The sequence below is a fragment of the Puma concolor genome, chromosome E1 (genome assembly GCF_028749965.1).
Source record: "Puma concolor isolate L17-30 chromosome E1, mPumCon1.1.hap2, whole genome shotgun sequence".
NCBI lineage: Eukaryota > Metazoa > Chordata > Mammalia > Carnivora > Felidae > Puma > Puma concolor.
In genome coordinates this window covers 37630945-37750114 of record NC_141680.1, presented here as the reverse complement: position 1 = coordinate 37750114, position 119170 = coordinate 37630945, and the positions used below count along the sequence as shown (strand labels likewise).

Genomic DNA, 119170 nt, shown 5'->3' with positions numbered 1-119170 from the left:
CGGGTGACCTGGGGCAAATCCAAGCGAGACCGCAGGACAAGAGAAATGACGGAGGAAATGCGATTTGGACACACAGATACTCAAATTTCAGAGGCCCTCCACTAATTTATGGGGCTGACTGGTAGAAAAATCTAACTCCAATCCTACCGCCATAGTTGTAGGTTATTCTTCGCCATTTTCCTGTTTTGAAACAAGCAAAATACAAAGCGTCTCCGTGTCATAGCAGAAAGTGCCCCAAACCGCCCATTTGATATGCACACTCGCCCTCCTTCTCAGTGACAGATGTTGCTTGTAAGTGACCCATGGCCTGAGGACTCCCTCTTTCTGTGCCCTCCTCCTCCTCAACCCAGGGATGCCTGCCATGTCCTTTCTGCGTCCTCAGAATCCCTCAGGGCTCCCCACAAGCAGGCCCATGGCCATAGCCACCGTATTTTCCAGATCAGGATGGACAGATCAGTGCAGGAAGCCTGAAGTTACACACAGAGGGCGAAGGGACAGAGCCTGAAGACGGGGTTTCCTGGGACAATCAAGGGCACAAAGTAGCAAGTCTTTCTCCAAGAGACCCACTCATCCCAGGGGACAGAGGAATTGTTTATTTACTTACTCATGTATTCTTTCAACAAATTTTTCACGAACCAGGACTGGCCTTGGTTCTGGAGGAACAATATAAGCAAGACAGAGTTCCTGCCCTGGGAGTGCTTACAGTCTGCCAGGGAGACAGACAAGGTACATCAGCAGGAGCCTAGTGATTCTGGTGAACATGGGAGGGACATCCAACCCAGTTCAAGGGGGAGGACCAGAGGCGTGTATATGTGTGGTGATGTCAGGGGAAGATTCCATGAGAAGTGCTTTCTAAGCCAAGACCTGCAGGATGCATAGGAGTTGGATAAAGAGGAAAACTTTATTTATTTTTTTTTTAAATTTTTTTTTCAACGTTTATTTATTTTTTGGGACAGAGAGAGACAGAGCATGAATGGGGGAGGGGCAGAGAGAGAGGGAGACACAGAATCGGAAACAGGCTCCAGGCTCTGAGCCATCAGCCCAGAGCCTGACGCGGGGCTCGAACTCATGGACCGCGAGATCGTGACCTGGCTGAAGTCGGACGCTTAACCGACTGCGCCACCCAGGCGCCCCGATAAAGAGGAAAACTTTAAAGAGGGAGAGCTCGTTCAAAGGTCCTGAGGTCCGAGAGGTGGTAGAAAGGGCAGAAGACGGAGGGTCTTGTGAGCTTCTTCCCTAAGGGCCATGGGGAACCGCTGCAGGTTTGGAGCGAGGGGCTGACACAATCACATCTGTGTTTTAGAAAGATCACTTGTGTTGCTGTTACTGGCTGCCCCTCCTTCTTTTCATGGCCCTGTGGCTGAGCAGGGCGGCCTCTGGGGAGACCACAGCCCAGGCCAGCCCAGTTCTCAGAGTGTCGGGAGGATGATGGCAGGCTCTTCTCTTTCCTGTCCACCCTACCCCGCCTCGGCCGACTTCAGGGTCAGGTTCTGAGATCTGCTATATTGGGCTCCCGTGGGTGAGGCTTCCATCCCGCCTCTGGCCACATCAGGCCAGCTTCCCCCAGGATTGAGGGGTTATTTGTATCTTCAGGGTGGCAGGGCCTCCTCCCCAGAGGCAAGGAACCCAAGATAACAGGGCAGCCTGGGAGCTGTTTATGAAAAGGCAGCGTCGTAGGGGGTGGGCAGGGCCCGCGGGCACAGTGACTGCTGCCATAGATATAGCAATTGGGGCGGGGAAGGCCGTCTAAATTACAGCTCCCAGAATAGAGGGGCCCAGAGGGAGTGGTGGGGCATCCTCCCAAGGGAGCTGGCGTCCTGCCAGCCATGTCCAGGCTCCGGGCCCTGCCGCAGGCAGAGGTGGGGTGGCCACGGGCCCGGTGGCCGCGAGGTGGAGCCAGGCGGAGGCGCGGAGGCTCCTGGGGGTTGGGAGAGAACCAGCCTGGGGTGACCTTCTGGAATAGTGAGGGTGGTGAGGGGAGGGGGGAGGCGGGGAGGCGCCCGCTTGCCTGCCCCTGGAAGAGACTCACCGTCACATCCCTCCGTGGATATTTCACCCAAGTGTGAGATACGGCGAAATTAACAAGAATGGCGGGCATCCTCATAGCCGCTATGGGCCAGGAACCGCTCTAAGCAATAATGTGCGTCCATTCCCCCTCCCGGCTCCCTGTGACGTAGGTATCATTGGCCCCATTTTATAGATGAGGACACTGAGGCCCACTGAGGCCCAGTATGTGCCAAGTGGAGCTAGGGAGTGAAAAACTAAGGTGTGTGAGCCCAGGTTTGTCTGACTTCAAAGACCAGGCTTCTGAGCCAGGGAATCTGTTCGAAACCTTCGCCTCCCGGAGTCGGTTTTCTCACCTATGACGTGCGTCACGGCCTCTTGCTCTGGATCAGCCTCCCAGAGCGGTAGGGATCACATGGGGACAGTGTGGTGCGCTGGGAAGAGCTTCAAGGCGGGAGGCTTGGCCGGACTCTGTGCCATGCCCACTGTAGGCCTCTGTTTCCTCCTTTATAAAATGGGGATCATCATAGGTAACCCACAGGGTCTTCTGAGACTCTAATGGGAATATATATGTATGAAAGTACTCGTATCTTTGAAGGCAGATTGTAAATTAGAAAGTGCCACATTTCAGGGGCGCCTGGGTGGCTCGGTCGGTTGAGCGTCCGACTTCGGCTCAGGTCACGATCTCGCGGTCCCTGGGTTCGAGCCCCGCGTCGGGCTCTGTGCTGACAGCTCGGAGCCTGGAGCCTGCTTTGGATTCTGTCTCTCCCTCTTTCTCTGCCCCTCCCCTGCTCGTGCTCTGTCTCTCTCAGTCTCTCCAAAAATAAATAAATGTTAAAAAAATTTTTTTTAATTAAAAAAATAAAATAAAATGAGGAAGCATCCCTTTTTTTTTATTTTATTTAAAAAAATTTTTTTTTAATGGTTATTTATTTTTGAGACAGGGAGAGACAGAGCATGAACGGGGGAGGGTCAGAGAGAGAGGGAGACACAGAATCTGAAACAGGCTCCAGGCTCTGAGCTGTCAGCACAGAGCCCGACGCGGGGCTCGAACTCACGGACCGCGAGATCGTGACCTGAGCCGAAGTCGGACGCTCAACCGACTGAGCCACCCAGGCGCCCCGAGGAAGCATCCCTTTGATCATACTTGGTAGATATTCAGTTTTCCTGTAAGTTAAAGCAAAACACATCTACATTTTTTTTTTTTTTTTTTTTTTGGTGAGGATTTGCTGCCTTGAAACTGTATTTCTTCAACTGCTGTACCTAAGGTGCTGATTTTCAGCTGAAACTGAGGACCACCCCCCGCCCCATCCCCAAGTCCCCAACACCAGCTGTTTCCTGGGCTGGGGGGGGTGGGGTCTTGGTACAGAGACATAGGTTTGGACAGGATGACTCTTGTGCCGCTGGCTCTCTGAGCCTCCTGCCTTCCTAGGTATGTTACTTAATGTTGTTCAAGATCCTTTGGCCCGCCCGGGGGGGGGGGGGGGGAAGTGCTGCAATGAACCTCAGAGACCGGAACTTGCTGACTCATCAGGGGAGCCAAGGGCAGGTTAAGGGCATTGAGTCCCGGGAAAGGAGGCGACACCCGTCAGGCAGCCTCACCATCACTCCCCTCCTGCCTGACTGCCTCCTCTCTCTCTCTCTCTCTCTCTCTCTCTCTCTCTCTCTGTGTCTGGGGTGACCAGGCAGCGTGCAGGGAGCAGGGAACCACGCCTTGCACTCGCTCATCCCCAGCCTTTCCAGGGCCGGTCTTTCCCTCCCCCCCAGGGAGCCTCACCGTCCACGTGAGTAGCTGGTTCAACGTGGCACCTGTACCTCCTGGTGGGATGCGTGATCGAGCTGGTTACCACTGCTCACGACACGGTGAAATCCCACCGGGATGTAGCTGCCTCCCGCCGCCGTCCGCGAAACCCAAGCTCTTGGCCAACAGGAGCACCCGCTCTATCCTAGGGAGGATTCTCTGGAGATTCACTAAGACAGACCGTTCATGCACTCATTCATTCAACGTTTGCTTGCTGCTTACCTACTGCGTATCTGGGACTGTTGCAGCTCACATCTGATGGGAGAGGCAGCCAACAAGTAAACATATTGAGTGCCAGATGATGGTAGGTGTTAAGGGTACTGAGCGGGAGGGAGGGGTGATACTTAATCAAGGGCAGTTGGAAGCCTTACTGATGAGGTGTGGGGCCCAGTGAGGGATTCAGCTGTGCGGATATCTGGAGAAGAGCCTTCCAGTAGCGGGAAGCCAGTGTGGGCTTGGAGGTGAGTGAGGCAGGTGAAGGGATGGAGGTAGGTGTTCCCTAGGGAGAAGGTATTCTCCCTCTGGGGAGGGAGGGGGTGGTCTCTAGGTTTGAAGGAGGGACGTTTAGTGCTGTAAAGATTTTCCTAAACTCTAACTCAAGCCCCTCAAGCCAGTGGGTTTAATGAAGCTGGGTTAGGCATTCGGGGCCTGATTTGCTGCTCCTAAGACTCTGACCTCATGTTGAATCTCCAGGGAGCGTGGCCGCGCCTCCTTGGAAGGCAGTGCCTCCTGAATTCCTTCCCTGATCCGCTCTTCCTTCTGTCTCTCCATCCCCGCCCTGTCCCGCTCCCTGGCATCCAAGGATGACCTACCTGCCTGCCCACCTGCCTTGACCCCTCACCCAGCACACGCCTGCCTTATGTCCTTATCGCTTCTTCTGTGTCTCTTCTCTCCCGCCCACGGGTGGGCGGGACTAGTGTTAAACTGCTTGGAGCTTCTTGTGCCGGGCACCTCAGAGGTCTCCATAAATACGCTCGAACTGATCAGGACGCGGATGTTCAAAGGGGACACAAGGGCTCCAAGCAGACTTCTGTGCACAGCAGGCTTCCCATGGACTTGAGGGATGGGGGGGGGGGGTGCGGCGTGGCTGGAGTTTACCAAGCACTGGGGGTATCCGGGGCCCCCATGGGAGAGTTGAGCTGGAACGCCTTCTCCCACCTTGAACTTGACCATCGGGATGCTAAATTCCTGTCGCCACTAGGATGTCCCCCCCACCGCCCCCCGAAGATGAGTTGAGACTGTGGTCTTTCAACCCCTGGGTTCCAAGGAGGCAGCCACTGGGGCTGCCAAAAGGCGGGGGGGGGGGGGTTCAGTAAATTCCCTCTGCCCCCCCCCCCATGCTGCAGGAGGGGAGGGGCTTTGCTTTTATTTATTTTACACGTATGTTTCCAGGGATGGTTTCGTTTCAAAAGGGGATTTCCTTCTAAGGACACACATACAGACACGCCGTCTTGAGAACATCAATGGAGCGGAAAGTGATAGAAACCCTGGGTCTAGATCCGGCGTTATTGGAGCGGGTCTGGCCTCAGCCTCCTCGTCTAGAAACAGGAGGAACATATGGAACGATCTCTCCAACCACAGGACGGTAGCCGTCACAGTCCTCAGAGCAGTTATTTTCTGACTTTAATGTTTGGACCTGGGGAGCAGACCCTCTGGCGATTGTGACGCAGGTCGTCCGTCCACCACGTCTTGACAGACACGACTTTCTGGAAAATTCCTAAGAGAGGATGACTTCTGGAAGGACATGTAAGAAGCTAGTAAGGGCGGTTACCTCCTGGGAGGAGAGCTGGGAGGCCTGAAGGCAGGGGAGGCACGGAGACTTACCCACCACTGTATTCTCGGCTGTACCTTGTGAATTTCGTAGCGCACGCGTAGGTAGCTGAACCGCATACCCGCATAAATAAACGTCGGTTTATTTGAAAAAGACATTGTAAACGTTTAAAGCACCGCTCAAGCACGAGGTAAAAAAAAAAGCAACACGCCAAATAGAACCCTTGCCTTGTTCCCACCGCGGACTGAAGGTGAACCGCAGGGAAAGCCAGCAGACTTGTTCCCGAGGCCTTTGGGGTGACAGAGCGACCCAGAGACCTTGAGAGAAGGGGGACGGGGGGAGTCACCCAGCCAAGCTCTCCCTCGGGTGTGGCGCCCGAAGTGAGCGAGGCATGGCAAGCCCTGAGCTGTGCGTGTTTCCCTTGAGGGAGCTGCTAATGATGGCAGGGGTGTTGAAACAACAGAACAGGGGCGCTTGGGTGGCTCAGCCAGCCGACGTGACTGCCTCTTGATTTCGGCTCAGGTCACGATCTCACGGTTGTGAGATCGAGCCCCGCGTGGGGCTCAGTGCTGGGCCTAGAGCCTGCTTGGGACTCTCTCCCTCTCTCTCTCTCTCAAAATAAATGCACTTGAAACACACACACACCAAAATAAACCCAGTACACCCGGCGGGGAGGCGGTGCTCGTGCCGCACGGCTGTCTGCTTTATAAAAACTGCCTTGAGGTGTCGTGCGAACCGGTGGCCTGGGCTGTTCTCTAGCTTCACTGTCAATTCCTCCAAGGCAAAGACCGTGTCTCGTTCATCCTGTGCGTCCTGGGCCCGCGCCCGGATGCACGTGGCTGAGAAAGCTCCCCGTTGCCCCACACCGGGAAATCAGGGGCACCATTGCTGCCACAGGACCTGCCACCCGGCAGCTGACAGCTTAACAGCCTCTTCTGTTCCAGCTGGGTTTCCCAGAATCCTGTAGGGCAGGCGTTACTATTATCTCCATCCAAAAAAAAAGAGGAAACGGTCTTGTGCCCACCCTCTTGTGTTTTGCGGCGCGTTCTGGGCTGAGTCCCTTCACTCCTTTGGTTTGGTCATCTGTAAAAACGGGAGCCACGGTTTCTGACTTATCCGCGGGCCCGGGAACACCTCAGGATGCAGGGGCTCCAAGAGGCGATGTGGCCCAAAGCAGTAAGCGAGGGGAAAAGATCGAATTCACACCGGCTTCTGCCCCATCAGCCTCGGGAGGTGGCCGCGTCTGCTCCTTGTCCCACGAGGGGATGCGGAGATCCCTCGGAAGGGCAGTTAAGCACAGCTATTTTCTCTCGTTGCTTTGCTCATCGTCAGGCATTTGTCAGGAGACAGGGACAGGCAAAGGCAGACCTTTATACTTATTCAATCGCCTTTGCGGAACACCCTCACCTGCACAGGCTCTGGGAAGGCAACTGTAATTAAGATACAGAGAAAAGGAAGGAAGGTTCATTCCTCACGGCGGGCTGGTGCCTGCAGCGAAAGTATCCAAGTATCCTGGAATATGAGGGCTGGAAGGCTTCTTAGGGGGTAACATAGCCTCTCTTATACAGATGGGAAAACTGAGGCCCAAAATGGGGTAGGGGCTTGCCCGAGTTCCACAGGTTGGAACACTCGAGCGGTCTTTAATCGGATTTATGAATGAGAAGGTAGGAGAGTTGGTTCTCAGCCTCCACTCCTGATGGACTGAAGCTGGTAAGAGGTGGAGCCTGGAAGACAGACAGGAGGGGGAGGGTGGTGTCATCGACAAAAGGAAGGCGGGGAGCCCAACACAGGATGGGAGCCCTCAGTCTTCCCTCCCTCTGGGCTTGGAAATCCTTGCTGATGGCCAGTTCCTTACCAGAGGTCGCAGACAGAGAAAGAGGGAGATTTCTGAGCCCAGGGCATCACCCCGGGGGGGAGGGGGGAAACGGCAGTGAGGGATGGGAGTTCTCTTGTTTCTGTTACTTGTATCTCGAGATGTGCCTTTGGCCGAGTCGCTTCTCCCCTCAGTTTTGCCATCCGTAAAATGGGGTCACCGTCCCTGCCCCACAGCCTGCGGGGCCAGGATGCCCTAAGGGGATCAAAAGAGGGGAGCACGGAGGCAATGCTGTGCGCCTGGCTGCTGGCAATCAGATTCCTCCCCGCTCCCCCCCGGACCTGCCCCAAAGAGGCGTCTGGAAGTTGCACAGAGCCAGCCAGTCTGGGCGTGAGACAATCAGCAGCCCCGACGCCGCCGCCGCCGACACAGAACGGCTACTGAGAGGGCGGCAGGGGGCGGTGACGCGGCCCAGACGCGCGAAGTGGAGACGGCCGCGAGTCACCGCGCCCTCTCCCCGCGGTCTACACCCGCGGACGCCCCTCCTCCCGGGGCTCCGCATGCACGCGACCCGCCGCCGCATCGGCCCAGGCGCCGGGCGTACCACACCCCCCCCCCCCCCCCCCCCCCCCCCGCTTCCTATTTGTGGCCGGGAGCGCGGAGCGTGTCACGTCCAGGAAGGACGGACGAGCCGGGCCGCGGCGGGGACCCGGCGTCCGGCGGGCAGGGGCCCCCGCCCAGCCCCGGGCACGCCTCTGCGGGCGCCACGTCCCCGGCGCGGGTGCGGTCCCAGGGCTGACAGGGGAGCAGGGGTGGGGGGAGAGGAGCCCAGCGCCCGCAGCGGCCCCGCCCCGCGAGAGGGGGCGCCTCCCGGAGCCTCCTTTACAGCCCCCGCCGCTTGGTCAACGGAGAGCTGGCAACTCGGGCGCCCGAAAGCAAAGCCAACGGGGAAGAAGGGGGCGCCAACCGCCTGAGCTGGGTCCCCTCCTCCGCTCCTGCACTCGGTTCCGCTGCCCCTGCCCCTGATCTAGGACCAGAGCCAGCCCTAGAGCTATAGGATGACATCCTATGGCAGAGGAAGGTGGGGACAGAGCCTACGGGTCAACCCTGTGGTTTGACGGATGCGAAAACCCAGGCCCAGAGTGGGGCCCCCTCCCGACATGTTCAAGGCCCCCCACTGTAAGTCAGCGCCTAGCCCACGTTTTTGTTGCCCAGCCCAGGGCCCTTTCTCCCACACCCCGTACCCTACTTCAAATGAAATCAAATCCACCCTTGGGCTAAGGACAGCCAGACTTTTTGCCAAAGTGTGGTTTGGCTAAATTAGTCAAATGCCAGGAAAACAGAATGGAAGGTTTCTAATAAAATCTGTCTCCACTGGCCGGGCAGGAGTGTTATAAGGGCTCACCCTCTGGTTCCACAAATCACCTGCACAACCTTGTTTGACATTTGCAGCCTGGCAGCAACAGGAACACCGCACCCCCTCCTTTCTTGCGCCCCCCCCCCCGCCCCCGCCCCCGTCACACACACACAATGGCATTTTCTTCTCCGGTACCTGGAAGGGGCAGAAATGCGCAGTGACCTGGTTTGCCCGGTGTTGCCCGTGTTTTTTTTTTTTTCTCTACCTTTAAAAACTGGCCAGGGCTGGGAAAGTGGGGATAGGAAATGGATTCGAATCTCCTACTATCTTATACCTCAGCTTAGGGCTCTTGCATTCTACCCACGGCGAGTCTCAAACTGCGTCCCATGATTATATTTAGACCTCCCTTCTTTCCCCGTCTTCATAGAGGGCTAATTTAGCTATTGTCCAAGCACAGCAAGAAGGCACAGTTTCAAACCACACCAAGGATGACCCTCTACTTAAAAGGCCCACATCAAAACTAGCGCCTCCCAGATCCCCGCCCTGCCCCCTGACAGTGCAGTGAGGAAATGGACAGCTGCCCGTGGCGTAAGTTGCAAGCCTTAGCTTGTCAAGACTTCCTTGGTCAACCCCGATCAAGGGTCAACCCCACAGGGGGAACTGCGAACGCTCAAAATCTAGATCACCCTCGGGGCGCCTGAGTGGCTCATTTGGTTAAGTGTCCGAGTTCGGCTCAGGTCATGATCTCGCGGTTGGTGAGTTCGAGCCCCGCGTCGGGCTCTGGGCTGACCGCTTGGAGCCTGGAGCCTGCTTCGGATTCTGTGTCTCCCTCTCTCTGCCCCTCCGCTGCTTGCACTCTGTCTCTCGCGTTGTCTCAAAAATAAATAAACATTAAAAAAAAAAAAAAGCAAGATCACCCTCAACGTGCATGTGGTCGAGGAAATCACTCGACCCTTCTAAGACGTTCTTTGCCTTCATCCCCACGGTCTTGGAGAACCACTCCGTCTTCTCACCTGTTAGAGAAATGCCATCTCGTCTCACAGTGTGATGACTGACCTCAAAAATGCTTTCAGGTGACCGATCCATACTCACGGCAGGAAGGGAGGCGCGTCTGAACCCCCAAATCCTTGTCATACCTGTGTGTATGATGTATAAATCTAGTTCTGCGTCCCAGAGACCGGCTTGAGGGTTTACGAATCCTGGGTCTCTCACCTAGTGCCTCTCAGCCATTAGGGCCCAGTCTTGGGAGTAAGACTGTGGTCGTCGCAGACTCTTAAATGGGGAAGCCACCTTCAGGATCCCATCCTTCTCATCCTGAAGCAATTTCGTCGTAATTACTTTGCATATCGAATACCTGCCATGGGTTACAGCTAGCGAGTGTTCTCTTCACCCAGCCTTGCAGTCGGACTAGGAGACAAACAGGTCAGACGCTAATTATAAATAATGTGAGAAGCGTGACAGTCGTGGGCAGAGCGTAGGAGGGACGAGCTTGGGGAAGACCCCCATAGCAGAGGGGGTGATACTTAAGCTGGTTTTTTTTATTTTTTTATTTTTTTTTCAACGTTTTTTATTTATTTTTGGGACAGAGAGAGACAGAGCATGAACGGGGGGAGGGGCAGAGAGAGAGGGAGACACAGAATCGGAAACAGGCTCCAGGCTCCGAGCCGTCAGCCCAGAGCCTGACGCGGGGCTCGAACTCACGGACCGCGAGATCGTGACCTGGCCGAAGTCGGACGCTTAACTGACTGCGCCACCCAGGCGCCCCTTGAGCTGGGTTTTGAAGGATGAATGGTTGGCCCAGACAGGTGGGTTGGGATGGAGGCTGAGTTAGGAAAGGCAGTTTCCATTTCTTTCTCCCCTCGTAGGCACCGGAAGTATAGCCTGGAGAACCTGAGCATTGGGGTCTTGATTATCTGTGTGTGGCTTCTCCACTGGTGGAGAAATTGGTGCCCAGACTCCCCGGTCCCTGCCATGCGGCATGGGGTGCTCAGAGGAGGCAAATGCCTTAATACAAGGCAACTTGCTGTGTTAAACATGCAACTGAGGAATAACTATCCAACAAAAATGAGGTTGGCACTTACTGCTTTTTTGGGGTCCGTCTGTATATTGCTTCCCTTCCTTTAAAATATGCAGAAATTCGGATTTTTGTATTATTTTTAAAGACTGGAATAAGAGACATACTACTATGCAAACAAAGGGACGAGAAAGGGGTGCCAGACGGAGGTCCTGGGACTGACTTCCTGAGGGAAGGAGCCGCAGCGAGGCCGTGACCTTGGGATTCGCCAGAGTGGGTTCTCCCAGGTCCGTGGGGGTTTCAGATTCTCCATCCACGGTCTCCTGAGCCCCAGTCCCCAGCTCCCTCCCTGACCTGTCCCTAGGGTCTAAAATCCTGGATCAGAAAGAGGTGGAAAAACCCAAATCCTTTGAAAAGGGTCCTGTTCTTTCATTCAAGACAGTGGGTGTGAGTCCCGATAGAGCCAACCCAAACATGTCACATCATCCCCAAATACATAATGGCGTTCATTCTCCTTGTGGTAGGGATCTGGGCAGCAAGATGGGGCTCCCCACGGCGAGGGAGGTATATAAAGGAGTCTTAATTTGTAACTAGCTAATGTTTGACGTTCTAATTTTGTAGCTTTCCAGGCTTAGCATTATTTTGTGGTCTAAGATTGTCTGGGATATTATTTGCTAACCCAAGCCACCATCATTCACCTCAGCTGGCCTACATGCCTGTTCTTTATAAAAGTTCTGCTGCCCCGGGGCCTGCCCCGGGCGGGCATCTTCCCCGATGAGTTCACTGGACTTTCATCCACCACCGCGCTGGCCTCCAGCAACGCATACCCTCTCACCCGGGGCCCGGCGGGTGACCAAGCACAAACCCAGCCGTGAAATCAGCGCACCGGTCAAAGCCGCTCAGTGCCTTCCTAAACTGATTTTCACAAAGCCACAACCGGAGAGCAAGAAAAGTGATTTCCACATGCTGAATACCCACTGTTTCCATTTCTCGGTTCAATATTCCTGACCCCGGGGACTCTGACTGGTCAGTCTATCACTCCTCTGCTTCTGACCCCCTTGGTGTGGTCACTTTACACACGAGGGGCTGCTGGGGACTGTTCTCCTGCAGTCATCCCGTGGGGACCCCTGACCCCCTCCACCCCCAGCGTCAACACCTGCCCGCTTCCCCAGGGGCTGGGGGAACTGCCCAGCAAAAGTCTTCTTTGGCTTGACCTGTGCCCACCCACTCAGGCCGGCCACACTCCGTGGTTACCATTCCTGTTATCCACTGACGACGCTACAAAATGTGACTTTACCCTTATTTGTGGTGATTAACCCTGAGCATCAGCACAGAATGCTAGGCTGCGGAGTTGTGGCCCTGAATAGTTTCCTTCTTGCCTGGTCTCAGCTGCGACGTCAAGTTCATGTTAACGGACGGCACACAACAGGTGCTTGGGACAGGTTAGCTGTGCTCTTAAGTTGGGTTCCCGGGAAACTGGTGATTTGGGACGAGGCTTACTGCCCACTCCATGACTCCTTTTTATTTGTTTTTCGTTTTTCTTTTTTTTTGGTTTGTTTTTTAAATAAACCCTCAGGGAGTGGGGCGCCTGGGCGGCTCAGTCGGTTAAGCCTCCGACTCGATTTCAGCTGAGGTCATGATCTCACGGTTTGCGAGTTCGAGCCCCACATCAGCTTCTGCGCTGACGGCCCGGAACCTGCTTGGGATTCTGTCTCCCTCTCTCTCTGTCCCTCCCCTGTTTGCTCTCTCTCGGTCTCAAAAATTAAGTAAAAATAAGACTTAAAAAAAAAAAAACCCTCAGAGAGTGATGTTGGCACAGGCCCTGTATCATTCAGGGCTCTACCAGAGAAACTCACCAGGAGGAGAAACTCTATCTGTATCTTTCCCTCTGTATCTATCTGAGTCATCGATCTATCTGGGGATTTATTGCAACACACTGGCTTGCACCGCCATAGGGGCTAGCCAGACAAATCCAAAATCCATCAGGCAGGCCCTCAGGCTGACACTCTAAGGCAGGAGCGAATGCTACAGTCCATGGCAAAATTTCTTCTTCTGCAGGGAAACCTCAGTGTTGATCTGCAGGCCTTTCAACTGATTCGACGGGGCCCACCAAATTAACCAGGATAATCTCCTTTAGTGAAAGTTAACTGTAGATGCTAAATAACACCACAGCGACACCTAGATTAGCATGTGGCCGAACAAGGGTGCTATAGCCTAGCTGAGCTGGCACACAGGAGTAACCATCACAGACTCCGTGGCAGGAAAGGCAAACCCAAACTCGGAATATGTGTTGATTCCAGTCAGGATGAATTGTTGCTTCGTCCAGAGTGGAAGGGATCCAATCTAATCACCTTGATCTTTTTGAGGTGGTGCCGTATTAGGGGCATGGCACCGGTCTCTTACTGGCAGACTGGTTTGTAGCCGCTAGATGAGTCTTTGTGAGTGGAGGCTCGTGCTATTTGACCCAGTTAATAGCTTTCGTGAGTTACTACCATGGGTCTCCACTTGCGCATCCATTGAGCGAGCACTGGGCTGACCAATGGCAGAGGCTGGTTAATGTCAAGCAGCCCCATTATTCAGTCTACATCGTTGCCTAAGGGCATCTTCCATGGCAGATGCCCCCTGGGGGGCATTAATGTGTAATTCATCTCACATCTTATGCCCATTCCCACAGGCCCGTCCCCGTCCCCGTGTCTCTTCACCATGCCTCCTTGTCCCTGACCTTCCAAACTTTATTTCTCAACCCCCTGGCCAACCAGTCAAGCCATTCGCTGCTGTCCATGTCTCTGGTATATTCTTACCTTGGGCCACTTTTCTTTCCACACGTAGCGAATGTCCAGGGACACTGCCAGAGCTCTGCCCACCGGGGGTTTCCCTCACGGCTGTTTTTTGGGACCCCCCCCCCCCCCCGCCCAGAGTAGGACTGTAGTGCAGCCCAAGTCTGTTCCCAGCTGGCATCCAGCAAGACGATCCATTTGCGAACCAAGATCTGCGTTTTTCCCCTCTGCCTTCAGATGATCGTAAAGGACCCTCCACCAGCGCCCCCCACCCCTGCTCCCTTGGGGCCACCATACACGCAAGCCAGAGGAGAGGCACCAGGGTAAGAGTGGTGGACCGCACGGGGAGGGGGCCAGGCCACGAGTTTGGACAACTTCCTCATATGTCTTACTTGTGCCCCCTTGCTTTTGCTCAAGTGCACTCCTGGGTGTATTCTTTGCATCTCAGAGTGCTGCTTAGGCCCACGGGACATGACACACGGAGCTCACGAGGGAAAATTCTGGCTGCGTGAATCTTGATGGCCATGGTCAGGTGTTCTGTGCCTACCAGGATCCAGCATTCCAGATGCTGTTTCGCAAGTGGTTTATGATGATCTTACACAGATAGCATGGGCCACGGTCTGCATCATTCTCCTGATGCGGCCTGCCATGACCTCCACACGGTTTCTTCATCGAAACTGCTAATGTCATCGTTGTCTGGCCCTTACCTGCCCGGGATCATGGGACCTCTACGCGTTTCACGGTGGGTCGTGGCAGGTGCTTGAACCTTCTCAACAGTTATTTCCACCCCCTCTTGAGTACATGTGTCTCAGCAAAGCCTCCAAATACTTGCCACTTGTCGCCCACGCCGTCTGACGAACAGGATGTCACCATTGTCGTGGAGCACGGTGATACTCTTCAGGATGTCACAAAGGTCCCTTTGGAGGGTGGGGTGGGGAGGCGACACAGGAGGAGGGTGGGGGGAATTAGAGCACGACGTATATACTTGTACCCATCTAAACGGGTGTGGATTTTTCTTGATTCGCCTGGCAGGAAGGGAAAAGGAAGCATTCGCCAGATTGGTGGCCGTGTCATTCAGTGTTCGCCCAAATGCCACAGCTGCATGGCACTTTCAGTGGACCTACGACTTACTGAGTTTATAGTGGTCCAGTCGGGTCTCCGAGGCTCTGTCTGGTTTTCGCAGGGGCCAGACTGGGGAATTTAACGAGGCTGTGATGGAGATCACCGCTCCTGGCATGTTGTGCTAATCAATCACCTCCACAGCTCTGCCATCCCACCCCCCACCCCCCACTTCCGGCCCCAAATCTGACGCGGCCACTCATTATGATAATTGAACTCACTTGCTGCTGATGTTTGCTACCATCTGGCCTCTATTATGCAAGGATCCCGTCATCCCCATCGCTGTTCGGGAGTCGCCTCCAACCCCATGGGACCCCACATCCCTCGATCCAAGCCCCATCACCCCGTCCCGGCTCCTATCAGTACATGTTGGCCGGGTCTATGCAACTTCAGGATACAGAGCCCACACCAGGCGGGGTCCAATCAGGAGACAGAAGCCACACAGTGATTTGAACAGGGCACGTTTAATACGCAAATAAGGACGTATGACAGGTAACTGGAGTAACGAAGCGTTGGCCGGTAAAACACAACGAGAACTCGGAGGTGTATGGGACTAGCAGATGTAAGGACCAGCCGCTACCCCTAATGCCGAGACAGGGCCCTCAAGAGGCTTCCCTGCGGCGGGAACCTAGATCTCATTAAGAGGACGCAGTCATGGCTCATCGGATGGCAGGAAAGTCGTTGGGCTGGGCAACGGGTCTCACTGGAAATTTGTCCGGCAGAACTCGCCAAAATCTGCCCTCTCGGGTGCCTGGGAAATCTGTGCATGAGGAGATATGTCACAGGAGGTGGTCCACTCTAAAAGTGCCTCGGGGGGGAGTGCTGGGGAAGGCTGCTGGCCTCCGGGGGCTGCTGACGGCAGGGTCCTAGGACCAGACAATGGACCAGCTGCCCACGCCCCAGAAGCCAGAGCTGGAGAAGCTGCAGGAACCTGCCAGAAGTTCCACCGTAGAACTGGGAAGGAGAACCCCTCTTCCCCTGCAAAGTTTCTCCACGGCCCTCTAGTGACAAAGCTTGACCTTGCGCCAACTGGCAAAGGTGAGCTGTGTGTAAAGGGTTCGGATCCATTTTTACAGAGCGGGGAACGAACTGCAGATTTGGAGCTAAGAGGTCACAAGGTGACAACGGGCATCGTCCTTTTCTTCCGTTAGCAAGGCCGGCACTTCCCTAGCTAGGCTGTGACCGGCCTGGTGACCAGGAGAAGGGGTGGGGTAGACCCAGAGAGGGGTGAGGCAGAGGCCTCCGTATCTTCTTTAAGCAAGAGGGGAGCACTGGCCTCTTACTGGGAAGCAGGGGCACTTCTGCAGTCCCAGAGGGTTAAAGGGGATCTGGAACTTATAGGACCCCGATGTCTCCATTACAAACCTCAGGGGTCCCACCCCTTCCCAACCAGGCCCCTGATGATGGTCTCAGTGGAGAAGAATTCAACTTTATCTGGAGCCCTTTTCTTAAAGTTTACTTATTATTTATTTTAAGACAGGCGGGGAGGAGCAGAGAGAGAGAGAGAGAGAAAGAGACAGAATCCCAAGCTGTCAGCTCAGAGCCCACCGCGGGGCTCGAACTCACAAACTGTGCGATCGTGGCCCGAGCCAAAGTCTGACCCCACTGACACTTTGATCTCGGTTTAGTAGCCGAGATGGTACATTTTTACCGTATAAGCCATCCAGTTTGCAACACTTTGTGATGGAAACCCTAGCCCGCTGGTACAACCCTTGATCTCCTGTGACTCTGGATCTTTCTCAAGTCTCAGCAAAAACACTGCAGAGACATATACCGAACTTTTTTCTGCCCTGCCTCCAGTGCCAATCGTGTGTCCCTCACTTCCTTCCGAGTCCTGACCAGCAGTGTCTTCAAGTCCAGGCTTCAGGGTGCAGCCCAGGAAACATCGTGAGGGACCGGTGGTAGCTATACTCGAGAGACCTACCCTTTGACTCTGGTACCCCGATCTTGAAACCATCCCCTATAAAAGCACAAATGAGGAACAGATATTTATTGCGGCACTGTTTTATTTTATTTTTTGTTGTTTGTTTCGAGAGAGACAGAGAGAGGGCGAGCAGGGGAGGGGTAGAGAGAGGGAGAATCCCAATCAGGCTCCACACTGTCAGTGCAGGGCCTGACATGGGGCTTGAACTCACGAACTCATGAGACCGTGACCTGAGATCACGAGATCATGAGGTCATGACCCATGAAATCAAGAGTCAGATGCTTAACCGACTGAGCCACCCAGGTGCCCCGGGTCGGATCTTTAACATACCTCTGAACCAACCAGTCCCTGGATGTGGGCTGCGCTTGGGGAAGGGGAGGACGAATGACTTTTGGGGAGGTGGCTCTCTTTAGTTGAGAACAGTTCCTGGGGAGACCTTCAGATGAGAACTGTTGGCACAAACACTCTCGAGCCTCAACCCTGAAAGGGGGGAGCATCTGGGTGGCAGACCACAGCACCCACTTCAGTTCTTGTCTTCTGTATCTCCTCATAGCTAATATGTGTGCTTTGTATTATCTATTGCTGCATAATAAACAACTCCCAAACTTCGTAACGTAAAGCAGCAATTTGTCAGCCCATAGTCTCTGTGGGTCACGAAACTGAGCTCGGCTTAGATGAGCATCTCTGGCTCAGGGGCTGTCATGAGGTCATCAGGCTGCTGGCTTGGGCTACGGTCACCTGGAGATTGCCGTGGCTGGCGAGCCCACTTCCAAGCTCACTCTTGTGGCTGTTGGCAGGCCCCAGAAGACCACTTCCAAGTTCACTCACATGGTTGCTAGTAAGCTTCCCGTTCCTGGCCACGTCCTCCATAGGCTGCCTGTGTTTTCACGACGTAGCAGCTGGTGGTTGGAGAGAGGCCACACCCAGTCTTTTTGTAACTAATCTTGGAAGTGACCTCATATCCCTGTGCTCATCTTCTACTCTGTAGAAGTAAGTCACCAAATCCAGCCCAACCAAAGGGGAGAGGACTACACTGGGCGTGAATACCTGGAGGTGGGGGGTCACTGGGGCCACCTGGGAGCTGCCTGTCCCAAACGCCACCTGCCAAACACTGAGCTGAGCCTTCTATCTGCACCGCTTTATTGAATCTCACCATCACCTTAAGGGAGATGTTACGAATGTCCTCATTCGCAGACGTGGAACCGGGCTCAGAGTGGTTAAATAACTTGCTCACGGCCACACGGATCACTGCGTGGGCGAGAAAAGATTGAGCCCAGGGTCTCCCATGAACAAGCCTGTGTGGCCCTTTTACTACAAGGTCTCCCTCAGTAACATCTCCAGAAGGATCCAAGTTGTTGCAGGGACCGAGGCTGAGATGTACCGGTCAGGGCTCTAAAGCCGAGCGTTCCCTCACTCGGGGAGTTCAGGAATGAGGCTGGGAACACAGACCAGCAGCAGGCCAGAAGACCGGCCGGAGGGGAATTCTGAAATGTCGGTGAAATCAGTTGTGGACATGAGGAAACCCTCCTTCCTTCCCGGTTCGTAGCTGCTAAGTATGGACTGGAAATAGAGACAGCAGGAATCGAAAAACAAATGAGCTAAAACCATTATTCAGCCATGGCCAAAAAAGGTTAAGCTTCTTGCATAAGGGACTAGGCAAAGCAACAAGCTCTTAGTAACTGCTTGACCTAAATCTGAGGGCTGTTCCAGGTTATCGACTGCTCTGTAACCAACCACCCCAAATCTTAGTGGCTGATTGTAACAGTAATTCACTTCTAGCGATGCTTTGGGTTGGCTGGGCAGTTACCCCGCTCCTAAGCGTGCATTTCACTTTCACTAGAAGGGCAGCTGAGTTGAAGGGTCTGCCATGTCCCCGCCCGTGGGTCTGGAGCCTTGGCAGGGCGGGCTGGGACCTCTGTCTCCACACAGCCACCACTGGGTGGTACAACCCAAGCTTCCTCATGGGGGTGGTCGGGTTCCAAGAAAATAAAGGCAGACGCCGCAAGACTTCTTGAAGCATAGGCTCCGGGACTCGCACACCTTTTTTGCCATTCTACTGGTCCAAGCAGTGACAAGCCCAGACTGGAGAGTGGTGGGAATGGCCACGCCACTTACTGGGAGCTTACTGGGAGGAAGGTCGGGGGACGCACGGGCGTGAGACGCATCCGGGGTCGTTATTATTCACAGCGACTCCCTCTTGAAAGGAAGTTTATGTTTAAATTGCGGGGAGGTACAGTTGACCCTCGAACGTGGGTCTGAACTGCGGGTGTCCACTCATAATGTGGGTGTTTTTGAAACAGCACAGGACTGTCCATGTATTTTCCTCTTCCTTATGATTTTCCTAATGAATTTCTTCCTCTAGCTTACTTCATTGTAAGAATACAGTAAAAAATACACGGAACATACAAAATGTGTTAATCGGCTGTTTCTGTTATTGGTAAGGCTTCCAGTAAAACACAAGGCTGTTAGTAGTTAAGTTTGGGGGGAGTCCAGAGTTACACCTGGATTTTCGACTGCGCAGGGGGGTCAGCACCCATAAACCCCATGTTGTTTGAGGGTCATCTGTAGTTCTAGTTGCCCTGGTCCTCACAGTGGGTTACAGGCCCCATGAGAAAGGACCGCAATGTGCCTGTGATGTGAACTATCTCCCGCAGGGCACTGGAACGAATAATCCGTGTAGGGAGCATCAGAGTTGGGACCTAGTCAGAAATAGAAACACGTTCGACTTAAAATGCTGGAACTTTCAGCTACCACAACCTGATTCTACGTGAAAGTGAATTCAGGCTGTAGTTGGAATAAAAGAATATACATATATGCTGCTTTAGAACAAGATTCTTCGGACTACAGGTAGGACTTAGTCATGGGTCTTAAAATTAATTAAGCTGTTTATGACTAGCATTTAAAAAATAGAAAACATCAAAGTACAGCACATACAAAGATATTTTTCTTGAATTTTTAATTTCCTTCTGTTGGATTAGCTAGGTAATGAGAATGTACATTTTTTATTAAGGGTCCCAAAGGGTGAAAGCTGCTGAGTTAGTATATATTGAGGCAGGGGAGTATCTACTCTATATCCATGAAAAAAATGTGTGTTAACCTCAGTCTCTCGTCAGAGTTACACGCTAGAAAGCAAGTATGGTAATTCTATGATTTGGACAGTTTTGTTCCATTCTGAGAGGTATTAAATAGAGGGGACTTGAACAAGGAGATTTAAAAAAAAATTTTTTTTTTTTTAGTCTTATTTTTGAGAGAGAGAGAGCGCGCATGAGCAGGGGAAGAGCAGAGAGAGAGGGAGACACAGAATCCGAAGCAGGCTCCAGCCTCCGAGCTGTCAGCACAGAGCCCGACGCGGGGCTTGAACTCACGAACTGTGAGATCATGACCTGAGCTGAAGTCGGACGCTTAACCGACTGAGCCACCCAGGCGCCCCAGAACAAGGGGATTTCTTTTCTACCTCCTTAACTCCCTCGCTGCAGTCCTTGAAAGGAACCAAACCGGGTGGACCCTGAGCTGGAAAGGAATGTGACAGAAAACAGGTGATCTTCCAGCTGACAGTGGAAAACAGTTCTGAGGACCAGCCTCACCCAGCATCTCACCGCCTGACATGGTCTTCGATAATTACTGGTCTCTTGAATGTCCTCCACTTGGACAGGGTCCACGAGAGCAGGGACCCTGTCCTGCTCACTGCTTGAATTCCCAGTGGCTAGATTAGTGCCCAGCACAGACTAGGCACTCAATAAACATCTGTGGAATAAACAAATGGGTGAATGAATGAATGAATGAATGGGAGGGGCCTGAAGAGGGCCCTCATCCCGAGCGCCAGATTTTAAATCCTTGCTTTTCCCTGAAGGTACTTACTTCGTAAGCTGTTTCCATCCGGCCTTGGTTTTCCCCAGACTGGTTCAGATCTTGGCCACGATTCTTTCCTCAAATATTGTGTTCGAGGATATGATCAGATTATTGTTCAGCTGGACAGAGTAAGTGTTACTGAAACCGATCAGCAAGGAGTCGGGGCGGTGGGGGAGGGGCTGGCAGATGAGGATGAGAATGAATCACTTTAACTCTGGCCATGGGCCTTGAAAACGCATCATCCCTCAAACGGGGGCGGGGGGGGGGGTTGTAGAGTTTGTGAGCTGGGCGGGACTGACCACTGATGACAGCAGGTCAGGGCTGTTCATTTCACAGAAAAAAAAAAAAAAAAAAAGAATTCACTGGACAAGGAGACCTCAGGATGTTGTTGACTGAGGAGGAGGAAGAAATGAAAGGCACACAACGGATGTGGCTACTTTTTTTTTTTTTTTTTTTTTACTTTGAACATTAGCATTAAGTTTGTTACCGTACACATCCAAAGGCCCAGCATGTCGGAAATATCATGAAGTGGCACACCTTATACCAGAGTCTCGCAAAGAATAAAATAGACAATGCTACATCGAGTGGTTAAAAATACACACACAAAAAGTAGTTTTAACAGTCTATAAATTTTTTATACTTAAAATCATGATTGAGTGGAAATTAAAAAGTGCATTTCAATTGCTAAAAAAATAATATTGGTAGAGTTCACACAAGGCGGGGGGTGGGGGGTGGGGGGTGGGAAATCAGTACATTGAGGGACGTGACAGGATGCCGGAAAGGAGACGACTCAGGGAAGCTGGGCTAGCTTGGAGGTTCAGGGGGGAGTTGGGCTCCGCCTCGTTGCAGCACCCCGGGGCCAAGAGCCCTCCTCTCTGCAGGCTCTTTCCCATCTGAAGGGATCCTGTCCCACCGACCTGTCACCACCCCGACTCAAAGACTTCTCTAAACTTCTTTGCAGCAAGAGAGGTACCTGCCCTACGTGAGTCCCAACTTGACCTTCAATTGCGTCTTCGAAGAGGTAGGAGAGGGCCACTGCCCCCTTCTGAACTTGACACAAGTACCCCAGCCGCGTGGCCTTGAGCCTCGGGAGCTGGCGGGCGGAACAGGGACCAAGCAGCTTCTGTTTTGTCAAACTCCTTTGGACAAATGTTCAACATTCAACTTTGTAAACCTAATGCTAAACAACTCCTGGCAAGCAAATTGGATTTTCTTTTAAGAAATGAGGAAAAGTGCAAGTGATTTCAGTACTGGCGGGGCGGGGCGGGGCGGGGCGGGGGGAGGGCAACAAAAATAAAACCCAACAAGTTACTTCTGGCCACCTGTTAACCTAAACCAATCAATCACAGCTCGTTTCGCTTTTTGTCAAGTGTAGGAGTGGGTCAGCCTGGGCCGGGGTTCGGGGCAGGAGCCAGGCAGAGATCTGGTCAGAAGGGAAGGCAAGGCGGCTCTAGGCGCAGGCGCCCCCAGCTCTACGGGGTAAACAGTGCCGTGCGGGGCTTTGCCCTGGGCTGTCACTGACCGGCCCACGGTGGGGCAGATGCCACCATGAGTACGAAACTCCTGGTCAGAGAGCGGAAGGGGGTCAGCAGCCCTAGGACAAGTCACTGACAGAGGGAACACGGACTGAATCCTAACCTGGAGAGGGACCTCCCAGGGGTCAGGATGCAGGGTCCAAGGCCGAGGACTTGCTCGCTGGTGTAACAGACATCCACTGGAGCCCAGCAGAGAAGCATTTCCTCGTTCGTACTCCAGAGTCTCCCCCCTACCCCCACCCCGCTGCTCTTGTGCCTCTCAGAGATGTGATCGCCCTGTGCTGGTGGTGGCATTTGTAAGGAAGAAGTAAGGAGGGCTGTCTTCCTGCTCTGCACAACCGGGCCCCCATGGGATGGTCCTAGCTTTCAATCTCCGGGCACCATTGTTTGAAGCGGCTAATTAAGCTGCCTGACCCCACTCTTCAATCTTTGTTTGCATCCTGAAGGCTGAGTAACTACTGGACTTTGTAATAAGGGAAAATGTCTTAAAAACAAAGATCTATAAATAAGCACCGAGCCAAGAGAGGACAGTCTGCAAGAGACTTAAAAGCACGCGCTTTCTTCCGAAGGTGGAGAATAAAGATGCCAAAGTACTTTGTTGCTCCCTTGTGGACAGAGCCGGTACTGCTCATGGGGTAGAATCACACAGCCCTTGCCGAGACATGAATACAATGCATATTTGAACTTATGGAAGATTGAGAAGAATCCGTCGGATTTTCAGAGGCTGCAGATCTATCCTTTGGGATACAACATTAGAAGGAAACACCAAAATTATGCTACACAGTCTCTTTCTTTCCCACTTTTGGAAAGACCTAGTGAGTTGGCTAACCAAGGACAGAAAGGCTATTTCTAAGACTGTTAAGAGATTCTGAAAGGATCAGCTATTTCCCACCGACTTTCAAATGCAATTACACACAGCCTCGAGTCCTACGCAGGCTGTGATGTGACGTCTCTGTCTCTGCCCTTCTGAGCACACGGTCCCTTTTCACCTGGAAAAGACAGGCAGGGAGGAAGCTGCGTTCGTTCAGTGGAGCTGGATATTCAGAAACCACCTGATTCTTTGGCACATCCCCGTCAGAGAGAGGCTCCCTGGCTGGTCAAAACCAGCAAATGCAAGTACTCCATTTCCTTCCGACGTACCCCAGGGTGCTTTCAAGTAACTTGTAACATCCCTGATCTCACCAGAGAAGCTCAAATAGCGTGAAAGGAACCTGCGACCAGAAGGTGGAGGGGACGCTTCTCAGGGACAAGGGCCCTTCGATAACTCGCGCCAAACGTCTCCTATCACCGAAGACATGACCGAGCCGGCGGTCCATCTCAGGGATGTGGCTGCTCCGCGTGGGAGCCCGCCGTGGCTCTCCCCAACCTGTGGTATGTGTGGCCTGTGACTCCCAAGGGAAGCCACGCATGTCGAAGTGGTTACTTTAGGGAGCCAGTTACAATACAAGAGGCCAACTTCTAGGTCAATCGTGGGGACCATCGAGGAAAACGTTAAGCGAAAAGCCCTTGAAACGAGAAAACTCTTGATACTTAATTCCATATAAATCTACTTTTTGCATTCTGTGAGCTGGCCTGCCAATTCCAAACAGCCTGGGAGGCCTTCAGAGGTCTTGAATTTCTTCATTTTCGAACGTAACCAATTCTCACAAGTTTGCACTGTCTCACCAACGACATACGGTCGCCAGACAAAAAAGGGTGAGTTTATTAACAGCTGCCTTCACAGACTCCCACTTTGTGTGGCTCTTAGTCTTGAAAACCTGAGTTATTAGTATGATCAGCTTTAGGGAAAGGGACATGGCAATTTAGGTCAGAAAGGAAAAATTTTGACTAAGACCAAAATACTCCACTTAGCAGATTTCATTCCCTTACAAAAAGAGAAAAGAAAACGCAACCGAGTTTTCCTCGTCGTAAAGAGTTCTATTTGTTTTCGGTGTGGGAGGAGAACCGAACAGGGAGCAAGAGACCCGCACAACACCGCGCACGTCAGCTTTGACCGGGAAAGATCGGCCCGTTGTTAACAATGGTTTCGCGATAAGGTGCTCGGATCACACGGGGAACGTACTGCAACCCCCTTTTTATTCCATCCTTCATATGTTATGCATCAGTCATACTTTAAGAGTTAATTAGATGAGAGCCAGTGGAAAAGAAAGGAACTGGACGTTTCTGAGGGACAGGCGGATGAGATAGGCATCAATGAAGGGCTGCTGATAAACCCAGAGAGCAAGTTTGAAGTAATTTGACTACACTAAAATGATGGGTACGATCTTCCGGAATGTTCCTGGAAGAGAGAGAGGGCAACGCAGGAGCAGGACGCAGCAACAGCAGCACTCGGGGTCCCTTAAGCAGAAAGGGGGGGGGGGAGGGTGCCGTTTGGCAAGACCATGATGAGAAGGAGCTGTTCAAAAGAGGTGCTCGGTGACCTTTACTTCTAAAGGAACATCTAGTTTCCGGTGAGAGGAAAAGCGAATGAGGGGTAAGGGTAAAATCTTCCATCATTAGAGATGTTAATGCGTCAAGACGTAAGACAGAAGCGAAAGCGTGAAGTGGGATCTAAAAGCGACCTAGGGAAACAGAACAGGGAGAGGTTCAAAGTTCACATCCAAGGTTTCAGCTAGTTTGCAGGGCCAAACCAACTAGGGCAAGGGTGGCTTCCAACACTCAGCAGAAGGAGATATTCAGAGGTAGGATTCAGACCAGAAGAATGTTCCAGGATGCTGGCTTTTTTGAAGGCACTCGGGAACGGAGTGAGAGAGCGTGAAGAAGCTTCAGAGAGACAATGGGGGATTCGGGAGAGGTGTCCATTCACGGATCTGTCACAAGGAAATAAAAACCACCGCAGGAACACTGTGACAATACACATTCCATCGAGTGACCCACAGAATAACAAGGTAGTAGAGATCCACTTTGTTAAGTAGTTTCTTACAACAAGATAGCTTCTACACAGGGAGTCAGAGAGAGAAGTCTGTTTTCTGGAGCTGCCTCTCGGCCGAACAGTTTTGACCGAGATCAAGAATTCGGTAAGTGGTACGCGATCTGGTTCTTTAAACGAATTTCCTGAAGCTAAGGCTTCAAAGCTGGGACGACCGAGGAGTTTGCTTTTCCTTTGCAACTTGCAAAACCGATCCTCTAGGACAAAAAGGTCCGGTCACAAAGTCTATAAAAAGTCGGGAGAGTATAAAAGTTATGAAAGGGGACATACTGATGGCAACTTTTATGGCTTCCATAGAAAGTGGAGAGAGGATCTCTGGTTTGCTTTATCGAGGTAGCGTCCAGGGCTGGAAGGCCATCATCATTTAGTACAAATGCTACAGATGACCGAAGCAGGGTGGTAATGTTCCTATTGCATAAGAATGCCACTAACTCCAGTGGCTAATGACCTTTCATTCCTGAAAAAAATGATCTTTTGGGGGGAATTTCCTATCCGGACTTAGGCAACGGACAATTAAAACCCGGTATTTACTTGTTCAATCGTATAGTCTGAGGAATTCCAAGCGAGCTGGGTTTTGTCGTGGTAGAACAGCTGATACACTTCTTAAATGGAACGTATCCCCTTTTCCACTAAGTACTTCCCACAGTCTAGAACAGCATGGAAATGTGCATCGTGTGGATGGGCGATATAGTACGAGTTGTCTCTTCTAGGCAGTAGCTCACACAGAAGTTTCTCTAACTTTTTATCCTTTTTTTTTTTTTTTTTTTTGGGTACAATAAAATCCGACCCACCATTCTGCTTCATTGACTGAAATCCGCAAGGTAGGGTAAATTAATATCATCGGCAACAGATTTTTATTTCTGCTCAATCTTCTCAAAATTTCAAACTTCCAGGGAGATAAAAAATTAAACGACACGCACATACCCACGTGACAAACGTAAGGACTGAAAAAAATTTCGAGAAGTAGAAAATTCGAAGTTGACAAGCATCTCTTTAGCGTGTTTCGCCTGCGGTCAGTACACTAGGGGCAGTCGAGATACAGGGAGCATTCTGGCCACAACGAAAAGGTGCTTCCAGCAAATGTAGTTTTTTTTATTTTTATTAAAAAAAAATCTTTTTTTAATGTTTACTTATTTCTGAGACAGAGAGAGACAGAGCATGAGTAGGGAAGGGGCAGAGAGAGAGGGAGACACAGAATCGGAAGCAGGCTCCATCCAGGCTCCGAGCCGTCGGCACAGAGCCCGATGCAAGGCTCGAACCCACAAACCGTGAGATCGTGACCTGAGCCGAAGTCGGTCACTCAACCGACTGAGCCACCCAGGCGCCCCTCAGCAAATGTAGTTTTTAAATTTTTTTTTTCAACATTTTTTATTTATTTTTGGGACAGAGAGAGACAGAGCATGAACGGGGGAGGGGCAGAGAGAGAGGGAGACACAGAATCGGAAACAGGCTCCAGGCTCTGAGCCGTCAGCCCAGAGCCTGATGCGGGGCTCGAACTCACGGATCACGAGATCGTGACCTGGCTGAAGTCGGACGCTTAACCGACTGCGCCACCCAGGCGCCCCGCAAACGTAATTTTTAAAAAGACAACCATGGTAATGCCATCCTCCGTCATTAATTTAGAACAATGAATGTAAGTGATAGACCTTGAAAAGACACGTGGCTGATTTGCGAAGATTTCTTTGAACCACGGTAACGTCTTAGGTGGAGACTCCCTGCTCGCTACAAATAAGAATCAGATCACAAACAGATGTGGAAATGAAGCCACGTGCCTTTAAACTGCTCCCCTTGTTTTCTTCACTCAAATTAAAACGTCTAACTCAGTCTGAGTCTCCCTGACTCCATTTGAGAAAGCAGCAAGCAGCCTTTCATTAAGGCTAAGGAAGAGTTTATATCTGAATGATAAATCTATGAGATAAGGGGGGGGGGGAGGCAATGTCAACTCAAGAAAGTCCTTGGGAAGTTTCCTCAAGTAAGCCTTAACCCTACCAAAGAAAGAAACAAGCCTTTGAAGACAGTGAAATTAAGTAATGGGAAACAGCCTCAATTGGGTATCGCTAGGACGCTGAAAGGTGGCCTTTGTTGTCTTAGCAGACGAAGGACAGATGAGGGCTAAGGACTCAAACTCCTCCGTGGTTCTTTTCTTCGTAAACAGATAGCAAACGGGCATGAAGTTCTGAAGAAGTCACGGGGTGCTGTACTGTAGGCTGGAGGGAACACACAGGATGCAACTTTTACCTTAGTGAAGGACCCCAATCAAATTTCCAACCCTGAGTTGGAGTCTGAAGCATGTTAAACCTGACGCACATATATGTTTAAGGCTTAATCCTGCAGTTCTCATATTCAGAAGCATTAACGTCGTGAATATTATTTAATGCATCTCATTGTTTATGTGTAATATGACACTGATAAGGAATCGTTACGTGCTGAGCAGTTTTCCTGAAGACTACAAACCCCGAGTCAAGGAAGGTATACCCATCTAGGGGGAAAAACAATTAGAAGTTTCCAGATTGTTCCACAGTACATTTCACTATGAACGGTGTCGTGTGACAATGCTGATTCAAAAGACAAAACAAAAACAAATCCTTTTTTGCTTCTGTTAAGGGTGGTGGTGATTATTTGCTTCATACTGGTTTTCCTATGTAAGTAGGTATTTTCTTATGGCTATATTCACTTGAATGAAAAATCAAATATGACGACCTGAATTTTCCAGTGTATCATTATAGTACACTTCATAAAATGGTTGATTTAATGGTCTCAAGTCTAGAATTCACAATTGCTACCGAATACCATAAATTTGTTTAGAATAAAATAAGGTACCAGAACCAATTAAGCTGCGATTTACATCTTTTAAAAAACCATCTTAATATCATAGGCTTGGCCATTAAATAACGGTATGTCTACATAAAGGTGTAGATCCATCCAGAAACTTGTCACGGGAGGTAAAGGAGACTGTGGAGTAAGGGGACGCATCCACGAAAGAAATGACAATCACAAACAAGAAATTAATTTTCCTTATTGGTCTGGGTACCTGGGTGTCCGAAAAATGCACGCAAATATTTAAAATAACATTCTTTAGAAATTACATCCAAAAACAGGAAGAAAAGTAGGTCTTGAGATACTTTTCTGCCCCGTTCCAAAATCTTCCTGTGCTCATTACAGAAGGCAAAAGGCAATAATCAGAAGGAAAAAAATGAGGAAACTTTAAACCAAAAAGCTAACAGAGAATGTGATATTTTAAAAAGAGGGACTTGACCTCCATCAAGAGTTCCAAATTTTCCTACCACAGAGCTAATCAGCCAGAAAAGTGCTTGAAGTATATCTGCACATTTAATATTAAAAGTTAAAAAATAAATAAAAGCCAGGGTTCTTATTTAGGCAATGATCTAAGAGCCCGAGGCAGTGTGGGGGGTGGGGGAGGAACTGAAGAAATGTCAAGATTAAAAAATAGAGGGAGAGAGAGAAAGAAAGCGGACCCAGCTTTGGAACTCAGTTCTCTGAGACATATATATATATATATATATAAAAGTTTTAGCTGTACAGAGTCTGGAGAAATTTGATCAGTTAAGTATGAGCAGTATGTTAGCCCTTCTATTCAGACTTTCCTATATAAGCTCCTGAATGATCGTGCTCTTTCGAAACTTCCCAAACTTGAAAAAGTAACCCATCTAAAAGGTGGTGAGAGATGTTCCCCTCACCACCTGGGAACACCGCTGTCTGTCGCATAATTATCTGCAGAGAACAGGGCAACAAAACATAGGCAGTTTTCTTTCCCTCGCTACCATTTAAACTGTGTTAGAACAGCTCAAAGTTGTGGCTGGATCCATAGCTGAACAGACATTTTAAAAACTCATAGTCAAATCTGTCCTCACCCAAACTCCTCAGCTACTGTCAGCAACATCATTCATGCTTGTGATTTTAGTGTACTATTTCGTATTTTCCTAACAATTCTAGAAAAATACAGCAGCCTCGAAACGAGCAGTGTCTCGTGAGACTTCCATTTGGTTGTGCCATCGGCTGGACACAAACAAGCCCTGGGGAAAGTGAGACGCAGACGTGAGGGAGAATGATTCTCCATCACTTCCTCCTCCTGATGGTGAACAGCTTGACTCCGATTTTTCGAACGTGCAAGCGTGAGGGGACGTCCCTGGAAAGGGTCCAGCTCCCTGCAAATCACCCCACTTAGCGCAGTGACCAAATGAAATCATCCCGCTTCACGCGGTAACCAAACGAAACGAAACACGGAGGACAGGAGCGTGTCAACGAGCCCGACAGACGGATACTTGAGTGTGAAGCAGAGATTTAAAAACTGCCAAGGACTTACGCCAAGTTCTGAAAGCAAGACCTCATTCTGCAGTGACCTGGTGTCTGGAGACCCTCCCAGATGCATCTAGTCTCTGAAGCACCTTTGAGTTGTACGGATGTAAGAATAACTTTGAACTATAGAAGTTATATGCGTCTTTAAGAATCACATTTTGATGATTATAAAAATTTTTTTTCTATTTTACAACATAGGCCCAGCTACACTGAAAAAATTACACCGCTTATTGAAATACATTTCATTTTAGAAACAGACTACTAAAGAAGTCTATACAAAAACTCTAAAATAATTTCTGTAGTAAAATAAAGAGTGCGTTAGGAGAGCTACACAAAGAAGAAAATTTCTGTCTTTCTCTATAATGCTTGATATACTGTGAAACACGGCCGGCTCGATTCGGAGGCCAGCGCCAAAAGCTGAAAAGAATTGGTTACGATACACAGTGATACAATTAATGCTCTGGATTAATCTCACAGCCTTCCCGATTAGTACAAAGGAAGCCGGGCCTGTCCCCTCTTTGAGGAGAAGCCCGGGATAGAAAAGCAAGCATACCTCATCAGCTGATATGAAATTATAAAATTCCACAAGTCTGAGTATTCGAAATTTATAAAAGTCCACCAGAAAATGCAAGCGAATTGGGCTTTAGTTCGGTGGTTCCCCTGGTTTAGATGACAGTTCCCTCCGGGAGCGCAAGGCGGTCTTCTCGTTCATTCCCTTGGATGTGTCGATTCCCCAAGACAATGACACAGCTCTTGGTGGAGGCTGAGGAGAGTCTGGCAGCTACAGAAATGCCCACCAGCTCCCTTTCTGCAAACTCACACACGGGCACACAGCTCTTGGAGAACACACTTAAGGAGATGGATGTTAGTGATGCTGTGCTGAACTGTTCTTTTCTGCCAGGTGCCGCAGAAAGTTGTCCTCACCCTGGCCTCGGTGATTTAAAGGCTCGCTCTTAAAGAGAGCTGGGGGTGGCGGGAGGTGCGGGACCGGAGGGATAGGAAGGTGGTGCGGGTGGTGAGGGTGTGGGTGGATGTGGAGGTGTGAGAAGGGGTGCGGGATGGGCCGCGGGGGGAGAGTGCTCGCGGGGCTCATACTGATCGGGGGCGTGGGCGTTGTGGGTGTGTTCGCCACGCAAGGAACTGGGGTGGCCGGGGAGGTCGTGAGTGGGATCTGGACAGCAGGCGGCACGTTCACGGGGCTGGTCACCCGAAAGCACTTCTCCTTGTGGGCCTTAAGCATGTTGGAGAAGCGAAACCGCTGGCCACACACATCACACGGATAGGGCTTCTCGCCTGTGTGCGTTCTGCGGTGCCTCTTCATGTTGGGGCGGCTGGTGAAGCTTTTGCCACAGATTTCACAGATAAAGGGTTTCTCTCCTGAGATGAACACAGACACAAGAAAACGATTAACATACTAGGCGGCAATTACGTGCTCACGCTAGCCCTCGCACTCAACGAGGAGATCACCACCACGTCGCTCCCGTACGGCATGTTATTATAGCCTAAGAGGCGTTAAGAGAGTCTCCCCAAGTTGGGGCTTCACAAGTAAGAGCGGATAGGAGGAAAACTTACATGCAACCTACCATCTGGGCTTGGTTAAAAAAACAAAAACAACAACAAACACCCCCCCCCGCCCCAAAATCTACGGTAGTGATCCTTCACATCCGACGCGAAGAACCGTTTAAATCGTTTTCCTGTGCTCAAAGCAGCTAAGGCCGCGGACGCGTCTCTGCCTCTTACATTTAGGCAAGTTAATCTGTTAGCAATTTCTGAATTCCAACCAGAAGAAAGGCTGCTGAAAACATCCTGGGGAGCGCGCGTAAGTCGCTTCGTGTCTACTCGCGCGGGATCCTTAGCATGTGGCTTACTTTTTGGTATGGGACTTGGAAAATACTGCGTGGCTCGCCCCACCCCGGGGAACCCCCGCTGCCGTGGCTCCCGGGGGAGAGCTCCTGGCATTTTTGCAGACAACTTCTTCATCATGTGGGACCGCCTGGCCCATCCGAAGAGCCCACGGCGTTCCCGGTGCCAGCCCACTAAATGCTCCCAAGAGATTCTATGAAAACTGTCCCTACATCATTTCCAAATGTCCATGCGTGTGTGTGTGTGGGTGTGTGGGGGTGCTGAGCGGGGGTCCTGGCCCTGGATGAGAAGCATAGGGCCGATGAGTCAAAGAGGAAACAAAATTGGGGCACCTGGGTGGCTCAGTCGGTTGAGCGTCCGACTTCAGCTCGGGTCATGATCTCACAGTCCATGGGTTCGAGCCCCGCGTCGGGCTCTGTGCTGACAGCTCAGAGCGTGGAGCCTGCTTCGGATTCTGTGACTCCTTCGCTCTCTGCCCCTCCACCTCTCACACTCTGTCTCTCTCTCAAAAATAATAAACATTTTTAAAAAAGGAAACAAAATGCCCCGTCAAGGCACTTAGGGGAGAAATAAGGGCTTGATTTTTAGGGTTCCTAACTTCCTCTGGATGACGACACAGTTCCATGCTGCCAGCCTACCCTTCCACCCAAGCCATAGGGGGAGACAGAACAGTTTTTGAACGCGTACATCCATTAATCACTTCATGCGGACGCCATGCTGAGTACCTGTGTACGTGCCCTTCAGTGGACATATGCTTGTATTTATTAATTCCTTCACCAATTCTCAGAGTACAGAGCTTGTGCCTTTACTGTAACTCCTGCTACAAGAGTCTGTTCTCAGCTCAGGTCGGCTCCCTTTCGTTTCCAACAGCGTCCTCGCCCTACTCAGCATAAACAATAGCTGTGCTGTACGGCCCCTTCCTGTGTGCCTGATACCGTTCCCATCGCTTCACGTCTGTGAACTTTGGTGATCCTCCCAGGGACAGACCTGGGTAGGAGGCAGCTATGTTATCATCCCTGTTTCACTGATAAGGAAATTAAGAAAGCTGCCCAGGGTTCTACAGCTGGAGGAGAGCCAGGATTTAAAACCCTGCAGTCTGGTTCCAGAGTGTGCTTTCGACACATAAAACACAGCCCTTCATATGGCGGAGCTTTGTGCATCCCTGCACACACGGAGGAATGTTATTTTCCTACTATTCTCCGCGTTGGGACCCCTCTGTACACAAGGAGGGAACACCTCTGTACCCGTATCGGAGTCCTTATTTCTTTTTTTTAAAAAAGTGGTTTTTTTTTTTAATGTTTATTTATTTTTGAGAGAGACAGAGCATGAGCGGGGTTGGGGCAGAGAGAGAGGGAGACACAGAACTCGAAGCAGGCTCCAGGCTCCGAGCTGTCAGCACAGAGCCCGACGCGGGGCTTGAACTCACCACCTGTGAGATCACGACCTGAGCCGAAGTCGGACACTCAACCGAATGAGCCACCCAGGCGCCCCTGTAGTCCTTATTTCTTATCTTTGCCTTTGAAAACTGACATCTCCCATTACCCTCCTTCTGTGAAAGCCAGAATTCTCCTTGCTTCCTCAAGAGACCGGGCTGTGCAGTCAGGAGGGATCAGTTTTGTCTATAATCACCAGTATTAGTTTCTGACATCATATTCCTCTTATCTTTCAGCTTTTCATTATTCAATTGCTGCCACTGCTAGGCTCTTCTCTGTGATCCACATTCAACTTTCTGGGTAAGTTCTGAGCCCAACTTGTTTTCTTTCATTTTAACCCATTTCCTCCAACTACCTTAAAAACTTCAAATTCTCTGTTAAATGGGGTTCATTAAATCAATATGGCGCACCCATCTGAATGGACAGCACCGTTAACAAATACTATAAAACTGTAGAATTCAAATTCCTAACGTCAGAATCCATACTCTATTAAGTAAAACAATCAACTTAAATGCAAATGCACACACGGTATTACCCTCTTTTGGTGAAAAACATCTGTAGAAAAAATATGGAAAGAACCACAACAAATGTCAGTGATTACCCGGAGGCGATGGGCTGATGAGTGATGTTTTGTTTTTTATGCTTATGTGTACATTCTGTTTCTCTTAAATAAACACCACTTACTTCCATCATATAATGTTTTAAAAGCACACCTGTTTGATAACCTTTCAACTCCCCTGGGCCCCTCCCTCCTGGACTCTCCAGAACTAGTCCTCGCTCCCAAAAGCCGGTTGGAAACAAAGCCAAAGGACTTACTCTTTGAATTATTAGTCTACTCTGAGCAAACGCTGTCCACCTGACTCACGGACCACATATTAGGCACACTAGACCCTGCGCCACAAACAGCATATCCTCACTGTAAGCTTACTTTCTGTTGTGTGCTTCATTCCGGATCGAATCCTGGACCTCTCTAGCCATCTCTCATGTGTAGTCCTCTAGGCTACAATGATTTGCCATAGAAAGGGCCCACAACTCTTAGGACCCGCCTCCCACAAATGCATGGGATCACATTTCAATGGGTCCTTTTCATTGCTTAGTAATGTTCTATTCATTTCTTGAAGTCCTACCACATTTTCCACATTTGTGGTTCCAGACATGAGTCTACAATCCCACTTGCCTCTAACTCTCATTACTCATCTGGCCCCAACTGACTGTGCTAACGAGTGATGGGAAGGTCTCCTGAAGACCTCGGGGTAAGATGAAAATGAGGCTGAAATAAGGGAGAATCAAAATGTACTATGTGCACGCGGCCACCTGCACAACGTCCCACTTTGCAGAAGAGCTGGTAGATGGGTGACCGGAAGACACGCTAAAGTGAACTCCATCACGGCAACCAGAAAGGTATCTCAACACAAATACGTCTAGAGAGAAGGCCTATTACATAGAAAGCTAAGCCGACTAGAGGAAGCAGTGTTGTAATGGGTGTGAAGGAAGAGCGTTAGAAATGAAGGCAGAGAATCTACATGGAAGATAGGAAAGAACAAGAATTGGGCTGGCTAGCGGGTTGCCTTTTGCACTGTTCAAAGGGATAAGCGATCTTGGTTTCCAGTCTGCTTAGTATGAATACCCTTGAGCAGCAGCAGAAACCCGCAGATCGATGTGTGTGGCCTAAAATCTCTCTCTTCAGCTTTAAACCCATTTTTTTTACAGACTGCCTACTGGGTATTTCCACTTGCATGTCCCACGGAGGTCTCACAACTAACAGGTGCAAGGGGTGCCTAGGTGGCTCAGTCGGTTAAGCGTCTGACTTCAGCTCAGGTCATAATCTCACGACTCGTGGGTTCGAGCCCCATGTTGGGCTCTGTGCTGCCAGCTCAGAGCCTGGAGCCTGCTTCAAGTTCTATTTCTCCCTCTGTTCCTCCCTCGCTCATGCGCTCTGTCTCTCTCAAAAATAAAGGCTAAAAAAAACAACAACAACAAAAAAAAACAACCTAACAAGTGCAAAATTAAATTCATTATCTTGCCTAGCAAACGTGCCCCTCCATCCACTGTTCTCTATCTTGACAAATGGCATTCAAGACCCAAACCTGGGACCACCCCTTGATTCTTCCCTCGCACACCACCTTTATCCAATCAGTCACCAAGTTCACCTCCCTGGTGCATCACTTTCATTTCACCCACTGCCATTACCACAGTCCATATCCTCACCCTCATTCCCCTAGATTAACTGCAATAGCCACCTGACTGGTTTCGCCATCTCTTTTCTCGCTCCCCGCCCTCCAGCCCAATCTCCACAGGCGGCCAGAGAGAACTTTCAAGAGCTGTGTCACAATCTGCTCAAAGCCATGCAAGAACTTCCCGCTGTCGTTAGAATAAAGTCCAAAAGTTTTTACACGTCTTACGGGTGTGTGTTTGTGTGTGTGGTGTGTGTGTGTGTGTGTGAGTGAGACCTGGCACCTGCTCTCCAGTAACACGTCTCATCACACCCCACACCAGGCCGTGCGTGTCCCCCAAACTCTAGCCAACCTCATTTAGTTCCGCTTACTTGCTGTGCTCTCATCAGCGAACCAGTGTGGTGCCTCGTGTGTCTGCCCCCTAGACTCACTGCAAGCCCTGTGAACCCAGGGATGTTTCAGTCCTGTTCACTACAGGAGCCCAATTTGGTAGGTTCTTCTTCTTTTTTTTTTTTTTTTTAATTTTTATTTCTTTCTTTTTAAGTAGGCTTCATGCCCAGCACAGAGCCCAACGTGGGGCTTGAACTCAGGACCTTGAGATCAAGACCTGAGCTGAGATCAAGAGCTGGATACTTAACTGAGTGAGCCACCCATGTGCCCCCCACAATTCGGTTGGTTCTTTTTTTTTAATTTTTTTGTACATTTATTTATTTTTGAGAGGCAGAGCACAAGTGAGGTAGGGGCAGAGAGAGAATGAGACACAGAATCCGAAGCAGACTCCAGGCTTCCGAGCTGTCAGCACAGAGCCCGACGTGGGGCTCGAACTCACAGACCGTGAGATCATGACCTGAGCTGAAGTCGGATGCTTAACCGACTGACCCTCCAGGTGCCCCTGGTTGGTTCTTGACTGATGTTTATAAACAACTATGTGTTACTTTAAGACATTAAGACATGCGTGCCCTGGCATGTCAGCATCTCAGAAACGGACACACACCTGACAATCAACGGTGTGGCATTTTTACTTGGCAACATTTTCTTAGCAGTGTGCAAATGAAGTCTGTCTTACGAGGGATGGCTGCAATCAGGTTCAATGACATATGGTACTCACTATTAAGATCTTTCAATTACCTTCCTCTCCTGTAATTCCCCATCCCTACCAATCTTCTGATAATTTAGCTTCCGATATAGATTTTTATTTAGGCAAAGAACATGACGACCAAAGAAATAAGAGCTCCGAGCCACCTGCCGCTCAGCCTTTTCACTGTGAATTAATAAACCAGCGGTTTTGCTTATAGATCATTAACACTATTTAGCACCTATCAGTTCCTCTGATCCTGGTCTGCTGGAGTACACGGGCACATTCTGGAAGCTGAGAACCAGACTCTGGGATGGTGCTGTCTGCCCTCATGAGGCCCTGCACCGCCCCCCCCCCCCCCATTTTATCACTTGCTACGTTAAATTATATCAGAACTGTTAAATATGTGGCTCTGGAGTCAGACTGCCTTGGACAAGTTATGTGATCTCCGAGCCTCAGTTTCCTCATCTGAAAACTGAAGGTAACAATAGTAGGTTACTGAGATAAGTTGGAAATAGAAGGAAAGAGCTTAGAACAGTTTCCAGCACGTAGCAGATGCTCCACGCGTTTTAGTGGCGCATTAGGACTGTTATTATTATTATTATTATTATTATTATTATTATTATTATTATTATATTGTTATTACGACTATTACTACTACACCACAATCATCATCACTGTCCCTGGACTGGAAGCTCCTTGAGGGCACAAACCGGGTCTCAACTCATCCCTGTGTCACCAGGCACTTAGTGCTGTGCCTGGTACGAGGAGAATCAGCAATTATTCCATGTTGAACTCACCCCATGTCCACACCACCCTAGGAAACCCTGCCTGAGGGCTGGCCAGCTTCCCTAGATAAGATCCGCCTCAAGTCTCTTTAACTGTAAAGAAACAGCCCAAGCAATGTCCGTTCCTGCAATGGCCTTAATCCCCAATAAAACACACTCTAAATGTGGTTTTGCCCAGCCTTAAAAGAGCTATCCCTTTTCTTCTTGAGTGCTAACTCTTCTCCTTGTATTTTCCAGGTACTCCTGTCATCCTTACTTAATACCAAGGAAGCAGAGACCCACTGAGGTTGCATAATTCATGGAAGGCCCCACGGGAGTGAATGGCACAGCCAGGTTTGTCCCACCCCACCAACCAGCTACCCTCCCAGCTCGGGTATCACGAACAACATTAAAAGGCAGATGACAAACCAGGGAAGAGTATTTTAATATTAGTGTTAAACGAGGTCCAGTATATGTAAATATATATAAAGAACTATTATAAACAATTAAAAAAAAAAGGCAAGCTCTGCAATGGAAAGGTGAATACAGAAGAGGCACAAGCAATTCAGGAAAGAAAATAAACTGATTCTCAACAAGTGCATGAAAAAATGTCCACTCTTACCTAGCAATTAATTACACGCAAATTATTACAATAAGAAACCATTTTCCACCTATCAAATCAGTGATGATTTTATTTAGCGTTGGAAAGCGTTGGGGAAATGGGTGTTTTCAGGCGCAGCCAGTGAGAGTGTATGTGGATGGCTATTTTCCAACACATACCACATCTTAAGACCGTGCACGTCTCTTTGCCCAGATAATCCCATTTCCGGGAATTTACCCTAAGTGACTAGTCATGGATGTGTTAACCACAAAGTTGTTTATCACCGTATTATTTAGAAGAGTAGAAAAGTTGGAAACAGAAATCATCTAAATGTCCAATAGGGAACTGGCTAAAAAAAAAAGAAAACAACATCTTTTACTTTATGGGACTATTGTTAAAAGTTATATTTATTGTAGGAGGTAACGTATGTAAAGCACTTTAGACAGTGCCTGACATATATGTGCATAGCAAATGACGGCTATTATTACAGCAAATTTACCAGCAAGAATATTATACAACCATTAAAACGATATGACTGGTAATGACATAACACAGTAAAAAGGCAAAGTAGGTTACAATAAAGACCCAACTTTTGTTTTATGACTATACACACGAACACATAAATACTTATGCGCAGGATCTATCTATACGTGTGTTAAGAAAGTAAAGAATTTTTAAAAAATTTTTTTTTAATGTTTATTTATTTTTGAGACAGAGAGAGGCAGAGCATGAACAGGGGAGGGTCAGAGAGAGGGAGACACAGAATCCGAAACAGGCTCCAGGCTCTGACGCGGGGCTCGAACTCACGGACCGCGAGATCATGACCTGAGCTGAAGTCGGCCGCTTGACCGACTGAGCCACCCAGGCGCCCCAAGAATTTTTTTAAATGCATGCCAAAATGTTAACAGTCATGGTCTTTCAGTGATGATCATTTTTGTTTTGTTTTCAACTTTCACATTTTCTAATACACTTTAAGAAGTATGTACTACTCTTTTAATGAGAGGGATAAAAATTTAAGTGAATTTAGGTGGCTTCTTTTTTTTTAGAAGAAACAGGAAATGTTGAACTTGCCTATTTGGTCAAAGAACATTCAACATAAAATTTTATTCAACAAATAAGTTAATCACAAAATACACACTCTGTTTCGTGTTGTGGACATTTAAGGGCCTGGAGGAGGAAAGATGGAGGGGAAGGAAGAAAGAGGAAGAACCGCAGAAGGAGGAGCGAGTCCGGAACCGGGACAGAGGGGCCCAGAAGACACGCAGAGAAGAGCAGGGGCGCGAGGCAGAGGGCACTGGTGGCTCCAGGTTCCTTCCAATCGTGGGACATTTATGGGGCCCCCGCTATGTCCCAGGCATCGTGTGTGAATGTGACACAGCTTCTGCCTTCCCAAGAGCTTATTTTCCACGTAGTTCCACAGTTTCCTGCTTTCCAACAAAAAACTGAATCCTAAAAGTGACTCGGTTACAACCAGGAGCCTATCTGAGAGCCACCAAATTAGAAGAGGAGAATTTGTTAACTACTCTGATATATCCTGCCACCCATTCGCTTGGGCTTCAAAGTTACTCTTTGGGGTGTAACTTATTTAATGAAAATCCTCTCGTGACTCTTCATCTAGACTAATCCTTAAAATCGCAGGGTGCACCGCTCTGAATGGGAAAGAAGCCAGGCAGGCGTTCTTCTCCGGACTTTGACAGAAAAATGCGCACTGCAGTGATCCGGCCAGGACAGTTTCCTCACCACTGGCCGAGCCAAACGAGCAGGGCGCTAAGCAAGTTAATCCTGTGGTTCTTTCTAGCTCTGTCACTTTGTACTAACAGAACGGAGAAACCTGTGACTAGATTCTATGTAGAAACCCGGAAAGTGGTTCACACTGTTCGATCGGTGCAAAGACTGCTAACCCCAGAATACCCAGTCAAGGCTGAGATACACTGATGCCGTGCGTCCCTGCGGGCTGGGTGATCAAGTGCTTATAAGATTCACATCCGTGCTAGGAAGCATACACCCCTAGAAACACGGAATGGTTAAAGTAAGACTTAATCTCATTTGACGGGAGAGGTTCCTGAAAAGCGGTCAGTTTCGGGAAATCCAATCCAATCAGACTTTAAGCGAGCTGAGAGAGTATTCGATCTAAATCAGTCGGCGGCCTTCGCTTTTTAAGGGTCCGGAACCCTTTCCTTAAAAAAGCACAAACGCACGTACACAAAATAAGTGGCGTACAATTTCAGGAATCCTGTGCCCTAAGCGTCCGATGTCTCGGAGGGACCCGCGGGTAAAAGGCACTGGCAGACACTCCCTTTTTAAACGAACGGAGTTAAGGAGAGCCCGGTCTCCCAGGAGGACACGTCTGTGTTTCCACGTGCCGGGCTTATCTCAAGGAGGATCTGCACTCGGAACGCGAATGTGTGCTCTCGGGTTTTACGTGCACAGACGCCCAGGTGGTGACCAACCGGCCCCCGGGAACTCTTACCAGTGTGTGTTTTCATGTGCTCGTCAAAGTACTGCTTCATGTTGAAGTCCTTGCCGCACCACTGGCACATGAACTGCTTGTGCCCGATGTGGATGCTCATGTGCGAGCGCAGCTGGTACTTGTACTGGAACCTCTCGTCACAGTTCTGCAGCGGACACGGGGAGACGCGTGAGAGCCGCGCTCGCTGGCCTCGCTGGGGCCCAGCCCACGAGGTCGCTGAGGCTCCCTCTGCGGCGCTGCTATATGTCTGCAGCTCGGTTATTAGCAAGAGGGAGGGCTTCTGCAGAATGATCCCCGAAGCACACCCGACTTGTCGGGATGACTGAGGAAAGAGAAACAACTCGCTCTGTGTCAGTCCCGGGGCTGCCCTAGTCTGGGAGAGCTACCGGGGTGTTAGAAGCGGCACCTGGCGCCCGCGGCCCCCGCTCCCCTCCCTCACCCGCCCCCCCCCCCCCCCCCGCCCCAGGGCCGGGGGCCCAGCACAGCCCTTACCTCGCATCTGAAGGGCTTCTCTCCAGAATGCTGCAAGGAGTGCACCTTGAGGGACATGCTGCGTTTGAACGACTTTCCACAGGTTTCGCATGTAAACGGCATGTCTTTCGTGTGTGCTGGAACACAGAAGGCGCCGGACTCACGACGGGCCCGCCAAGCCGCTCAAAGTGGCCCAGACCCCGCTCCTACTGCGAGGTAATCGTGCCATCTTAACCTTCCACGCTTTAATTAGTGAGGCCTTCGCAGCAACGTTCTCAAGAGAGGAAGAGGCCACGACGTTGGAAAGAAGCCCGGGTGCGGAAGGCTACCTACCCCGCGCACGCTGCGCCGCGGCGGCTCAGGGGGGACACGGCGCGTTTAGTTTCAGCGAGTCAGAACCGATTACGATTACGGCAAGGCCGTTCCTCAGATCCTGCCCAATCCGACGCCTCAAACACACCAAAGAACGAGGGAAAATGACGGGGGTGGCGAGAAAAGCAGCAGGAAGAACTTACCAACCATGTGTTTCCGCACATGAGCCATGGTGTAGAATTTCTTCTCGCAAATTTCACAGGAAAACTTCTTTTCTGCATACCCATGGACGATCTTGATGTGTTCATGAAGGGACCAGAGTTTCTTGAAGGACTTGTTACAGGAAACACACTGAGCAGGACAAATAGAAATAATCTTTATTTACGGGGGCCTGCAGAAAGCCATAGCTGCCTACCGGCCCGCCAAACGGCCGTGCCTTAGACTCGGGGCACAGGGCCCGAGTCCAAACCGAAGCCAGTCCTCCGAGGAGTCCAGATGCCAACACCAACCTCTGTATGTTCTATTCTCCAAGACGCATCTTTTAGACACACGTCGGGAGTACAAAAACAATGGCAAAAGGGAAGACGGAAAGAAATGGGAAGTTCCACCCATACAGAAGACTCGACTGCTTTTAGCAAATTAGTACAGTACCAGCGAGAAGAACCAAGTTTTTAAAAATAAATGAATTACGAAGAGCATCTGTCTCCTACACGTAAGTCAGCATGCAGGTAACAGGTGCTTCCCAGAGATTACAAACTAATTTTAAAGCAGCACAGATAAAAGCAAGATAAAACACACATTAAAGGTTATAGATCTGTGGAAGCGTAACAATGTTTCTGTACCTTAAAGAATGCATTTGGAGCCTCCATTCACACAATTTATTGAGATTTTATTGTATCTTCCCATTATCTCATTTACTCTACTAAACATTTCCCTCTGGCAGAATTTTCTGTAACTCCTAAACCTCCTTCCCCCTTAGGGCCAGCTCCAGATCTCTCGTACACGCATCTATAGGAAACACACGCGCCAACAGTGCTCAGTTCCTCGTATTACGAATCATGGATAGTCTAGAATATCAGGCATAAAGCGTATCAAAATAAAATATTTCTGGTTAAAGCAAAACAATCCTAGAATGTTCTAGGTAACCACCAGACTCTGGGATATTTAAGGGAACAAGTAGTTATTCACTGTAAATAAAGATCTTGAGCATCACGATCACTTCGGGAAACAAGAACTCGGAGTGTAAAAAATAAGCCTGTGCTTGGACCTGCTTGAGAAAAGGGCAGAACCCCCCCCACTCCCCAAAGCCATTATGCAGGGCAAGGTTTCGATTTTTACTTCTTCCTGGGTCGCCAGGATTATTAGGATCTACACATATGGACGAAGCAGTGTCCTTCAGGAATGTGAATAGCACTCTCCTGGCGGATTCCAGAAAACCTGAACACAAGTTTAAATGCCTTATGGTCAGCAACAGCGAGGAAAGTCACAGAAGGAGGATGTACTAAATGCTTTCTTTCTGTAACTTCGTAGAGAAAATTTGAGTAGCAACAAAAAAACCACAACTGCATAAACATCAAGATACACCTTTCAGCAAGGGTCATCACAGAGCCGAAGTCCGACCCCTAGGGTGCAGCATCGCGTCGCGCTCCCTTTGGTCTGAACCAGTTGACAACCGAGCAAGGGCAACGGCAAGGCAACGGTAGCTACGGGAGGGCAGGGGCGCCACCACTCAGCCTTCTTTCATTACCAAGCGTAAGCGCCAAACAGGTGACGTCACAGCCGACGAATCAAAAGCAGTGAATTTCTAGCAAATGTAACTTATATTTTAAAAAACCTGTTTAGAGTAAAGCAATGATCTCAATTGTTGATCAAAAGCAAGTGGGAAAGTGAAGACGAAGCAGGGCTCCAGATCAAGCACGCTCCAAGAAACAAACCCAAACAGAACAATTTCACTTTTCAAAAGAAGTTTAGCTTGAATGCAGCACAGCACTTGTATTTTACATATCTTGCGGAGACGTTAACAGACTTACCTTTTATGAATATTCATCAATATGCATTCACGTGTACAAACCAATACGGCTCAACATAATATAATTAGCATACCTCTTAACCTGTCACAATACCGTCCTTTCAGGACACCAGCCTGGTTTGAATACCACACTCTGTTACCTTAATGATACCGTACGGGAGCATTATGTAACCCTACCGCCAGGCGGGCAACACTTTCAACCAGCTCAGCCTCTGTTTAAAGTTTGCATATTCCCATGGGCTCAGCCTCTTGATAAATTTAATGTTGTCATCTCTCCACTGGTAAAAGCAAACTCACTCCTGGAGATCTTCCATTTTCACCGGTCTGAGTCATTACGGTTTTTGTCCCCATCAGCTGCACTAGAATCTGGCATCCTTTCAAACCCAGAAGGGGACCTCTCTCTATTCCTGACCTTGACTCAGTGTCTCCCACCTTGACAGAGAAGATGCCAGAACGAATGACACATTACGTATGTCTTACGACAGCGAATCTCAGTGCCAAGTTGGTGTTGACTCTACCTCCTGGGCAATCACCTACAACAGATCCCCCTTCCACGTACCTGGCTTCCCACTAGTCCAGCGTCAGTTAAATGCAATGCTTTTGAAAGAAAATGTTAAGCCTGGGTTTTGAAAAGACCAAAGCAGGAAGGAGTTTTTAAAAAGAGAAATCGGTGACAACTGTCCCTTCAGCCTCTACTGTATTTATTCTCTTGGGCAGATACCAGGTGAGTCTGAACAGCCAGGTTGTATCCTGAAAGGTTTGCCCTCTCGGTGATGAAACCTACCTGAATATTTTTTTCACAGTCTGTTTGCTGGTGAAGGGACAGCTCACTTTCCAGGACAAACTTCTTGCCACACTTATCACAGATCTGCATGCGCCTATGAGTAACGTTCATGTGCTTCTCCAGGTACCAGCGAGTATTAAACACCCTGGGGCACTTCTCACAGGTCAGAGTCTCTTTCTCCTCGCACTTAGCTTTCTGGACTGGGGCTCTGGGCTCCTTCGCGGCCCGCTTCTTCCGCTTAGGTGGCTCTACACTCTTCCTACGCCCTCTGGTAGTCCTGGGAGTCGGGGAAGCGGTGGCTGCGGCCACGGAGCCGGCCCTCCTGGTTCTCCTTTGTGTGACGCTGGCCTTCTCCACCGTCTTCTCCTTCTTCTTCTGCCTTCCGTTCTCTCCGTAATCATTGCTGTCATCGGTGGCCTCCTCCTCGCTCTCTTCCTCTTCCTCCTCACTGCTTGTCTTCAGAACAGGAGTCTCTTTGGACTGAGAAGAGACACCCTTTTCCCCTTTAGACACATTTAATGTTTGATTATTAAGGTTTACCTCCACTATGATCTGCTCCCTTTTGTAAGAGACTTCCTCCTCCTCCTCCTCGTCTGTGTCATCAGAATTCTCCCGGTCTTCTTTAACAGCATGCACGTCAGACACTGCCCTTGTCTCCCTGAAATACGGCTGTTCCTCTGTTTCGTGGAGATGTGGTTTGCTCATCTTGGTGTCCACTAACACAGAATAAGGACTTCCTGTTTCCCTTTTGTACACTTTGGTGGACAGGTCAAGTTCTTGGTTGGCACCGTGATAAAAGGTAGATGGCGCTTGACCACGACGGCTCTCTTCTTGTGCCATTCCTGCTACACGCGCAGCACAGTTTTCAGCCAGCTCCTGACCAGAACTGGCTGTGTGGCTCATGGGTACGTGGCCCGATTTATTACGCAGTTCAGACTAGAGAGAGAGAGCTCTCAAACAGGGTAACTGTTAAGCCTCCAATAATTTTCCATCCACAAAGAACCACTCAAATGGAAAAAGGGTATTCCCGGGACCTGTGTGCAATTCTTCCAGTGTTGCAGCACCAAAGCAGAAGTCGAAAGGTTTGGTATTATGGCAAGAGCAGAGCACTAGGGATTTTTCTTCTGCAGACAGCTGCAAGTGACTTGGCGCATCTTATCTACAAAGAAAAGCAAAGAGGAAAAAAGGTCAGATACCACTATTTCCTTCTTACAGCATGAGCTTACATCACACCACAAACACAGCTGAAAAGGATTAGACTCTTTATATATACAATTCTTTACCCTGCTTAAGTGGTTCCGCGTGGGCCATTATTTTACTGGGCTACTGGTTTACTAAATCCGACATGTACTTTGTCAGAGTGTAAAGTCCACGACAGCGGGAGGCATCATCTGTCCGGTACACGGAGATATTTTTAGAGCTTCGCACAGGGCCAGGCGCTTAGTAGGTGTTGGGTATACGCTGGACGACGAACTGGGTGTCTACGCTTGCATGGCGTTCATTATGCTAGGTGCTACGGCACATAACGGTACGGCAGAATATACGGTCTCTGTCCACAGGGCGTTTAGTCTTGGTATATAATACGTGTCATACGCGAAACACACAAGAGCTTTATGCCGGCTGGCTTTCTTTACAACCTCGGTCACCACCATCCACCACGGCGAGGGCTCAAAGAACAAAGCTGGCAGTGAGCTAGGAGGATAGAACAGCTAAGTGACATAACTCCAGAAGAGACAGAAAATGTCCTCGGCCTTCAATACGGTATAATCTAGGCACAGACATTACTGGATTCAGGTTTGCTGGAGCAATTTCCAAGTTGCTACGTATTTTTAAGTCTCCTCTAGGTGAACGGACTAGATGCGCTCAAGAGCTGGGTAATTTTTCATGTGTCAGTTGCATGGAGGTCTAAATTCTAAGAAACAGTAACCATCAGGTTGATATGGTTCCAAGAAAAATAAAACCGTCCATTAAAAAAAAAAAAAAATGAGAAGGGCACATAATTTGCTTTGTGACATACCTCACATTGCTGGTTAGTCAACCACCTAATCTCTGAATCATGAATATTACTGCAAACACATACCCCGTCCAGTCGACACAAGGAAGGAAACTAGCCTTTGCTGAACGCCTCCTCTGTGCGCCGGCAGGTAAAGGTGCTTGTTATTATTTCTATTTGAAAGCCACCACAAGACTTTGGGGCTGGTTTTGAAACTCGTTTTTAATTTATAGATACATATTTTTAAATCAAATCACTAAAAAAGGAAAAGCACGCACAGCTGCCCCAGTCAAATACACGGCAAGGTTTATAATGGAAAGAGCAGCCCTCTGCCTACTCTGTCCTATCTGAAACCCATCCCCCACAGACGAAACCATTCAACTACTTTATTAGCCCCTCCCCCCAGGATGTGCTTCCGTATTTGTAAATATGACTGGATTTCTATTTCTTGATTTTTTTCAGTTTGAGACATTACTATTTGTCTCTCACTATAGTTTTCTTACCTTATTGCTCCCAACCTTCCCTCCATCTTCCCAATAATAGTTGGATCACAGCTTTTTGTTAAATCAGTATTTGTTCTTACGTTATTACGACTATAATATGTGGCTCATAACTACTACTGTCATTCCTCTGTGACTATCTTCTGTCTTCTTTGACCTTATGGATGTATTCTTTTAAAAAAAAGTGATTTTACTTTCATTTCAGTGGAATTTCAGAAACGCCTGGCGATAAACACCACTATGTTTTACTTGACATCTGAACAGATATATTTGTACGTTTTTATAGTTATAAATGAGGAAGTTATGCCTGTGAGAGGCTAAGTAATCTGAGATCACATACCCATTACATTCGAGAAGCAGTGTTTGACCCAGGCCTGCCTGACCCCACGGCTCATGGACAAATGACGCTCCAAAATAATTTCAACTCAGTTGTCCCTATAAACCGCGTACCTTTTGCGCATTTCAAAATTTCATACCTCATAAGGTAAGCAGGAAGATCCCAGTAGCTTTTAATTCTACTTAGCTTTATTTTGCATGTGCCAAAACTTCTGACCCAGGGAAATAATGTAACCTACTACAAATCACGTTAAACTTACTCACGCTAATTATCTCAAATTTAGCAAGGGAGGAGAGACAGTAAAAGTCAGTTAACCAGCAAACGCTAAGAATTAAACAAAAACCGGGAAGACAAAGAACAGTAATTGCGGGGAAATCCTCTGCGGTCATCGTTAAGGTGTTCTTCGCAAAGACCTGTGGGTCCTCAACCTTGGAGGCGTGTGGCAGGACCACGTGTTCTAACCCCACCCCTCCCCTGTCGGTGGGTGCGGTACCGTGACTACTTCCGGACCGCACATCGTGAGCACAGGTGAGCACATCGTGAGGACAGGGCATTTTCTGACCAATGAGACATCCTCCCCGCCCCCCCACACACACCCCTTTTCTCTCTGCCTCAGGGACCACCAACCTTCAAGATGACAACTGCCATCACTGGTATCAACCTGAGACCCCGAGTGACTAGAATGATCTACAGGATAGGCGTGGCGCAGGGGATTTTACTTTTATTTTTTATTTGATTTTACTCAGGGTGGGTTTTTAAGACCTCTGAGATCTTGTGTTGTTTAGTACTATTGCACGCATCATCTGGCCTGGCCTAGCTGGTACTGCCTCATCCACAAAAACGAACACATAGCGCAAAGGCTTAGGAGCGGGTGAAAGGGGGCAAGGGAGATTATGGGAGGCGACAAGGACAGCAACTCTTATTATGCAGTGGTGAAATTACTGGTGAGGCTTATCACCTATTTGTCTCCGAAGAGAAAGCACTCACCGCTCCAGCAGGAGAATGGGACTGTCCAGAGAGAGTGCTGCTTACTATCGGCTGTCCGTGACAAATCATGACATGAAAAGGACGAACGCAGAAAAGCATTGATCGGTTTGCAGTCAGGATTAAAGGAGTCCAGAAAGTCAGCGGTTTGTAGGTTAGAAGAAGCAGATGCTTAATAAAAACAGGGAAAGTCTTCGAGCTACAGACGCTGATTAGAATTCAGTCCTGAGGCGGGATCAAGAACTACTTACTGATAAAACCTCCCACTGGATTAAGGCGGGGCCCAGCAAAAAAAAAAAAAAAAAAAAAAGAGAGAGACTAATGAGGAAAGCAGTCTCTTAGCGTATGTAGCTACAAAGCCTAGTTCTCTAATGCGAATCAGTTGAAATGCTATTAGTAAATGGGGGAAATGATGTCAGTGTAACACCCAAGTTCTTCTGTTGGTTTCTATGAGATGTTCCCCTGCGAGTTCATGTTTCAAGTGATCATGAGAAAGCTTTCTCACAATTAAAGAGAGAGCCTTAGCAACCTACAAAGACCTTAAGAAAAAAGCTGAGCATCCGACTTCCGTGCCTTCCTTGAATGCTAGGAGCGGCTGGTTCAGCTGCTTCATGAACCACCACACTTTCCACTTTATGTCTCGTCAAGTTGAGGCATGTGTTCCCCTCCCGGGTTACAAAATTGTTTTGGATCGCCAAAGCCTACCCCATCTCATACATCAAAATTTTAATTGTAATGAAACTGGTCTCTACCGTAAGCGAATGTCTTCAAGACCCCAGTCTCCAGGGAAGAAACCACTACCCAGGGGATTAAGTCTTGTAGAGGTTCGACTGACTGATGCTGGGTGCACATGCCTATGGCGATTTAGTATATTTACATTTGGAACATATCATTTAATATATTTATTATAATACATTTATTTTAATTATTGTTTTTATTGGTACACCGCTTACAGTGTTTCACAGATTTTGAGTGGTCTGCCCTGAACTGATTTTTCCCATAAGCCTCATTCATTTTAATGTATGATTCTGCAAAACCCAGGAAGACATATATGGCATTATAGCAGAAATACCTATACTCAAAATTAAGTCCAGGAAGAAGTATGGGACCAATAAGACAGAGCTCTGTAGCAAATTTAAGTAGGATTAGAAAAGAACTGTGGATGTGGCTAAGGCCCACAGGGATGACTGTAAATAAACTTTTTTAAAAAAACCAATTAAGTTTTTAAGAGTTATATGGCCAAAAGAACCTCCAGACTGGATTAAAAGAGACCATGACTGTTCAAGACTTAAAATGCTCCTCTGGGTCCTCAAGCGTCTATGGGAGGAGGCAGGCCAAGAAAGCTGATCATTCCCCTAAGGGGGCATCTTCTTCATGAGTCCATTCTACATACAATTAAGAAGATTACAGGAAAAGAAGGGGCACCTGGGTGGCCCAGTCGATTAAGCATCCGACTTCAGCTCAGGTCATGATCTCAGGTTTGTGGGTTCGAGCCCTGCGTCAGGCTCTGTGCTAACAGCTCACAGCCTGGAGCCAGCTTTGGATTCTGTGTCTCCTTCTCCCTCTCTCTCAAAGATAAACAAAATGTAAAAAAATAAAAATTAACAATTAAAAAAAAAAAAAAAAGAGGATGAAGCGAGGGAGCAAGGAGAAAACAGACCTTCGAGTTACTCCTAAGGAGCCAATCAGAGTCTATTCAAGAACATTCTCCCATCCTGAGGAGGCCCTCTCAATGACTGCTCCGAGATTTTAGAATTTGCTACAGTGCACTGACTGCTACAGTTCTATTCTTGCCCCCTTTCAAATGGGAGCCCAGTAGATAGTCATGGCTGCACTCTGTATGTCGGGGCAGTGACCATCTGTCAGTTTCTTTCACACAAGTCTCTAGATCAAGAAAGGCAACATCTAGATCCAATGTAGAGACTACTGTGCGTCATCTCCTCACAAAGAGACCACCAATCGTCATACCCTTGAGTCACTCTGAGGTCCTGGACTTGAAGCTTGATGCCCTTGATGAGGCGGCCAAAGGCAAGCTCAGGACAAAGCACAAGCTAACACCCTGCAGCCCTCCCTCCCCAAGTGCTCCCCCCCCCTTCTCCCCATGGGATACGTGTGACATTCCTCAGGCACTCCTGGCTGCCCGGGAACAAAGGAAAGGGAAAAACAAATGGTTAACTGATAGAGATCACAGTCATGCAGGACATGAGTCTCCATCAGTTTACAAATGTCTCAGCAAATTACAAGAAAAAGGCAATCTTATCAATAGCCTAGCCTCCAGAAACACACAGGCTCAATTTCCTGGAGCCCTAAAGTGTGGCACTCCCCTCCACAGTGATGCGGGGCACAACGGCAAGAAGAAAATGTAGATAAAATTAAAATTCTTTACAACCTGCAGCCCACTGACAAATACTTGAGGCAAATACAGAGAATAACAGTCCTCTAGGAACCCCCTACCGTCTTAATGTTAGTGCTTTGCTGGAGGGAAAAAGAACTTTAGCTCAACAATAGCAAGGCCTCCAGTATCTTATGAGTCCTCTTTGGCCAATAAAAGTCCTTTTGGAAATGTCCATTCTTCCTTAGCCACCCACCCCCCAACTCCGTAGTATATAATCCACTCCTCACAACCCAGTGCAGCTCTTTCTGCCCGCGGGTCCTCTCCCCGCACTTTAACAAGTCAATCACCTTTTTTGCACCAAGAATTCTTTCTTGGCCATTGGCCCCGGACCTCCCCCCCACCACTTCAAAACCGCATCACCATGACTGGCTAGACCTTGGGGTTCCCTACCTTGCAGAGGAAGTGAGTGTATTTTGCCAATGAGAGAGACCAGACAGTATCTGACGAGCAAAAGCATGGTGCTGTTTATGAAGTATTTTCAGCTGGCTCCCTGGCAGGGCTGAATTCCTGCCCCTACCATAGCCATGCGGGGACTACCTGACTAGTTGTGGGCATCGTGTGAAATAAGACCTGTGCATCACTTCTGAGCTACTGTAGTTCACTGCCAAGAAGAGGCCCTCCAGACCGCTTTTCCCTCTCAGGCATGGTGACCAGATGGTTGCGCCATCAATCTGCATCCCTGAGTGATGTGAGCGGAGCTTCCCTGCTCATTTACCATGGCCACGCAGCGAGAGCGAAGTCCTTCACTGATTTCAGCCAAGGGTGGGCAGTGATCTGTTATGGCAGCATAACCTAGCTAATGTAGTTCTTTATATGTACGCTTATACATATTACACGGATCAGCTATCTCGGTCCTCAGCTAGACAGCACAGACAGTAGAATTACTAAGTGAAAAGTTAAATCCGAAAGACAAAGGGCTTAATACACAGGGGAAGTCTTTACTTAGTAGGTTAGAAAATGAGACTATTCTTTCTTTAAAAAAAAAAATTGGAGTTAGAGCGCTTTATTCTATTTTAAATGACACACGCATAAACGCCTTCCCACACGAACCTGAGAGGGGCATCTCACCACTATTACAACCAGGGACACTCACAGAAACATCAACAAACCACACGGTCGCAACGGAAGATGCAGTCTAACTGTTCGCTTTGAAACACACACGGGCTCTCTGCCCGCATTTTACTTGCTTCATTTGATTTTGGCACCTTTACCCTTCACTCAATTTTGGTAATAATCTTCCTTTATTCTCTTTCCAGAAGACTTAAACTATCTCCCGAGAGCACAACTGAGTAACCTTTGCAAGACTGAAAGCACACGAGGGAAACGGAACATTCCATGTTTCGTTATCCAACTCCTACTGTGTATCCTCAGTTCTAACTTACTTATTACAAATCATCTTAGCTTCATTTTTTAGAAGGGTCTCGAGGTGAATACACGGAGCTCTGAGAACCTGAAAGCAGACAGAAACAGCAACGAAGAAGTAACTCTCACTGATACTTAAAGCCGTTTAAATTCATCTCTCTTTGGTGTTACAACAACACAAGTTCTTAGACATCGTTTTCTACTGCTTCTTAGATTCCAAACTAAAGCAGGTCATTCCTTCGTGTCCTGCTATAAGTAACGTACACAACTTAGGAAAAAATGTGGTACGTATGCTAAGGGGTAAACAAACTTGAGAAGCAACCAGTCCTGGCACTCTATGAGCTTGACCAGCCACTGAGAAGAAAACACAATTTTAAAAGAAAAACTAGAGAACGCGATAGCATGTTATAAACAGCAAAGTACAACTTCCAGAATGCACGCTTTTCAATGCCATGTTCCCCCCAAGTGGATTACAAAACAAACTTACGTAGTCTTCAAGAGTGTTTATTTACATTTAGCTTTAAAAGAAAAACCACTTTGTCCCCTGAAAAGTTTTAATAGTTAATTTTTGACAAACCCAACAGGTTTTTTTTTTTTTCCTATTAAAATATGCAACTATACATCCTCCTCGTGTACTTGGGGCGAGTCGCTGCAAGTTGAAAGGGCAACTTTGTAAAGCGTATCACTCTGCCACCCGTCCTGACTCCTCTTGCGGAACCGCTTCCTCCAGCCTGTTTCCAAGGCCAAACTACCTGGTGCCCAACCGTGGTCCCGCTGGACGGAGGTTTCCAGAACCTACACCGATTGAGGAGAAGGCCAAGACCACAACAACCAAGAAATGGAAAGGAACAAGGAGGGAAAGAGAAATGTGTATTGGCAAAATCCTTCCAAATAAATAAACAAATAACGAAATAAATAACGTAATAAATAAGGTCCACCAGGAAGAAGGGGCAGGATGACAACTGGGTCTGTGACAATAACTGTCTGATACTTTATTCAAAGCTCTGTGGCTTTTGCAGAAGGCCACTGATTTCTTCCTTATTAGGAAAGTATGTTAGTGATGCATTTGCCAAGTAACAACTAATCTCAAAGTCTCTGGACAGTCAAGTAATTATTTAACAACTACTATATACACTGGAGTTTAAAAAAAAAAAAAAAGCAGAAATCTGAAAGTTCAGAAGAGAGAAAAATTTCTCCAAGTTGGAGAAACTGGAAAAGTTTGTGAAGGATAATATATTTCGGAAAAGTCTGAATGGCAGGTATATATATGCATATTCTATTATATATTACATATAACAAAACAAATACACAGTTAAGCAAGATAGAGTAAGTTTTTTAAAAAGTTAAAAAGTTGAAGTAGAAAAAAATAAAAGTAGGAAAGATAATACCTGGAATTAGGATAAAATAAAAAAAAAACCGCCTTATACTAATTATCAGTATTGACAAAAATAAAAATTTAAATATCTGAATTGCAATTCAAAATACTGTTTTACAAGAATGTGTTCCTTATGAAATAATTATTTAATCTCTCTACCTGGTAATTAAGTAGAGTTTAAAATTCATGTCCACACTAAAAGCTGATTTTTTTTTTCTTAATACAGTAGGTTCTACTCGTCTGAAATGAAAGAAATCTCACCAAGTCCTTGTCTTTTTCTTTCTTTTTAATGTTTATTTACTTTTTGAGAGAGAGAAGGGGGGTGGGCAGAGACAAGAGAGGGAGAGAGGCAATCCCAAGCTGGCTCCACACTGTCAGCACAGAGCCTGACGTGAGGCTCGATCTCACAAACCGTGAGATCGTGACCTGAGCCGAAATCAAGAGTCAGACACTTAACTGACTGAGCCAGCCAGGTGCTCCTGTCCTTGTTTTTTTCTTAAAAATAATCTCTAAGAGTAAGACAACTTTCAAGATACCTGTGGTGGACACTCGAAGTCTGACTACTTCAGATCCTAAATTGCTAAGTAATTTTAACAAGTGCGGTAAGAGTCATTTAGACCTCCCTGATCTTGTTCTTTTATATAAGACAAGCTATGCTATTATGGCAAAGAATGTGTGACCCAACAGGGTTAATGATGGGACCAATAACTACAGTTCATTTTTAACCCAAGTTTTGGTACTGTCTAAAACTTGATCAGTCTATGTACCTCAGTCTGTCGACCTGTAAAGTGGGAGCCAAGAACAAGCTGCAAACCTGGCAAGCTCGGTAAGGTCTACTCCCTGATTTACAAAATGCATACGGTAGTGGTGGTAATTTGCATTTATACGATGTTTTACAGTGTGCACATAGCATATTTATCATACATTTGCTACACATTTATTAAGTGCCTACTATGTGTCAGGCGCTGCAGGAGTTGGAGCCATCAAGGTGTGCAAAGGTCTAACCAGGGAGACGGACGTGAAAACCAGTCATCGCAGTACAGCGTGATAAGGACAATTGCAAAAGACAGCACAGCCCAGTGGTTAAGAGCACAAACTCCGAGGCATTAGAAATCTGGCCCTGACACATTCCAGAGCTAAGTGGCTTTGGTCAAATTACTTAACCTCTCTATGCCTCAGTTTTTGCATCTGCAGAATGAAGACAATTATTGTGTGTACCTCACGGTATGTTACTGGGATTAAATGAGTTAATAAATATAAACGCTTACGAGAGGACTTAGCCACAGTGAGCACTATTATAAGTGTTTCCTGAATAAACACACTCACCTATACCTATAATGTACAGAGGCAGTGCAGGAAAAGGAGGTGACTGACTGGTGTAAAGGGGGGGGGGTCACCTGTTAGGGGAAGTTTCAGAGATGAGATAAAGCTGGAGCTGGTTCTGAAGGACAAGCAGAAGTCAGAGAGATGGAGAAGGGAAGTAGGCAAAGTTACAGGCAAGAAACTCACATGAAAAAGACAGGAATGAAACCACATAGGGTTTTGTTTGTCTTAGTTAAGCAGCGTTGCCCTGCAGTGGCTTGGACTGCAAGTTCCTATTTCACAGCTGAGGCTCAGTTTGATAACTTTCCCATTATGGTTGCTGGATACGTGATGGAACAAGGGCTGGAATTCTGGTGTTCTAACTCCTAGTCCCGTTTACCAACGGCCTCTCGTTGCGCTATGACAATTATTCCAAAAGATGTATTTAGGCCTTGAACAGCAACAAAAAAGTCTCTACTGAGACAAAGTAAAAGAAATAAAATGTTATTCAAGGGTCCAAGTTTGAACCTTCGCTAGTGAATGCCCACCTCCCTGCACGAGGCCCCGAGTGTTGGGTCACTTCCCAGGGACACATCTCAGGTCTCAGCACGCCTCGCCTGCACTGGGTGTTCCACAGGGACCAATCTGACAAGGTAAAAATTTAATGTGGTTCAGTTCGTTTTCTCGCAACAATACTCTTAAGTTTTCAGCAGATGAAACCTTAAGAAATCTGTAGACTTTAAACTTGGGTGTGTAAAGTGGGAGTTACAGATACAAAACTGACAGTAAAAAACGTTCTGAGTCACAAGATCAGTAGCACGTTGTAAATGTCCTTCATTTCCAAGAGTAGGCACAGAACAAACCTGGGACACACTAGAAAAGCTACCGACACAACATGTAAAAATCAGCTTCGCAATAAGCAAAACCTCAAATGACATAGATTACTGGGCCATATTTTAGATCAATATTATAAAGTGTTCTCAGATGCCTGTATTTCATATAGGTGAAAAATACAACTAATTTAAAATTTTTTTACTGTTTATTTATTTTGAGAGAGAACACGTGAGAGCGAACAGAGAAAGGGCAGAGACAGACATGGACAGAGAGAGAGAGAGAGAGACAGTGAATCCCAAGCAGGCTCCCCACTGTCAGGGCAGAGCCTGAGGTGGAGGTTTGAACTCATGAACTGTGAGACTATGACCTGAGCTGAAACCAAGGGTCGGACGCTTAACTGAGCCGCCCAGGTGTCCCTACAACTAATTTTAATGTAATCTCACCTAATAAGATTTCATATGTCCATTCTTTTTTAAGCAGTCCATCTAATCCGTTGTCCATAAGAAACGGAATTGAGAAATGCTTGTCACCTTTAGTTTTAGACAAAGCTTTTGCAAAAAACAAAACTTCACTGAAGTTTTTTACACCTACATTTAAATGAGACTGCCACTGTGTTTCCTCAATAACACACAGGAGAAGCTAGGAAAAAGAGGACAAAGAGGAGGTACTCCTCCTAAGGGACTCCCTAATTACCTTCGAAACATCCACAGTCTCCACATTTCCATTCAAGACAATAAAAACTAACGTGCATGACTCATCACAGTGGCTTAGGCAACCTTAACTTTTACCAATAACCCCTGAGGGCCAAAGGAGAAATCAAATACTAAGCAGGCTACGCTGCAGGGCCTGGATGATCACAGTTATATTCAAAACATCTTTCCATTATTCAACTCCCAAACATCATCTACAGACAGGAGAATATAATTTAAACGAAGGAGCTCTTTTTAAAAAATTTTTTAAAGTTTATTTATTTTTGAAGGAGAGAGAGAGACAGAGTGTGAGTGGGGGCGGGGGGCGGGGCAGAGAGAGGGAGACACAGAATCTGAAACAGGCTCCAGGCTCTGAGCTGTCAGCACAGAGCCCGACGCAGGACTCAAACCCACTAACCATGAGATCATGACCTGAGCTGAAGTCGGACGCTTAACCGACTGAGCCACCCAGGTGCCCCCACGAAGGAGCTCTTTCTTTTTAAAAAAAAAATTTTTTTTTAACGTTTATTTATTTTTGGGACAGAGAGAGACAGAGCATGAACGGGGGAGGGGCAGAAAGAGGGGGAGACACAGAATCGGAAACAGGCTCCAGGCTCTGAGCCATCAGCCCAGAGCCCGACGCGGGGCTCGAACTCACGGACCGCGAGATCGTGACCTGGCTGAAGTCAGACGCTCAACCGACTGCGCCACCCAGGCGCCCCACGAAGGAGCTCTTTCAAAAAGAAGAGTAAGAGTTTTTGTATTCCTGCTATCTCTTCCGTTAAAACCCGACAAAGTCCCGGCTGCAGGAATACTCAAGTAAAATTCTGTGCCCTTAAAAACAACCAGAACGTATCCACGAGATACAGAATCTTGGAAAGTCTCAGGCTAGCCTTGACCCAAATTGCTTTATGGAATGAAGCTATTAATGCACTGGTCCATTTTCAAAATGGCTATCTGTGTGAGGACCTGATCATTTTTTTTAAAAGTTTATTTCTTTCAATTTTGGGGCGCCTGGGTGGCGCAGTCGGTTAAGCGTCCGACTTCAGCCAGGTCACGATCTTGCGGTCCGTGAGTTCGAGCCCCGCGTCGGGCTCTGGGCTGATGGCTCAGAGCCTGGAGCCTGTTTCCGATTCCGTGTCTCCCTCTCTCTCTGCCCCTCCCCTGTTCATGCTCTGTCTCTCTCTGTCCCAAAAATAAATAAACGTTGAAAAAAAAAAAAAGTTTATTTCTTTCATTTTTGAGGGGGTGGTGCAGAGAGAGAGGGGGAGAGAATCCTAAGCGGGTTCTGTGCTGTCATCCGAGAGCCCTACACAGGGCTCAATCTCATGAACCGTGAGATGATTACCTGAGCCAAAATCAACAGTTGGACGCTTAACTGACTGAATCACGCAGTTGCCCCGGTACACTGATCAATACAAAATTCAGAGACTTAAAAGGTCTTATAAATCTTTCTTGTTCTCACTGTGGCCGCCTGTAATGTAAGCCATTATGAGAGGCCTATACGTATGTCAACTGACTAGACCATTGTGAACTTGAATGGAAAACTCACTCAGAAAATGAAAATAATGGAGAAAGGCCCTCGTTACATTCCTATATTTCACAGAAATACAAATCGCAGATATTCCAAACGTGTAAACAAGGAAATGCTGGAATTTACCAAAAGACAAATGACTCTTACTGTTTTCTCATTAACTGTTCACACTTCAAAAATTTAACACTTGGAAAAAAAGTTGAACTGAAATAGTCTTAAACCAACAGGTATAAACAGTCTCACACGAAGATATCTGATGACAGATGGGAAGGTTTAACCCAACCCTAACATACCCAAAACATGGCCAATGGGAAGAGACAACTGCTCTCATACTGCCTGCTTTTCCCCTCCCATAAGGTCTGTATGTTGCTCTAGTTGGCACAGCAATTTTTACACTTCTGAGAATCTTTGGAAAATTAAAGATCTTCTCCCCGAGAAAAATGAACACGCAAAATTTCACATGCCATTTCAAGGAGTTTGCCCATTTCCAGAAACCCATCCATGGAACCCTCAGAGGTCCAAAACCCCCAAGCAAAGACCTCGTATCATAAGCAGATTTTACTTTTCCTGATTTTGTAACATATATGTAGTGAGGTTTATAAATTAATGTTTTCTCCTCTTCCTATCCTTTCTCTCAATCTCTACAGTGTATCCACGATCAGAAGTGAATTAACAGCTGAATGAAAGAACACTGATGAGTGACATCATTAAGTATAGAATAAAAGATCTTGTATGAACACTGATCTACTACTTAACCAGGTATGTGACTTTGGACGAGGCAACTGATGTCACTCAATCTCACTGCATCCCCTCGTAAGACTAGAATAAGAGCGCCCACACCTACGTAATCTGGTAACACAGGCAAAGTTCCCAGTACATGGGGGGCTTTCAGTGCTGGCTCCTTTCTCCTTCTCAGTTGAGAAACTCTTTCTCAAAGAAGTTATAAACTATAGGTGACAGAGTAGAGATTTATGTAATTTTAGAGTTTGTTGCACACATTTTTCCATAGTGAACATGAGGTAATGAAGATGAAAAAAAATGCAAAAGATAGGGAAGGGAAAGTAAGGTTCAAAAATGAAATGGGCTAATTATCAACAATAACCAAACTATGGATAGAGTTCAAATGTCCATCAACTGATGAATGGATAAAGAATGTGGTATATATATAATATATACATATATTATACACACACACACACACACACACACACACACACACTCACATAGACCCCCCCCACACACAATGGAATATTAGCTATCAAGAAAAATGAAACCTTACCATTTGTGTGGATGATGTGGATGGAGCTAGAATGTATTATGCTAAGTGAAATAAGTCAATCAGAAAGAAAAATACTATAGGATTTCACTCATACGTGGAATTTAAGAAACAAAACATATGAACATATGGAAGGGGGTGGGGAGAGAAGGGAAACAAACCACAAGAGACTCTTAATGACAGAGAACAAACTACAGGTTGATGGAGGGAGGTGGGCGGGGGATGGGCTAGATGGGTGATGCACCTGTTGTGATGAGCCCTGGGTTTTGAATGTAAGTGATGAACCCCTGAATTCTACTCCTGAAACCAATATCGCACTGTATGTTAACTGACTAAAATGTTATAAATAAATAAACTAAACAAAAAACAAAAAATGAAATGGGCTAAGCAGACCCATGAAAGAAAAGATACTCATCATCAGGAAAAGGCCAATCAAAACTACAATGAGCTCCCATCTCACACCTGTCAAAAGGACTAAAGTCAAAAACTATGATGTTTTTGTGTTAAATATAATAACAGAATACAATATTTATGTGTAGCACTGTATAAATTTTGAAAATGCAAAAATTTACAAAGTGGCAAATTTAGAATAAAATCTGTAATCCTAAAAAACAAGCAAAAAGCAAACAAAAACAAACAAACAAAAAAACTAAAAAAAAACAAAAAACAAAACCAAAACCCACCAGCAGCAACAAGGGTTGGTGAGGGTGTGGGGTGAAAAGAACCCTCATGTGCTATTGACGGGAATACAAACTGCAGCAGCCACTTTGGAAAACAGTTTGACAGTTCCTCAAAAAGTTGAACACAAGAGTTACCGTATGACCCGGCAATTTCACTCTTAGGTGTATGCTCGAGAGAACTGAAAATGAATGTTCATATAAAAACTTGCACATAAATGTTCACAGCATTACTCACAGTAGCCCCGAAGCGCAAACCATCCACAGATATATGAGCTGATGAATGCACGAAGAAAATGCACATCCGCACGGTGGAATATTATCAAAGCAAGGAATGGAATAGAGACACAGTGGAACATGGATGAATCCTGAAAATGTTATGCTAAGCGAAAGAAGCCACACACAAAAGGGAATCACCATAGGACTCCGTTTACATGAAGTGGTCAGAATAAGCAAATCCAGGGAGACCGAAAGTGAATCAGTGACTGACAGGAGCTTGGGGTAGGGAGGAGCAGGGAGGACTGCTCATGGGTTCCAGCTTTCTTTTCGGGTGATGCAAATGTTCTGGAGTCCGATACTAGTGACGGCTGCACAACCTTGTGAATATACCGGAAACCACTGAGACTGTACATGTTTAAACGGCGAGTTATATATGGTGGACGAATGATCATCTCCATAAACATAAATAAAATGAAATAGGCTACCTGGACACGAATAGTCCAAAGGTGGTCTGAGAAAATAAGATTACCTGAAAATTATGACAGCTTACATAAAAATGACACTGCTGGATGAGTGGCTGGGCCATAAGCTAAGAGCTGGGCTCGGACAGCAGAGTGCAGTGAGACCGGGGAAATTAAGGCAGGGCTCTGCCGGGCTCTTCCATACCGCTGGGCAGGCTACTCTGCCTTTCCAGCCCTCAGTTTCCTCAACCATGAAAATAAGGGATTCCCTTCCAACACTCACATTCACTCACATTGTGTTGATCATGTGTTTCCATTCTTTTGCCTAATTCCTCTGGTCGCCCACTGCCACGTCATTCCCAACCGTTTGAACATGAAGGGCTGTCCGTACGCTCCTCTCTCCACCCCCAGTTCCCCAGCCACGTTCCCACAGAGCACTGCTTTTTAAATACTGTGTCTCAGAATCTGCATTTAGATCGTACTTTTTAAAAAATGTCTTAACAACCAAATATAAAAAAAGAGCCTATCATAATTTCTCGGTCGGACTGTCCAGCTTTACCGTAATTTCCATTTGAGTTTTGGACGTTAAAATTGGCTTATGAATCTCAGGTTGGGGACACCTGTTAAGGGAATATATTATCTATGGTCTTGAAATAAGTATGATACTAAATGAGATCAAGCCCACAAGCTGGCCTATGGCATAGGTTGGGTTTTTCCAAAACTAGGTCCACCATGCTTTCTCAGTGTGGAGACAGCCACGACCACACTTACCACCCTTCCTTGGATTATTCTATTCAGTCCTCTGCCTTGGTAAGAAAGCATTTAAGGCAGTATGCCAAACAGGTTGTGGAAGAAGTCCAGGAAGCCTCAGATACCTCAGAAATCCAGAAGCCTTTTTCCTTTATGTTAATGGTCCCTTTTGTTGGTGTTTGTTTTTCAACGTAAGTTGTAGGCCGAGTGAAACAAAACCGGGTAACAATGCCACGACTATGTCAAAATTAAAGGCAAAAGGGCCCAACCACTCCAGAGGTAAAGGACAGTGCAACTTGACTCGGTAGAGGTGTTTCTACATTGGAGGCTGGCACACTGACCCAAGAGATCTTCCCTCCCTCTGGGGAAGCACGGCTGAACACAGAGAAGTGGATTACTAGGGTTCGATTCGGGTTTTTACCCTCGCCACACTGATTACGGATTTGAATCTTCACAAGACAGTATACCCAGCATATCACAGGCTTGGAAGAGATGGGACTCTGTTTACTACAACTGTTACTCAAACACAGGTTTATTTATAGGTGCCCAGATCTCCTTTTTTCCTCCAAAGAGAGAAATAGCTTTTTGATTTTTTTTTTCTGATTAAAAAGGTGACGTTTATAGTTCAAAAGGGTTTATACACTAAGCATTTTCTGTGCAATTCTCACTCTACTCTGTTTACAAGCTGTGACTACCATCTACATGCAAAGCGCCAAGAGCCTAATATAAGGTGAAGATATGTTTTTTCTCATTCCTTCAAATAATTACTGTGTTGGCCCTAACCATCACAAGCTTAAAATTTGTTTGAGAAGCAAGAACTATACACAAAAAATAAGTCACAACTGCCAAATAAAACAAATGGTATTTTCTTTTTTTTAGTTTATTTACTTTGAGAGAGAGAGAGAGAGAACATGAGCATGGGGCGGGGGCAGGGACAGAGGGAGAGAAAGAGAATCCCAAGCAGGCTCCGAGCCGTCAGCACAGAGCCCAAGGTGGAGCTCGAACCCACAAACTGTGAGATCATGCCCTGAACCAAAATCAAGAGTCGGATGCTTAACTGACTGAGCCACCCAGGTGTCCCAATGGAATTTCTTTTAGAGGTGCCATACAATTATTTAAAAGGGCAAGAAAGATGTAGAATGCACGGGCTATGGAGGGCCCTGTGCAGAGCATGAGATCTGAGCTAGGTCCTGACAAATGGGAGGGACGTGAAAAAGCAGAGAGGAAATGAAAAGACAGGTGGAGGAGAGGGCTATGCAAGTAAAGCTGCCATTAGGAATAAGAATAGTATATTCCAGAGGCGATGAAGACACAGACCTAGCCAAAGGAGTCTTGCTGGGAATCAAGAGGCAATCGGGTTAATAAATACAGAGCAGGGACAGAACACGGAGAGTTCTGATTGCAGAGCTGGGAAATACATGCATGACCAAAGGTGGCAGAGAGGGCTGAAAAGGGAGAAATCAACAGAACATGCTTATCAGGCGTGATGGATAAAGAAAGAACATGATCAAAGATGATTCAGACAGTGTGAATGTCCATCCTTTACAGCTAACAGGAAAACACAGGTGGGAGAGGCAAAATAAAAAATATAAGTAAGATCATCAGCCTCAAATTCAGAGAGGCCATCTCTCTCACACAGTAACTAGAGAAGTCGTTCGAGGAATATCGCTAAAATTCTTTTACGATGACAACCACTGCCATAAAATTACGTCCAAACTTCCCTCCAGATCAGACCCCTCACCTTACTGCGCGACTCTCACTTCCCTCCGCATCCCTCCACAAACCTATGCATCAGCTTCAGGGTCCAACGTTCCCTGAGCATCGCAGAATTTCTCTAGGCCAGGCATCAGTGTATCCTGCCGCCTCAGCCAAGAGCGCCTTATCTCCCTCCCTAACAACCGAATCTTGCTAATTTTTTAGCGTTCGGTTCAAACACCACTTACTCTTCCTGAAATTCCCCAGCCCCATCACTTCCCCTGTATCTATACTCTGCCACTACTACTTCTAACATACTTATTCTATTTTGTCCAAAAATTGCTCATCTGTCCACATTCCCATTGCCAGTGGCTGGTTTAGGGGCGGGCCCATGGCCAAGTTTTGTTAGTGAGATGTGAGTGAAGGCCAGCTGGGCGGCTTCTGAGAAAGACTGCCAAACTCTTAAAAAGCGAAAGAAAGTATTAACCACCCCTTGCTCGATGTTCTCTTGTCTGGATATGATGCCTGGAGCGGAGGTGCCCATCTTGCACCCACGGTGGGAGATGGATAAGGGACAAAGACAGTTCCGAGATGGCAGAGCAGAAAGACGGAAAGAATGTGGGTCCTTGATGATGTCTCTGAACCACAGTCCTAAACCGATCCGAGGCTGAGGCATCTTGTTACTTGTAATGGTGCATTTTCCCTATTTTAAAATCACTTTGAATTAGATTTTCTATCAGTTGAAACCCAAAGCATCCTACTTGACACAGTCATGTTTAAGATGCAAACGAGACAACTAAGGACACAAGTCAAGTGGCCAACTGGCCAAAAGAGTGTGGGGATGGGGGGCGGGGGGGGGGGGTGTCAGGCCTGGGGCTGAATATTTGGAAGACATCAGCACACAGAAAGAATTTAAATTTGGGGGCTGGGAAGACGGGATAAACAGAGAAAAGAAAACACTGGGGCACCTCAGGGCAGAGGAGAAAGAGCCAACCAAGAGGAGAGGAAAAACTCACGCGGAGGTGAAAGGAAACACTAAAAAGTGCAGAGCACCGAAGCCACGAGATAAACACATTTTCCTCAAGAAAGGACTGGTCAGCTGTATCAAATGCTGCTAAAACACGGAGTAAGAGAGAAAACTGACCACCGACTTTAGGGGCTGAAGTCATTCCCTAAGCTGAAGGGCCCCCTGTCCTTCCGCGAGCCTCCCCCCTCCTCCCTGGACAAACAGCAGTGTTGAGTTAATGAGTATACGGGCTCAGGGCTGAGGCTTGGGCTGGGTTCTGGAGCTCTCACCCCCTGGCCGTGGGGCCTCCTCAACCAGCTGGCTAAGGTGTGATGCGGAGGGCATGGGGGCTGAGGAACGGAAGCTGGGGGTGGGAGTCGGCCCAGGGAGAAGGTCTGAGTTGGGTTTTTAAGGGTGGGGGAGACCTGACTGTGTCCGAACGCCAGTGGGAAGGAGCACCTCTCACCGCAAAGGATCCATTACAAGAAACCATCTTGCAATTCATTACAGTGGGAGGTTAGTTCGTTAAGCTTTCAAAAATTAGATACAGGAGAAAAATATGATAAAGCCTCAAGCGCTGAGGCTTCAGAACGTGTCAACCAAAAGAAAGAAGACGGCGCCTTATAAAAAGCAGTAAGAGTAAACAGCAAATGAAAAGTGCTCAGTTCTCTTGGTTTACGCCATAAAGATGGTTCGCACACTGAAACCCAAACTCAAAATACTAAACCATGAAAGTCCAGACAGCTAAAAGCTAAGGACACCTAGAACAGAACTACCAGAACCCGTTTGGAATACCCACCTAAAACACTGTCCGTCTGCCATCCTTTCTCAAATCCTAAGTATTTTTTTTTTCTTTTGGTCTTACTGAAGAAATACGTCGTCTCGAGATAAGCTTTCTATAAGCTGTGTACAACAACCACATAAGAAAATATTAAAACATTTTTATGTTCACTTCAGGAGATTCGAAAATTTAAAACCACTCCAAGTTAAAATAGGACCACTTCAAAGAAGACGGGATAATCTCAAAGTTAAGACCAAAACAGCTTTTGATACAAACCACTGCATGTTACAGAAACAGTAACCTAGTTTCATTTTGAGTATAGTGTTTGCTGCCCTCAAGGGACCTGCAACTTTCGAGCAAGATTTTTTCATTAAATGCCAGATAAAAGGTAAAGTGTAGGGGGAATTTTTTCAACGCATCTTCATGCTTCAACACATCTCAACTCTTCAGGTTAAGGAAAGAAAGACCCAATCGTTATGTGCGCGCGCGCACACACACACACACACGCACGCACACACACACACACACACACACACACACACACAGAAAATCGACAAACCTCTGTTAGTTACTGGTGACATAACACTAAGATTTTAACTCTGGGCTAAGCTATAGAACAGCTAGTAATTTAACAATCTACTTGGGGGGGGGAGCCCTCAGCAACACACAAAATTGCTCTCAGCTCTTTGCTCCCTTTAACAATCTACTGGGGGGGGGGGGGGGAGAAGCCCTCAGCAACACACAAAATTGCTCTCAGCTCTTTGCTCCCTGGCCCAACAACTGGTCAGTAACAATCTGAGCAGGGAAAGCTGATGGGAGATGTTCAAATACAAAAGTTATTTTTCCACATGGAAGTCTTAATTACCTTTTCCCAGAATAGGATTCTCCACATTGAACTGGTAATGACTATACATGTTTCAGGAGGACAAAAATCCCAAATGTCCAAGTTTCTGAATGAACAGCCTATTTTAAGCCACAATTTGCTCTGGAGCTCCAGAGAAGTTACTTTTAAGGTATAAAATAAATTAATTAGTAACAATACACACTTTTGAGATTTATATTTTAACTGCACTGGAATGTCTTAAAAACATGAGCCTATGAGCAAAGGCCCCGAGCTCAAGAGGAAGTGAACAGACTCCTGGCTTTGCAGACAAATGAGTAGGTGGAGGGAACATTCAAGTGATTTTTTTTTTATACAATGTTTCTTAACCTAAAGAAAACCGCAGCTCTTCACAACACGTGTACTATAAATAGATGTTAATAAAAAACTGAATAAATCTGTATTTGCTTGCTTCTTTGGTTTTTTAAAATAACTTTTGTCTTGAGTGGTCAAGATAACCAAGCCAACGTGACCGAGCAGGGTGCCCAGTCAGAGGCCTGAGGACACAGGACTGCATGTAATTCCCCTTCATCTGTTTATGTTGAAGGAAAAGATCTTAGTTAGTAATGTGGACTTTGACTGCACATAGACTTCCTTCACCACCATCAAAGAATTTTCACAGAAGTTCACATCAATGCAAATTTTCTGGCACTGCTTTTGGCAATATCTTTAAGACATGTGGCTAGAGAGACCCAAGATAGTTCTGATCACAGAAACGTTGTTCAAGTAATCACTCCCTCCTTCCTCAGCTCCTCCCCACTAAAAACCACATTTATCTAAGCCTCGACAAAGTTCCTGTCAGATAAGTACTCGTCTCTTATAAATGGAAAAAACTAAGGCCCAATGGCTAAAAGGTGAGTCCGAGGGATTCTGAAAGAGCAAGAACTAGTTGAATATATAACTGCTAGGCTCTCTCCCTTTAAAATCCAACCAGAAGCCAGATGACTTTTTTTTTTTTTTTGAAGTAGAGGCGAGGGGTTATCTAGATTTTCTGATGTTTTTATAACGAACATGGATTAATTCTATAATAAACAAAACAACTAATTCCAAACTTAAAAAAATAAATGAATTTGGGGCTCCTGGGGGGCTCAGTCTGTTGAGCGTCCATCCGGCTTCAGCTCAGGTCATGAGCTCACGGTTTGTGAGTTCGAGCTCCAAGTCCGGCTCTGTGCAGACTGCTTGGAGCCTGGAGCCTGCTTCAGATTCTGTGTCTCCCCCGCTCTCGCTCTCTCTCAAAAATAAACAAACATTAAAAAAAAATTTTAACAAATAAATGAATGAATTCACCACACCCGTTCAGATTCAACGTGTCGGATCATTCAGATGCAAGTGTTAATGAGAGAAAGTTGGGGAAAAGGCGCAATCATAATTTAACTAAGCATAGCAAACACTTAAAATCTACACCAACCCTCCAAATATGAGCAGGCTTTTACTAACAGTCAACAAATACTTACTGAGCACCAACTACGTGTCAGGTGCCACAAACATAACTGTGAACATAACAGGTATGTTCCCTGATCTCAAGAGGCTTATGGATACTATCAATTTGTTTATATTCTACTTCGCTGGGCAAAGCCCTGGTTTACTTGTTTCTCTCAAAGTAATTGTTAATAATGCCCCTCTCACACATCTCCCAGGCTGGCCAATAAATTATATGGTTGCCTATTTATGCAAAAACAAAATGATTCTTCCTACAGGGCAACAGGTCTGTAAAATGTAGATCATTTCAGGGTTTTAGCTTTCTTTTTAAATTCATTTCATTCCTTTTTAGTTCGCATTTTCTTAAATGATAAAGTGTAACTTTAGACATTCATCTCGCTTTGCTGTATGATTTCACCTGGTATACAATGAAATCCACAACTTGCTTTAATCAAGTAAGAAGAAATCAAAATCTGATTTTATCACCTCAAAAAATGTATGCAAGTAAGTAAAATGAAAAAAAAAAAAACTTTAAAGACCATAAATCCCTTGAGGGCAGGCAGTTCTTCTCAAAACACACTACATCAACATTCTAACCTGTGCTGAACGCAGTACTAAGAAGCCACTGTGGTTTTCAGGTATTTCCTACTAAAAGGAAAGAGGACAGGAAATGCATAAATCTGGAACTTCTTGTCATAATGAAAAGCAAGGAAACTATCAAAGGCTACCAGGGCTGGGTCAAAAGACACAGGAGCCAGCCTGATAAGCACCTAATGGACAAAGACAGAGGCAATTCAGTATCAACGAGGATTGACAACATTAGTGGACTGACACACATCAAATATGCTTAAATCCATTTAAAGTCACATTTAGAGCTTGCTAAGAGAGCCAACTCATTCTTTTGAAAACTGGTAGGTGAGGGGCGCCTGGGTGGCTCAGTCAGTTGGGCGTCCGACTTCGGCTAAGGTCATGATCTCGCAGTCTGTGAGTTTGAGCCCCACATTGGGCTCTGTGCTGACAGCTCAGAGCCTGGAGCCTGCTTCAGATTCTGTGTCTCCCTCTCTCTCTGCCCCTCCCCTGCTCACACTCCTTCTCTCTCTCCTTCAAAAGTAAATAAACATGAAAAAATTTCTTAATAAAAAAAGAAAAGGAAAAAGAAAGCTTGTAGATCTAAAAACAAATTTATAAAAGGTAAAAGGGACTGAGGAACAAGTTAAATGACACCACATGGATGCAATCCGCAAAATCCAGACTATGAGAAACTACACAACAAATGATCCGGATCCTTCAACTAAAACTGCAAAGAAAAAAAAAAGAAAAAGAAAGAAAAGAAAAAAAAAAAAAAAGGAAGGTAGGATCACACCTATAGATTAAAGAGACTTAACAGACATAATTAATTAATCACTCTTCTTTGGACCCTAATTCAACATTCTAGCCTATGTCTGTTGAAAAAACAAATTGGAAAAACAATTATGAGTTAACTGAAAAATATAAACGCTGATTGAATACTTAATGATGTTCAGGAAGTTTTTAAATGTAATAATGGTATTGCAGTTGTCTTTTTCAGAAAGAATTCTTAGATTTATAAATAATAAGATATGATGTCTAGAATTTTTTTAAAGTAATCTCCGTACCCAACATGGGGCTCGAACTCACAAACTAGAGATCAAGAGTTAGATGCTCTGCCAAGTGAGTCAGCCAGATGCCCCTAGAGTTGCTTCAAAGGAACTGGAAAAGGGAGTATAGTGAGGGCAAATATATATATGTATGAAACAAAATTGGCCATGTAGAGATAACTGTTGAAGCTGGGAGATGGACATATTAGATTTATCACATGTCTCTCTTTTTTCTTTTTTATATTTGAGAGTTTCTTTTTTTAATTTTTTATTTATTTTTGAGAGACAGAGAGAGAGAGAGCAAGAGAGCAGGGGAGGGAGACACAGAATCCAAAGCAGACTCCAGGCTCTGAGCTGTCAGCACAGAGCCCGACGTGGGGCTCGAACCCACGAACTGTGAGATCATGACCTGAGCCGAAGTCGGACGCTCAACCGACCGAACCACTCAGGTGTCCCTATATTGGAGAATTTCCGTAACCTAAAAAGGCTTTATTCAAAAGCAGACTTACCTCCTTTTAAAGACCAAAAGCCAGGATCATAACTTAGAAACATACAGAACCCTAATCTGACAACGTAGAAAAAAATATAACAACAACTACAATTAAATCTAAATTGACATTCTGATCTACGGAATTAAAGAGAAAGTAAAATATTGTGTGAAAATTCCTTCACATTAGGACCACTGCTTCATTTTCTCTTTATCCAGCTCAAAACTCGTTATCTCTAAAAACTATAATGTGGGCAATATGGTGTATTTCTGCCTTTAATAAGACTATAATCCCGAATACGTTCACACACAATGATCAACTATAAAGGAAAAATTAAACGTGATAGGAGTAAAACAACTGCCTGGGAAGGTCACCGCTCGGTCAAGACTGGAATCCAACCTTCGAGGCAGTAGCCGCTGCCGGGTTTTGCTTTTTAAGTTTTCAAGGACAGAACGGTAACACCACAACCTTCTTTTGCCTTTATGTGGAACTATGTACATCTGGCTGCAGGTAAGGTTTCAGACCTACACTGCTCAAGGACACAGCCAAGGTTTCCGTAGGGACTGGCGTTCAAACGGCCTCCTGCGTATTGTCTGGCTGGTACACGACACAGCAGGGTCTGGCACTTTGCATACACGGGTCCAACGGAAAGACCGTTGCGTAAAACTTGCTGTCCTGTGAGGGGACCAGGATTCTCTTCTTGTTCAGTCAGCGTGGCGGTGGCGGGGTTACCGTGCGCACAACGGTCTGAAGCATTTCACCGCACAAAAGCCGGTCGGGAGAGAACCGCGGCTCTCAACCGTTACATAAAAACCTACCTCCTTCCATTCCTGGTGTGCTCCCTCCGTCCTAGGTCAGCAAATACCACGTGTCCTCAAGTCTACACGGCACGTTTATTTTCTGTTTCGAAAAGCACAACGCTACGTGTCTGACCCCAATTCCAGGACGCTATCGCCTTTCGGTTTTTATTTTACGGCCAAGTCTGCCGAAGGTCCCAGTGAATCAGCTGCAGCCTCTGACCAAGGCTCCAGACCTCGTGTTCCTTTTTGGCTCTTCCCTCCGCCTCACTCCTCTCTCTCATGAGCCGGCAAGTGCTCGTTTAACCAAGTGCCCTGTCCTCTCTGTTCCGGCGGCTAACACGACCTCCCGGTTCAGGCCCTAATCACCTCGTACACAGGTTGTAACGGTCTGTCTGACTCCCTCTTTCAAACCACATTACACACAGATCTTCTAAACCCCAGTTTCCTAAAGAATGTGGATCATGTAACTCCCCAGCTACAAAATCTTTATTGGTTTCTAAAGCCTTGGAATAAGCTACCACTCCTCAGCAGAGCATTCCAAGAGTTTTGAGCCAAACTGACGTCTTCAGTTTTAGCTCCCAAGGGCCTCCTCTCCCGTCTAACATGCTTGTGCCCTCTCTCAAACACACCTTGACTGTTTCTACCTCGAAATCTTTGACTATGTCATTTTTTCCATCTACCTAAAACATGGCTGCTCCCCCATCATTCAATTATAAAATCCTAGCCATCTCTTAAGACCTAGCTCAAATGCACCTTCTTCTTGAAGCTTTTCTGGATCACATTTTTGTTTCCTAGAATGCTTAAGAGGATTTTTTTTTTCATTAAAAAAAAAAAATGTGGCGTGCTGATGGAGGGAACACTCAAGGAGTCCCACTTATTTTGGAAAAGTGATTTTTTTTTAATCCGCATCTATTTTGGGGTGCCTGGGTGGCTCCGTCGGTTAAGCGACCGAATGCGGCTCAGGTCATGATCTCGTGGTTTGTGAGTTCAAGCCCCACGTCTGGCTCTGTGCTGACAGCTCAGAGCCTGGAGCCTGCTTCAGATTCTGTGTCTCTCCATCTCTTGGCCCCTCCCCAACTTGCACTCTGTCTCTGTCTCTCTCTCAAAAATAAATAAATGTTTAAAAAAAAATAAATCCACATCTATTTTAATGTTCCCAATTCCTTCCTCCTCTTCCATAAACCAAACAGTTTCCAGGAGTGATTCAAATTAATAGGAGTTTAGATGCCATGGTTTGCCTCGGGAAGGATTCTCTCTGCATTAGAAAGCGTAGAGTCAAAGATACCCAAGTATAATGGTGTTCTTTCTCAAGGCCAGCACCTTTTTCTCCCTCAAGAACCACCTGATACTTGGAGTGCCTGGGTGCCTCAGTCAGTTGAGCGTCCGACTTTGGCTCAGGTCATGATCTCACAGTCCTTGAGTTCGAGCCCCACGTCGGGCTCTGTGCTGACAGCTCAGAGCCTGGAGCCTGCTTCTTTTCCGTGTCTCCCTCTCTCTCTGCCCCCTAACCCACTCGCATTCTGTCTCTGTCTCTCTCAAAAATAAATCAACATTAAAAAAAAAACAACTTTTAAAGAATCACCTAATACTTAAAATTCTCTCAGAGCCAGTCATTACAGACATTATAGGCAGAGTAGACTGGTGACCACTACCTGCGATTAAGAGACAAGTTAATTTCCCAGTAAACAAAAGATGGCTATTTTTCACGTGCTCCTGGAGACAGCAACTCATAACTATATCGGAAAGGGTACCTCTGTGCAAGAGTTACACTCATCCATGTTATAGATTGTATTTCTTTTCTTACTTTTATTTTAAAAGTTTGAGAGAGAGAGAGAGAGAGCGTGCGCGCATGAGTGGGGTAAGGGCAGAGAGGGAGAGAGAGAATCCCCAACAGGCTCCACACCGTTAGTGCAAGCCCGAAGTGGGGCTCGAACTCACGAACCGCATGATCATGACCTGAGCCAAAATCAAGAGTCAGACGCTTAACCAACTGAGCCACCCAGACACCCCGTATTTCTATATGCAACACAGACGGGTAGAGAAAAAAATCTTCAAGTTTACCTTAAAATGGCCTTGGGCAAAACTGTCTGTAAATGTCAAAAGATAACTTTCAGAGATATTAGTGCTAAAGACGAGTTATATTTGTCTAAATACAGACCCAGACACATTACGTATGGTACATACAATGTATGACTAAAATTAACCTATGAACAGATATTCAAGTTCATTGAAGCACAGAGTTTAAAAGCCTTATTTAGGATGTTTCCAAATAGAGAAAGGATAGTTGTTGATGAACTAGTGAACTCTGGGTTAAATATGGAGTCGATAGTAATATACCAATGTTGTTTCCTTAGTTTATGTAAGACTTTAACATGGTTGTGTAAGAACTTAACAGTAAGGGGAACTGGATGAGGAGTCTACAGATACTCTTTCTACAATTTTTCTGAAAGCCTAAAATTATTCCAAAATTTAAAAATTATTTTTAAAAAATGTTTAACAGAACTTACTGGAATAACACAAATTTGAGTTATTTATAATCACTTTAATTAAAAGGTTTCCTTTGCGTTAAAAAAGCAGGTTGCTTTATCGGTTAACTTTCCTCCCAAGTAATTTTTAAACTTTGTTTTTTAAGGCTTTGATGTTTTGAAACATTCTCAGGTTTACTTGGCAAAGACTATCAATTAGCGAATGGGCTGGTTTTCTTCAGCAGGATCCATGTACAAACATGTGTACATATGTTTCATGGCTTTAATCCCACACTGGCTAATGCCAAAATAGCCTGATGTATGACACGGCCTGGCACAGCAGATTGTCCAAGCGGGGAGCAACCCTCCTTAGAGGGGTTCAGTGCCATTTTCCTACGTGTGACGTGTGCATTCTTTTGGACCTAGCCATCAAGGAATTCACCATGAGAAGATAATGTCACAAGCATAAACAGATGTGTATACAAGGGCATTCACTGTAGCACTATTTATTATAACAAAAAACTTGAAACATAAATAATGGTACACACAGACACCAGCATACTACGTAGCCATCCAGATGTGATACGGATTTATATTATTTCACACTGAAGTATGTCCACATCAGAAAAAAAAAAAAAAAAAAAAAAAGACTAAAGAGCCGGCTCATGTCATCTCATTAATGTAAAACCATGTCCTTACAAGTATGTCTTGTACAGTCATACCGAGAGATGTCTCAGGATAGAGTAAGGATGGGGAAGGAGATACTTCCTTTCTTTGTATTTTTCTGAAATCCTTACCTAGTTTTAAATAAGCATGTATAATTCTTTAGAAAAATAATAAAGCTATTTTTTTAATGCTATATCGAGGCAATTTGTCTCCTACTCAAAAAAAGTCATGAAGGACAAGTAGCTAAATACGTAATCTTTTTTAAAAAGTGATCCTCTGGGCACCTGGGAGGCTCAGCTGGTTAAGTGCCGGACTCTTGATTTCAGCTCAAGTCATGATCTCGTCTTCCTGGGATCAAGCCCCGAGTTGGGCTCTGCACTGGGCATGGGGCCTGCTTAAGATTCTCTCCTTCCCTGCCTCTCTTCCTCTCCCTCTGCCCCAGCCCTGCTCACACTCACATGCTCTCTCTCTCAAAAAAAAAAAAAAAAAAAAAAGAAAAGAAAAGAAAAGAAAAAGAAAACGGCAAAGTATTTGCTATTAAATTTCGCAAACTGTAACCCTAGAGAGCTAAGGAATAATTACAATATAAAAATATCCAACATTAGCCAAAAGATTATAGGCTGCCAACGTTAACTGTAACATTAGCTACATGACTGTTGCTTATAGATGTGACACACACCATCACAATGTCACGTTTAGCTCCAAACGACTAACTACAGTTATAAATATCAAGTAATTTCATATGGATTCTATTTATAAATATGTATACTGCTTACAGTGTTCTTACTTTAGCTCAGAAGACGGGTCAGTAGGCTTTTTCTGCACAAGCAAACACAAATCTGTCCTCTTGTCAAGGACTTCTTGTTCCAGATCAATGGATTTGGGAACTGCAGGAGAACTTACAGCACATTCGATATTCTCGGTTATAAGAGAGACAAGGAAACAGAGGCTCAGAAAAGTTAAATGGCTCCTTTAAAGGTCAACAGCTAGCTGACGGGAGAGCTGGGCCTACCACCCAGATTCTGGTCATAAGGCTCCAAATGATGACTAACATCAAAAAATGTTGACCATTATTACGTGCTGACAGAGATGCAGAACTGGAACTCTCAGGTTTCTGGTGGGGATGCAAAGGAGCACGTTAACTCTGGAAAACAGACCGGACATACACACTACGTGACCCGGCATCCCTGTTCCTAGGTATGCATTCTAGAGAAATGAAAACTTACAGTCGCTCTGAAAGCCGTCCGTGAGCGTTTACGGAGGCTTTGCTTAGAATCACCAAAAACTGGAAACAATCCAAATGGCCTTCAACAGGTGAATGGAAAAACAGTGCGATCCATCCACAGAATAGGACAGAATATTACTTGGCAATAAAAAGGAGCAAAATGTTGATACCTACAAAAACTAGGACGAATCTCAAAGGTATTATGCTGAAAGCAGTCTCAAAGGGTTACACGCGGTATGATCCCATTTAGGTAACACTCTCCACAAGAGAAAACACTCACGATGAACAACGGATCAACGGCTGCCAGGTTCAACCGGAGGGTGGGGGAGTGCACTGTGGCAGGAGTGTTTCCAGACAACGGAACCGTTCTGTCTCCTGACTGTGGCGGCGGTTACACGAGTCCGTAACATGTACTAATGTTCACAGAACTGTACACGTACCAAAGTGTCAATGTCACTGTACATGAACTTAAAAATTAAAACGAATGCCTTACGCAGTCTCTGGGTTCTGAAAGTCAGAAATATTTCTGGGCTCTTAAATTCGGTTTTTTAAAACTTCAGTTTTTAATTAGCAAAATAAAATGATTTAATGGGTCCTTTCTTATAAAATCTCATTGCCAAGAAAAGAACATATTTAACTTGGCAAGTTACATAACCTCACTTTGTCTCAATTTCCCTGCTGGTAAAATGGGGTAATAATACACTACCTCAAAGGGTTATATGAGGATTACATGGCAAGTGCTTTGTAAAGGTTGATAAGTAGCAAAAATACAGACACTATATATAACTTTGGGTACAGAAATGAAAGACAATGCCAACCACGTAACTTTTAAGTTTTTATCCTTCTGGAGAACGAGGTTCTGATAAGTGCTTTTCTGATAGGGCGGTCTCTAAAACAGAGTTCGACCCTGGAGTCTGATTTTCACAGAGAAGTAAACATTCACCACTGAGTCCTTGCTATACGTTTATTCTGTACTCATTCTACATAAGCAAATGATTGTCTAAACCAGGCTCTGTGTTAAAGAAAGTTATACTATACAGTTAAAAATATCTTTCTGTATGGGGCGCCCGGGGGGGGCTCAGCGGGTCAAGTGTCTGACTTCGGCTCAGGTCACGATCTCGCAGTCAGGGGGTTCGAGCCCCGCGTCGGGCTCTGTGCAGACAGTTCGAGCCTGGAGCCTGCTTCCTCCGATTCTGTGTCTCCCCCTCCCTCTGCCCCTCCCCTGCTCATGCTCGGTCTGTCAATAATAAGTAAACATTTAAAAAAAATGCTTTTTGTTAAGGACGATATAGGGAGGTGATTTTCAAACTGCCCGATTTGCCTCTGTGGACAAATCTTTTTAGTTCACTAAAACCTGTTCACCACCTGACCTTAGAGACAGAAGTCATCCTCAAAGAAAAAAATCTAACTTTCCACTGGAGCTGATGAAAAGGGCAGAGAGAGAATGGGAGGCAGAACAAACTACCTCTTGAACATCGTTACAACACCCGACAAGGTGGAACAGGGGCACAAGTGTATACGTCCTTTACCACGACCCGACAGGAAGAAACCAGCCACATGGAAGTAGAAAAATTTTATACTATGCATGTATTTTCCAAATTTAATTTGAACATTGTTGTCACTGAGCAACATTAAGTTTAACTTACAAGATTTAAATATATTTTATATAGGGGCGCCTGGGTGGCTCAGTCGGTTAGGCGTCCGACTTTGGCTCAGGTCATGATCTTGCGGTCTGTGAGTTCAAGCCCCGCGTCGGGCTCTGTGCCGACAGCTCAGAGCCTGGAGCCTGCTTTGGATTCTGGGTCTCCCTCTCTCACGCTCTCACTCTCTCTCTCAAAAATAAATAAACATAAAAAAAAATTTTTTTTCTAAATACCTTATGTCAAGCAAATATTTTCTTTTGGAGCAGAATGAGATACCCATTAGGATCAGAAAAGTTAAAATGTGTCTGCTTTGGGGGCGCCTGGGTGGTTCAATTGGTGACGCGTGGCACTCTTGGATTTCGGCTCAGGTCAATGGTCTCAAGGGCTCCTAAGTTCAAGCCCTGCACTGGACTCCAGGCTGACAGCTCGGAGCCTGCTTGGGATTCTCTCTCTGCCTCTCCCCTGCTCATGTGCGCGTGCACTCTCTCTCAAAATATAAACTAAAAATAAATAAAGAAAGAAAATAATAATAATAAAACCTTATTACAGTTTAGAAAACAACCTAGCTTATTTCTTCTGTAGACTAAATCACTAAATCACTTCTGTAGACTAAGTCACTAAATGTGACTTCAGTGTGCTAAATCCAACAAAGTCAATGCTAAAATTGCTACCTGCCTTGTAGCATCAGCTCAGTGAGGTGCCTCATAGCAGTGTTTCTCAACTCCAGCGCGGCTGACGTGTTAGAGCAGAGAGATCATTCTTTGTTATGAGGGGCCGTCCTGGGCCCTGTAGCATGTTTAGCCGCATCTCTGGCCAGTAGCCCCACCGCTCCCTACTCCCCCCCCCCCCCCCCCCCGGCCTAGGGCCTCCTTGTGTCAAATCAGAGCTATCTCCAGACCTTGCAGAGTATCTCCTGGAGGTAAAATCGCCCTTGGTTGAACTACTGCTTTATAAATTTTTATTTTAATCGCGATCTCCACGTTTGGGCAGTAAGAGGGAGAAAATGGCAATACTGCAATTACAGCAAAAAAAAAAAAAAATGTGATCAAATGCAGTTTTCAATGGAAATGACGACGCCTCAGCAGTTATTATGGTTCGTGGGCACATACAATTACATTCCACCGACCAACCCGGCAGGGCGACCAAATTTCAAAATATTCAACACCAGGTTAATTGTGTTTCAGTAAATTTCTCCTGTTGCTATGTGTTTAAAACCCCGAGTTTCCAAAAAGTTTAATTATACCACGGTTATAAAAATATTAAGTAAACACTTTTAATAACTAGCAATGCAAGAAGGATTATTATATGAATATTCTGCAATGAAGCAGTAAAAGAAATATTTAGCAGTTACAAAGACAAACCTTTGAAGAGATGTAACTATTTTTAAGACCTATTCTGTCACATTAAGCCCCTCTTTTAGGATGAAAATACATAGGGTTTGCTTGTAGACTGACTTCAGAATTCTCTTAATACGGTAAAACTCCAAGCTAGGTTTGAAAATTTCAAACCATTTAAAAAATGGTTTGAAATCACCCTGTCCCACTAAATATTTCAAAATGTAATTTAAAATAGGGCATTATCATTTCCCTCCGGAGAGGTGAGGGACACTTTTTTAAATTAAAAAAAAAAAAAAAATTATTTAGTAGGTATACATCCGCATGGATCAAACATTTTAAGAAGAAAGTGTAGCGGATAGAGCACCACTACTCACGAGAGCCAAGACCAGAAATAATCCAAATGCTCATCAATGGGAGAATGGGCAAATACATTATTACAGTATATGCAACTGAATATTACGGGAGGCAAAATGAGTTATTACACGTGAAAGTAAGAGTGAATGTTATAAACGTAATTTTGAGTGAAGGACACCACACACAAATCAAATGAGCACATCCTGTACTCCACTTATACGCCGCTTAGAGATTTTCCACAGCCATACGTGGTTTTCTCATTCTTTTTTACGGCTATAAAATTTATCCTGCTGCGTGAACATGCCCTAGCTTATCTACCCAATTTCTATACAGATGGACATTTAGGTTTTTTCCAAACTTTTGTTGAGTTTATTTGGAGGACTCTGTCTGCTCTGGAGGCTACAAAGAAAGGTGCACGGCTCTCTATAAGGATCTTTCAGGCAAGGGAACTTCAAATCCCCTCCTCTTAGGAGGAACTGGGTAAAAAAAACACAGATTTATCCGTACAACTGGAACATCACACACACACACACACACACACACACACACACACACACACACACACACTCCTCACCTCCTCCAAAAACCCAACACTTTATCATATGTGTCAATGTCCACAGGCCACTGACGTGACTTGAGACACGTTAAAATGGCACATTTGAAAGGACGAAAACAATTCATGAGGGCCTGCTTATACTCATTTCGTAGGCCACACAGGGTAATTAAGAAGTTATATGCCACTGAATCCCCAAAACCGAATCAAAATTCCAAAGCTGAAAAGTCTAAATTCCAAAGCTCTTCACGACTATGTCCTTCACTAGCATCCAAGACAAAAGGGAATCACCCAACACGGTTTACCCTTATGAAATAACTCCGGCTGAGAGTACTGACCCTCGGATGCCACATGCAGAGCAAGACCCCGGAGTCAGGCAATGGAGCCGCACCCTGCCTCGTTTCTATTTCTGTTCCCTTCCAACAATCCCTTCTCACCACACGGACTGGTTTACCAAGAAACATTCGGAAGCACCTCGCTCTCCACTAGGCCCCGTGACGCCAGCACACCAGGAAAAATAACAGTTAAAAGAAAAATAGGCGCGCCTGGGGTGGCTCAGTCGGTCGAGCGTCCGACTTCAGCTCAGGTCACGATCTCCCAGTTCACGAGTTCGAGCCCCGCGTCGGGCTCTGTGCTGACCGCTCAGGGCCTGGAGCCTGCTTCCGATTCTGTGTCTTCCTCTCTCTCTCTCTGCCCCTCCCCTGCTCATGAACTGTCCCTCTCCGTCTCTTAAAAAATCAAATAAAACATTTAAAACAATTAAAAAGAAAAATAGCACCCTCGTCCCCAGAGAACGTTTACTTGGCAAAATGTAGTCTGGTTGAGAAAAAAACACGTAGCTCAATCATCCCAATTTTATTTGTTTTTAGTCAGTCTGGGCTCACCTGGCGCAAGTCCTCTTATTATACATCTGGCCAAGATTACATTTTTTCAAGTGTTCTGCAAAACCTAAGGCAAATCTAAGGCCATTATTTGCCAATCCCTCTTTATCAGCAATCCAATACTAGTGACTGATTTCCATTGATGGGAAAGCCCCTAGGTGGCTCAATAATAAAAGAAAACAGGGATTAACAGATTCCCTTGAGGTAAATCCTAATGCATTACTGATGTGCCTACCTTATCTGAAAAGTCTCTACGTAACTCTTGCGGGTTCGCTGGCTTATCACAACGATATCCTGCAAAAATGACAGAATAATTTAATTCTATGGAGCCCAAGAAATTCTATTTTAAAAGCTCTATGCACTGAATAGAACCGTACACATGCCCTCGAATCTACTTTTCGAAGTAATCAATCTCTTACCCTATGTTTTAAAGAGGAAAAAAAATGTCATATTTTTACAAAACCACCTTTGGGGCTAAAAACAAGGCTAGGGATACACACACACAATCTGTAGGTACAGGCCAAAAGTAGAGAGTTGATAAAATCTGACAGGTAAGGCGACTTGACTGTTCTTTCCTTCACCCACCGAAGCAAAAATGCCTAAGGCAGTCAGACTTATAACCCTAATGACAGTTTATGATCAAAACCTCAGATGAGCAGTGGGGATTCTTTAGGAGAGAATGTCCCTAAGTGTTTCTTAAAATCAAACCTAACTGCTCTATAAACAAACAGATTAACTAAAATAGGCGTCTGGTGTCTTCACTGATTCTACCAAGCACTTTATGGCTTACGTTAGCCGTGACAATTTACACAAGGCTTTGCACATGATTCAACTCTGGACACAGAACGCACCGAGATACATTAACGTCCTGAAACACCCCTTTCACCACAGAAGCTCTGAACACGCTTAAAACAAGCACGGCCTGCGGGTGGCGCTGTAGACACTGGAGCTAAGTCTTACGGCCTCCACCACATTCAGCCGGCCACAGAGCAACGAATCAAAGTTCCAATAAGCACACTGCACCTGCAAGACTTCGGTGTGCTCCAAGTCAAACATTTGCAATTTTTTCCTCCCAAATCGGCACAAGTGAAACACCGGACCTCTTGCAAACCAGAATGATCCGTATGTTCCCACATCAGCCATTCCCGCCATTTACTGCCTCCTTAACAGGTACATGCGCCAGGAATGCCAGAAGCTTGCACACAGCATCTCTAATCTTCATAACAAATCCCATTTTCCTGGTGAGGTAACTGAGGCCAGAGAGGCCAAGGTGATACGCCCGTTGCCATACAGCCAGTGACTGCTAAAACCCTGGAGTGAAGGGTGATTTTTTTTTTTTTTTTTAAAACGTTCGCTTTCGGGGCGCCTGGGTGGCGCAGTCGGTTAAGCGTCCGACTTCAGCCAGGTCACGATCTTGCGGTCCGTGAGTTCGAGCCCCGCGTCGGGCTCTGGGCTGATGGCTCAGAGCCTGGAGCCTGTTTCCGATTCTGTGTCTCCCTCTCTCTCTGCCCCTCCCCTGTTCATGCTCTGTCTCTCTCTGTCCCAAAAATAAATAAACGTTGAAAAAAAAAATTAAAAAAAAAAAATAAAACGTTCGCTTTCACAGTTTACTTCTTCGACAGGCTCCAGACAATTCAAAAGCAAAATCCCGTCAGTAGCGCTGCTGATCAACTTTTTTCTACAGGCTTGAAAAGTATCGTCTTACCACACTACAAGATTACTTCCCATACTCAGAGCAGAAATGGAAACAGCTCTGGGCGCCCGGCTGGGATCTTGAGGCCTCAGTTGCGGAAAGTAGGTGCTGTCTCCCTTGAGTAGGAGCTGCTGATCTGAAACGTCCTAAGGGAAGGGTGTCTGAAGAAGGGTGTTAAAGAAGCTAAAGCAAGCTGTTTGTATTAATGAGTGACCTGCTGGCGCTACTACTCCTTAAGTGTTCCAGTGCTAGGCGATTGTTTTCCACCCTTCCAAGCTCTGAATCTGGCAGTCAGAACTCTGGTCTCACAGCCATAGGTGTTACAGGATCAGCTGCTCTGCGGCGTGTGGGTGTTTAACTAGGTAAGCGACTAGTTAGAAGCCGTGCAGCAATATTCAATCAAGGAAGCACACTGCCCCCCCCTGAGATTTTAACGATCTGGCACTACACTAGGCTGACAAAGAAAAGTAACATATTTGCAACTCTGAGATGGTCTGGGCTTAGGACAGGCAAATAATTTCTGACAGTAAAACTTCAGGCATGACATGAACAAAAAAATATAAAACAAGCCTGTAATACAAGCCACTTCAAGCATGTTTATGAGATAATAAAAAGTGCAATATTTGCAATCTCAGCATGCTTTCAAACTTCATAGGGTACACGGCATAATTATTAGAATAAATGCTATTCTTCAGGTGTGTGGAACAGGTTCTTTGCAAGATTCCAAGGCTCCCTTGCCTTCCAAAAAGCTGTTAATACCATGAATTCCTCGGCCTCTCAGAACCCCCAAAACGCAAAAAATATGAAGGTCTCAAAGGATTCTTTATGTAAAAAATATTGTTGGAAATGTAAGCTCCCAGAAAGCCGGGGCCTGTGTTTCTTTAATGTCACTGCCCATCACAGCACGATCACAAGCTGGAATAAATCTCTCTTGGTTGAAATATAATCAGAAGGCAAAAGCTGGATGCAGAGTGATTTAAACAAGAATAGCTGATATTTATCCCAGGATGGTGCAACGTTACTCTCCAGTTCTAAGTTCTAAACACGGAGACCGAATTCCCTAACTGCAGTTCAGATCTTTCCATTAAAACAGAACTTTAAAAGAAGATGATTCTGACGGCAGTGCCACCCTGAATGAAGACATGAAATCGTATTTAATAAAGGTGGAAAAACTCTGCACGGAGAAGGTGCTCTTCTATGGGAATGATAAAGCCTTCTTTTGAGAAATCAAATCAACCTCAATCAACACATAAACATTCCGGATAGTCATCATGAAACAGACCACCGACTTTGATGCTGAAATGTGCTGCATTTAGAATACGGTGAAGGAGCATGCATCATCCATTGGTCAAATTGGGACAAACTGTTTTGAGTCCAGTTTTAACTCTTTCTGAAATTCGCACATCTCCTTCTTACAGGAAGACAGGGAATGATGCCTTACAAATACGTGACCCCCTGTAATCAAGGAACAAAACACAAGGATACATATATAATCCACTTTGTTATCTGAGCTTGCTGCTCAGAACCAAAGTACTGTAATGCCAAACCTTGGGAAACAAAACACAGAACTCAAGTTCCTTTCACTTTTGCATAATACAGATCTTAACCTGAGGTCCCAGGACTAGCTTCAAGGGGACTGTAATCGCATACAAAATTGTGTGTGTCTCTTTCACTAAGAAGACAGCCCCTAAAGGCTTCGGTGACCCCACAGAAAGGTTAAGAACCGCTGAAGCAGACATTTCCAGAATCCCTACAACTCAGAGGTGCACATTTTAAATAAAATTATACTGAAGGTAGTATCTATCTGAATACATGTGCACAGTCCTGATACAGACAACCAAGATGCCCTGCCAGTCCCGACCATCACAGTTCAGTTGACCACTCTCAAATCAGCCCGAGGCGGGAACATCACCTGCATTCAACACACACACACACACACACACACACACACACACACACACACACACACACACCGGCCCCTCATTCCTTACGCATACACATGTTGTCAACAAAGCATGTGCTAGTTGCCATTCCCAGAACAATACAGGCCTGGCCATCTCTGGAACAAAATACACATACACATTCTTCCCCAAATTATTACCCTATTTATTTACTGCACCTTGACGACTGATGTTAAACCTCATCACAAAATAAATGAAATACCCACACACCCTATGTATCTCATCAACTGAGGAAAAAAGCACCACTCAGTGATTACTGAGGGTACACAGGAGATGCCTATCAGCAAAATACTCTGATAACGACGCTTGAACATGGGGACAATCAGAGACAGACTCACGCAGGAACATCCTGAGGACATGGTTGTGGAAAGAATCCTTTTCCAAAGGCAAGAGCACATCCCTTTGATTGGCACAAGCCATTCCTGACAATGGATCCGCGATGACAGGGGCTGCTCTGGCAATCAGGAAGTGTGTGTGTGTGCGCGCGTGTGTGTGTGTTGTGGGGGAGGGATGTGCTAGATGTGATCAAAGACTGGCCCTCTTCAAAGAACAGCATATGGGATCTCAAATCGTGAAGACAGACTTCGAGGGTGAGGCAGGGGCATTTATCATTTCTACAGGAGACATCCCTCGACAATGAACATGTTCGGCGCAGATGTAACGGGGGTGTCACTAACCTTCAGTGTCTCCCATCTAAGAATCTTAAGTAGAGCCTGATTGGAGGGGTGGAGGAGGTGGGGGAGGAGAAAGGTCTGCATTACCCTCTGGGGTGAGTGCTGGGCGGGTATACACTGGATGCATTTTATCTCAGGCGGCACAATACTCCGGGGGTTGGAGGTTTGGGCGCAGCCGCAGGGCCGGGGAGGCAGTGGGTGCAAGCCACCAGCTGCGGGGCAGGGGAAGGCTCGCAGGAGGACCGGTGCAAACCTCCCTCGGCCCGCTAACCCAGGCAACCCCAGCCTCCCCTCGGGCCTCGGGGCGAGCGGGCTCTCTGCAAAACTGGAGCCCGGCCCGGGTCCGGGAGCGAGGGGGCGAAGGAGCAGGAGCGGGCGCCCCCGGCCCGAGCTCGCGACCGGAGGAGCGCAGCGCCCCGGGCCTCCCCGCCGGATGGGGGCTGCTCCGGCCTAGCGCACGCAGCTGCCTCGGCGAAGGGTTAACCCGGCGCCCGAGCCCCGGCCGGCCCGGCGGGCGGCGGAGAGGAAGGGCTGCTGCAAGGGGCGCAGCCGCGACTGTGGCGTGTGCGTGGGGGGCAGGGGCCCCTACTCACCCTGGCCGGCCGCCTCCGCCTCCGCCGCCCCGACCGCCGCCTCGGCGGTCCATCCTGCGGCGGGGGGCCTGTAGCCGCGGCGCTCGAGTAACAACCGCCGGCCGGGCCGGCCCCTCCCCCCCGCCCAACGTCTGTCCTCAGGGCCGCTCCGCAGACCCGGCCTCGGCCGCCGCCGCCGCCGCCGCCGCAGCGCTACGTGGCCGCCGCTCCGACGTCTCGCGACTCCCTTCCGAGCGCGCGAGGGCGAGCGGGGCCGGCGGGGCGGGCGGCGCGCGGGGAGGGAGGCAGGGGAGGGGGTGTGCGTGTGTGGTTGTGTGTGCGGAGCCGGGGGCAGGGAGGGAGGGCGAGCGGCGGCGAGAGCGCGCGCGCGCCCGCGGCCCCGTCCCTCGCCCGCCCCCCCGCCCGCCCAACGGGGAGCCGACACCTCCCTCCGCCCGCCCCCCTGGCATCCCGGCCGCTGGGCGCGGCGGCGCGCATGCGCAGCCCCCTCGGGCCGGCCCCGGCGCACCTTTTCTCCCCGCTGCCACAATGTGAGCGCCCCGCCGCCCAGATAACCGCCGGCTCCCGCTCCACCCCCGCCCTCCCCCACTCCGCCCACTGCCGAGCGCCCAGGTAAAGGCGTGGACTGCGCGTGCGCGCCGCCCTCCCTGGGTCTGGGGGCGTGGTTGCTGAAAGGAAGCCAAGTCGCAGAGTGGGAGGGAGCTTGGGGCAGAGGGTGTGAGCCTCCCCGAAGTAGGGGCGGGTGAGGATTCAGGGGAAGGTAAAGTGAAGAAGGGGGACCAAAGTAGGAAAGCGGGCCCAAGGGAGACTCAGAAGTAAAAGAGCCCTTGGCTTATGAAATTAAAAAAAAAAAAAAAAAAAATCTTGACTGCGGCCTCTGTTCCTGGAGGGTAGTGTGAGTGACAGAGGACAGAAATAAAGGAGGTAAAAATATAAGCAGTAGTGGTCGTTCGCTAGATAGATGGGACAGCTAGTAAACACTGGAGAAATTTAGAGATTGCCGGAGTGGTCAGAAACACCAACTTAGAGCCACGTTTGTTCTGCGGCCAGGAATAGGGAAGGGGATGCGTGTGTGCTTGAGGCAGAGAACTGCTATAAGAAAGGAGCCCTCCATTGAAAGGATTACAGCATTATGACTAATTAGCTATTAATCATTAATATAATTAATGGTACTATTAGCTAACAAGGTAGCATTTATCCAAGTTCAGAGCCAAGAGCGGGTGATCATAATTACAAGTGCTTGGAGTACAGAGAGGGGGAGTAAAGCAGGTGAGGCGAAGGCCTAAGGAGGAGAGGACCCAAGAGGGCAGCTTGGAGGGGGAGGTTGACCTTTCCCCACCATAAACCAAACCCCCCTGACGTTTCCCAAATCTTACCTCCACTGGAACTCCTCATCCTCCTTCCGTTATTAAAAGCACGCTTAGGGGCGCCTGGGTGGCTCAGTTGGTTAAGCGTCCGACTTCAGCCAGGTCACGATCTCGCGGTCCGTGGGTTCGAGCCCCGCCTCGGGCTCTGGGCTGATGGCTCGGAGCCTGGAGCCTGTTTCCGATTCTGTGTCTCCCTCTCTCTCTGCCCCTCCCCCGTTCATGCTCTGTCTCTCTCTGTCTCAAAAATAAATAAACGTTAAAAATTAAAAAAAAAAAAAAAAAAGCACGCTTAACAAATGTCCTGGCATTAAGACCTACCTCTCTATACATTTTCAACATGGTGCAGCTACTTCGCGCCAAAATAGCCACCCTCGCCCCTCAAAACTAGTCCTATAGCAAGTGAAAGGACCCGAATCTGGCATAGGGTTAGGGAAGAGATTGAAACTTGATACACAAAAGGATTCCAGGCCTAGCTCTGTCCTTGGGCCCTTCTGAAAACAGGTTTTTTTATTACACTTGGACTCCACACTCCAGAGAGTGTAATTTGGCACCTTTGGGTCGTGTTCCTCAGTAGTGAGTGTCTTCAGTGGATAAACACTAAAAAATGATGTCCTAATTCAGCAGGTAGAGAGAAAATCTTCAGGGCAGAGCAGGAGGAAATTAGACTTAGGGGCACCTGGTTGGCTCAGTTGGTGGAGCGTGCGACTCTTGATCTCGGGTTGTCAGTTCAAGCCCCATGCTGGGTGTGGAGATTACTTAAAAAAAGAAAAATCTTAAAAAAAAAAAAAAAAAGGGAAGACTCAGATTTAATGTAAGAAAGGACTTGGCATCCATGGGGGGTGGTGAGCCCAGAATATCTGACTGGGATGTCTAGTTTTACATTCTAGGACATTTGATCAATGCCCTACTCTGCCGATCAGGGCAATCCAGCTTGGAAGAGGGAAGTGCAGAGCAAAGGCTAGAGAGGTAACCTTCCAAGCTTCTATGACTCTCCACTCACAGGCCAACCCTCTGAAGGGCTCCTAGTAGTTAGAATAGTCATATTATTACTTTCTATTTGAGGAGTCCTTTATGGTTTCTGCAGAGAGGTTACGTCCATTATCTCATCAGATCTTCCAACAATCCTGTGAGGCAGGCAAGACAGGAATTATTCCCAATAAAGGAAGTTTGGGCCAAGGAATGTTTAATGGCTCAGTCAATCACTCAGCCCAGAAAACAATGGAGGGTTTGACTCCGAAAAACTGCTACATGTTCCTGTGGAGTAAAAACAGGTAGCCTTGGCAAGCGAGAGAGAATAATTTTAATATTCAGTTCTACATTTGCATCTCCTTTATTTCACGTTTCCTTCCCCCACCCCCCTTTCTTCAATCCAGGACCCTAGGACTCGTCCCCGTGTATTCGAGGCCTTGGTGACTGGTGCTTTGGAAGGCGTTGGGTCTTGGGCTGGCAAGGAGATCCCGGTTTCTCTGCTGTCCCTTAACTTTTCCCTTTCATGCATCGACCCACAGAAGAGGGCTACCGGCCAGTGTCCTCGCTCAACATGTCACAAGAAGGAGCATTTGCTCTCAGCCAGACTCCCTCATTCCATGCCTCCCTTCTTCAGCTGCGGGCACTATAGCTCGGCAGGCATCACAGACAACATTTAGCACCTACATCTGGCCTTACTGGAAGATCAGGCTTCTTTCACCCTGGTTTCCTGGCCTTGGATAGTCCTTCGCTAATTTCTTCATTAAGAGAGTGGACAAAGGCAAACCGTAAGAGACTCTTAAAAACTGAAAGTAAACTGAGGGTTGATGGGGGGGTGAGAGGGAGGGGAAAGTGGGTGATGGGCCTTGAGGAGGGCACCTGTGCAGATGAGCACTGGGTGTTGTATGGAAACCAATGTGACAATAAATTTCATCTTAAAAAAAAGAATTATTGAATCAATACTGCATACCTGAAACTAACATAACATTGTATACCAATTATACTTCCATAATAAAATAAATTAGGAATAAAAAAAAGAGAGAGAGAGTGGGAGAGTGGACAAGACCCAGTACAAGCCACAAAAAAAAAAAAAAAAAAAAAAAAAAAAAAAAAAAAAAAAAAGGGGCGCCTGGGTGGCGCAGTCGGTTGAGCGTCCGACTTCAGCCAGGTCACGATCTCGCGGTCCATGAGTTCGAGCCCCGCGTCAGGCTCTGGGCTGATGGCTCGGAGCCTGGAGCCTGTTTCCGATTCTGTGTCTCCCTCTCTCTCTGCCCCTCCCCCGTTCATGCTCTGTCTCTCTCTGTCCCAAAAATAAATAAAAAACGTTGAAAAAAAAATTAAAAAAAAACAAAACAGTTTAGTACACACACACACACAGACACACACACACACACAGGAATATTAGCCATAAAAGCAGATGAGATCTTGCCACTTACAATAAACAGGGATGGATCTAGAGGGTACTATGCTAAGTGAACTAAGTCAGAGAAAGACAAATACCATATGCTGTCACTTAGAAGTGGAATCTACAAAACAAAACAATGAGTTGACCAAGCAAAAGCAGAATCAGACCTACGAAGGCACAGAACACAGTGGTGGTGGCCAGAGCGGAAAAAAGTGTGGGGTTGGGCGAAAGGGAAGGAGGGGAGTGGGAGATGCAGGTTTCCTGTCCCGGGATGAATATATCGCAGGAATGAAAGGCGCAGCATAGAGAATCGTGTAGTTAATGATACGGTAATGGCATTATATGGTGGCGGGTGGTAACCACACTGGAGGTGAGCACGGCATACGGTGGAGGCTGAATCCCTGTCGTGGCATTGAAAGGAACGTGGCGTTGCACGTCGACTCTACTCCGACGATAAATAAACAATAACAAGTTTTAGTATGAAGTTCTGCACACTTTGACGGTTCTACCAGACTTGGAGACGGGGGCCTGGTCATAGTCCCTTAGATCCTCATTCTCGTGGTGCCGAAACCCTCGCTCAATCCCTTCACCTATTAGACTTTGTAAAAGCCTACAAATAGACTTTGTAACAGCCGGCGTTACCCGGTTCTTACGAGTCTTCCAGATCTGATGCCCGGAATTCTATTCGAGAAAGTTGACTTTGTTCGTTAATATCTTACAATGCCATTCCTTTGCTAAGAAGCACTATCCAGTTCCTATCTCGAAGCCCTCGGTACAAGAAGCTGTCCCCTTTGCAGAATGGATAAAGCTGTCCCGGGCTCTCCTTTTTTTTTTTTTACTCACTTTTTCTCGTATCTCCAAGTGATGGTGTTTAGAGACAAGTCAGAAAGCTGGGCTTTTGCGTTTCTGCCATAAGGCTTGCGTGTGTATGAGGTGTCACGCACAGGTCTGTGTTTATGTCCAATCTTAAAGGGATGTGAGCCAAGGGCACTTTCATTCGGTGCCCCCTCACCTCCCCCCACCCCTACTTGTTTTAAAAAGGTAAGCTAGGGGCGCCTGGGGGGCTTAGTTGGTTAAGCGACCGACTTCGGCTCAGGTCATGATCTCACAGTTTGTGAGTTCGAGCCCCGCATCAGACTCTGGGCTGACAGCTTAGAGCCTGGAGCCTGCTTCAAATTCTGTGTCTCCCTCTCTCTCTGCTCCTCCCCGGCTCATGCTCTGTCTCTCTCTCCTTTAAAAATAAATTAAAAAAAAAAAAAACATTATTTAAAAAAAAAAAAAAAGGTAAGCTAAAGGCCAGGGTGTCCTAGAAGAAGAAGAGAGGATATCTTCAAAGGCCAGACCCACGAATGCATTTGTTCTGCGTTGGGGACAGAGATGAGGGAAGCTATGGGGACGGTCAGTGTCCCTTCGGTCCAAGCTTGGTTTCCGGCTGCAACATGGCCTTGGGTCATCATCTGGCTTACAGTCCCCCCACCCCCCGAAGCCATGGTCTCTGTACGTGAAAATGCGTTTTATAATTTTTTTAAAAATGTGACATGTGTTCATGTTCACGTTCATGTGACAATTTCTACAAATCTATAGTCCACATCACATCGTTTCATCCTTCCCTCGTCGTTGGCAGGTAGGAAGGGCAGAAAATGCTGTTTTCATTTTTTTTTTTTTTTTCCAACAGCCAATAAAAACGAGGCCTGGATTTGAAGGGCCACACGGCCAGAACTACAATGTGGGTCTCCAGGATTCAAGTCCGGGACTTCTCCGTGATACTGCGCTACAGCCCTTTGCTGGATACCCTACAAAGCAAAATGGACAGATGTGGTCTCTGCTCTCTGGAAGTTTGGACTCAGATGGACAATTCTGGCAAACATAAAAGGACAGAGTGATTACAGTCAACACGCATCTGCCAATAAATAAATGAGTTAAATCGATAAGGAAAGCCAGTTTACCTGCTCTACTAATATTGTTGGTCCCCCCCCCCCCCCCCATTTATTAGTAGAGAAGGTAAAGAGGACATTGTTAATGAGGCTAAGGTCTTAGGCCAGTCCCCTCTTTTCCTACTTGCTTTGTATGTGGAAAAAATACTGTGGGTGTTCCACACTGGTTCCCCTCTTTGTCATCAACATTGTATCAACTTCCTGTGAACATCTACCAAGGGTCACCCAAGGTGGGAATCAAGAACCATCATGAAATCACGTCTGCCCTTGAGCAACGTCTTCAACCATTTTCCTAAAGCTAACTGCTGTCCAAGCTTCAATGCACCCCGCCTTCACCATCTCTGCTGAGAGGAAAAGGACAGATCAACTCCGTGGCCGTCCTATTGTCACAGGGCCCGAGATTCATCCTTATCCACGCAAGACGGCCAGTTAGGACAGCGCAGCAGTGGGCTTGGGATTTGAGGGACACTGGTGTCGGAGAAGCGAGGCCAGGCCCCACCTACAACAGCTCAGTTCCTGTGTATCCTGAGCAAAGGCAGAGGCGACCCTAGCGTTAGGGAACAACGTGGGCAGCTGAGGGCAGGGATCCAGCAGGAGAACGTCCTCGTATCTCCAACAGTTAGTAGCAGCCGGCTTCCTCCCCTGGGGGTTCTGCCTGGAGGACTATCTCCAGCAGAGTGATCTAAGGACGTTAGGTCCAAATTGTGTTAGAGTCTTTAAAGAGGCTCACAGATTCTTTTAGGCAGCACGCTTAATTGTTGTCTGTAATTGATGTGACATATGCCTTGGAGGCACGCACTGAGGTCCAACTGAAAGTGATGGGTTGGGTTTTGTTTGTCTGTTTGTTTGTTTAAATTGGAATTAATTAATTAAAGAAGGCAGCTGTCCTGGGCTGTGAGTTAGTGCCAAACTCCGTAACCCTAAACCAGCCAACCCACCCAACCGGCCTCACCACCTGAGGAACAATCCTGAGGTTCTCACGGAGGTGGGTTGGGAGACCCGGGACGCAGTGCAGAAGCAGAAAGGGAGGGCTGCAACGGGGAAGTTGGGAGGGGGTGGTGGTCAGGGGACGCTCTCTTCACTTTCCTAACACGCCAGAATCTTGGCTCTTGAGAACTGTTGGGAACCATAGAAGTGTGTTGGGCGCTAGGAAATTGCAGGAAAGGGAAGGCAAGGTCCAAGGAGGTATGTGAGATTTGGGGGAGCGGCAGTCAAGGGGCAAGAGGATGCTTGGGGCTGGGGGGGGGGTGGGGATGTGAGGGGGAACTGTTGGCAGGAACCAAGCAAGACGGACCTGCTCCGGTAAGGACCCCGGAGATTGGGGGTGGAGAGGACCCTGTGGGTGGAGCTCACAGGAGGTGGAGCCCGGATGTGGGGGCGGGAGCACGGCGCCTGGGGCCTCTGGCGTTCAGAGGAGGTATTAATTAAACCCCTGACCTGAGGTGGTGAGCAAAGCCATGGCAGCTTTTCATATGAGTCGAGCTAATAACAATAATAACAATAATAATAACAATTAACGGATAATGAGACCTTATCTGCAGCAAGTTGTTCCTAGAGCTTTGTAGGCATTAAGTCATTAATTCCCCCGGCCCCTCGGGCCACCTTTTTCTGGAAGTAACGTGGGTGCAAGAGGACGCAGACAATCCTTGGGCAGTTAGGCCCGCTGCTGGTGGCTGGGAGGGTTGGTTCATTTACGGAGGGAGAACACGCAAGGTTCTTGAAGGTTTCATAAACTGTTACACGCTGTTGCATTTCTTTACAAGTGATGTTTAAACGGGATGAGTAGGGGAATGTAGAAATCGGTCACCACAGATGCCCGAACAACTTTGATGCGGAAGCTCCAGTCCCGCCCCCCCCGCCCCCCCTCCAAAGAGCACCAGGTTGAACAATGTGCTACAGTGGAGAGTGACCTGGGGGTGACCCGGAAGTGACCTGGAAGTGAACAGCGACCATCTGTGAAGCCCTAGCTAGTGGCAAGGCTGAGCGTCTGCTGCAAACAAGGTAAATCGGAGGACTTCAGACCGAGGAGGGGAATTTAGAATGAAGACTCAAGGCAAGTAAGAGGAGGAGGATTATTCTGCGTTGCGGAAATCACGTGGGATGGAGCCTGGGCGCCAAAAGCCTTGAGCAAACCTGAGTGCCTTCGGTGACCAGCTTTGTAGATTTCAACTGTTGTTTCACGTTGTTTGTGTGTTTCCCATAACAGTGAGCACCACAGATTGTATGCACCCAATGCAATGACAAGCTTTCGATCGCATCCCATAGATGGTGAGAGTCCTCGTCGTTATCCTAGTCAAGATCAAAGATATGGATATAGAGCATGCCATGTATGGCACATTAAAAAAACTTTTTTTAATGTTTATTTTTTAGAAAGAGACACACACAGTGCGAGCAGGGGAGGGGCAGAGAGAGAGGGAGACACAGAATCCAAAGCAGGCTCCAGGCTCTGAGCTATCAGCACAGAACCAACATGGGGCTCGAACTCACGGACCATGAGATCATGACTTAAGCTGAAGTCCGACGCTTAACCAACTGAGCCACCCAGGCGCCCCCACCTTTTTAAACAAAAAATTTAATGTTTATTTTTGAGAGAGAGAGAGACAGAGTGTGAGCAGGGGAGGGGCAGATAGAGAGGGAGACACAGAAGCACGTTTTACTTTTTTTTTTTTTTTTTTTTTTTCAACGTTTATTTATTTTTGGGACAGAGAGAGACAGAGCATGAACGGGGGAGGGACAGAGAGAGAGGGAGACACAGAATTGGAAACAGGCTCCAGGCTCTGAGCCATCAGCCCAGAGCCTGACACGGGGCTCGAACTCCCGGACCGCGAGATCGTGACCTGGCTAAAGTCGGACGCTTAACCGACTGCGCCACCCGGGCGCCCCCAGAAGCACGTTTTAAACAAAAAAAATCTCAAGTTATTTAAGCAAGGTATCTTGGGGGTCCTTCGGTCATGGAGTGGTAGGATGATTCTCCCCACTAATTATTAATAAAGGCGACACAAGAGATTCAGAGCAGGTGCTGAGCTTGTCTGAATCTCAGCATCGAGCGGCAGAGGAATTTGTGTCACAGTTCATGACAGTGAAATGAGAGGGACCAGACCTCACGATTCGGACCCTTGCCAGCCCTCCAGAACCACAGCCTTCCTTCCCTTCCCTGTGTCACTACAGAAAAAGTCACCGGTAAGAAGATACTAGAACTTTCAGGACTTAAATACCAATCCATCTTGTAGATTGTATCAAAGAACATACAGTAAAGTGTTCTGTGGTGACATTGGGAACAGAATGTTCTGGTTAATAAGGTAATCTGGTTAACAGAGTAGTACTAAATATATAGTACTGAATACTAAAATTCTTCACTGTTTATCTGAAATTCAGATTAGCTGGTTGTCTTATCTTTTGTCTGGCAACGCTACTTGTAGGTAAACTACTAGGAGATTCATATGCACTCTTCTGGAGTTCCTTAGAGAAGAAAACAAGGAGAGAGATACTTTGAGATCACTTCAGATTTATTGGTACAAGGAAATGGGGACAGAGAAGATGGCCAGAGATGTGTTAAGGAATCACAGGGGATACTGAGAAACACACTCATCATCATACTGGGTACATGGGTAAAATGTCACCAAGCCTTTGGCCCCACATCAAACTAACTGCCTATTTCAGGGATCTCAGAGAATCAAGCTTAACCTCCATCCCTCATTTCTTTTTTTTTTTTTTTTTAAGTTTATTCATGTTGAGAGAGTGTGTGTGCATGGGAGGGGCAGAGAGAGGGAGAGGGGCAGAGAGAGAAGGAAAGAGAATCCCAAGGAGGCTCTGCGCTGTCAGTGCGAGGAGCCTGATGCGGGGCTTGAACTCATGAACCACGAGATCGTGACCTGAGCCGAAATCAAGAGTCAGACGCCTAACTGACTGAGCCACCCAGGTGCCCCAATCCCTCATATCTTTATGCCAACAGAGAGGAGGCAGGCAAATGCTCACGGAGCAACGTGCCATTCGGAGGCACATGCATGTTTCCTCTGGGCCAGAGAACCCCCTGGTGCTTGGATACCTCCTTCCCTGTCATACTGATGGTCGTGGGGGAAATGGGTCTCCTGGGAAGCTAGGTTTCGTCCTTCATGGCATCAACCGTGACTGGCCTTTTCTTGACCAGGTTGCTATTTTTAGCAGTTACTAAGCACCAAGATGTTCCCAATGTGTTGAGTGCTTTCCACGGTCCTGAGTGTTCCGCTTCTATAATCCCATAAAGCCCTTCCAACTACCCTTTGGGGCAGATAGTCCCATTGTACAGACGAGAAAACCAAGGCAGAGAGACTTGAAGTAGAAAATGGTGGGCTCAGGGTTGAACCCAGGTAGCTAGACTTCTAAGCCTGCTGCTTTATTTATTTTTTTTTTATTTATTTACTTTTTTTTTTTAATTTTTTTTTTCAACGTTTATTTATTTTTGGGACAGAGAGAGACAGAGCATGAACGGGGGAGGGGCAGAGAGAGAGGGAGACACAGAATCGGAAACAGGCTCCAGGCTCTGAGCCATCAGCCCAGAGCCTGACGCGGGGCTCGAACTCACGGACCGCGAGATCGTGACCTGGCTGAAGTCGGACGCCCAACCGACTGCGCCACCCAGGCGCCCCTAAGCCTGCTGCTTTAACCAACACCTTAATTCGGTCACACCAACTTTCTACTCAGAATTCTTCAATGGTTTCTATGCTGAGCAGAACAATGCCCCCCCCCCCCCCCCCCCGCCCCGAGATGTTCATATTCTCAAGATGTCCACACCCTGATTCCTGGAACCTGTGACTATATTACCCTACCTGGCAAAGGGAACTCGGCAGATGGGATTAAGTTAAGGATCCTGAGATGCAGACTTTATCCCGGATTATCTGGTGGGTCCAGTGTTATCACGAAGGTCCTTAGAAGAGAGACACAGGGGCTTTAGTGTCAGAGAGGGAGATGCGATGTGGAACAAGGGCCAGAATGATGTGAGCGCTAGCTCTGGAGATGGAGAGAGACGGGAACCAAGGAGCGTGGGCAGCCTCTAGAAATGAGGAGGCAAAGAACTGATCTCCCTGAGAGCCTCCAGAAGGAACATAAGTAACCTGCCAACCCTTTGATTTTTGGCCCAGCGAAACCTCTGACCTCCAGAACTGTAGGATGATAAATCCGGGTGGTTTTAAGCCACTCAACTGGTGGTAACTTGTTATGGCGGCAGTAAAAAAAAAAACGAATTCAGCTCCCCGTTACTTAAAGGGAAAACGGAACTGCTCTGCAGGGCATTCGAGGGCTTGGGGGTATCTGCCCGGCGCCCCGCCCTGCCTGCCATGCTTTGGATACTGAACTTCTCCAGGATCCTCGATGGGCCGTGACCCCTCTTACTCCCGTGCATTTGCACGTGGTCTTTCTTCTCCCCGGAACACCGTCTCCTCACCTGTTCGCCTGGCAAAGTCCTCATCCTTTCCGTCTCAGCTCAAACAATACTTTGTCTGTGAAGCCTGACCTAGGGTTCCTTTCCTGCATCTCATATGCGCTCCCGTTAAAGGACCTGTCTGTTCCCTCTCTGGACTATAAGCTGCTTGAGGGCATGGGACGTCTCTTTGATCTCCCTTGGACCCCAGCATAGTCCCCGACTCGACTCGTGAAATAAAGGTCTCCAGAGACTAGAGCTCTTGTCCTGACTTGTGCCCTGGATGTGATGCAGCCCTTCCGGCCCCACCTCTCCTTCGATAACAAACACGGGGAAGGGAGGAATCATCTTTTCCCTTCCCTTCCCTTCCCTTCCCTAGTGAGAGACAAGACAAAGGAAATCAGGCGGTGTTTCAAGTTCAAAGAAGAAAAAGGTGGGGGCGCCCTGGGTGGCTCAGTCGGTCAAGCCAGCCGCTGACTTCAGATCAGGTCCTGATCTCACGGCTTGTGGGTTCGAGCCCCGGCACGGGGCTCCACACTGATCCTACGGAGCCTGCTTGGGATTCTCTCTCTCTGCCCCTCCCCCACTAGTGCTTTCTCTCTCTCAAAATAAGCTTTTTTAAAAAAGGAGAAAAAGGCACAAATCAAAGTTTTGTAACAGTGCAGTTATGTCCACAGGGTACAATATTCTTTTTTTTTTTTTACCATTTATTCAGTTTTGAGAGAGAGAGAGAGAGAGAGAGCGTGCGAGCATGAGTGGGGGAGGGGCAGGGAGAGAGGAAGACACAGAATCCAAAGTGGGCTCCAGGCTCCGTCCGAGCTGTCAGCACAGAGCCCGACGCGGGGCTCGAACTCACAAACCATGAGATCACGACCTGAGCTGAAGTTGGGCGCTTAACCGACTCAGCCACCCAGGCGCCCCTCCCTACAGTGTACAATATTCTTCAGGTCTTGGTTTCTTCAGCTGGGAAATGGGTCTAGAGACAAGCTACACAGAAACAGGAGCTGTGGTGGCTTCGAACCCGGTTGTATCCCCTCATGCCTAGCAGCGCTCTTTCCTCTTAAGTGAATTCCTGGGTGTTGGTTGCCGAAGATCTTGGGGGAGACTTTCCCATATTCTTCGGATTCATGTCTTCTAATAGGCACACCGATGCTAGGTGTCGTCTTGAGCAAAGGTTTCCCCACAGTCGTTGCATTCATGTAACTGAGTTCCAGAATACTGAGTCAGATGTCAGCTGTGCCTTTTGAGACTCCAAACTCACCTGAGGGCTCTCCCGTGGACACATCAGATACAGAGTTTCTTTCCAGTAGGAATTTTCTGATGTTGTAGAAGATGGTTACCCCACCCAAATAAAGGCTTATTCACATTCATTGCACATGTGAATTTTGTCCCCTGTGTGAATTCTCTGATGTTTAATGAGAAGCGAAAGGCCACTGGAGCTCTCAGTAAAGGCTTATTACGTGCCCAGTACTCAGTGTTCGGAGGGAGCCCCAAATGTAAGGAACAGCCTCTGCCCTCTAGAAGTTTACAACCCGGTTACAGAGACAAGAGTCGTGGACGTGAAACGGTGGGGGAGCACGGGACGTTGTGTAATCACACCAAGCTGCATAGTTTAACGGCATTAAGTGAGAATTCAGAGAAAGAGGCATTCAACCAGAGATTAACTAGATGGGAAAGGTGACGGGAAGGCTGCCGGGCTTTGGCTCAACCTGAAAGGATGGTAGGGCTGAGGCTGGAAGACAGGAGAGGAAGGCGTTCAGGATGTGGCTGTAGAGGGATAAAGACGCCCTTGTAGAGGAACTCACTGGTTTAGATTCTGGAGGAGAGAGGGGGAGTGGGGGAAGAAGGGAGGGAAGGAGGGAAGGAAGGAGGGAGGGAGGGAAGGAGGGAAGGAAGGGAGGGAGGGAGGAAGGAAGAGAGGGAGGGAGGAGGGAAGGGAGGGAGGGAGGGAGGGGGGAAGGAAGGAAGGGAGGGAGGGAAGGAAGGAAGGAGGGAGGGAGGGAAGGAAGGAGGGAGGGAGGGAAGGGAGGGAGGGAGGAAGGAAGGAAGGAGGGAGGGAGGGAAGGGAGGGAGGGAGGAGGGAAGGGAGGGAGGGAGGGAGGGAAGGAAGGAAGGAGGGAGGGAGGGAAGGGAGGGAGGGAGGGAAGGGAGGAAGGAAGGAAGGAAGGGAGGAAGGAGGGAAGGAGGGAAGGAAGGGAGGAAGGAGGGAAGGAAGGAGGGAGGGAGGGGGGAAGGAAGGAAGGGAGGGAGGGAGGGAGGGAGGAAGGAGGGAGGGAGGGAAGGAAGGAAGGAGGGAGGGAGGGAAGGAAGGAGGGAGGGAGGGAAGGAAGGAAGGGAGGGAGGGAGGGAGGAAGGAGGGAGGGGGGAAGGAAGGAAGGAGGGAGGGAGGGAAGGGAGGGAGGAAGGAAGGAAGGAAGGGAAGGGAGGGAGGGAGGGAAGGAAGGGAAGGGAGGGAGGGAGGGAAGGAAGGGAAGGAAGGGAGGGAGGGAAGGAAGGGAGGGAGGGAGGGAAGGGAGGCAGGGAGGGAGGGAGGAAGGAAGGAGGGAGGGAGGGAAGGAGGGAATGAAGGGAGGGGGGAAGGAGGGAAGGAAGGGAGGGAGGAATGAGGGAAGGAAGGAAGGAAGGAAGGGAGGAAGGAGGGAGGGAGGGAAAGAAGGAAGGAAAGAAGGAAGGAAGGAAGGAGGGAGGGAGCAAGGGAAGGAAGGAAGGGAAGGAAGGAAAGGGAAGGGAAGGAAACTCTTTCCAGTATAGTGAGTTGCTCCTCCATTTAGGAAACTCCCGAAGAATTAGCGTAGCAGCCTTTGAAAATTGTATTTCTCTAATGCTTTTCTTGTTTTAGAGCTCCGGACACTTTCACTTCCACCAGACGCACCTAAGAAAGAATTCTCTACCGCTGCAATTCACATTCACAGTCCCATCCCCCAACCCCCCCACCCCGCATTCTTGGGGTCCATTTCGGTTCCTTGACCATGCACGGCCCCCCCGTGTGACAGAAGCGCCAAGTGGGGAGAGAATGGCCCCTGGGAGAGCGCCCCCTGGCAAGCACCGCCCCCCTTCCCGGGCCTTCGATACCCTTTAAAACAATTCCTTCTGGGATATTCACACTTAGAGAGAAAGGGGTCATCAGATCCAACGGCCCTTTACTTATGTCAGCTTTGCTGACGTTTCTCAGGAGCATTCGGAGTAGGGAACACTCCGTAACTTCCTTGCCTTCTCCATTCCACAGAGGGCGGCCGCTGAGCACGAAGGGTGACATTTACAGTGCCTGTCTCATCTGGGTTAGACAGTAGGAAGACGTTTCTACCAGTAACAGTGGTTAAACCCTGACTCAACCAACAACTCGGTGAGGCGTCAGAGCCGTCATTCCCAGACAAGTTTCACAACAAGACACGACAGCACAACCTGTCACGGGCAATGCAGAGAATAGAGGCGAGCGGATCTCACACGTGGTGGGGCGGCTGGTTTCTGGAGGGATCGGACAGTTCCTGGCGCGGTGAAATTCTGAAGGGCCTTCTCAGTGCCGCTGCTCAATGAGTTTGTTTGCATGTGGAATTCTTAGGCTCTTGATTCTGTCCCTGCTTCCTGCATCACTTCCCTAGGAGACTGAATTCGGGAAGGGAGGGACCTCACCTCGGGGGGTGGGGGTGAAGAGTGGGGGACATCCTTTTGGAACATTCCCCCCCCCCCCCCCCCTTAGCAAGATACGCTCTGCTCTGTGAAGAAACCGGGCAGGAAGTCAAGGAGATCGATGAAAGCCACAGTAGAAGTAGACCCCAGACTCTCGGGACCCGGGTGGTCATCGGTGTCCATCTTCCCTGCGAGTTCATGGGCTCCCCCCGGGCAGGAGGCACGTCTGTCCTAGTCGCCGCCAGAGCCGTCCCCAGTACCCGTCACCGTGCCTGGCACACAGCCGGCCGCTCGGTAAATGTTTGCTGAAAAAAATCAACTGTAAACTCGGAGGCGATTCCCTTAAAGCGCTCCTCGCTCCGGTTCGGATGTAGAGTTACGTTACAAACCCTGGTGTGCTGGGGGACGGGAAGGGACACCGTTGGGTGACGATAAGAGCTAGAAGCACGTGGGCGGCCCCCGGAAAACAGCCCCAAAGTTCCAGTTGTATCTGGTAAACAACAGGGAAGCCCACTGGGGGCTCTTCGGGTCACCGATAGGAGAAGGCAAGCGGTGGGAGGCTTACCAGGCCGCATTTGATCCGGAAGAGGGTAGGGCCACCAAAGAGCAGTGCGTCTCGGAGGGGCCTGGTCACGGTGGCAAACTCAAGGGATGACTCCTGTGGCTGAAGGCTGAATGGTTCCGACGGGTGGGTGTCAAAGAAGGACGCTGCTCCTGGGCGAACTCAGAGAAGGTGGCGGTTGGAGCAGAGGCAGGGGCCGGTGCAGTCATGGCCAAAAATGGCGCCGGGGAGGAAGAAGACGCCTTGGGAATCTGGTGTTGTCTTGCGTGGAGTGGGAGGGAAGCCCCAAAGGCAAGATCTGACTTTCTCCAGAGAGAGCTTTCTGAGGACAGGGGGCTATGTCTCATGCACCTACAGCCAATCGAAGCAGAGTGCCTTGCCCGTAGTAGCTGCTCAACTAACACTCCGTAAAGGAATGCTTGGCTGGTTGGCCGACTCTGGGAGGCAGTGAGGATCTGAGAGCGTGTGGAGGCCACCAGAGCTCTGTTGACTGTCTTCTCGGCTCCAACTTCCCTGGGCTAATCTTCTGCGTCATATCACCTGTGCTTTAAGCCAGATGATGTTCCCAAAGATTGCTACTCTGTAGGTGGACAGCCGATACTAAAGAGGGGGACTCTAGCACCTACGGGTTGCGTCTCGGCCTGCAGCCTTGTGGGCCGTGCCCTCCGTTCTCCCGGGGCTCCTGCTGCCAGACGGGGTCCACGCATTTTGGACGATCCCGCTCGGCACCCCCCCCCCACCCAAACATCAGATCATCATTCACGTTTCCTTGCAGTCTTTCTCCCTTTGATCCAATCTTGGCAAGCAGGGACGTGTCACCACGGGAGCCTGGTGTTAGCGCACACACACACACACACACACCCCGCTTTCCCTGTCTCTGAGCCATTGTCTGTCCCTCTGCCTCTAGGCCTGGCCCATCTGTATGACTCTTCCTCTCCCCGGATGCTGAATGTGGCCTGTGATGTGAGAGAGCTGGGCATTTTGCACGTCTGTAAACACTGGCCTCCCTCAGGGGACTGGGGAAGATCCACCCATATGGCAGGACCTTCCAGGGAGACGCGAAACCAAGAGCCTGACCTCATGATGCCCGCAGCGTCTGACACGTAAGGTACCAGCTCTTCTGTCCTGGCCACAGTCCAGTTCTCTCTTCCAGAATCCACACCTTCCCTGGCTCCCCTCCAGGCTGACAAGATCTGCCCCAGTTGGGGAAGGATAAGCGTGGCCCTAGTGAGTAGCGGATGGTGGGGGGGGGGGGTCTCAACTCTAGGATCTGGATCAAATCATGCCCCAGCTCTGTGCCTCAGTTTCTCCCTTGAGACATTCTGCCCATGCTTCTAGAGTGAGGAGGCCGCCCCGTGCTAAAACGTTCCCTGAGCTCATGGGGGAAGAACCCACAGTCTTGTGTTCCTTTGCAGCCAGGAGCCGCCCTCCCCGCCCTCCCCCAGAAGGCCTTGCTAGTTGGTGACGCCGGGCCGGCAAGGCAGGGTCCTGCAGGATGAAAGCTCGGAGAAGCCAGAGCAGGAATAATAATGATAATCATCAGCTGCGGGCGGCTTAACCATCCAGGAATGCAAGGCCCCACGCCCTGTGCGCCTCACACCCCAGGACACTCGAAGGGCTCCTCTCCCTTCGTTTTATTGCAGCGATCCCACACTCTCCCATTCCCAGCCCAACCCATTTGGGTTCCCAAGGAGCGCGGTCCAGCCACCGGCTCATCCACCACCCAGGTTCCATGGGAAGATTCCGCTTAACAAGACCCAAGCCAGCAGCCTGGTAGAACGCCCAGCTACTTGGAAACTCAGGCTCCGGGTTTCCCAGAGAAGCATCCTCCTCGCGCCTGGCCCGGAGCACTTTCCCACAGACCCACCTGCGCCTGGTCACCGTGAGGTCCAGGAGCCTTGCCCGTGTCCATGCAGCTCTGAATTCAAGGCCTGGCCGGCCCGCAGGCTAAGCCGGCAGAGGACCATGGGCAAGTTCTGTTTTGTTTTTGACTTCTTTGGGTTCCCGGCCTCACCTGCCCCCCGAACTTCCCAAGACTCCCCGTGGCTCGCTGAAGCTAAGCTCTGGATCTCGTAGGGCCAGCATGTGGTTGTTTCAAATCTGGTCTGAATCCGCTTCTCCAACCCTACCTACTCTTTCACCCTCTAGATGCCAGCCGGAAGTAACCACTAACAGTTGGTCATACATACCCCATGCTTTTCCATTTGGGGCTCCAGTCCCTCTTGGGGAACGTCATTTCCTTCACCGACACCCGGCCAGACCCTCCTAGCCTTCAAAGCCCAAGCCCGAGTTCATTGCCTCCATGAGCACACCTGACCCCCATCCCACCTTGGCACGCTGGTTCCTCTCCACGTGAAGCTCTCAACTCCTGTGCCCACCTCCTGGGTTGCCTGCGTGCATTTCTTTTTTTTTTTTTTTTTTAATTTTTTTTAATGTTTATTTATTTTTGAGACAGAGAGAGACAGAGCATGAACGGGGGAGGGGCAGAGAGAGAGGGAGACACAGAACCGGAAGCAGGCTCCAGGCTCCGAGCCATCAGCCCAGAGCCTGACGCGGGCTCGAACTCACGAACCGTGAGATCGTGACCTGAGCCGAAGTCGGACGCTCAACCGACTGAGCCACCCAGGCGCCCCATCCTGCGTGCATTTCTTAACTCACCCCGTGGATCATCACCATGCTGAGGTCTCATTCATCTCTGTGTCCCCATGTGTCCAGCACAGCACCTTGCGCCCGGGGCACCTGCTCAATAAGTAAGTGTTGGACATAAACTGTGGCCAGTGATCATCCCCCCAGCCCCCTGCCAATAACTTCCCCACGCATATGTGCTTTGCAAAAGTACAAATAGTTATTTTAGCGTAAAAGTTGACGCCTGTGTGTTCCCGCCAGATTCTTCTCGCGTGGGGTGCGGGTACCCCAAGTCTCCCGTGAAGGTGTGAGGTCCGTGGCCTCGAGGTTCGTTTTTAACAAGGGTGGAAGGGTAAGTTCACATTTCTTTAATGTATTTGCTCGTTTTTTTAGGAAGCTCCACGCCCAGTGTGGGGCTGGAAGTCACAACCCCGAGATCAAGAGTCATAGGCTCTTTGGGGCGCCTGGGTGGCGCAGTCGGTTAAGCGTCCGACTTCAGCCAGGTCACGATCTCGCGGTCCGTGAGTTCGAGCCCCGCGTCAGGCTCTGGGCTGATGGCTCAGAGCCTGGAGCCTGTTTCCGATTCTGTGTCTCCCTCTCTCTCTGCCCCTCCCCCGTTCATGCTCTGTCTCTCTCTGTCCCAAAAATAAATTAACGTTGAAAAAAAAAATTTAAAAATAAAAAGAGTCATAGGCTCTACCGACAGGGCCAGCCAGGCGCCCCGGGTTAGCTCACCTTTCAAATAGTCACCTCGTGGGGCACCTGGCTGCCTCAGTCAGTGGAGCGGGTGACTCTTGATCTCTGGCTTGTGTGTTCGAGCCCCACAGTGGGCGTAGAGATTACTTAATAAAATCTTTAAAAATATATATATTTAAAAGGGGCGCCTGGCTGGCTCAGTCGGTTAAGGGTCCGACTTCGGCTCAGGTCATGATCTCAACGGCTCGTGAGTTCGAGCCCCACATCGGGCTCTCTGCTGTCAGCACAGAGCCGGCTTTGGATCTTCTGTCCCCCTCTCTCTCTGCCCCTCCCCGGCTCGTTCTCTCTCTCTCTCTCTCTCTCAAAATAAATAAGCTTTAAAATATATATATATATATTTTTTTTTCCAAAAATAGTCACCTTGATAATTACAAATTACAAGTAAGTTCTGTGGCCCTCTTCATGTTAGACCTGATCCAGACTTGCCATTTTCACCTCGTGATGGGGCCTAACAAAGAGCTCATTTGACAAGCCTCAGCTTTGTCATTTTCTTCTGTGCTGACTTAGGAAGATCTTTATCCTGAGGTTTCTTTGCAGGAATCTTTTTTAACCGCCGCCCCCCCCCCACCCCCCCGTTCATTTTGTGAAGGTTAATTTAAAAAAATTTTTTTAACATTTTATTTATTTTTGTGAGACAGAGCGTGAGCAGGGGAGGGGCAGAGAGAGAAGGAGACACAGAATCCGAAGCAAGCTCCAGGCTCTGAACGCTCAGCACAGAGCCTGACTCGGGGCTCGAACTCACAAACCGTGAGATCCTGACCTGAGCCGAGGTCAGACGCTTAACTGACTGAGCCGCCCAGGCGCCCCTTGTGAAGGTTAACTTAGTTTAAGTTAGATAACATGATCCCTAGTGTCATTTAACCAGGTAATGTAAACTGGGATACTCTAGTTTTTTGCTTGATTTTGTTTTGTTTTGTTTCAGTAGAGAAAGAGAGAGCACAGCAGGGGAGAGGGACAGAAGGAGGGAGGGGTGGAGAGAGAGAGAGAATATCTGAAGGAAACTGCACGCTCAGCACGGAGCCTGATGCGAGGCTTGATCCCACGACTGTGAGATCACGACCTGAGCCAAAATCAAGAGCCGGGCGCTCAACCTACTGAATCACGCAGGCATCCCTGCTCTGCAGGTGTTCAACCATGATCTGTAAACAGCGAGGGAGCCTTGTCCCCCTCTCTGACACACTCCCATGCTTCCCCCAGGAGACCCTGTACTGTTCTAGCATCCTTAAGTACATCAGCTCACTGAATGACCCACGGCTCAGTGTCCAGCCCTATGTTAGAATATCGGTGAGGCTTCCTTGACTCAGTCTGAAAGGGGGCTTCTGTGACCCCCACCTCATTTCTATCAGTACATGTGCCAGTTCTACGATCTCCAGCGCCCCCCCCCCCCCGCCGGCTCTCTCAGCCGCCTCAAGGTCACTTCCAAAACCTTCTTTGTAAAGCCCATTTCTCTCCATTTATTCCCTAAGTCCATTAAGGGCCCCACTAAATGCTCAGTTGCACCGACCAGAAACCACAAACCAGTCCAGTGTCTTTTCTTTCTTTCTCTCTTTCTTTCTTTCCTCCTTTCTTTCTTTCTTTCTTTCTTTCTTTCTTTCTTTCTTTCTTTCTTTCTTTCCTTCTTTCTTTCTTTCCTTCTTTCCTTCTCTTTCTTTCCTCCTTTCTTTCTTTCTTTTCCTTCTTTCCTTCTTTCCTTCTTTCTTTCTCTCCTTTCTTTCTTTCTTTCTTTTTCCTTCCTTCCTTCCTTCCTTCCTTCCTTCCTTCCTTCCTTCCTTCCTTCTTTCTTTCTCTCCTTCTCCTAAGTAGGCTCCCTGCTGGGCATGGAAGCCCAAAGCAGGGCTTGAACTCACAACCCCAAGATCAAGAGTCAGACCGAGCTTAACCGACTGAGCCACCCACGTGCTCCAAACCAGTCCAATTTCTAAGGGCCTTGACCATTGGTAACCAGTGGCCCTCCCTGCCACTGTGCTCTTCCCTTCCTCTGTGCCCTCCACATTTCTGCCAGAGAATCTTCCCGACACACGTCTGATTTGGGCCTCCCCTCTTCCTAGCCTCTCCTTTTCCCTCCTGCCGATAGGACCAAGTATGAACTCCTGGCACACGGTTGCAAGGCAGGCCCTGCTGACCTTTCCAAATTGGTCACCCCGCCAACCACCCGGGAGCTGCCATCTTGAATACCGTGTTCCTTCTTACCATAGCTTTGCGCGTTCCCTCTTCTCGGCCTGCTGAACTGTATGACTTAACCTTCAAGGCCAGCACTCCGGGCACCTTCCAAACACTGAAGGCAGAGAGAATGCACTCCGTCTCTCTCTGCACCTTGGCGCTGGGTGCGAAACTCTCTTATATTACGCTGGAAGGTGATTGCTCGGCGGTTTGTATCCTCCCCATGATGGTGGATCCTGAACACCTGGACGCATATCTCATTTCTGTCTATACCCTCCTTCCCCTGCTCCCTCCCAGCCTGAGATGGTGGCAGTCTCTCTGGAAAGGGCTGTCCCATTGACCTGAGGTGTCAGGCACTTTTTTCCTATTGTCACCTGGACCTCCCCCTACCGCACCCCCAACACCCAACACTCAGAAAGCAAATTTCTAGGCGCCGGGTACTGTTCTAGCATCCTTAAGTACATCAGCTCACTGAATTCTGACCGCAAGGCCATAAGGTTGGCACTTCCGGCATCCCTGTTTCATAAATGAGGCAGTCCAGGGTCACATGGTGAGTAAGGAGCAGAGCCAGGAGTCCACCTCTGCCTCCTGGGTCCAGAGCCCTGACTGTGACCTCTACGGCCTAGGGTCAGTGCTGTGTGAGACCTCACTCGACCTCGCTATTCTCGCTTTTCCTCGACAAGAGTGGCTGCTGTTCCCAAAGCCAGCTGAACACCCTTCCACCCTGCGCAAAGCGGAGGGACAGGTGGCTCGGGTAGCTCTCTCCCCGCCCCTCCCCAGACAGACGACGGGCATGACTATCTCCCCGCCGTCCTTGGGGGAAGCCCTCTGCCGGTTCCCTCCATTCCTGGACCAGAGCTCTTTGGGGAGATCTGAACATTGGTATCAGCGGGGTGCCATCACTTCTCCGGGAGGGCCCACAGGAGCCATGCCCATGACCCCAACGCCTGCCCACCAGCCCCTCGGGCACCTGGAGGGGGTTCCCCACCTCTTCTACCTGATCAGCTTCCGGCCATTAATAACAGCTCATTCTCCTTCTCCGGGGCTCTTTGTCTACTCTGCCTGCCTCCCCACGCTTCCTTCCTGTTCTTTTTCTTTACAAGAGTGGGTATTTTTAACCTGAGGTTTTTGCTCACCTCTCACTGTCCCGTTGGGACCGGGCAGGGCTGCTGGCGAGCTGGAGGGCTGGGAGCGGTTTGCCCACCTTGGAGGCCGCAGTTGCGTCCCTCGCTGCTGGCTACGGGCTTAGCCCTCACCCTTCCCCACCTCTGTTAAGCTCTCCCTCCTCTGCTTCTGGAGGAAACACCGCGGGTTGAAGCTTTGGAAACTGGACAGGACACACAGCGAGCTGAGCTCAGCCCCGAGGTGTTGTGGGGTGGGGGGAATGCCGTGAAGACCATATGCAGAGCCAGGTAAAGGTCAAGGAGGCCTAGAATGTCGCACGTCCCCGGAACAGCCACCAGGGTCATCTCTCAGTCCGCCTATGTGACCTGCCTCATTGATGCCCTTTGGAGGCCTGAGGGGACGTTCAAGGATTCTCTCAGTTTTGGAGGTGCAGCGCAGAGAGCTCCCCACTCCCTCCCCATCCTCCTCGAAATTTCTCGAAGGTCTCTGCTCCCAGGAAGCCCTTTGTGCTTCTAGTTCTCCTTACCTCAGCCCTCAGCCTGGCCCACCGACCATCCTCCACTCTGTCCTCACCCGCTGGTGTCCAGCCCCCACCCCTCTCAACGTCTCAACGCTTCTCTGCACCCCAGGAGCGAAACAGAGAAACTTTTGTTTTGAAGCTTCAGTAACTGCAAAGGGGAGATAACTGGGCTTTCGGGGTTTTGTCGTAATTGCTGTTGGTTTTGAAGTTCAGTGTCTATACCCGGCTTTCTTTAAAAAAAAAAAAAAAAACAAAAACAGAACAGCTAGACAGCAACTAAACAAATTAATATCAGATTTTTTTTAATGTTTTATTTATTTTTGAGACAGAGCATGAACAGGGGAGGGGCAGAGAGAGAGGGAGACACAGAATCTGAAGCAGGCTCCAGGCTCTGAGCTGTCAACACAGAGCCCAACGGGGGGCTCGAACTCACGGACCGCGAGATCATGACCGGAGCCAAAGTCAGAAGCTTAACCGACTGAACCACCCAGGTGCCCCTGAGATTTTTTTTTTTTTTTTTTAAAGTAACTGACAGTGACTCACTACAGGCTGCTGGGCCCACAGCTAATGTTCTCTAAAGTAAGCGATCGGCTTAATGATTGCCCGGGGCATCGCCACGTCCTACTGGGCTCTGAGTCACCGCCAAGGATCAAATAGCTTCAGCTTTGTTTTTCTGTGGACCCCCGTCTTGAAAATTCTAATTCTTTAAAAAAAGAGCGCCCCTGTGTAACACACCTACTGATTGAAAGTCAAGGAACCAATTCTCCGCATGGCCTTGAGGCCTTGCTGATGAGACAGAATACCTGTACCTCTCATCTCCAGCCTCCGCACCCGCACCCCCCCAGGCCACACCTCTGCTTCACACTCTGCTGACTGTCCCCACCCCTCCCTCCGGTGGAGCCGGCCCAGGGTCCCAAGTAGCGATGCCTTCTGGCCCTACTGAACTGTGGCTGCAAACTTGTTTTCCATCTCCTTTGTCCCTGGCACCTCTTTAGGATTTGGTCCCCCGTTCAGTCTATAAACGGTTCTTGGGCGTCACCCATGGGCAGAGAGAGACAGGCTGGGTGGGTACTGGGATAAGGCAAAAAAAAAAAAAAAAAAAAAAAAATTATATATATATATATCAACGCTCCTTCCAGGGAGAAAACTCTCCCACCACAAACCTAGACAGCTGCTCACTACAGATTCAAGAGAACTCCATCTCAGAACGAAGGGGGTGAGGGGGGGGAACCCAAACACGCTGGGATTTATCAGAACTTCCCGAAGGGGAGAGATCTCAGCCTAACTTTGACTGTCAATAAGGCTGTCCCAGCTGGGCACATAGGTGCACAGAGATGGTGAGCCCATCCTGGCAGTGGGACCCAGAATTCCCCGGCCACCTCTGCCAGGAAGCTGCCTTAGGAATCCTGAGCTGCCCCTTCCCCTCCGGGCTAACTGGGTGATAAGGACGGGGGACCAGCCCCAGCAAGGAGGAAGTGGACTGGCTTCCTGTTTGTTTGTGAATCTCAGAGCAGCCCCGTGCAGTCATGAACACCAGCTAAGCAGAGCACCCAGCTAAGCAGAGCAACCTCGGCCTGAGCCAAGAGCTCCAGGGAGCCCGTCCGCCAAGCCAGCAAGCCCTCAGCCAGCTGGGAGATGCAGGGACTCTCTCCCAGGACAGCCATGCTCAGATGGCAAGCCCCGTTAGCAGTTAGGCCAGCTTGGCGGGGACAGGAGGTGGAGTAATGACTTCCCTAAAAAAAGCCAGAGTCACACATTCATAATATGAGGCCTCTGAGCAGCTTGGGGGTGGGCGTGGGGGGCTCCAGCATCGTTATCCCTCAACCCACCCCCACCCCCACCGCAAATTACTCCCAAGGACCCTGGGCACAACTCTGTTGCCCTCTGGGGAAGTCTTGTGCAAAGATCACCAATCACCACGTCCTTTAAAAAAAATCAGGCAGCACGCACCGTGGTTTTGTTTGCAACAGCAAAACACATGCAAAGCACCACCTAGTCGTCCAAAAGCCGACTGGTTGACAGCAAAACCTAGTACATCCACGCCAGGGAAAACGCCGTAGCCATTCGAAAGAACGGAGTGGATCAGTCTATGCCACTGCGGGGAGAAGGGCAAGACATTTCCATGAATGAAAACAGCAAGCTGCAGAAAACCGTGTGATCCCTTTCGTGCAAAGAACTAGACGAGCAGAGGGCACGTCCCCACAGGCTGACAGATACATGTGCTGCTGAATGCACCGTCTCCCTTCTGGAGAGAAATTTAAGCAACCCGCACCAGGGGCCATTGTGAGCGAGAGGAACTGGGAGGACAGTGGTGGGAAGGCTTCACTTTTTTCACTATTTATCTTTCGGGGCTGTTTCCGCTTTTCAGTAAGGTTTGTATATTTCGAAAAGATTACCTCGGGCAGTGGAATTCGGGTCCGTTCCGTTTCCCTCTTTACACGTCTCCGTATCGTTTCGAATAAAACGTGCTGGGGCGCCTGGGTGGCTCAGTTGGTCGAGGGTCCGACTCGATTTCCGCCCAGGTCTTAATTGTGCGGGTTCGCGGGTTCGAGCTCTGGGTCGGGCTCTGTGCTGACAGCGCGGAGCCTGCTCGAGGGTCTCTCTTTCTGCGCCTCCTCTTCTCGTGTGTGTGTTCTCTCTTTCTCAGAATAAATAAACGTTAAAAAAAAAATTTTTTTTAACGTTTATTTATTTTTGAAACAGAGAGAGAGACACAGCATGAACGGGGGAGGGGCAGAGAGAGAGGGAAACACAGAATCAGAAGCAGGATCCAGGCTCTGAGCCATCAGCCCAGAGCCCGACGCGGGGCTCGAACTCGCGGACCGCGAGATCGTGACCTGAGCTGAAGTCGGACGCTTAACCGACTGAGCCACCCAGGCGCCCCTCAAAATAAATAAACTTTAACCAAATTAAATGAAATTACATTTAAAAAATCGGGGCACCTGGCTGGCTCTGTCGGGAGAGCGTGCCAGTCTTGATCCCCGGGTCGTGAGTTCGAGCCCCATGTTGGGTGTAGAGATTACTAAAAAAATAAGTAAATAAACTTTAAAAAAAAGAAGTATTGGGGCGCCTGGGTGGCGCAGTCGGTTAAGCGTCCGACTTCAGCCAGGTCACGATCTTGTGGTCCGTGAGTTCGAGCCCCGCGTCGGGCTCTGGGCTGATGGCTCAGAGCCTGGAGCCTGTTTCCGATTTTGTGTCTCCCTCTCTCTCTGCCCCTCCCCCATTCATGCTCTGTCTCTCTCTGTCCCAAAAATAAATAAACGTTGAAAAAAAAAATTAAAAAAAAAAAAAAAAGAAGTATTGAACCACTAAGTCTTATCTTTAAGGCAACTGAAAGAATCTGGCAGTGAGCATTTACGAGCTGAAACAGAGCCTGGATGGCAGATTCTTCGCGAAAATTTATGGGAGAAGTGGGGGCGGCGTGGGGGGGGGGGGGGAAGGAAACGCTCTGCTCTAAGATCCGTACCCATCAGTGACAGACAGTGTCGCCCTTTCTGCATTTCGCCTTGTGGATTCCTTGCGGCAAACGTCTGAGCTGTCTCGGGCTTCCTTCCAACCCCTCCCTCTCCCAGCTTCGTCCCCCATTTCGCGGCCTCCTCATTTAGCTGTCGACCCACACCGAAAATAAGGAAGAGAACTCTGCAGGGAGAAGACAAACAATATAAGGCACTTTGATACACGTGACCTGATCGTCTGTCATCCGGACCGAGTGGCAGCAGCCTCTGGATAAAGGACCTGTATCTGACTCATCTTCTGATCCCAGGACTGCACACAGTAGGTACTCAGTAATCACGGGGGGGGAGGGGGGGTGTTGAACGAATGGAGCAACTCGTGTGTCAATTCCTCTTTGCAGGTCTGTCTGCTCCGCCTCATGAGTGTTTTGAGAAATTGAAAGGAAACCCCCGGAACCTCGGAAAGAGACCCTGTCTGAGGTCTCCCTTGTTGTTTCATTAGTTCAGCAACAACGGAGCGAGCTGCCCAAATTGACCTCAGGCTGCCAAGGCCTGAGGACCCAGTTCCCCGGGAGCCTCCCGGGTTTAAGAAAGAGGTAAAGCTGAGCTGGGTGGCTGTCTCCCACGTGGCCAAGAGGGGTAGCAGCCGTTTGGCTGGTGGTTGGGCCGGGACACGTGGTATATTTACAGCCACAGATACCCCCGGGGGTTCCGTATCAGGAAGCCGTCTGCAAAGGGTCACCTCGACCTGTGTACTTATCCTCGGACCTGCCGCTGTCGGCCTCCTAGTCCCTTCCCCGAGGTCTTTTCCTGAATGTCTTGTACTTGCCCACAAAGCCTGGGGTCTGCGGCAGTAGGCCGGTTGCTGCCATCTGGTGGACAAGAGAGGCCATGGCCTTCCCAGGCTGGCCTGAAACCCGGGAGATGAAAGGAACCTTTGACCACGGCTTCCAGGACCGTGGGTGTCAAAGTTTTGCAGCCACGGAACCCTTCCTTCAAACGACAGCAAGGACCAAGGTGACAAATGCGCTGCTGTGGCTGTAGCAGGGGAAGGAGGGACTCGGAGCCCAACTGGACCTGCCGGACACCTCCCCAAGCTCAGCTGGTGGATTCACTTCCGCTGTCACTGTAAGGATGGGAGAGTGGGACCTTGAAGATAAGAAGCTACTCGTGCAGGGGCGCCTGGGTGGCTCCGTCGGTTGAGCGTCCCAACTCTTGATTTCGGCTCAGGTCGTGATCTCACCGTTCATGGGTTCAAGCCCCGAGCCGGGCTCTACACTGACAGCACGGAGCCTGCGTACGATCTACTCTCTCCCTGGCTCTCTGCCCCTCCCCCATTCATGCAGGCACTCTCTCTTTCTCGAAAATAAAGAAATAAACATAAAAAAAAAAAAAAAAAAGAAGCTACTTGTGCAAACAGTGGCACAGCAGACTAAAACACAGAGCCCTTGTGCCAAACATGCTTTGGCATTTGCCCGGCCAGGCTGCACCGTCAACCTCAAACAAGGACCCCACACGGCTTCCTGAGTGCTCAGCCAAGCTGCCTGTTCCAAGACATCTAGGCTCCTGGGGAGGAGAAGCCCAGAACCCAATTCCTCCTGCATCTTCTTGTTTGAATCAAATCGGGGTCGGACCCATGATGATCCCTATGTCCCCTTCTCCATAGCTAGCATGGAATCAGGGCACAGAGATGCCCATTGCTGTCTCTGGATTCCAAAGAAGCTTCCTGGTCCCTGACATTGGGAGAGCCAGGCAGCCCCCTAGAACACAAATAGGAAAGGCAACAAGAATAGTTTGAGCATCTGTGCTCAGAGCCCTGTGCAAAGCATTTTCACGTCCGCCATTTCATTTACTCCTCAACAACACTGCAGTGTGGATATTCATTTCCTCAGGGTTTTTTTTTTTTTCATATTTTACTTATTTATACATTTAAGTAATGTCTACACCTAACACGGGGCTCCAACTCACGACCCTGAGATCAAGAGTCGCATGCTCTACTGACTGAGCCAGCCAGGTGTCCCCATTTCCTCAGGTTTTTAATAAGTGGGGGGGGGGGGGGGAGGGGGGGAAGGATGCTTGATCTATTTAGGTAAGCTACCCAAGGTCTCCCAAGCTAGTAAATGGCAGAGTCAGAATCCAGTCCCAAATGGTTCTAATTCTAGAACCCACGTTCTTTCCAGGAAATGGGGGTTGCTTCCTGGAGCAAGAGATCTAGGAAGTCGGGCCCAGCCCAGAGTTCCATTGTGTCAGTCAGGATCGCTGCAGTTCCCTGGCATGGAGAGCCTCACGAAAGAGAAGACATTGTCTCTGCCTCCCACCTGTGATAGTCTAGCTGGGGATAAAAGTAAGCTTGTGAAAGTGATGAAGATTTCACACGCACTCACCAACTTGTGAGTGCCAAGAAGGATTGACAGGACAAGGAGCCTCAGATCGAGAACATCTGGAAGCTAGAGATGGGATGGAAACCGCACTAGACAGGGAGCCTGCAGACCTGGATCCCACCCCTGGCTTTGCCACCAGCATCCAGTGGGACGCTGGGCAAGTCCCCTCACGCTCCTCACCTAAATGAAGGGGTTGTCCCTGAGGATGTGAAAGCCTCCTGCTCAGTTCTACACTGTTGTGATTTCAGTGGGGGCGGAGTTAGACAGGGAAGGGACCCTGAAGGAAGTGAGTGTGGGACAGGATCTTGAAGCGGGGAGGGCTAGGGACATGGGAGAGGGAAATGCTCACACTGAGAGGTTGGTAAAGTCAAGCAAGGACAGGAAGCAGTTGCTAGCTAGAGACGGCGAGCTCATCTGCTGTCGGACGCCTGGTAGAGATCAGGTTTGGCACAATCCACAATGAGTAGCATCTGCGGTTCTTTTGGGATCTCTGGTTATCCAGGATAGATGTGGCCTTAACCAAGAGACTCCACCCAGTGGCTGACGCTCCCAGAGGCCCCGTTTCTGGGAGTTATTGTGCACTGGGCTCCCTTTCCTGACTGTGGCCTCTCCTAGCTTTGGAAGGACTGTCCAGCAGCAAACCCCTCCTGGAGGGAAAGGAAGTACTTTTATCCCAGGCCTGGAGAGCCTCAGATCTCTAAGGAACCATCGGGTCCTCCTTTCTTCCTAATTCCCACCTGTGTGCTACGGCCACTCCTGTCTTCTGTCCTGTTCAGAAACATGTGCAAGCCAGGGAGAACGGCGGGCATCATAAACGTGTGTGCCAGGGCCCCAGCAGAACTTTGCTCTCCGGGACACGATCGAGAACTCTGGTAGCAATTACACTGTGTCAGACTTAAAGCCCTCAGCCTCCTTGGTCCCTGAGACTTCCAAATCCCACGCTTCTTTTTTTTCTTCTCCGAGGCTATCCAATCCCCCGAGTCGGGGCTCAGCAAACTTGTCCCGTAAAGGGGCAAAGAGTAAATACTGTGGGTTTCGCAGGTCACGTGGGGTCTGTCGGAACTACTCAGCCCCGCCGTTGAAGTGCGAGGCGAATGTGTTCCGACGAAACTTCGCTCCCGGACAACGAAGTCTGAATTTTACATCGCTGTCATGTATCACCAAATTGTATTTTTCTTTTGATTTTTCCCAACCACGTAGAAGTGTAAACACCACTGTGAGCTGGTAAAAAACCCCTGTGAGTCGGACTGCACTCGGCCTGCCAGCCGTGGTTTGCCCACCCCTCACCCAAGTGTTTGCAGCCGGTGCAGCCGAACTCAGACGGTCCAAGCCTCTGCGCGATCCTGGCCTTTCTGGCTGATCTGGACGGCTCCTCTTAGCCGGCAGGGATGACGACAGCTTTAAGCTCCCCCAAAGTGGCCTTGTCCTTTCGGTTTTTCTCTCTCTCTTCCAAAGTAGCTTGATTGGAGGGCGCTGGAAAGATACCCTCCTCTCTACCCACCCAGCGTTCCTTGCAAAGGCGTTCTCTTTCGGCTGTATTAAAGTGGTTTCCCCAGGCCAGCACTTTGCCACGTATCCTCTCTTCCAGCTCTGTGCACCGGGCCTTGCCAAAGCATCCGGGCCTCTACGGGCTCGGGCAGGCCTCACGGCTCTTTTGTTGTCCAATTCTCAATCCCCGTGTTGCAGGCGGTCTAGAGTCAGCATCCTTTTTATAAAGGGAGACCCTTAGCCGCGAGGAAAGCTGGGGCGCATCAGCCAGAGGCGCATTCCCGGAGCGGAGGCATTTTAAGTCGGGCTCAAGATATTGAGAAGGACGGGGATTGAAGGAGGGAGGGAGGGAGAAAGAGAGAGAAGTTCCAGACAGAAGCGGGAGAGACTGAGCTGCGGGCAGGCTGCGGCGAGGGGAGAATCCCACACGGAGGCTGTTTGAAGCAAGAGAGTGACGGCACTGGGTGGGGGGTGGGGGGGGTCGGCCGGGGCAGCCCAGCAGTGGAGGGGTCGGTCTGCTAGACCCTGAGGGCCTGATTCAGGGGAGCTTGGGGGTAACAGGACGACGGCGTGGGAGTAGAACGCAAGGACCCGACTTCGGTCCACAGTCCTAACCTCGGTCCTGTGCTGGCTGCTCCTTCATCGGTTCCTTCGACGGACACCCGGGCGCTCCCACCAAGAGCCAGGCGTGCTTGACTTGGGGAAAAGACCAGGCAGTGGTCGGGGGATAGAAGAGGAAGGAGGAATGTTGAGTCCTATGAAGATCCTGCCCTTTATAAACATAGAGTAGAAGAGTACACACACATACACACACACACACACACACCAGCTCAATGAAGAGATCGCTAAATGCCTCATGAGAGTGTGGATGAGGAAATTCAGGCAAGGGAGAAGTAATGACCAGAAGAGGGGATTTGCCGTTTTGTGGGAGAGAAAGCCTTTGAGGATGGGGCTCCCGGGGCCTGTGAAACGTAGGGAGAGGGCTCTCCAGGTTGAAGGGATGCTGAGCAAAGGGGGTGCGGTGAACATGTGGGGGGCGCAGAAAAGAGACGTCAGTCCGGTGTGCGTTTTCAACGCGGTGGGGGGGGGGGGGTTGTTACTGGCATTACTTTGGGGGCGATTCTTCGTAGTAGGAGTCTGTCCCATACAAAGTAGGTCTTGTAGCCTCACTGCCCTCTACCCTCCCCCTCCCCCAGTGCCCATCATGGCATCGTCAAACAACGCTCCCCACCCCACGGGAGCCGCTAGGTTGGTCTGGGGAGGCAAGCAGTAAACTGTAATGTTGGACTAGAAAAGTAGCCAGCGGTAGCCAGACCATGGAGAGCCTCGTACTTCATGGTATTTTTTAACGTGAACGTATTTTAACAGACGTTTTCTCTCCGCTGCCTATCCAGGGTCCACTGCCTTCTTAGCAAGCGACCTCTCCAGGCCCGAACAAGGAAGCAATTCAGCCTGACCCAAGGAGAGAGGGAGGAAGGCACTCCCTACTCTGGCTCTTCCCTGGCCAGGACAGGACTTGGCTTTTTATTCAAGGCCCAGAGAATTCCCAGAACTGATAAAGGCCCATTGTGGCAGCTTCTGGAGAAATCTGGAGAAGCCCAGAGGCCGTCGGGGGGCTCTGGGGCTAAGGAGCCGGTTAACAGCCCTTGAACATTTGTGGAAAGAATTAGTTGGCGGCAGTCAGGGCGGACAGAGGCCCCCGGGCTGTCACTGGCATCATCCGCGGCAAGCAGGCCAAAGGCAAACCCAGTAGGAAGCTGGCCTGTCTGTGGCTAGAAGGGCTGGCCTGCGAGGCAGAGGGGACCCAAAACCCGTGGACGTGGAGGGCTCCCCTGCAGACACCTGGAGGATGAAACCCAATCTCCCGCCCGGTGCAAGAAACACAACTGTTCTTTTTAAAAGGGGCCTGGGGAGGAGGAAGTCTCCCGCCCCTGGCCCCTGGTTGCCCCCCCCCCCCCCATAAGGGTGTCCAAAGCAATAAACAGCAGGAAAGGAGGAAGGTGGCAGAGTAGAAACCCTTCTGGAAGCTATTGAAAAGTTATGTTCTCTGTTCACGTCTCTGTCGCGCCGAGTCCGGGCACATGGTTCTCGGGCCTCACTGTTCTTACAGCAAAGAAATAGGAAGAGACACCCTGAGATAGAGGGTGCCGGGGCAGGGGCTAGGAAGCTGGGCTAGATGGGAGCTTCGAGGCTATCACCAGGCTCTGGTGGGAGGTGGGAGGTGTAGCCCGGCCCATCACACTTGTCTGAGTGCTCTGGGGGAACGGGAAAGAACCAGACCCCCGCTGGGAGGCCCTGGGAGGAGGGGGAGCAGATGCAGGGGCGGCGGAGGGGGGTGTGGTGGGAGGGGGAGAGGAAATGCGGAATTCAGGTCAGAGACTGGCCTGGCGAGGTCTCTTGTGCAGCTCTCCGTGGCCAGGTGGTGAGCCCAGGGATTAAACTGAGCGCAGAGGGTAAAGCACAGCGAACGGGAGTGCTCCCCACCACTGCTGTTTCTGCGTCTAGTTCCTAGAAGGATTTCGGATGGGTCACTGGCTCGTTTCTCAACCGTCGGTCGGCTTTCCCTCCCCGCCATCCAAAATACATCCGGTTGGCCCCCTCAAAGGCCAAGTCCTTTCTGCATCAAAGCAAAACAGAGTAAGCAACACAAACCGACCTCAGAGCAACCTGGGGCCATCGGAACACGAAAACATAAAAAACCGAACTCGCGCGCAAGGAAGGCAACTGCACGCGCGTAGCATGTGACGTCTGTCCGCTGCCAACAGGCTGGTGGGCAGGCCTATGGCTCCCAGTCAGAAATTGGGGGGGGTGGGGGGTGGGTGGTACCAAAAGCCACGGGGGAAAAGTGAACTGATCTGCACCCACGTGGCCTCCGAAGAGCCCATCTCATGACCACCCCTCGCCTGGCACGACTTGAGATTCATTTCATTTCAGGCGGGGGACGGATCTGGGACACAGCCCAAAGTGGTGCTTTCTGAAACCGAAGCATTTGCTGCCTCGCTGGAGAGTCTGTCCCAGCTGGCGACGCACACACGTGCACACGCCAACTCTAGAATGCTCGCTTCTGATCCCACGGCTCCCACAAACAGAACCACAAACCCTTTTCAGACCGGGCTGGAAGGCCTGGGTGTCATTTATTGACGGCAATTTACACACATTCGCTTTCTTCCCAAGGTCGCCTCCTTCAAAGCGCAGGCACAGAGCCCTCGAGAAGGGCAGTCTCTGGACGAGGGAGCCAGGAGCACAGGATGCACGTCTTTGGCAGGCACGTTCGGCCCCCGGCAGGATGCAATCCTTCAAGCTGGAATCCGTCGGGTGTCCTGAGACACCGAGGTGGGGGGTGGACAGGAAGCCTTCGGCCGGACTCACATCTCAGTCCAGGCCCGCTCGCTCGCTGTCCAAGCCCGTCCCAGTTGCAAGACCCTGGGGGGGTGGGAGGGGGGGCAGCGAATCAGGCCCACACACCGTCACAGGGGCATATTCTTCAAGCTGTTCACACCTGCTTCCGCCGGCCCCACAGTTCGAGAGCATCAGCCTTACGGCAAGAGACAGATTACTTCCTCTCTGACCCTCCCTGGCACCTCTTCAGCCGGGCCTGTGTCGGAACCGCCGGAAAACACGGAGACCCGTGCTATGCACGACAGCCCTTTCTTCTGCCCCGGGCAGCGTAGGCACTTGGCAATCTGGGGGAAGGAGGTGGCTCAGAAAGTGGGTGGAAATGGGAAGAATGAGAAAGCTTCGTCTGCTAGAGTAATTAGAGATCTGAAGTGATTCCACTTTATTTCCTTCACTTTAAGCCAATCATGAAATTTCACAGTGATTTCTGGGGCAGGGGCAGAAGGACGGCGGTGTTCAGAATCCTCGGGGCTGTGGCCCAGGCGGCCCGAGGAGGCGCGGGCCGGGCAGGCCTCACTGGGGCAGCTGCAGGAGCACGGACTGCCCGGCCGGCAGGTAGGTGATGTTCCGGGAGCGCGAGAGCTGGTAGGCGATGTCCTCCGCGGCCTCCAGCTTGCGCAGCTCGATGAGGCCGTCGCCCGCGGTGGCGAGCGAGTTGGCGATCAGCTCGGCTGCCTTGGAGTCGCCCTCGGCAGAGATGATGGCCGCCTTCTTCTGCTGCTCAGCCTAAGAGAGTGGAGGGGTGGGGGGGGGAACCAGGATCACACTTGAGGGTGCTGAACGGCGGGCAGCAGCCTCAGAAGGACTCGGCGAGGCACCCTCACCGGCTCCTGAAGGAACTCTGGGAATCTCCCTCCTCCTCCTCCTCCTCCTCCTCCCCCTCCAGGTGGGGTCAACAGGCACGTGCACCCAGTCCTCCGCTTTCCTGCAATGCAGCGCCACCTCTCATGGTTGCAGGGCTCTCTTGCTGTTGGCTGCGCAAGTATCTGTCTTATTTCAAAATTCTCATTAACGTCAATGGCAATCCAGTCCGGCCACCTTACTCTGAGCCAGGAGGATCCAAGCCGCGGAAGACGGGAGGGAGAAAAAAAAGGCAGAACCCACCCTCAGGCTCACCTTTCCCTCCAGCCCCAAGTCGAAGGGACTTTCATCAAACAAATGAGATCTGTTTGATGAAAACAGGGCAGCTGGGGAGGAGTAGCACGTATGCGTGACGGGCCCTAGAGTCGCCCCTGAGCTAAGCTGGATCCTGACAGGGAGCCCAGGCAACAACCAACTGAATGCGATCTCCGAGGCTCTCCCCACCCGTTATTAGCAGGGTGACATCGATCAGCGGGGTACAACCTGTCCGAGGTCACGGGAGGCGGGTACCGTGTCAGCAAATGTTACACGAGCACCTAATATTTCCAGGCATGGTCTTAGGCGTGTTCTAGGCTCTGGAGATTAGCGGGTGGGGGGCAGGCAACAAAGTTCCCGTCCATGTGGAGTTTACACTCTCTAAAATTAAACGCTGGCCACCAATACATCTCTCTGCCTTGATTCAAAGGACGAAGGGTTCTTGGATTAGGACTAACCCGAGAAACACCAGCAGCGGCGGGGGGGAAGCAACAGCAAGAAATAAATACACGTCTGCAAAGACCAGAAGACCAGGCTGCTAGGCAACTATCTCCTGTCCCACCACACTCTGGCACATCTGGATGGACTTAGGGCCGGAAAAAAACTTCAGTGACGATAGCGCATCTGGCCCAACATTTGATCCTTTTCGCTGTCAGCTTTCACTTGTGTAACCACGGTTAAAAACGACTTCTCAGTGAAGCTGAAAATATTCCAGGAGAAAACATTTTTATTGGGAGGAGGAGTGTTTTTGATCTTAGGGGAAGTGGAAGAAAAATTACCCTTCGGTGACTTCGGAACCTAAGTTCACATATCCCTGACCAGCCCCCAAAGACTCTGGAACCAATCGTAGGAGTGCGGTTCCTTCAATCCCCTTCCGAGGATCCCGGAAAAAGAGATGACAGATGATGAGTTTCCAGGCCACCCAGCAAACGGGGAGGCTGAGCACAGGAGAAAGGGGAGAGAGGCCCCTGCCATCTGGTTGAACACTCACCTTCTCCACCACAAATCTGGCCCTCTCCGCTTCCTGCTGGGCCACCTGTTTGGCCTCTACTGCTTCTGTGAACTCCTTCCCGAAGGTCAGATGCGTCTAAGGGGACAGAGGGAGCACGAGATGAGGCGGTGGGACTGTTCAGGCAGCGCTGCCGCGAGGCCCCCGTGGCCGCTGGAAGGAAGGGGCCAGGAATGGCTCTAGCAGCTGGAGGCCTCTGTGAGGCCAGAACGCCCTTCCACCTCCACATCCGGGTCCAAACCGAGGGCACACCCCAGAAGCCTCGGCTGCCTCAACGGCTCCCGCACGTCATTCTGTCACCCTAGGCGAGGAGATCTGAAGCAGACAACCGCCCGTGGGCACCAGAAGGCACCTACTCAAGTGACCACCTCCCAAGGGGAGGAGGCTGCGGGTTCTAGGACCCCCGTCCTCCGACTAGGGCCCATCCTTTGATGGCCTGTTGGAAGCCCCCAGAGAGGCCAGATGGAAAACTGAGCCCCTGAGAGTGAAGGAGGCAGCCGGTTCTCAGGGATTCAAGGGCGTGATGCTCTCCGCTTATGGATTAACCATCCCCGTCTTTCGCACGGAAGCCCCACCACCAAACAGGAAGAGGGTGAAAAGTGGTGGAACGCGAATCACGGCATTCCCTACGTGTGAGCGCTTCTGGTAAAGGGTTTAGGAGGGAAGGCAGGTAAAGCTGTTGCTTAGGGTGAGGGCTTACAATGGACTACCCACAGACCTTCCCTAAGAACACGTACAACCGAGACTTGGCTGAGGCGACGGTCTGCAATGACGGGAGAAGACAGTGGGAACAGAGCTCAACTCTTAATGCCGAGACTAGAGCGACTTACTTATTATTTAACCCACGTTTTATTAAAAAGGAAGAAATAAAGGGAAGAATGGCACTGGTTTTGCTACCAAATTCTGTTTGCTTCATCCCCTCCCCCCACCCTCCCAACCTCTGCTTTTAAAAAAAGGAGGGGCGCCCGGGGGGGCTCGGTCGGTTGAACGTCCGACTTCGGCTCCCGTCATGATCTCACGGTTTGTGAGTTCGAGCCCCACGTCGGGCTCTGTGCCAACGGCTCGGAGCCTGGAGCCTGCTTCGGATTCTGTGTCTCCTTCTCTCTCTGCCCCTCCCCAACTTGTGCTCTGTCTCTCTATGTCTCTCAAAAAATAAATGCAAAAAAAAAATTTTTTTTTAATTAAAAAAAAAAAAAAAAAAGGAAAAGCAGGGGCGCCTGGGTGGCTCAGTCGGTTGAGTGTCTGACTTTGGCTCAGGTCACGAACTTGCGGTTCGTGA

General features: G+C 48.7%; 3 protein-coding genes across 5 annotated transcripts in view; 1 reads left to right on the top strand and 2 right to left on the bottom strand.

Moving 5' to 3' along the window:
• Positions 1-27245: 27245 nt before the first annotated feature.
• ZNF652 (zinc finger protein 652) lies at positions 27246-82943 on the bottom strand. 3 transcript variants are annotated; one of them, XM_086687066.1, is made up of 7 exons: positions 82608-82943; positions 77922-77980; positions 43190-44348; positions 40580-40727; positions 40086-40201; positions 39594-39738; positions 27246-30587 (listed from the first exon to the last, which is right to left on the bottom strand). In XM_086687066.1, the coding sequence occupies exons 3-7, from the start codon at positions 44090-44092 to the stop codon at positions 30076-30078; spliced, it is 1824 nt and encodes a 607-aa protein (XP_086543192.1). In that variant the 5' UTR covers positions 44093-44348; positions 77922-77980; positions 82608-82943; the 3' UTR covers positions 27246-30075. The 3 variants fall into 3 exon arrangements, with proteins under 3 accessions (XP_086543192.1, XP_086543191.1, XP_086543194.1); XM_086687065.1 differs by lacking the exon at positions 77922-77980; XM_086687068.1 differs by lacking the exons at positions 77922-77980; positions 82608-82943 and adding an exon at positions 82102-82522.
• Positions 81897-85852, top strand: LOC147574289 (uncharacterized). The gene is made up of 3 exons (XM_086685461.1): positions 81897-81930; positions 82048-83219; positions 85348-85852. Exons 1-2 carry the CDS (start codon positions 81897-81899, stop codon positions 83139-83141), a joined length of 1128 nt encoding a protein of 375 aa, XP_086541587.1. The 3' UTR covers positions 83142-83219; positions 85348-85852.
• Positions 85853-116124: 30272 nt separating this feature from the next.
• PHB1 (prohibitin 1) overlaps positions 116125-119170 on the bottom strand; it is an 11930-nt gene continuing 8884 nt past the window's right edge. The window contains exons 6-7 of the mRNA XM_086687045.1: positions 117874-117969; positions 116125-116492 (exon numbers count right to left, since the gene is read on the bottom strand). Coding sequence (XP_086543171.1) covers positions 116280-116492; positions 117874-117969 — 309 coding nt within the window. The 3' untranslated portion in view covers positions 116125-116279. The remainder of the gene's footprint in view (positions 116493-117873; positions 117970-119170) is intronic.

Excerpts from the sequence above, each read along its gene's own strand:
- ZNF652 (XM_086687066.1), bottom strand. The coding sequence starts at position 44,092 with ATGAGCCACACAGCCAGTTCTGGTCAGGAGCTGGCTGAAAACTGTGCT. Across the intron at positions 40,728-43,189 it reads ACTGTGAAAAAAATATTCAG|TGTGTTTCCTGTAACAAGTC; the intron begins GTAGGTTTCATC and ends TGTCCTGCTCAG. Across the intron at positions 39,739-40,085 it reads AGAAGCCCTTCAGATGCGAG|AACTGTGACGAGAGGTTCCA; the intron begins GTAAGGGCTGTG and ends TGTCCGCTGCAG.
- LOC147574289 (XM_086685461.1), top strand. The coding sequence starts at position 81,897 with ATGGGATCTCAAATCGTGAAGACAGACTTCGAGG. Across the intron at positions 81,931-82,047 it reads CGTGAAGACAGACTTCGAGG|TAGAGCCTGATTGGAGGGGT; the intron begins GTGAGGCAGGGG and ends AAGAATCTTAAG.